Source organism: Athene noctua, chromosome Z, assembly GCF_965140245.1.
Source record: "Athene noctua chromosome Z, bAthNoc1.hap1.1, whole genome shotgun sequence".
Taxonomy (NCBI): Eukaryota; Metazoa; Chordata; class Aves; order Strigiformes; family Strigidae; genus Athene; species Athene noctua.
In genome coordinates, this window is record NC_134077.1 from 45392116 (window position 1) to 45536294 (window position 144179).

The 144179-nt window shown below is 41.4% G+C and overlaps 1 protein-coding gene across 8 annotated transcripts; it reads left to right on the forward strand.

Moving 5' to 3' along the window:
* The first annotated feature begins 9139 nt into the window (after positions 1-9139).
* On the forward strand, positions 9140-102967 carry ZNF462 (zinc finger protein 462). 8 transcript variants are annotated; one of them, XM_074932234.1, is made up of 14 exons: positions 9691-9985; positions 49781-50032; positions 50587-56072; positions 56905-57069; positions 58853-58956; positions 62050-62168; positions 66361-66552; positions 67016-67138; positions 81352-81616; positions 85835-85971; positions 91345-91568; positions 93919-94051; positions 98966-99080; positions 100251-102967. In XM_074932234.1, exons 2-14 carry the CDS (start codon positions 49813-49815, stop codon positions 100450-100452), a joined length of 7485 nt encoding a protein of 2494 aa, XP_074788335.1. In that variant the 5' UTR covers positions 9691-9985; positions 49781-49812; the 3' UTR covers positions 100453-102967. The 8 variants fall into 8 exon arrangements, with proteins under 8 accessions (XP_074788332.1, XP_074788331.1, XP_074788335.1 ...); XM_074932231.1 differs by lacking the exons at positions 9691-9985; positions 67016-67138 and adding an exon at positions 9140-9354 and having other exon boundaries at positions 58682-58956; XM_074932230.1 differs by lacking the exon at positions 67016-67138 and having other exon boundaries at positions 9690-9985; positions 58682-58956.
* Positions 102968-144179: the final 41212 nt, after the last annotated feature.

Consider the following 144179-nt stretch of genomic DNA (forward strand, 5'->3'; position numbering starts at 1 on the left):
CTTTTCTTTTCTTTTCTTCTCTTTTCTTTTCTTTTCTTTTCTTTTCTTTTCTTTTCTTTTCTTTTCTTTTCTTTTCTTTTCTTTTCTTTTCTTTTCTTTTCTTTTCTTTTCTTTTCTCTTTTCTTTCTTCTTTTCTTTTCTTTTCTTTTCTTTTCTTTTCTTTTCTTTTCTTTTCTTTTCTTTTCTTTTCTTTTCTTTTCTTTTCTTTTCTTTTCTTTTCTTTTCTTTTCTTTTCTTTTCTTTTCTTTTCTCTTTTCTTTTCTTTTCTTTTCTTTTCTTTTCTTTTCTTTTCTTTTCTTTTCTTTTCTTTTCTTTTCTTTTCTTTTCTTTTCTTTTCTTTTCTTTTCTTTTCTTTTCTTTTCTTTTATTTTCGTTTCTTTTCTTTTCGTTTCTTTTCTTTTTTCTTTTCGTTTCTTTTCTTTCCTCTTTTCTTTTCTTTTCTTTTCTTTTCTTTTCTTTTCTTTTCTTTTCTTTTCTTTTCTTTTCTTTTCTTTTCTTCTCTTCTCTTCTCTTCTCTTCTCTTCTCTTCTCTTTTCTTTTCTTTTCTTTTCTTTTCTTTTCTTTTCTTTTCTTTTCTTTTCTTTTCTTTTCTTTTCTTTTCTTTTCTTTTCTTTTCTTTTCTTTTCTTTTCTTTTCTTCATATTTTCTTTTCTTTTATCTTTTCTTTTCTTTTTTATTTTCTCTTTTCTCCTTTCTTCTCCTCTCCCCTCCCCTCCCCTCCCCTCCCCTCCCCTCCCCTCCCCTCCCCTCCCCTCCCCTCCCCTCCCCTCCCCTTCCCTTCCCTTCCCTTCCCTTCCCTTCCCTTCCCTTCCCTTCCCTTCCCTTCCCTTCCCTTCCCTTCCCTTCCCTTCCCTTCCCTTCCCTTCCCTTCCCTTCCCTTCCCTTCCCTTCTTATTCTGCAACAGCACCTTCCTTTTCTTTGCCATTTGTATGCTTTGCCCCTATACCTCCCTTGTTTTTAATGGCTGAACTCCTTCATATTGCTTGCAGTACACTATAATAAGGACCACAAAAGTTGAACTGGATCCTGTTGAACTAGGCACTGTACATACGTCATAACAAACTCTTCTATTTCACTATTTAAAATTAGGGCATTCTCCCTACATTGGCTGTATTTCCTTTGTTTACTCTTCCAAGCCTTTCCTTAAGGTACACTTTCCCCAAGAAATTGTCTAATTCATCAAGTGTGTGTGTGTGTGTGTGTATGTGTGTCCTGGTTTCAACTGGGATAGTTTTGGGTTTTTTTTCCTTCTTAGTAGCTAGAATAGCGCTGTGTTTTGTTTTCAGTATGGAATTTGATATGAGACAATTTGATAATGTACTCATGTTTTTAGATGTTGCTAGGAAATCAAGGACTTCTCAACTTTCCATGTCCTGCTAGTGCTCAGGTACACAAGAAACTGAGCGGCAGCATAGCTAAAGCAATGGACTCAAATTGGCCAATGGAATATTCCATACCATGTAGTATCATGCTCAATATATAGATAAGGGTTGATCAGGAAGCTCACTCTGGCTTCCAGGATTGTGGTTTCAGGATTCTCTCTTCTCTGGGATCACTAGCTGGGAAAGGGCTGGGCATCAGTCAGCAGGTGGTGAGCAACCACATTGTGCACTACTCATTTATATTCCTATTATTCCTATTACTACTACTACTACTACTATTATTACTATTATAATTTACTTCATTTATTCAATTGTTTTTATCTCAACCTATGAGTCTCCTTACCCTTACTGCCCCAACTGTCCTCCCCATTCCCTGGAGTGGGGATGGATGAGCAAGTGGCTGCATGGTGTTTGGCTGCTGGCCAGCTTTAAACCAGACAGAGTGTGTGTCTGTGTGTGTGTGTGAAGATTTCAAACCCAGAGCAGAAATCATGCTAACATTATATAATTAATATATCTGCTAAATCTCTGCTCAGTCATTACATTCCATGTCAAGTTTTGATGCTCACCATGTTTTACTATTAGAATAGTAAGTACCAGCTTGATTGCAGCAATATCTTTTGTAAGACTACACAGAAAAAAAGTACCACCCACTTGCAGTTGTCAGATTTTTCAGATAAATTAGTTCATTACTGAGAAAATGATGGTTTTTTTCTGCCATCTTCTTTTGAAATTAATTCAAATATTAATATATTGATTGGACAGGTGGCATTTACATAGAGACTGATATGTATAAATAATTGTTACCTTTCTGAAGACAGAATGGAATGTTGAAATGTTTTTGTAATTATAGGTGAGGATTTTTTCCAAGTGTACTGATACTATTTATGGACCTCCTTTTGTGTTCTTCTTTGCATTGTTCTTTTGTCCTGTCTTCTCCCTGTTAACGGGGTCTACCCAGTCACCTTGAAGGCTGAAATGTAGCCTGTATTTCCATAAAAGAGCTTGAAAATTCTGATACTGAAATGATGCTGTCAAAAAGGGAGCAAAACACACCAAGCCATTTCCATGTGTTACTGCAGCAACTTTATTATGGTCATTTTGAAGACAGGTAAGAATGACCATAGGTTATGAAATATATTTTGAAAATTGCACTACAGCACCTGCCATCTTATATAGGCAGTTGTCTTTCATGACAATAAGACTGCCCACCTCTGACTAGATCGGGATTTAATGGGCAAATATGAATTCACATTACAAATGGTGTCTCTTCAATTCCAGAGAACAAAACAGCTAGCTGTAAAGATGAAAACTAGAAACAACGTCTTCTTCATAAATGACACAACACTAATATAGATGAGATATTACAGAAGAAAGGCTCCTTTGAAATATAGCGTATTGAAATAGATTTAATGCAGTGAGAAACTCAGCAAAACGCTACAGTTTAAGATGTAGGAAGTGAAGGTGACCATTAAGGAACTGAGTAACTCTGAAGACATCAGAAAGGGTAGCAGAAAAGAAATGTAAACTTTAAAAACAGAGTAATGTTGTGAGATACAATGTATCATAGTGAAAACATCAATGGAGAAAAACATGCAATTTCAATACGTAACACCTACAGGTAAAAAGAGAAGTATCTAAACGACTGAAAGTAATTGGTAAAGATTATTAACCCAATTAGATGCAAGAATGAGCTAGGCAGAAGGTTTAAATTAGCAGTATATCTATTGGAGTCAGTGAAGCTAGCCAAATTACATGAACTGAGGATTTGGCTGATCATGTGGAGACGTGGAATGGGGAAAAAAAAAAAAAAAAGTGCCATAAATACATGTGAGTAGGAAAAAATCAATCTTTTAACAGCGATAAATAGACAGTAGATAGATGAGGAAGAGCTTCATTTTGTGTTGGTCACCAACTTAAGAGCACAAGAAGAATCTTCAACAGCATTTGTTGAAACATCTCCAGATTAGCAGTAGCAGTGACTAGCTCACAGACAGGCAACGTGTGCCCAAAACATTATTAAATTATTAGAAGAATAGAGTTTTGGCATGCACTTCAGCAGTGTTCAACTTTCTGTAGTGTGCATCTCTCTGCTTACAGGGAAAATGAACTGGAATTGACCCATATGTGCAACTGGGACTTCAGCAAAAGCTGAAGAAGAAACAACTTCATTAGGAAATAAACTGTAAGCTGAAGTATTTCAATAGTAGGAGATAGATAAAATGCATTGTTTCCTTTTTATATCTTCAAAGACATGCAATATGGGAAATCAACTACGCCTGAAATGCTTCCACGGGAAATGAAAATACCTACTGGAGTTGCTTCAAAAAATGAAACTTGGGCTAAATTTGTAATGTATCAATAAAAATGTCATCAAACTGCATATACTAGACAGATTATTCAGCAGTACCAGGCACTTCCCTACAAAGCCAGAGATGGCCTTTTTCAATTTTATAGTGGGTCTAGAAAAATTAGATATCAGAAATACTGGCTAGGAAGTGGAACTCAAATCTATCAGAGGCTGTATATTATACAGGTTGAATAGGACATACAGAACAAAAATTATTTGAGAGCTTAAGTTTTAAAAATACTGGAGTACTAGAGAGACAGATCAAGTGATGCAAGTGTTGCATTTAGACACTAAAAAAGGGGGGAAATGCATTTTTCAAAGGTATGCAAGTAAGAATAGCTTTGTATTGGATTGCATAAATCTAGTAAAATATACAGGGTGGGGGGAGTGAAAAATGACCAGTGAATATAGCCAGAAACCATTTGTATCTGACCAATAAATTAAAAACCTTTTCACAAATCACTCAGCACCTACCTCTTCCAAAGACAAAATCAAACTGTTTCTCTCTTGAAGTCTTCTTAGTAGTGAGTATATTGGGATATAAGGTTTCTATACTAACCAGCAAACAGTTGTCATGATCCAGAAAGTCAGATGTTGTAAAGTGACTGCAGTTTCAATCTCACTGGCTCCATTTAAAACCACGCAGAAGTTAAATGAAATCCAGCTGTGTCTTTGGAAGGACTGACTTTCATAAAACTAAATTTGCACTTATACCAAAATATATCTTGCTTCTAAAGATTTCAAAAGTGCAAAGTTAATTAAATTAAACTTCATGGTCACTGTTTTTTAACAGTAAGAAGTGAAGTTAGGATGTGCCTTTAGTTGCTTAGCAAACACTCATCATGGTAATTACATATTTCCCCCAAATCAGTTTGTTGCCTGTCTTATGGTGGTGGATAAAAAACCCTTTTTACTAGACTGTATTTCATTCTTTTATTAAATCAAATTGATCATTAAAAGGAGGATATATACGACAAATTATTTACTAATGATCTAGGGCCTATTGTGATTCATGTTTCAGTTGATAAGGGTTTACTCTGTTTGGTTCCAACCCAGTTAGTTTTAACACTGAAGGAATTCTTTTCATTAACTCTACGGGGATGTTGACTGGACACAAGGTTTCCTGCTGCCTGCACTTTTTAGACATGTTCTTAGGTGGGAGAAGTGATGACCTGTGGAACCCACCAAACCCACCCTGAAGTCAACTATAACCTTCCAACAACATATACCCACTATTCTTGACTCACCCAAATTAAAAGGTTTTGGAGTAGGATTGGTTCTCTTTGTAAAGTGACTTCTTGGCTTCTGGTCCTGGTGTAGACTTTCTGAGGAAGCTTGTGGACAGGTATAAAACAGAATCATGAGTTCACCCAAACATCTGACTGCCAAAGGTTCAGCTTTCTCAAAGCAGCAACAACTGTATTTCTAACAGATCTTTCAGATAAGGAAGTGACTTCCAATACCTAACCTGGTCCCTACTAGTACACTTCTCCTAAGCATTTCCAGCAACATAAAAATGCATTTTTCTTTGGGTCTACAACATGCATACTACATTCTGAGGTGTCCTTGCAGATAACAAAGTGACCTTACAGTGAGGAGCTTGCTCTTGGAGATTTCAGTCTGAGCTCTGCCAGAAATAAATAATTCCAAATATTATTAGCAGGCTGAAAGTTTTAGGTTTTAATGTAAGAATTTTCTGAAGAGTTCTTAAGAGCCTAGATTTGGATTATTTACATGTAAAGGCTCTTGAATCCACTGTCCTCTATAAGAGTATTTGTTAAAAGAAAATTTTGCTGATATCTCTTGTACTTCATGGATCCGAGAATGATTTCTCACTTCCAACTAACCAGCTTCTCCTCAAAGTCCTTCACAATAAGGAAACCCTTGGAGGTTAACGAAATAAGGGAGTTGCCAGGGTAAAGGTCAGAATGGCACATTTCTAATCTTCTTAGGAAAGTGAAATTCTCTCAATAGTTGCAGAACATAATATGCTGGAGAAGGAGTGATGTTCAGTTCTTCAGTGAGTTGATACAATGCTTACCTCTTGCATAAGCACTGTGAAATCTTGCTCCAATAGGATAAAATAGCCCGAACAAGTGGAGAATAAATAGGAAATTCACTCAAACTTGTTGGAGGAAAAGGAAGAAATTCTTCCGGATCTGGGGAGGAAAAAAAGAAGCCACTTTCAGTTCTATGAGAGGACATTAACAACACTGCCTCACTGTTGATTATGTACAAAGAAGTGAGCTTTCGGCATCTTATTTTCCACAATGCTTCCTAATGTCTCCTGCTCATTAAGGCTGTGTTCACTGTCCACGCTAAATGTAGCAGAGTTTCCCATCCTGAGGAGCTAATTAAAACCCATGGAGAAATGGATTTGGCTGAAAAAATAAAAATAAAAATTGGGAAGGCAGAATAGCACCATCTTGAGCTTGCTGCCGTCTGCTCACCCCTGTGCCTGTGCCCTTTCCTCCGTGGGGCTCACCGTGCAGCCCCCCACGGGCTTACAGTGGCTGCAGGAGCAGGATGCAGGTGTCAGCCAGGGCCATGCAAACTTTAATCATGGCAGAAAAGATGTGGCCTGGGGATGAAGTGCTCGGGCCCAGGTTGGTCAGATTTTCTGGGTAAGGAAAGACGCAGCTAGTCCAAGAGGCTGGAAAATGTTTTCTCCCCCACCCCAGGCTCTCCTTGCCCTGACTACAGGTTGGAATATCGTCCATCTACCCCAGGTCGATGGGGGAAGATTGAGTTTTTTAGTTAAAACCAAGAACATCCCCTTCCTGTGGCTTCAGTCTACACGGCCGACACCACCCCTGCTGGGAAGACGGACAGAAGCTGAAATCCTCTCTCGCTCCCGCCCCTCACGCAACCAGGGGTGGGAGCGGGGTGCAGAGCCCCAAGGCGGGAGCTTCGTCCAGGCTTCCCAGCTCCCGCCCCGCAGCCGGGCTGCCTGGCAGAGGAGATACCTTTGTGTGCCTTTGCCTACACCCCGACTCTCCCTGGTGTGTCCCCGGCGACCCACATGCCAGAACCCAGAGAACTGCAAACTATCTTCATTACCCTTAATGGGACTGTTAACCCGCCGAGGTAATTAGGACCAGAGAGCTGTCAGCACAGTTAACCTCTTTATTGCTGGGCACGGCACCGGGGTGAGCTGGGGGGGGGCTGCCCGGAGCTAAAGCCCTCTCCCTTGCGCCCACCACCCGTGGAAGGTCCTGCACCTCCAGGACTTGTCCTCCTCGCCACACTGGACTCGGAAGCCAGAAGCGCCTGTTCCTCAGCGCAACCAGACGGGGGGCTCCAGGAGGGCTCCCCCCTGGTGATTGCTTCTCGGTGGGGCTCTCCCAGCCGAGTGTCCACCTCGCTATTGGCTTTCCCCGGAGGCGTCCGGAGCACGGTGGGGATGGCTGAAAGCCTGCAGGAGGAAGTTATGGACCACCCGACCCCTAGGGAGAAGTCTCCTGCCCCGCGCCCCCCGGCACTGCCCTCCAGCGCCGGGGTTGCTCTGGAGGCCCCGACCTCCTCCCCGGGACCCCGAGTGGGTGCCCGGACAGCCGTGCTCCTCGCCGGAGGACCGGGGTCCCCCACGGGACGCAGAAGGGACAACCCCCGCCAAAGGATGGGGGGAATAGGGCAGGAAAACATTTTCAGCCTACCTCCATGAAAACACAATTTCTTTCTTTTTTCTTACACTCCCCCCCCCCCCCCCCCCTTTCCCCCGAGGTTTGATACCCACTCCTCCCAAGAGCCTTCATTTTTAAATGGGATTGTTGTTTCCCTGGAGGGTGGCTAGTCAGAAGTCAGGTGTTCTGGGATTTGTTGGTTGTGATGTTGCTCTATTTTACTTTTTTTTTTTTTTTTTAAATTTAAAATATAATGCTGAGAGACAAAGAGGTAAATTATCTGCCTCGGTGTTGATGGTACGTCAAAGATTGCAAAGCCCAGGCACTCTCTTCCTGCGAAGAGGATGATTTATAGAAAATTGCAGGCAGAACACATGCACATTCTGGCAGCCGTAAAGACAGTCCCTCCCTTTTCCTTAATGTTCTTTTATCAGCTTCTTAGGAGGTGTCTGCTTCATTTGTCTGCATAAAACCAGTAGTCTTAGTAGGAATCCCCAGTTTTGATGTTTTTTCTCCTCTTCCTTAAGAAGGATTCTCTCAATCCAACAGTGCTTCTTCTGCCCAGATATTCTTCTTCCTATTTCTCACAGCACTTGTTTGGGGCAAGAAGGGGGGGAGCGGAAAGAGGGGAGAGGAGGAGGGAGAAGATCTTTCTCCTGTTTAGTGATTAACTTGCATAGCTCAAAGAAAGAGAAGATTTAATGGGAGAGATCCTGCCTGTGTGCTTTGTACTCACTGCAGTCTTGTGGATGGGAAGATCGGAGAGTGCAGGCGTTTAATATTTGACTAGTACCTGGGCGAGCGATTTTTGTTATTTTATTACTATTGTTAGCATTTCTGCCTTTGGTCTTCAGCTGAGCTGGGAGAGTTCAGACAATGAAGTTCTAACATGCCTGACCTCTCCCAGAGCCAGTAAAATCTGGACTCTTTTAAGAAGATCATCTCAGCTTCACCACTCGCATAAAACTTCCTCGGAGCAGGGGAGGGATCTTCCCCTTCACCCGAACCGGAGTTTTGTGGTTCTAGTCTCTCTTCCACCCATGCAAACTGCAGTGCTGGAGGGCTGGAGAAACCCCGGTGATGTTCCAATACCAGTCATGCCCTTGTGCTCAAATTGATTTTGCCTCACTCCCGTGTATCGATTTTCTGAGTCTGCACGTAACCCCTAATCCCCCCTCAGCCCCCCTCCAGTGCTAGACATAACCCTAGAAAGAATCTGACCTGGTGCTGTAGGAAGATTGAAGGGGGAGGGGGAGGGGGGTGTTGAGCAAAAGAAGTCGCTCAGCACAATGCTTAACAGAAACGAGACTAAATAAAAATGCAGGCTACAGCCGCTTTGTCTTTGCCTGCTTGCCTTCATCACCAAGATACCTTTCTTTGTCAGCCTTGATCGTTAGTTTCCACGGTTTAAATAATCAGTCACAAAGGAGCAGACAACTAGGTGTTGGAAGGCATAAAAGTTAATTATTTATTTTATTTTGCAGCCAAAAACATTTCACCAATGTAGGAAGTGATTTTGGTGCTCGGTAGTACAAGCTCTCTTTTCTCCTAAATGCTTGTGAGAAATAAAAAACCTGGAGATGACTGTCTTTATTTCCGGGAGTAGACTTCAAAATACGTGCCAGAAATGGACAATTCGAGTGTCCTTTCTCCACATCAAATGCGAGCTGGAAGGGGGATTAAAAAACAACCACGTGGTAGATCTGGTTTTATACTTTGCAACCTCCAGCTCCATTTATGTTCTTTACCCTGCTCAGGGAAGATTAGCCTCTAGATGGATGTGTCTGAGGGATCACCTCAGGGGCAGATCTGCATGCAGAAACCGGTTTTTGCCATGGCTGGAAGAGAGCTATGACCTAGCAGAGCGCTCCATCCGAGCGGCTCCCCGAGCATAGCAGGAGCTGCTGAGCGCTCCTGCACAGGAAGCTTTGTGAAGGCAACAGCTTGGAAGGGGAAGCTCTTCAGATCTTTCCCCCTTCTTCTCCTCCTCCCTGGCCAGTGAGTGATTCAGTGTCCCAAACCTTACTTTTTGTTACCACCTTCCTCCTCTTAATCTCCTTCATCTTCAACACCTCCTCCTCTATCACTACCATCATCTCCTCCATCTGTCTGCCTCCTGGATCTCTCTCGTTTTCTTGCTTTCACCCCCCTCCTCTTCCACCTCCCTCCCTCTCTTTCTTCTTGCCTTTTCCTCCTCTCTTTTCTTCTCTTTTCTTTCTCTTTTTCCTCCTCTTCCCTTACACGTTGTTGTTGTTGTTAGAAAGGATTCTTGCACCCCCTGGTGCTCTTGCGTTTTGTGTGGTAGGAGAGGAGATTGTCTTCTTTCTCTCTCTCCCTCTGGTTGCTCATTATTCAGAGAGAGACACAGAGGGTGAGTGAGAGAGAGAGAGAGAGACGGATATCTCAGGTCATCTGCAGCTGCAGCAAACCAGTGAAGGAGAGAGAGAGAGGGAGAGGGAGAGAGAGGGGGGGAAAAGCAGGGAAAGATGGCGATCCTCCATTGCTGAGACCTGGCAAGGAGCACATGAGACTCACAAAACAACTTCCACAACAATAACAAGAAGAAGAGCTAGGCAGAGAGGAAGAGGAGAGGAGGCAGCAGCAAGAGCAGCAGTGCTGGGACGCTCCTGTAAGTTCTTGCAATTAAAACCCATCTCCGGTTTGGCATTGGAGAGATCATCTCTCGTGTGTGTGTGTATATACACACACATATTTGGCTTGGTCTTTTCTGTCTTTCTTTCTTTCCACCACCCTCCTCTGAAATCCATTCATTCGGTCAACGGAGGAAGGAGGAAGAAAGAAAGGAAGAAAAAAAAAAAAAAAAGAAGAGCGGGGAGCGAGAGCGGGGTGTTTTGTTTGAGCGAGAAGTCTCTTGCATGGAGGAGGAGAAGAGGAGGAGGTGCTGGTGGTGGTGGTGGTGGTGGGAGGAGGAGGAAGGCGGTTAATTAATTTTTTGTTGTTGCATTAAGGGGGGGGATATGGAGAGATAAGTGAGATATCAGCCGAGCTTTCGGGGTGGGGGGTGCCCGAGAGATTATATGTATATGTGTGTGTGTGTGGGGTGTGTGTGTGTGTGTGTGTGTGTGTGCATGGTCTGGATGGTGCTGTGCGTGTGGACTTGGATCAGAGACGGGAGAGACACGGAGGAGAGAAAAGCTCCGTGCTGGCACGACCCAAGCAATCGGGTGACCTCTTTCTTCCTTCCTTCCTTCCTTCCTTCCTTTCTTTTCTCTTTCTCTTTCTTCTTTCTCTTTTCTTTCTTTCTTTCTTTCTTTCTTTCTTTCTTTCTTTCTTTCTTTCTTTCTTTCTTTCTTTCTTTCTTTCTTTCTTTCTTTCTTTCTTTCTTTCTTTCTTTCTTTCTTTCTTTCTTTTCCTTCCTTCTTTCCTTCTTCTTTCCTCTTTCTCTCTCTTTCTCTCTACCTCTCTTCCTCTCCTCTTTCTCCTCGTCTCCTCTCGCTGCCCTCCTCCTCGCCGCTGGTGAGGCAGGTCCCTCACCCCGGCGGTGGTGCCCCCACCGCGGCTCTCCTGGAGTTGGGATGTGGGGGGTCCCCGGCGGCGTCGGGGCTGGGGGGCTGGTGGTGCCCGCAGGAGATTGCTTGGAGGAGGACAGCGTTCAGCTGGAGAGCAGAAGCCATTACACACGCCTGTGCTCTCCTTTGAGCGAAAGAGAGCAAGAAGGGAAGAAAGGAAGGGGAAGAAGCCCACTTCTTCTTGCTCAGTTCCCCGATGTCCCTACCTTTAAACCAGGCGAGGGAGAAAGCGCTTTCTTTCCTGCCCCTTTCTCAACCACCCGGCGCAGCTTTCTCCCTATCTCTCCCCCTCTTTCCCTTTATCTCCCTGTCCTCCATTTGCAAGCTGTCTGCTTTGGTTCCAGTCCAGGCTCCACAACACAAAGCTTCTCCTCGCTCTCGCACACATGCACACACAGAGTCTACAGACTCTTTATGTCTTCTGGAGTAACCTTCTCCCCCCCCCTCCCCCCCTCCTCTTAGTATTGTGGTTTCTATTCTCCACACAGATCCTCCTGGAGCTTCATGTAGTTGTGATCTGATAGGATTTCTCCCCCCCTCATCTCCTTCTTTTGGGGGAGAAAAAGGAAAAGTTTCATTCGTTTTTCTGGTGTTTGGAAGCAGAAAGACCTTCAAGTTTCAGTGCCTTCTGCTGCTGCTTTTGTGTGTCTGTGTCTGTGGGGGTCCGTTTGTCTCATGAAGCTGCTTGCATGTCTTAAGAGGAAGTGACTAGTTTGGCAGAGAGCTGTGATCTGAGTCAGGTAAGCCATGTCATGTTCTCTAGCTCCACCAGAAAATGGAGGAGAGAGAGAGTAGACAAAGCTGAGATGGAAGTGCTCCTAACATCGTGGATGTCTCTCCATGTTTGGAAGCTTTGCTGGCAGTAGCTGGCTTAATCATGATTTTTTCCCCTAAGGTTTCTTCAGTTTTTTCAATGTACATCATTGTGATGGGTCTTCTCTCTGACTTCATGCTATCAGGAAATGAGGATTGGAGGAAATTGATCAGATTCTCCTTCACACAGAGAAACACATCCTCAGGCTTTTTGCTCTTATGCTTTCATGCGGAGGTCACCTTTCTAGATATTTTTCTTTGGTTAAAGACCACAGAATTTAGGAGGTTGATCAGTTGGCCGAAGAAATAGTGTATAAATGCATATATTTATAGGTTTCTGAAAGCATTTGGAGGTAAGTGCATGCAGCTTGAGGCTGCTCAGGTTCTTCCAGAGAACGTCATGAAATGTCACTTTTTTTTTAGGTGGTGATGATGATGCCTCATTTTTGGGGATTTTTAACATCTGATTTTCAAGAGCATTCCTTCTTTTGGATGTAGTTTAAATTAGAGATGGAATATTTCTCCCCACGCATTAGGTTGCATTAAAATGATACTGGCAAGCTTTTAGTAGGTTCCTCGGAGCATCATAACATACATAATTTCTCTTGGAAAAAACAAAACAGTTTTCACAGCTGTCTTTTTGGTGTATTAAAATATTCTTTTCTGAAAATTTACAGCAACATTCTTGTTATGATTTTAATGTCATTATGGAAACCTAAGATCTTTAAAGTGTGATAGCATTTGAACAGGAGTTTGTCTGCTTTTTTTTAACCCATCTTTTAATCTGGAATAATTTTGAGTAGTCTCAAACCAGGCCTCTCTCTTTTCCCACCAACCTGAATTTGCACATCTGTTGAATAGTAGACTCAGTTCCTCAAAAAATTCAAACTACATGCTCAAATGCATGAGGGGGATACCAGAGTGCAGTGCTACTGAGCTTGAAGGCACAGCTCCATAGAAGGGTATCAGTAATGTTCATGCTTAGGTTGCTCTGAAGGGTTTAAGAAGGAATGTGTTACATATGAGAGGTGTAAGTGACACGATAAGGGGACCAACAAAACTGAATCAGAACATGCTCCCAGATGTGCAAAAAGAATAGAAAGATCTGAAGATTGCAATGACTAGCAATGAACTTAAGATCCAGCTGCTGCAAGGTTAAAATCTGCCCTTATTTTTGCTATGGAAGAAATAGTTTAGTATGTAAACTAATATACTTGGGAAGGATATTGCATTATCAGCTGTGCATTTCTTTAGTTCTGAATGTTGATACGTCACCAGAATTACTGAGTTACTGTGGTTGTCTCCATCTTTCAAGAGTGGGCCATGGAACATACCGTTTCAGGTATCTTGACAAAGTAAAAAAAAAAAACCTACATTTTGACAAAGTGAAGAAGGAGGTTAACTGTTTTGGTTTGGGTTTTGGGTTTGTTTTTTTTGTTGTTGTTTTGTTTTGTTTGTTTGTTTGTTGTTTGTTTGGTTTTTTTTTTTTTTTTTTTTTTTTCCCTGAGATGATGTTCTTTTCATGCACTTTGCAATCCCTGCACAGGTCTAAATCAGCAGCCACTGAAGAAACTGAAAAAGTCCTCACTGACCTTTGCTTGTTTGTGTCGGATCCTAAATATCTGTCCCATATACAAGAAGACTGTGTGCAGTCTTCTTAGGTATCCATTTGTATTTCATAGTTCAGAATTGTGAATGTCCTCTTACTTCTTGAGAGGACAACTCAGTGCTTGCACCACAATGTACCCTACAGATACACTGCTTTTGAACATGGCATGTGCAATCCAAGAACGAGTTTGAGATTTAAGCTGAGGATGTTTATGGGAGGGCCTCTTAACCCCTCTCCTGTGGTGACAGATACTGTAGAAAACCAAATGTCATTGCAATAGTTTGAGTTGAGAGTGATGTTACTTCTGTGAGGGGTTTCTTCACTCTGAGACTGAAAACCCTTTAGAGAATGATGTTCTTGTTAATGATGTTTCTTCTTGTAGTTCTGCCCAGACAGGTTGAAGTTCACCTTGCTGTTAAAATACTAGCAGAGAGACTTCTTTCTTTTTAACAACAACCCAAAACTAGTGTAAAAAAAAACCAAAACAGCTTTAAAATGGGCTCTAGAAAGATAATTAATCTTAATTCATGAGATGTTGATGACCTGAATGTTTCTCATAATCAGGCACAAATTTCTTCATTCCGACAATGGCTTTCAATTGCTTTTGGTTTGTGGGCACCCAGAACTTTGTCATGGTGCAAGCTCTAACAGAAACTGCATTCATAGCTTATTCTTCAGTATACAAACTTGCTATTCTTAATCACTTTTCTCAAGCCCATTAAACATAGCCTATGGACCACTGCTTTAAAAATGTTTAAACAATGATTTCATTTCCTTATACATTTTCACTAGGTTTATAATGGGTTACATTGTTGAGAAATTCAAAACATCATGTTTAGAATTTCCATAATTTTTAAAAATTATTTTTTTACAAGAGAAGAACTATAAATACATTGTGTATACTCAGACTGTGAAGGATATGAGTACATAATCAGGTGCTGGAAATGGAAGTAGAACAACTGCAAGTAGAAGTGGAAAAAAAAAGATTATCATTCCAAGTTCATAATAAATTCTTTAGTGTTATGAACTTTGACTTAAAGGAGGATTGACTTCTATGAACACATGAGTGATTGAAAAGAGAGTTGATGAGTTCATAAGTAGATAAGTATTGGAGAAGAACTGTGTTCGACATAGCTGTTTGGACATTTGGCAGATGTTACTCTGGGCCCCAAGGAATGGACAAGTTTAATTTTAGCCTTAAAAAGGAAATGGGAAGAACTGAAGTCTTATAATAGTACAAGTTGCAGTTTGAAGAAGGTTACCTCAGAAAAGCTCAAAGATGTCTCTTGAAATTTGGAATCCCCAGAAACAAGTGTAAAAGTTCTCCTATTGAGTTTTCCTATCGTTCCAAACAACATGTGTAGAGAGTTACAATATAAGCTGAGATCGAGCCACTTCACTGTAACACTTTTCTGCGTGGTGTGGTGGATAATTTCTTAAATTGAGCAACGAACACTGCTTTTACTGAGAAACTGTGGAAAAAGGACTTAAAAGTGTGAAACTCGTGAATAGCTGTTTAGTGGTCATTAATTAACATTGCTCTGTCATGAAGCTATCACTGTGCAAACGTAAACTTAGGGACAAAACCTGTAGTATCCGAAATCCCCCAGTGAAATACTGAAAAGAGTAGTTTGAAGAAGCATACTGTTAGAGGAAGGAGATCCTGTTTTGACAGATCAGGAAAGGTCTATGAAAGCCTTGTGTCCTTTCATGTATTTCATTTCCTTTGTTATATTTCCAATCTATTGTAGTAGAAAAATAATGTAAATACTCTCTTCACAGATATTTCTCTATTTTGAAATTAAATGATCTATTTTGTAAACTTGTTCTAGATGAAAACAATCTGCTGCTAGTGCCAGAACTGTATGATTTGCTTAACTTGCATACTTGATCAACATGTGATCAAATATGAACTTCTAATTGCTGGCTTCCGTGAAAGTGTTGAACTTCATGAGTCTAAATGCTTGCTTGTTTTTCAAGCAGTTGCTTTGTTCTAGAGAACTAAATAATCAAGCAATCTGTCCAAAAGTGTTTAACGGAAATCTTTCAGGTAGTGTTAAAATATGATATGGGCCCATAGGAGTTGAGCAGGAGGTCTGTGAAGTGTTAATTGAGGGAGGGGGTGAGAAATACCACCTTACTCTTCAGAGAGTGAGAGTAATTTTGAAGGAAAAAAAAAGGCCTATGATGAGAATGAAGGCTGCTTAAACTAATCTGCTAACCTCTCAGAAAGAGGAACTCAAATAGTTTAATCAAGAGGTGCTGGAGAAGGTGGTGTGATGCAAGTCTTCAGCTGCTGGCAGAGACACAGTTAACATTGTAAACGGTTGAACTTCAGCATGGCACTTCTCCAAATGAGTTGACTGTTGAAAATAAAATGTTCCAGAAGAACTGGGAGAACAGGAAAGAAGTTAAAATAGCATGGTTTTTATGCCAGTGCTGAAAGAAGGGGGGAGGAAGGGAGATAGCTCAACTTATGATAAAGGCTTTAGTAGAAGTTTCCAAATGAAGGGACTAGATTTAATAGAATGATCTCTTCATTTGTGTCCTGAGTTTTGGGAGTATTCTTTGGCTTTCAGCTTGTGTTTGGGAAGTTGAACACATAGGTAAATAAAAAGTCACGTGAGACTGTTTTGGGTTTTGTTCCATTTTGTTCTTCTGACTGTAAAAACAATACCAACGATCTAAAGTCTGCCCCTCATTTCTAGAGTTTTATGAGGCTGTGTCAGATGTTGCAGTACAAACACAACTCTGAAAGGGTTTGAAAGAGAGGTTTTGAGATGGGGAAAGGGAAGTCATTATTTCTGGTGTCATATTAGAAGCACACTGTCTCATGTACAATTTTAATTTTTTTCTGTGTTCTCTTGAGCACTTCAGGAGTTGAAGATCTTGGTACAGTTGCTTTGTTCAGCTTAAGACAGCATGTGTTATTGCAGTAACTCAAAATATCCTTGCCTAATCACTACTTGAAGGAACTTTTCTTTAAGCAGTGTTTGGAAAGAGCCTTTCCTCATCATTGGTTGTGATTGCTTTGTAGTAATTTTTGAGACACAATGGTGATCGAAACGTTAGTCCCAGACCTATCAACAGTGTTATGCCTTTTATTTCCCCTTGATCTAAAAGTGTCTTAGTTTTTGACTAGTCTTTGTGATAAAATTATGGATCTTCACAGCTGCTGTCTAGGGGATTTACAACAGGTTTTTGGCTTGGGCTAAAAGTGCCTTTAGTTAGAAGGTGGTCTGCTCCCTCAAAAAACCCCATCAGTTTATTTGCTAAGTTAAAGAAGATGGAAATGAGACATCTCAGGATGTGCAGTCATTGTTCTGGAGTGGAGTAAAATACAGCCTCTTTCAGAATGCATGTTTAATAATGTCAGCATAAAGAGCTGTAGGCACAACAGCATCAATGTCATGAGTGATTAGGAAGGACTTACTGAGAGTTTATCGGGGTAGCAATCATTACAAGGCCAGTGTGTTGAGGACAAATAATTCTGAGAAAACACTTGATTCGGTGGACTACTTCTGTTATTTTTGAACTGGTTAAATTAAGAACTCGCTTGTTGAAGTATGTCACTTGTTACTTCATGGTGGAAGATAAAACAATTAATTGGGATTATGAAAAACTCGGGGAGTTATTTAATGCCTTTGGAAGAAGCAGCTAAGTGCTTGCATTGTGTGCCTGTGTTCTTCCTTATCCTTTCAATGCTGGGAATATGTATTTAATAACTTGAGTAACATTATCTAAGTGGGTGGTCAGCACCACTGGACGGTGTGTTGCAGCATTTGTTACAGGTACAGGCTCTGTGCTGACCTGAAGAAGTGAGATGTTCAGTTATGGCATTACTGTTGCTATTAAAAAGCTCTGGGAAGGGGCCTGAGAACCCCAGCTGCTGTTGTGGTGGAGGAAGTCAGGCCTTCAAAGGATACAAGGACTGGAGTGTCAGGAAAAGTAAATGGTAGCATCAGCACAAGTGGAAAATAGGCAGAGCTATTCAGCAAACAGAAAAGTAGGCTAAGGCATGCCATAATTATGTGTAGTGGAAACTTGCTGCTAATAGAGCAATTGCGTGGGGTAGGGAGGCAGGAGAATGATTTTTCAAGACAAAACAAAGCAGACATTGCAGAGAATGATATAGGAAGACTGAGGATTCAGTGTGCTCATGATATGTGAAAGAGAAGACTTTGTTTTGAAAGATGCTAAAAATGGAATCTTCTGATGTACATGCGGTCACTGTTTCCGTGGCCTTGTAGGACAATAGGGGCTTCTTTGCACTGCCCAAATGAGCAAACTCTTCCTTCCCGCTTGCAGCTCTTAAGGTTCAAATAGTGCAGCTTCAGGGTGGTATCAGTGGTTGTGGAAAGAAGGAATCACAGGATATTCCTTTTGGGAAGAAGTTGGGTTATACTGGATTGGGCTGTTGTTGTGCAAATGGATTCAAAATACAATAGCTACTTATCACAGCAGCCAGGCAAACACATTCCTCCCACACGTTGTCCCTAGACATTGCTGGCAAAGAAAAGAACAGAATGAAGGAATGTGACACACAGAACCTGTGCTGCAGCAGCCCATATTTTGAGTTTTCTCCTTTTATATATATGACATAAACAGGGAAGCTAAGGGAAGACTACATGTGCTGGAAGATTTTTATCCAGCATGAGTGTGACATGCAGAGTGGTGCATTTACCTTTTAATGACTTTGACAAGCTGAAGACTTTAATTTAACGTCTAGCTGGGAAAAGGGATCATTGATAAAGGCCTTTCTGTGGTCCAAATGCCAGAATTCTGATGATGTTGAAAAGTGATTTTTTTCCTTTCTGCCTCGCTCTTGTTGATCTTAAATTGACAGCTCAATTAGATTCCAGGTCAGAAGTTCTAGAGGGATTGGTGAAGGTGGCTTACGTTGGTGGTGGTTGTTTAACAACTTTTTACTTCTTTCCTTTACCTTTTTTTTTTTTGTTGTTTTTTTTTTGTTTTTTTTTGTTTTTTCCTCCCTCTCCAGTGAAGTGGACACTCCAGTCTAGGCTAAATTTGTGAGACAGCTTGGAGGAGTGCTGATCTTGAGGTGGATGCAATGAATCAGGCCTGAGTGTTCATCTCTAGATGAACAAACTGCTTTTGGAGAGAACTTAGAGAAGCCCCTGAATGTTTATTTATTTTAACTCAAACTTGGGTTCTTTAGTGTCACTCAGACTCAGCTAGATTTGTGGGTATGTGTCTCTTTATAATGTGGTTTTAGGCCTCTCTGACCAAACACTAAGGACACCAAAGAATTAATGTCCAGTTCTTGAAATCTTATTTAATTCCTTCAGTCATCCATCCTTCTACCCAGGAAAATAGGTGTAATTAGGATTTAAAAGGGACATTGGAAATTAAGACCTGGGTGCTGGATTCTGCTGCTGTATGTACTGAAACAAACCAATATGTAGGGTAGGAAAAGAAAAATCTCCTTTTGGAAGTGGTTCTAGGGTGTGAGACTGGAGCAGACCTGCTCTGCTGTTTGCAAGCACTTAGAGATGGGAACTAGAGTTACTTGCCTCTGTTTCTATGTCACTGCTGTAATTCTGACTGATCATGTGTTCTCAGCTGTGTCACTGCTTGTGGTGAGTATGTAAGAAGAGACTAACTACATATATATTACAGTGTCTACTTAGTTTAGTTGGTAAGGCAGCAAAGTTTGGAAGGCAATGGCCATAAGGAGTCATGTTGTTTACTTCTGTGTGGTGTGACAAGTGGTACTGTCAGAAAAGTAAGAAATTTCAGTATGAACAAATTTGGAATGACTTCTTATTTGTTTGGAAGCTCTTATCTTGCATTTAAGTTTTTCCCTTGTCTACATCTGGATGGCTCTGGCTGCAGGATATAAGGACCTCCAGCACTGGTGGGCTCTGAAACTGTGCTTCTATCATGCTCAGCTAAATAACTGGACAAGTGCAAAAATGTTAATAAATGTCTGATTGAAAATTGAGAGCAGCCAGACAGCTCTCAGCCTGGTTAATTAGCTCTTGACTGCTGAATTGTTCCTGCCCTCTCATATGGCTGTGGCTTGTAGCCTTGCAAGAAAGGGCTTGGGTTCCTGGCCAGGAGTGCATCCCAACAGTTGAACTCACGTAACTTGAAGTCAGTGTGGACTGGTTCCTTTTGGTCTAAATGACCTTTTTATCTTTGTTGGGGGGAGGGCAGTGGGGAGAAAGCATATCAGCTTTCAGCTATGTCAGGTCATATAGAGGTCAAGTTCTCTTGTCTGTGATCAAGCATATGGTGTAAAACAGCCCAGTGTGTGTTAGCAGCAGGACCTGGGGAGAGGAAGACTTTATCAAGCCTTCTGGAGGTAAATATGACTGAAGGCCATGTTGTGAATTGGCATACTTGATGGCTCTCAGTTTAGGGCTTTCAGGATTTCTGTATTTAACCCTTCCCTGGTGCTGGCTCCTGGTGTGTTTCCACCCTGGTAGGTTGAGAAGAAGCTGCTGTTTCTCAAGAGCATGCAGATTTCTTCTGCCAGGTTATCTGTGCATATGTGAGACCTTCTGAAATCCCTGGCTCCAAGGGCATGACTCTGTTACTCACTGAAGCTGTTGAAAGAGTGAGTCCATGTGTTTGGGTCTCCCAGCTGCATGAATAAATGAGTAAACCCGAATTATTTTTAAATGATCAGATTACAGAGGTGATAAGATACTACAATGAATTTTCCATTCCATGCTCTCTACAAGTGTGCTGCTCTCCTTCCACTATGAAAGAATTCAAGATTTTAAGTGTTGTTCTCCTAAGGAACCACATTAAAAACTGCTGAGGTTGCACTCAGAAAAAGTCTTCCAGACCAAAAGCCTTGAGTCAGAAGTTTCTTGGCAAGATGTCAGACAGGTTGACCAAAGGTTGCATGTGGTGTGCTCTTGCAAAATGAACATGAAATGCTTGTTGCCCTCCATGGTTCTTCAGTACTTCCACAGGTTCACCTATGTTACCTCAGTGGTGTGCAGGAATATAGTTTGCTTGCTGATATTTTGTTCTTATCTCTGAAGATACTTATTTTAAGAATTCGTGTCTACATAGGTTTGTTAATACTGTACTGTAATATCAGATGGGCTGCTGAGACTTCAAGGGGGTGAGGAATCTATTTTTAGTGTGTTTGAAGGGTAGATGATGTTTCAGGTTGTGGAATGACTTTCTGGGGGGCCTGTCACCATACACTAAAGTTTTTGTATGTCATGGCAGTGGAGGCAAGTCATACGATGATGAGTTAGTAATTTAAATGGGCCATAAAAAAAATTCTGCTCTTTGTGGAAATTTTAAAGATAGATGGAGCTAAAATGCCACACAGTCTGTTCTCATGCTTGTTTCCTTGATGTGCTGAAGACTTCTAATCCTCTTTACAGGTGAAATATGCAGTCTGCTTATGAGTTGAAAGCAATGCCTGCTGATCTGTTGACATCCACATTGGAGGGTTATTCGTGTCTAAGAATTTTAGTAATGGGTGACCTAAAGAGTGTTCTAGTTGCCCAAGAGTTCTGAAGAAGGTGGTTTATGAACTCCTTCTCCATGAGAAATGTCACATGTGGGAAGCTGGATAATAGCAGTGCTGTCCTATTTAAACATATTTGACACCCCAGCCTGCAGAGATTTGGAGCTTTAGATTGAGAAGACTGCCTCAGACAAATGCATACGTGCAGCAATCTGAACGGTGAATCCAGCCTTGCTTTGGAAACACTGCACTGTAGTGGTAGCCATGAAGAACAAATTTTAATGATTTATTATGGTTAGATTTTATGTGGATTGGCTTCCTATTTTCTTTGGAAGGCAGTAAAACTGCAACTTCAACAGGATTCTTCTTACATTCCTGGGATTTTGTTTTGTGTGCAGGCATGTACATTTTATTTATTTATTTAATAAATCTTCACTGCCACTGTTAGGAACAAAGACTTTTTAATAGGTCAGACCTCAGCTACCATTGCATTTTCTTGTTACTGTAGTACATTTGGCAGGTAATAGAAGATGGGGGCTAAAGCCCTTATACTGTAAAAGCTTATTCATGTGAATAGTCAGCTGTGATCTGATTTTGAATTTCACTGCAGCTACTCATGTGAGTAAACATTTGAAGATCAAATCCTTAGCTGTGTGGACTAATTCTTGTGGAGTTTTCAGGGAGGCGTTTGGAAATTACATCTTGAATAGAATGTGCCCTCAGCTTTCAACAACTACCACCTACATACATGAGATGTTCATTTGTGGTTGCATGTTTGGGCATGGTTGTAGCTGATCTGCAACAGCCAACGGGAGCTTATGCATTCGGTAATTCTTTCACTTTCTTTCATGTGCTCTTTTTCTTTCATTCTCTTTATATTTTGACAAGGGGAGCATGTATGTTATACTTACGCAACTTTGACTTCAGTGAATGCTGGCATGTCTCTGAAATACAATTTGATATGTTTGTGGATGTTCTAGTGAGAACATCCATGTTGCTGTGCTTCCTGGAGATGAGGTTCATGCATTCTGGAGTCCCATCACTAACTGTGGTGTTTTTGAAAGCTATGGTTTTTCACAGGGTTTTTCTTTTGATTAAGAGATTGTTTGAATAGATCTAGCATGGTAATTGCCTGTTCAAGACAGGTGTTTTGGATCAGGGAAAGTGCAGCCTAGGCCCTTTTATAATGACAGGAGTGCATACCTTTGCATATGTGTGCATCACACAAGTTGCTATCCATGTGGTTCATACTGCTATGGTAGTTCATCTGGCAGATCATTTAAATATTTACTCCAAAAGATCTTGTTCTCTGTTGGTGTGAAGCAGCATTTCTAGTTATTTTTAGGTCATTTTCATTTTAGCAACCCTGCTGGAGATAAACCAGACACAAGTGCTGTAAACTGTCCCTACATTTTGGTAGAAAATAATAAAACAAAGTTTAATGGTTTGGTCCCAAGGGGAGAACAGACCATATGGTTAACAGAAGGTTAGGCCAAGTAATGCAGTGATGAGAGTGCTACAAACCAACCTAGAATATCTGGTAGTGTGTCCAGTTGCTGCATGTATTAAGCATTGAAATGGTGCTTTCAGATCTGCAGAGCCAGCAGTTCTGTTACCACTGCTGTGACGCAGGAGATAATTCTGTTGGGCAAGCATCAGCATGGGGGTGGATCTACAGTGCAGGATGTGTAATGTCAACATGAAGCATGGGAGCTGGCAGTAAGAAGGAAAGCAGCCATTTCATGCCAGTGCAGGAAGCCTAAATAGATTTTTCCCTCTGCATCTTGTCCTTTTGTGCTGCTTTCATACTTGGTATTAAATGATTACCTTCTGCTTTGTCATCTGCAAATTTCAGCCCAGCAGGGTTTAATTTCTTTCTCTTTTTGAACCTGCTTGGGTTTTTTTAAACAAGTGAAGTGCACTCCAAAAGCATGTCTGATGGTTTATAAAAGAGGCTGGGGGGAGGCTGAAGGGCAAAGCAGATCTGGAGAAAGAGAAGAGTTCAGTCATGTGAAAGTCCTGAGCTTCAGATGAAGTTTCATTGTAGATCCTTTTGGCTTTAGTGCAGAGGCAGTTTGTTCAAAAGGTCTAACCATTTGAGAACATTGTAGTGAAGCTGCTAAATGCAGAAAGGTATGAAATACTTCAAGTGATAGTGTGTGGACTTTGAAACTCAGTAATTACTAAGAAAACAGTAGAAAGCTATTGCATTTTTTTCTGCTTTCTTTTTAGAACAAATGTCCTGTTAGAATTTTTTTGTCCTATTTGGTTAAAGCTAGGGACAAATTACCATGAGACCATTTTTTTGAGGGCCAAAGTACTGTTACATGACTGTCAAAATCTGCAGAACAGGAATTTCTAAATAAGCGTGCTAAGCATTCTGTTGATTTAAAAATCTAGTGATATGTATTCTGTCATCTCAGTCACAGACTGGTCAACGGGTTTGGAATTTTTTGTTGTTGCTTTTTGTCCCCCAAAACATTTGGAGGTATTTTTCTGGGAGGGTCTAGAATAGCAGAGCTTGCTTCCTGATGGGCATGGCAAAGCTGAACTTCATAACTGGAGCTCTCATGGTTTCTATTGCCTGTTCAGCAGGATTTTCAAATAAAAATATTACAGCTCCCCTTGAATGAATCCTTGTCTTAGATGCTGTTCTGTGGTAGCCTGAAAAGGTTATGACTTTCTTTGTATCTTCCTAAGAACTGGAGTAATCAACCCACAGGTATGTTTTCTCAGTTTCAATTTGGTGATTGGAGGAGAGGATGCATATAAAATGTGGCTTGTGTGCGAGGACTGTTTGTTCTGTTCTGCAGTAACTTCATCTTTACACAGTCCTCCTTGCTCCATTGGCCCCATTCAGGAGATTGGTTTTTTTTGGTTGAGCTATGGGAGTCTAGCACTTGTGCATAGGGCACCTGCAAAGACATGTCATGGAATAATTATGTGAAACTCAAACACCATCTTTCAAGACAGAACTTTTTCTTGGTTCCATAGATAACCCCATGTTGTGGTAGCTGTTTCAGCATCAGAAGTATAAGGATGCAGGCAAATCAAGAGACTTTTTCTAAGGTATGGTTGTTCTTGTCACGTCTGTCCATGTAATTTCGCTTGAAGGTTTTATGTTCTAATAGCTGGTAATTTTGTGGTTTTTCTAGAGGTGGTGAACAATTTTTAGAACATGATGGAGAACGTTCATCAGAAGTGTTTCTTCATATGCAAATGAATAATGCTTATAGATTTTGTCTGCACCTTTTCTCATAGAACATCTCTATACTACACAGAAAATACATTGTCCTTGACTTTTTCATACTGACAAAGGTGCTACTTGCTGAAGATAGTTTATTATAAATAACTACTAAGATGATAATCTCACCACAGCATGCTTGGCATTCTTCCACTGAGTTAGCCTATTTCAGCAAGGAGCTGTCGCTTAAGATACAAAGCAATCTGCAGGGACATATGATCACACACACTGACTGTTTTCTCTGTCATCATGGATGCCTCATAATTTCCTGTGTCTGATAATTAGGAACTGGAATTATTATCTTGTAGACCAGGAGGGTCTAGCACCAGAAAGATGGACTTGAGTTCCCATCTCATAGACATCAGATTACAGAGAAGTTCCCAGTTATGGAGGTACTAGTAGGTGAATATCTGTTGGACATGATTGTGGGGTTTTTTTTGCTTTTTTGCTTGTTTTATTTCTGATGTCACAAGGATAGATGTGAACTACTGAGGAAGCTCTTGATTTATGTATTTCATGTTAGAAATTGTGAAGAAGTGTAAGTCTACCACTGGCAATGGTGTAGAGGGGATTTTTTTGTGTGTGTGTTGGCTTTGTTTCAGTAAATGACTTCAAGATCTTTGAATTATTTTTTTTTTTTTAGAAATACTGTCCAAAAGAAAGACTGTGATAAAGAGGTAAGAGGCTGTATCCATTTTTCTGAGGGTATTGGAAAACTAATATTAATACCCATATAATGCTTAGTGTCAAGATTCAACTGTAGTCACATAGCTTGATGGTACCTTTTTTGAATTTGAAAAATTGATACCACCTTGTGGTACCTGGCTGTTGAACTATCATGTTATTGCAACAGTTGTGTGATGGGTATCAGTGGCTGTTGTAAGCAAACTTCTTTTCAAGTGAAATGCTGGCAAGTGCTTGTGTTTTATTTATTCAGAAACAATTTGGTTAGGCCATCTCTACTGCTTTGTTAACAGTATAATACGAATCAGATTTTTTTCTAACATCCATGTTACTCATGGATTCTTTTCCTTGACACCTGACGCTTCTCAGAGTCCTAACAAATTACATTTCAAGCCTGGGCACCTATGGTTGCTTCAAAGTATGGAATGTGGTATTTAGTGGAAGAAATTGGTAAGATTGAGATGGAACAAATGAAGGTATCAACAATGATGATGGAATTTTTTTCCTCCCTGATTTGACAGATCGTGTTAAATCCTGTATGTATCTCAATAAGACCAATGGGAAAACAGGACATGAAGAATTTAATCAAGACACTGACTTGCAAGTCTTTAGTAATCAGTCCTTTTTACAAATCTTATGAGTGTTAGGAGTTGACTCTCATCTGGGAAGTAATGTGCCATCCTCTGAAAGGAAAGCATGGAAGAAGGAGAAATGGTAATTATCTAGTGATGGTATCTTTCCCCACAAGGTCTACAAAGGCAAATTCCTGTGTTCTTTGCTGAAATTATGGGAGTAGATTAATGATGGGATGGATTCTGCTTGCAGATAAGATGAAGAAGTGATTGGAACTGGTTCCTGATGTTCAGTAACCCATGCATGATTGTGGAGTGTTCTTCATCTCTTAATATCTGACCTAGATGATGTTACACTTCAGCATGGCTGTTCAGAATCTGTCATGTCAAGAAGCCATATAACGTGGGTGACCTTGTGGCTTTAAAGAAAATCCTGTGGAACTGTTAGTTTCAACCTTACTGAAGGACACATTCTGAAGAGCTAGCTCATTAAGCAAGCTTTGAAGGGTGTGCTCTGCAGAGCAGCTTCCTGTTATTTGGTTAATGGTTGACCTAGTTCTATTGCCATATGCCTCCTGGAACGCATTCTAATATAAAATATGTGCTAAAGCAAGTCTGGGATAATAGGAGGAAAGTCAAAGCCTTTATGAAACAGAAATCATATAATGCTGTTGCATATTGGAGGGTATTGTAGTTGCTAAAAATGGCAATATCTTCATGGAACTGTATTGATTCTGATTGCAAACTCAGGAGTGTTAATCAGACCCATTCATGTAATTTTTTTCGGACTGGCCTTGTACCAAAGGTTTGTATCGGTAATTCCCTGTGCTCCATATGTGAAGCTAAAGTTAGGGAATGAAGCACTCAGAGTGATATTATAGCTGTGAGGAAAGATTAGATTAGATTTGGCTAAAGGCAGGAGAATTTTCCTCCCATGGTAGGTGGTTTTTTCATTGCAAATGATGGATTAGCAAACTTTTTCCTCTTTAAATCCTGTCTAGAAGCCAGAAATAGGGATTCAAGCTTTTACTTGGTATGAGAGATGACACAGTATACATACTTAGGCAAAAATATAAGAAATTTGTAGGTAATAGATAAAGTTCGACCTCCAGCCTGAATGGGTACTTTCTGACAGGCTGAAGTTCTGAAGAACCTAGGCTGTGTTTTCTGGTTAATTTGATTTTCTGCCCTAGGAAAAGGAAGGGTGTGTGATAACAACTGTTTTCATAAGTAGTGTGCATTATGGTAGAGCAGGGGGAAGGGAAAATTAAAGCCATGCTTGGTAACCTTTTGAGAGCTCATGACTCTATCAGTGTATGTGGTGATTTCTTCTTCTTCTGTCAGTGTGGGAAACTGAACTGCTTACCAGACTTTACCGCTTTGAATATTCACATAACCTGGCAGTGGCTAACCTGTGTCTCTTCAGTTGCAGATGGCTTGCAAGAAGTCCAGGTGTGAATTCTGGGCAAAGGTATGTCACCACAGCGGTGGGGGTGGCTGGGGCCAGCCCAGTTTATCTGTGTGGGAAGAGGTAAGCTGTCAGGACCTGTAAAGGCAGCTGTAGTTGAACAGCATGGGAAGTGCCTAACCTGCAGGGATGTCTTGTGGTGGGATCATCTTGTACCCCTATAACTCCTTCAATTCAAGGCCTTTCATGTGCTTCTTACGACTCTGGGGCTTATTTGGTTAGGCTATGAATACTTTGGCTTATTTGGATAGGATATGTGAAGTGACAGTGTTAAACAGTTTTGCCTTCTTCCTCAGTGTGTTAATACTGAATGGTTTTTTCATAGGAGAGCTCCTGGTTCTGGGGGAAAACAGACTGCAACATTTTTAGTAGGACACAGTGTGTTGCGTGAGCTGTAATCATATTGGTCATGAAAAAAATCACTGCTCTAGGGACTGACACAGGCACAGCTATTTGTGCAACCTGATCAGAACAAAGGATAATGCTTCTGCTGCAAGATCAGACAGATCTGACGTTTCAGCAGGCTGAGCAAATGAATGGAGGAAGTGGTCCGCCTCCTCTTATCCATTGTCTCGAGGATGCAGGCTCATAGAGAAGAAAGGCAGGTTGAATAATGCTTCTGAAGGAATATGCTGCTTTGTGTTCTGTGGGAAGAGAGCAAGCATGAGTTCTAGAAGTTCTCTGCATTGGCAGGCTGACAAGCTTGTAACAGGAAAGTGTAGCTGTGGACTACTGGTGTTGAATGAGTACTTTCTCTTCTGTAGCCTGCCTAGAAAATCTTAACTGTTATTAGGAAGCTGACTAAATGTTTCAGGCCTGGAATATGGGACCAAGTCTACCTTGAAGGAAGCTCAGTGGGTGTAGAAGTCCAATTAACTCTGACCTCCTAGTAAAGAATGATTTAAGACTTTTTATATACATTATGCAATTCAGTGGTGGTTTTTTTGTTTGTTTGTTTTTTGGGTTGGTTTTGTTTTTGTTTTTGTTTTTGTTTTTTTTCTCTTGCACGTCCTCCTTCTTGTAGTGTCTCCCTTTAATAACTCATCTGTGTGTTCTGGGATACCTCTCAGTTGTGTTCCTGGTGGGATTTTTACATAGGGCGAGCTGGGCTGATCAAATTACTGGGACAGTCAGAATCTTCTGCTTGGGAGAATTCTTCTGTTGCTCTTGCTCCAGCTATCAAGCTTCCATAGCCAAATTATCGCAAGTGGGATTTTAGTAGCAAGCTCCCATTTTAAAGGCATACTGAGGCCAAGGAAATGAGAGAAGAGAGGGAGCAGGACAGGGATTTTTGATAAGCTGGGCAGAATCGAGGGTTACTTCATGTTCCAGAGCTATAATATCTGACTTCCAGCCTCAAGGGGAATTTCAGCTGAGAAATTAATCCTTTAGAGGGAGGGGTGCAGAAGTTCTATCAGTATCATAGCTGGTTAGCTTTCTTCTGTATTACCTTTTTGTGCATGGTTACTGGGACTAGAAATTGCTAGCAGTTAGGTTTCTCATGATGATGAGACTTTTCTATAAAACCAGTTTTCTTTAAAATAAAGCTTTTCTTGGCTCAGGGACCCATAGCTGTCATTTTGTTAGCAAGCATGCTGTAAGTTAATGGAGATTAGGTTTGTGTCTGTGATAACAGAACCAGTCTTGGTGATCCATGAGATCCCTTTCATCCTTTGTCCTCCCACATACTGTCTAGAAGGCTATCTCAATTCAAAAGAGAAGTAATTAGTTCCACAGGATTCTGAGAGACTCCATCACTAGTGCGCAGTACAGATGAAGATGCTGCTTTAGGAGCCTGCTTATAAAAGCACATCAGAAGGTCATCAGACTCCTTGAGTGTAACTGTGTGTTGAAACTTTAAGATGTGTGATCACTGGGTTGCCATGATTGGCATTTTTAGTATCCAGAAGTAATTGTGAAAATTCCCTCTGTTTGTTGTTAGGAGAGCATTAGTTAAAACCCATCTAGGAGGATGTGCCATGCTGGATTTGACCCAACAGAACCTTCAGCACTGGTTTCCAGCTGCTTTGACATAGACCAAGTACTGTTGAGGAGAGGAAATAATGATAATAATTGCTTTGCCTCTTTTTATTCATTCGTGGTTACACTGTGTCTAAACTAAATCAGTGTTATTTGGACAGGGTGATTAAAAATGCATGTATTCCAAAACTGTCTAATGGAAAAGAGTGCAGTGAGCTTTCAAACAATGCCTGGGTGTGAGGACAAGAGGAAAAATCTCCAGCATGGACATAAATATCACAGATAAATCAGGGAACATTCTCCTAAGTGATAAACATTTGGGTCTGAGAGTGAGCACTTTCTGAAAGAACAGTATCAGCCTGATGCTAAGCAGAGATAAAAAGTCAACTGTCCATTGGTGAAGGCTGCAAAAGAATTTATTATCTTCTGCTTACTCACCTTTTCAGGAAATAGGAGGTATAGGGGATCTTGGCTAGTTTTGGAGATCTTCAGAAAAGCATTCTTGGAGGCTGTTACATTTCCCAACTTTATATTAAGCACATTTTGTCTTTGTTTTGTGGAATGTTTTTATTATTTTCTTAGTAATAGAAGTCTTTAAGATATAAGACAGTTGGACTAATCACTCACTGTTTTTTGAAAAGTCAGAGCACTGTACCAATCATAAAGCTGATAATGTTTTCACAAAAAAAAGGCTGTATCATGGCTTACATAAAAGAGGAACCACCAAGGGTTGGCTTTTATGAAACTCCGAACAAGAACAATGTGCTTGGTTTCTCAGACATCCATCAGGTCAAGCAAGGTGGATGTCTGAAGTTCCCGTGGCCAAATGTTTAATTTTGGAATTTACCCATTATCCTTAAAAGACAACAGCAAATTTCTGAGCTGTTATCAAATGTCACAATGGAGTTGAGCTGAAGAAGGGGAATCATCAAAACATGTATTTGTAAGTCTTTAGATCTGAGTCTAACACCATTTGTACTTTATTTTTCCAAGTAAAAGGGATTGAGAATTGGATCAGTTCTTCAGGGATCATCCAGATGGAGGCACCTGCTTTTGCAGCTCCAGGAGAAGGGGACTGTGGGATGAGAAAACCTAGTTCAGAGAGTGCAGAGGAATCATAGGTCTCATCGCCCACTGGCTTTTATAGTGTATTGGCAAAGTCTTTTGGGGCTTTCCATGACCAAAGTAAATAATGACCTTGCTTTGATAGATCAAAGAAATAACACCAGTGTTGTGCCTTTGAGAGCCTTGATCCCAAAGAGAAAAGCAAGGGTTTTCCTTTTTATTTTGGACCCATTCCATTGCAAACAAAAGCATCCTACAGGTCAGGCAAGGAGGGTATCTGACAGGTTTTAAAGCGACTTTTCCTTTTTCCTTCTGTTCTCTACACCCGTAATTTATATTTAAACATGTATCAGACCTAAAAGCTCCTCATTCAGTTTATATCTGTAACGGATGGAAAATGTGGAACAGAAAAAAGTTCTGTGACTCACTCAAATGTTTTGGCTTTGTAGCCTATGTGGACTTTAAGAGTCCCTGTCTTCCTTTTAGCCTAGAAGACAGTGATCCTCCAAAGTAATAGATATCACTCAAAATGGTTAGAATTGGTAGGTGGACTAGTACAGCTTTTAGATGTATAAACACAGGAAACACTGTTGTCCCTCTGCTGATCTGTGCAAGTACCACTCTTGGAATACTAAACCTGCTCCTGGGGTTGGCATGTCTGTAAAAATTAGTGTGGAAATGCTGGGGATAGTAATGATCTGAAGTCTGGAAAATTGTGCTTCACAGTAAGAGCTTTCAGGTAGTCCATTACTCCCTTTGAGACGTTTTCAGAAGTGATATTTAGAGGACTAAAAGCAGTTAATGTGCCAGGCTATGTCCAATATTATAGGAATCTGGAATCTGTACCAAGCTGTAACAAGATGCAGTGGCTGGAATCTAAGATTAGAAAATGTTTGCTATATAAATAGTTCTTTATTTCTAATTTAATAGTGGAAAAAGGTTAAGAGCTATTGGAATAACTAATGGACTCTGTAGGAAGTCCTAAGGCATCAAGTCTAAGCATATTTTCTCTGCAGATGCTGTGGTGGGAGACAGGCTTTAGACTGTTACCATTGAGTTGGACGTGGACAACTGTGTAGTTGTAGAAGGTGAACTTTCAGTAAGATGACTCCCACTGCTGTTATCTCATGTCAGGTCAGGGATTAGCTGTTTTAAAGAACAACAAATGGGAATGCTGTAATTTAGAGGTGTAGGGAGTCTAAGGAGTTGATTGAGTTTTACCAGAATGTGCAAGAAGACTTTCTCACCTGGCAAAGGGAAGCAAATAACCAAGTGGAATAAGGCTGACTGAAGGTTTGTAGTTATCAGTTTATGCTTAATTATCTGTAGCTGGTTTTCCTCCATTTCCCCGTTTCAGGCTTAAAACTACAGACAAATAATATGTATTTTGTTCTCAAAGTAGAATCTATGCACAAGGTTGGTGGAAGCTGCTTTCCTCTTAAAAATGGGATGCATTTTCTTGTTGTCTCAATAGAGAAAAAGAAGAAATGGAGCAGGGTTTTTGTTGTCCTGACAGAGCTATTATAGACTTTGACACTGTGGTTTCTAAAGGATCAGTAAATCCCATAGTCAGAAGAGTCTGGTTTCTTCCGGACTCTATAACCCAGCATTTTAGTCACCCAGAACTTTAGTCCTGGTTTTACAGACAGGAACTAGAGATTTTGATCCTGCAGGTATCACAGGTTGTGGCATAAAAACCCAATCAGAATTTGTCAACATGTCAATTTCCTAGAGTAACCTAACTTTCTGTTAGAGCTATCCCACCAATTAAGAAAGCATTTCAGTAGATTCAAGGGTCTTGGCCCTTTCAGTAGTAATCTGTTTCATTTTTTTGTTAGACAGCTCTCAGAATGTTAGGCTTTTGTCTGTTACGGATGATAAATCTAAGACACTTAGAGATTAACCCTTTGTCTTCTGTGCTAATCAAAGACTTTAACAAGGAGCACTATCATTAGATCCTCTTCTTTTGATAACTGATGCACAAACAAGTCAGTTTCTGGGAAAAATGGTATATTAGCTTGGTTTCAAAAGTCATAATGCAGTAGAGACCTCACTGTAAATGCTTTTCTTCTTAACTTCATAAAGCAATTGCTAAAGCAGGATGAAGAAGAGTTTTGATTCCCTAATTGACAAATTGTTTTCAGTTCTTAATTTGTAGTTTCAGTTTTGGAAGACTGCTTTCAAGATTCAGAACTCTGTATTGCCATAGTCTAACTGGCGAGGTTAGAAGACAATGGGAGAACAAAGGAGTTCAGGAATGAAGAAGGAGAAGGAGGTCTGAGCCGTTTCCTGTTTCTTGGTTTTGGAATGAGTGACTATTTTAACCTGTAAGTAACACAGATTAGTGGCTGTCTTCTGTCATGAAATGCTTGTAAAGTTAAGAAGATAACTTTCAACAAACTGTTCCTTCCATTTCTCTGTGTAAAATCTCTTCTCCTAGGCATGGGTGCAGAGGAGCCTTCTTTCTTAATTTGAACGTTTCCTTTCTTCTAGTAATCAAGCCTACAGATATAGCTGTGTGCTCAGCTGAAAAGGAAACCACTTTTTTTTTGACAGTGAAGCTTCACTGCCAAAATGATCTTGTACTGCAGGTGGCTAGAGGTATATGATACAAGTTAGTTTGTCAGCTTTGGAACACATCTGAAGGGCAGGCTCTTCAGGAAGGATGAACTGTAGCACCAGTCCTATGATTAGCAAGTCTGGTTCTGCCTCCTTCTGAGACCTTGATGATCCATTGCAGGTTCTGCTTTCAGGTAAGGAGATACTCCTATTTTGATCCTCCACTTCATAATAAAAGGCTGTAGTAAGTAGTAATCCACATAAAGGTCTGATCCTCAGTTGGAGAAAACTGACAGAACTCCAGCAAATTTCTAGAAATAAAAACCTGAAGAAATCTCTAAAAGCATGGCAGTTACTGGGACTTGAACAGTACTCTGCTTGTAACAATACAGCAGCAGGAAGTTGGAATGACACTGATGGCTTAATCTTTCTGTGATCTCTTGTTTTTTAATGAGGGAGTGAAAATCTTTAGGAGATAACTTTGTTCCTGTTCTCTTGGTGGTATTGGTTTGCATAGCTTTGTTTTTCTTCGAAAACTAATAGCAGAAGACTATCCAACCTTCAGGAGTGGAGCCATTATATGTGGGGCTGTGCAACAGGAGCCAAAGTTTAAAAATAAAATACCAGGCTGCCTTCCCGAGGATCCAGACATAGCATACACACACGCGCACACATAAGCAGTATCTTGACTGACCACAGTTATATCAGCTACTGAGTTCAGACCAATGGACAATGAGAACCAAAAAGGGAGTCTTGTTCCTCAAAAAGAAAGAGGAAGAAGTGTAAGACTCCTGCAGCCTCAGATACCAGTTTCTGGAGTGCATGGGAAGCCCCTCACTATCAGCAGTGTTAGGAGACAGTAAGATCAGATGACTGTCAGTCATTGTTGGTGGTATCTGCTGTAGCCCTTTCCCAGCCCTCCATTTTCTCAGCCCTACTGAGTAATGGTTCTTGGCAGAGCAGTCTTCTTTGAAAATGTGCTCCTTTCTTAAGAGATACAAGCAGTGGCTTTTATTTCCTGCTGAGTGCTGAGTGACCAGCACACCCAACATCTTCAGAAGAAAGACCAACTCCTTTGACTTCAGAGCTACCTTAAAGATACACATCACCATCATCGTTCTCTGTTAGGCTGTGGAAATAGCAGATAACCAGTTTGCATCTTTCTAGAAGACATTGAAAAGGAAGGGCCTACAGAGGAGGTAGTAGGTAGACCAGGAAGAGTTATTTATGGCAGAAAAGCAGAGATTTAAGGCTTACCGCCAGGAATACAGCTCGGAAGGTGAGGTAAGTTACGTTAGAAAGGAATCATCTTTGGAAAGAAGAGGTGACATTACTCAGATAAATAGAAAACTGGAAGATTCAATTCTTGATCACTGATGAAGGTAGACAGGGATGAAGAATATGAAAGATTTAACACTTTTTTGCCTGCTTCTCCAAAACACTGATGTTATATCAACTTCCAGACTTTGCTTGATAATTGTGAGCTGGGATGACAAGGGTGGGAAGTCAGGGTTCCTCCAGCAGCTTGGTGTGAAGCAGCAGGGAGTGTGCTTCGCTCTGGTGACGTGACAGAAACTTTGCGCATGTAGGAGCTGTGCATAGTCTTACCTGCCTGTATGCTGCCTCGAGCTAGTGTGCTGAAAGATTGGAGCCTACACTTTTGACTGCATGGAGTGGGCAGGTGCGGTTTCCAGAAAAAAACCCTGATCCCCAGGTGTGCTTCATAGTAAACGCCAGCTAGATTCTTATCTAGGCTTCTTCCAGCTGCAGCAAGCATGTTTGTGTATCTCAGCTGACAGCTACAGGGGGGGAAAAAAAGAAGAGGTGTTACCACTTTGTATCTCTGCCCAGGCAAAGTAACAGTCACAGCTGCCCATGATACACTTGCAGTTTGGCAGAGCTCAGGCTGGTTCTGCTCTGCAGACACAGGATGAAGCATGCTCAGTATGCCTCCAACAGAGATGCCAGCAGTATCTTCGTTTACTACAGAGGCTGCCCAGTGTCTGTTAACTCCTACAGAGTTTGGGTTCACATTAAATGAGTTCAGGAGCCCTTGGTAGGCTGTGCATACCTCTCAGCACAAGCTGATCACCTTTTTTGGAAAGTTGTGTTTTCTTAGACATAAACGCTCTTAAACTGGAACACTTATCTTGATGTTTTCAGAAGAAAACTACAGGCTTCATATACTAGTTGAACATACACTGAAGGTGATGCTATAGCCTAAAATTTTTGTAGGACTTGATTCTCTTATAATCTGAATAGTTTTTTAAAAAAATGCATAAAATATCTGGGTCTTGTTTGTGGTGATGTCCTAACAAGGAAAGGTAGGTGCAGCTGTCTGCATGTGAAAACTAATTGGTTTGTTCTCATAAATTTTGTTAGCTGGGGTAGAGTGAAAGTGCTTTGTGGCTCCAGCTAGCATTTGTGAAAGAGAGGTCTTGATTAAATCAAACTTCCTCTTCTTTGGTCATGAATATCTCCTGCTTACAGAAGACATTGTGGAAGACCTAGACTGTTCCTCTTTCAGATATTTTGATAAAGGAAGATAAGGACAAGAAGATTCCCTTTGATGACTTCTAGTAAGTTTAGATGTTTTTTGTCCAGACATTACCTAGAACAATTATTAGTATGTTGCCCATTATTTAGAATAGTTTGGGAAGAGACTAGAAGGATTCAGCAGTTTGAGCAAGATCATATTAAGAGAAAAGCCTCTCAGACCATGTAAGAATTTCAGTTTTTTTAGCTATCAATCCCTCAAAGCAAAAATCCTTCCTCACCCCCATAAAAAGCTCCCTTTTTGGATGGCCACCTTTTTTTCCATGTTCCTCCTCCCACTGTGATCTTGAGTAATAATGAGGGTTAGACCATGTTCATCATCCCTAAACTCTGTCTCCCCTCATATTCAGTTCTGCAGACATTTTGCTGAGTTGACCTAAATTCTTCAGCAAAAGGCCTGGATTGTCTGCAGAAAGCTGGAAATGGCAACTCCAGTTAAGAAGTAAATACAAAGATAAATAAAGAGCATCAGTTATATTCTTGTGTGTGGTGTATGATTTACCCCTGCTCCTGAAATTTTAACTTCTGCTGCACTGGAGATCCTTTCATTTATAGTTATTGTGGGAAGTTATCACTGGGATATCAGGGACAGTGGCACAGAAAGGTAGCATGGCATAATGGGGAAGGGCTGGAGTCTGGAAACTCAGTTTCTGCTGCTGGCTGTGCCACAGGCCAGTAGAGGTGATGTGGAGCCAGGTTACTTCACTTCCCTGTGCCTTCTCCAATACCACACAAAGGAAGAAGGTTTTCCGTGCTGCAGACTGGTTCACCTTGCTTTTCACACAGAGAAAGCCTGCAGCAGTGTGGCCTGAAGCTGCATGAGTCACATAAATAGGTAGCAACTGCATGGTGTGTCAGTATTGCTACTCGACATATTTAATTCTGCCTTTTTGTTCCTTACACATTACCTACAGGTTGTGAGTCTTCAGATTCTGTTCAGTAATTTGAGGCTGAAAACCAGGGCAATACTTAGTCTTTTCTCTCTCTGAGAGCAAGTAACTTCTGCTGACTTAAATGACATGTTTGTGATAAATGAATGGAAACGTGAAATGTATGATACTGTCTTTAGTCTTGCTTTGGTGTTCCATAAACAGAAGGAAAAATGAAATATCTGCAGGACTGAGTGTATACTTCTGGCACAGACTCTTTTGTCAATGAAGTCTTAAATTCATGTGAAACTTTCATTCTGCATACATTCCTGCAAACAAGAACCCACGCTTGAATGAATGCTTGTTGCAAGTAACAAAAAAGTACAAATGCCTTTTATTCAAATGAGTTTTAAAGGGAAAAAGGGCCTAGAATGGACTACAAAACACATTATGTCTTACTTTTTTTTCTTCCATACTCTTAAAGGATGTTGGCTAACATAAATGAAGTGCCTCAAAATACTTTTTTTATGTATTTTGGTGCCACAAGGTTCACGTATGCCTCTTTTGGGATGAAAAAACGGGAAGGAGATTCACCTGACTGGCAAGTGGTGTTCTGAATGCTGTGTCTGAAGGGCTGTTCACTTAGCTGGACTCTAACTGAAAAGAGACATGTGTTGTTTATCTCTTTGATTGTTCATGTCTCCTCTCCATGTGTAGTTGAAACGATGCATCCTGTCACTTTCAACCAGCATAAATCTGAGCACATGCAATCTTATAGCAGTTGAATCTATGGTCTTTGTGGTTAAAGTGGGGTTTTTTTGCTTGCTTGTTTCCATCTTTGTTCCTTTAGTAAGAAGAAGAAAAAAAAATTTCTTTATATAGTTCTGCTTTGAAGTAATCCCGCTTTATTTTGAAACCTCTCAAGCTGGAAGATTCCAAGACATTTGATCTACCTAAAGTATTTCTGTGTACCTCTTAGAAAAGCAGTAAGTTGGGAAGCTTGTTTCCTCCCTTTAATTCAAACTTTGTTTCCTTTTTTAAGTGGTTCTGTAATCATCAATAAAACCAATTTCAATTATGTACCCCTTTGCTTTGGAGATGTAGAATATAGAATGTGTGTCTTTGTCATTACCATAGGTGAATATTCTTTCTCTTTGTTGAAAACATTGTGAGCCAGACTACCCTTCCTTTGCTTTCAAAACATTACTTCTGAAGTTTTCAGATTAATTAAAAGACACATTATATTGCATAAGTGTATCTCATCAGTTTGAAAGTTCTGTTGGGTGTTTTAAACCATCACAGGGCTTGAACCTTCTGGGTTCTTTGGGGTATTTTTAAAAATTATTTTGCCTTAAATATGTATCATGCACTTTCATCTACTTTACATGCAGAGTAAATGTCAAGGTTAGCCTACTCATGGAGTTATTTAAACAAAGCTACTGCAGTTTCAAATCACCCTCCTTAAGTCCAAAAGCGTCCAGTGTGGGTACAGCCTCACTTCTCATTCTTCTAACACATGGCTTGGTGTGACATGCAGGATGACCTGGAGGCTCGATGGAAGTATTTGTAGGAAGACATGCTGAAGGCAGTTGCAGAAGGCTTCTAGTGAGAACAGTAACACTAAGTGCATCCTTCAGAACAAAATGGATCTGCTCCATATGCAAATACACAATGAACTCATTGTATTTCTGTTTTGGTCGTGGAGCTGTGAGCAGTCAAGATGTTCTGTCCCCTCCATTCTAGAGAGGGAATATCCCTGGAGCAGTTAACTCTCTGTAGTTAAAGCAATGGCTAGTGTATCAATGGGGAGAGAGAATTGCTGCTCACACTGCTTTCATAGAGCCAAGTGTGGATGGGCTTCTGGTTGTAGCCAAAAGCAGAATACTTGTCCTGAAGAGACACTATCCCCTGAATTTTCAGTAGTGTGCCTGTATTTGCAACGAAATAAGAGATTTTCTGAGGACAAAGCTTATGAGAAGGCCATTTCTTGGCTGATTATTTAATGCTTCTCTTCTGGCTTCTCTTTGTTGCATCTTAGTATTTATGTGCAAAGCCAAAATCCTGATGAAGTCCAAGGTACCACTGAGCTGCTTTTTTTTGAATTTGTCTAAATCTTGGTGGTTTTTTTCAGGGAATTTTTTTTCCTCTTCGGAGAAGGTCCCATTTTTGACTAGGCACATACATGAGCACTTTCTACAAAGTCCTTCCACCTGGAATTTACCCAAGAAGTCTCCTCTCTTAGGCTATGACAACTGAAAATCTCTTCCAGTCTTTACCTTGTGTCAGACAGAGTGCTCTCCGGGGGCCTATATTGAGCTTTCTACATCCTGCCTCTTACAGAAATCAAGCATTTGGGTTCAGTTTCCAGGTTAACACAGATTTCCAAAGCTTAAGGACACTTAATTTATCTAGAGACTTACTCTAAGTGGACTGTCCTATGCTTTTTGTTTTCCGTAGTGAAGGTATGCCATCTTTTTTCAGAGAGTGAATAAAACGTGATGTCCAGATTTCAGATTGGTGATGACATGAGATAGCTAAAATCTTTAACAAATTATTGTAAATTAAGAGAAGCTGCTAGTTTAATTCACTGGGTTAAATAGCAGGAGTGGGTGGCTGGAAAATATAAGATCAGAGTGTTCGTGGTCTCCCTTTAATTTTTTTTTCAAACAGATGCTTTTTATGTTGATGAACTAGTCTTGAATTGAACTTCCCTTATGACAAGAGACATTATTTTCTTTATATATAGTTTGGTTATTGTTTACATATTCTGGGATAAAGTTTTGGCAACTAGTTCTCTTTTATGAGCTTTCACGCTTTATCTTTAGGGTAAAGGGAGAATAGTTCCATTTCAAAATGAGAGGAATCTTATGAAAATGGGAAGTGATTATTTTGCTCTAAAATTTTGTTAGCTTCCTAGTGATATAAAATGCTTGAAAGTTTTCCAGTTTTAAATGGTCAAATGTAAAGCATTTACAACCGCACTGAAAAAACAAGTGTCATGTAATGGACCTGCAGAAGACAAAAAAGCTGCAATAGTTCTGTAATATCCATACGCTTGCAAGGATTGTAGCTTTTGAAGGATGCAGTTGGTTATAGTCTCAGCTCCTCTTAGCCATAGGCTTTATTACAAAGAAAGTTATTTTTTCTTCTTTATGGTCCATTTTCTGTTTGGATACTTCTTAGAAGGAAGAAAAAGAAATTGGATATTAGTGGCTGACCCTCAAACAGCTGATTTAAGGCAAAAAGGATTAAACTAGGACAGAAGAACTCCGTTAGGAGCTTCAAGGTTTTACCACTTTTGATACAAATCAGATCTAATAATAGTGTTCTCCTTAATTTGAGTACGTCCAGAGTAGTCAGGGTAAAGGACTGTTTATTATTGGAAAGACAAGAAATAAGGTTAACATTGGGGGTTTTTATTTTTGTGAGGGAGAATGTTCTTAATTATTACCTGTATAACAAAATATGTTTCTTTTATAGACAGGGAACAGCAGCTTTTTCTTGGTTTTAATGTAATTGTTTTTAATGCCTCTTTGATCCAAACACGTTCTGGCTGGACAACTTCCATTAAACTTGGTCAGTTCATAGGTACTGTGATCCATAATCCCAGAATCACTCTGAATTACTTGCCCCACCTTTAAGTGCATTGTAGATGTTCCACTTAGTTTCTCCTAGAGACTGCTATCTGTGTTACCACAGACATGATGAAGATTGAGCCATTTAAGTATTCTGTACTCGGACTGTATATATTACACCAACTGCAAAAACATTTTTCCTGGAAAAACCAAGTGCGTGGACATGGAGGTTGAAGGGGAGTAAAAGAAGGAAAGTTATTTGGACCCAGGATATTGCATTCCACTGTGTATATACTGCATCCCAACATGCAATCCACTGGAATGAATAGATAGATAAATAAATAGATAGATAGATAGATAGATAGATAAAGTTACTTGGGACTAAGTAAAGTATTTTGGACAACATGTTAGCTGCAACTTATTCCTCCTTTTCAGCAGTATCACTTTTCAGCCATCAGTGATAGAACCAGCATCTTCCTGCCATCATCCCAAACAGACAACAGATCTTCACTTGCACAGGTGGAAAAGATCTTTTGGAAGGGATGGCAGGGAGAAATGTGGCAGTCCAGTGTTAATCACTAGTCTGAGATCTGTCAAATACTGGAAAAGTATATATTACTCTACCTGGGGCAGAGATGCTGGCTGCCATACTGCGAGTGAGTCAGTGGGCAAATAAAACTCTGTATTCTGTCTGGCATTATAAATGGGTCAGTGATGGATTTGTATTACCTGAGGAAATGAACTGGCTGACTGAGAGGCTTCTGCTTGCTGCCCAGCAAATGTCAAATATAGCAGGAAGCTTGGGGGAAGGGGAGGAATAGCTGGAGACAAAGGCTGTGTTCAAATAGCTTGGATGTCAGTGGAGCTCCTCAAGAAAACTAGTGTTTCTGAGGAGTAGACTGGGAAAGCAGAGCAATCTTTAGTCTTTGTTAATCAGCGCTTTCTTGTTCTCCAGTAGGGTTTCAGCCATAGATCGTGTTTTAATTAGAGTTGTGCATGAAGTGGGTTTGGGTCTGCATGAGATGATGTGCTGTTCCCAGCTTTGTTTGCCGGTACAGAACATGACTTCAGATGCTCTGGTTTTATAGGGTTAAACCCATTCTTCTGACTGCCTTTTTTCATCCTGTCTACATGTCTTCTGTATGGGGTTAACTCTAAAGGAGTGCCCCTGGAGCATGCAAGATCTCAGGATGGACTGAGGGAGAGGACCGCATCATCTCCAGGATCCTTACTGGACTGAACTCTTATTGGTGATGAAAGGCAGACAGTGGGCTTTGGCTTGCTTGGATCTGATCCACACAATGTTTCTTTGGTTCCCAACTGCCCTGTCAATTTCTCTTACTTAGAGTCTTGAATGTCTACCAAACTGGGCGTTGTATTATGGAAATGATCTCTGGCTGAAAGATTATCCTCTCACCAGCCAAGTTCAGTCTCTGTCACCACTGCTACAACACGGGTCCAGTCTCTGCACTTCAAGGAGGCGCATGTGTCCAGGAAACCATCATTTCACATCTGCCTTTCAAGATGGTGATAATCTCTATTTTTCCTTCTTGAAGACACTTTTCAGTAGCAGTCCCAAAGCAGAGCTTTTGCATTTGTGGTCTCAGTGCTAGTGACTTGATTTCTACCTCTGTGACTACATGGAGAATGCCTGCTTGTGTTTTAAACCAGATAAGTTGGCTGGTCTAATCTCAGATCTCTAAAATTTTGTGGCTCCTAAAATGTCACGAGTTCATATATTCCCATGGTTTGGCTCTGTCACCAGTTTATAAAATGTATTTAGCCTCTGTAAAAACAACGTGCTCTTTGCAAACTAACATTGGTCTTTTTTAAAGCATGCCTGCAACCCAGCAGCTACAGCACTGTTAAGTGGCCACAGAATGGAGCATGTAGTTCGGGATGAATGGCAAGATTACTTTTAAAGGCACTACAGCCTGCATAAGCCTGTTTTAGGGTTAATTTAAGGGCAGGTGGCCATGAGGAGATAATATTTCCTATCTTCGGTCACACCTCTGTTCTTTCCCACTGCAGTTCATGGTCTAGCAGGGTATGTGGTTGAGTTTGTCATATCTGATTTGTTACTGGCAGGACCCATTTTATAACAGCTCTGACTTTTCTTGTCAAGGAAGAGATCTTTGCTGGGGTTATGCCAGGCTGAGGGTTATGCCAGGCCTGCTCCTCTCCCTCCTCCTTCCAGGTCGAGGCTGATAATGTATCCTTTATGTAAAGATCTCCTAGAAGATGCTATTTGCAATGCATGAGAGGGAATTGGGTTGTTCCTTGAGCACACAGGAAGACTGCTGCTGTGTTCTTCAGCACCACCTACTGACATCTTCCTCTCCCAAGTTCATGTACACTAGGGAGTGCACTTCACTTAACTCACAGGAACTGGATTTCTTGAGGTAAGTACACTCTTGGCTGGAAATAGAAAGCCCAGACCCACTGCTTTCAGTTACATTATGCCATATGGGGAGCACTACGGAGCAGGGTACAAAAGCCAACTTGCTTGGCTCTGGTATCTGTTTTCCTAGGTTGGGCCAGCCCACTTGCCTCTTGAACATGTATGCCTCTGCAGAAGGGCGTTGAGAGAGGTTGGGTTGTGTCAGTGAGGTGGATGACTTGACTTGTTTCCCGTGAGCATTTATTATGGGAACGAAGTGGCAGACCACATTTCTACTGTAGAATTCTGCCCTATGCTGTTCCATCTTCCTCTTAAATCCTGGAAGGATTTAAACAGGTATGTTCTTTAAAGGTTTTGACTGGGAAAATGGTTTAATGCTTTTCTGGTGTGTTTTTAATTTTTTTCTTCTTCATCTTCTGGTAGGAAAGGAAACTTAAGTTTATTCTATTAAAACATGATCAAAATTCCCCCATTCCTAGTAAAATTGTTGTATCTTCCTGTAACACATGGCTAAGTAAAAACGTTGCATCTTCTTGTAACACATGGCCAAAGTAGTGTCGCCTTTACTGACTCTGAACCACAGGAAAACTTGACAGAACTGTATCTGTATTTGCACCTCCACAGCTACTTTTGTGCAATAAATTAAGTACCTGACATTTAATAAGGGAAAAAGTCCTACTCTGACCATGTAGTTGTTCAGATTCTCACATATATTTAGATTTTTTGATTTCTGTAGGGATTAATAATTTGCCATGAAAGTAATTCAGGAGATCAGAAAAAACTACCGTAGTCTTGTTTGGAGCAAAAGCATTTAATATTCAAGAGTCTTCTCAAAGGTAAAGTTCTTCATCCTAAGCCTCAGCTGCCCATGCTCTCTACCATGTAATGCCTCACAGCTAGCCTTCAGGAAGGAAAGACAAAAAAATATCAGAATCATACTTTCTATGACTCTGTCAGTTTCTCTTTTAATTAAGTTGTGGGATTTTATTTGCAATCCACTTTTATTTTTAAAGTTTGACATTTGAAAGTATCATTCAGGCATTTAGATGGCCTCTTCATGTATTTTTTAAAAAAACCCCAGAGATATATGTAGACTCCAGGAACCCAAAGAAAGAAGGACAAGAAACGTGATTTGTGAGAAATGGAAGAGGACTGATAAGCATGTAGGTAGCTTGAATCAGTAAAGCTTTTTGTAGTTTGATTACTTGTATCTAAATTGTCTTTGGTTGATTTGATTTCCTTGCAAGTAACACATGGGTGTAAGATCAAGTATTCCGTCTTGGACTTTTGTTTTCCTTGCTAGGGAAGTTTTTGTTTTCCATGGTGAGACAACGGTCAGTTTGCTGTGTCTGCTTGAGGCTGGGGACTGCAGTCCCTACAAGACCCTTCGTGGAAGCTGACATTGTGCTCTTATCTGTGATTCTTTCACACCTCCTTTAAAATCTACGGTGTGTCTTTAGTCTACTAGGGTCTTACAGTGAGATGGTGAATATGCATTAATGTTCAGTAACCATGTTTTTCTGTTTTGAGGGTTTTTGTCCTCATTTTTTGAAAAGTCATAGTTTGGAGAACCAGTTGAGCTGATAGAAATGTATCCATTATTTGGACCTATTTCAGGTAATGTATATGTTTATGTACTAAGTTCCCCAAAAGAAGAATAATCAGAGGTTCTGTGAATCCTTGCTCTCTTCTTGGACTAAAAAATGCATTTATGCTTCTGGTAGCTCTTAGCACTGTGTAGCCTCTCCTCCACAAGTTTTAAGACTAGTGTGGTTTATATTTCCTTAAAATGTAGAAGATTTTGCAACCTATACAGTATTTTGCAAGCTTTACAGTGATGCATACTATGGTATCAGGTATGTTAAACGAATGTGAGCATTCGGGAACATAAGCTAATAGTAACTGTGTAGGGATCAACAAAATTAGTCATCCTGTTTTCCATGACAGGGAGATTTCTGAGGTTTGGAAAATAAGGTCCAAAGAATGTGTAGTAGGAAGACCTCCTCTTGTGGAGTTGGGCCTGGAGCCCACTTCAGGTTTGAACAGTCTTCCAGGTGGCTGGAAAAGTACATTTGAGGAAAAAAATTAGTGTGTCTCTGCTCAAATTAGATTGCTGGTTTTACTGTTGAGTTGTAATGAATCTCTAATAGACGTTCTTTCCTGAAAATATCTTGTATTGTAATACATATTTCCATGTAGGTCAACAGAAATATATACTGTAAGAAATGGGTTACAGGATCACAGGTATCAGCTAACATATTTCTTTCATGGTTATAACTGTTGAGTTTGAAAATGTAATAACCCAAACCTGGACATCAGTATGGAGATCTTGATAACAAAAGTTGTAACTGGTTATAAAATTTTACCGTAAGTCCTTTACAGGAAAGTATGAACCACAAAGTAAGTATATTGAGTGGACAGTTGCAACCTAACCCATGGAGTTCTATCATAATCCAGTTCTATCAGTCAAAAAAAAAAAAAAAGTGAATAAATAAATGGTATTTCAGTGTAGTTTATTTTGATGCCAGCTTGGAGGAGTAACTCCAAAGACACCCTTCCTCAGAGGCTCAAGAATCCTAGTAGCTTGACTGGAATTTGGTCATTGAAAAAGAGTTGAGTAGATTTGCATAACTGTAGTTCAAAATTGAATTTATTCTTTGAATTCCTCATGAATTATGATTAAATTTTTTTCATAAACAAAAGATGAGGCTGGCTTCCTCCAGTTAGAAAAGCCCTCAGGTTTCCAGTTTCTCAAATGTATAAATTTTTGCATTGCTCCTATGATTTTACTTGTTTAGTCATCATTTTCCCTTATTATAAATAAGAAAAAAAAAAAAAAAGGGCAAAACAACCCCAGATCCAAGGATATCAGAGCAGCAGCTCTGTCATATATGAGCTGAACCTGGCCAGGGGCCCAGGTGGCACAGCTGGAAGGTCCTCACTGCAGCTGTAGACACTGGTGCCTCATAAAACCCAGGCTTCTCTGGCAGGAAAGATTGTCTATGGTGTTACTCATGGGAATTTTGAAAACTTGTAGTGTAGGTAGTTGCTTGTGAATCTCATTGCAGTAGTGTTTGGTGGTTTATTTCTGGTAGGTTGATTTCCAACAGCAAGAAAAAGTCAGCATGGAGATTAGACCATCACTGAAGCTTCCTGCGTGTTTCAAAGGAAAAAGATGACTGCAATGTATGATTCCAGCCTCTGCTAAGACATTTTGCTCATGTGGATCTTCTCTGACCCACTGTGCTGCTGGGTCTCCCAGTGGAGAGGCAGGTCAGGGCCTGGCAGCATGGGAGGAGCCCCGGCTTTCAGAACCTCCCTGGGGCTCGGCCAGGTTGTGGGCATGCAGAATAGCCTGGTGCTGCAGGGCCCAAGGCAGGCCAGCATTGCTGGGGCAGGGGCTGGTAATGCAAGGGGGTGAAAGGGGCTCCTGGGCCATGGGAGAACCCCAGGAGGGCTGTTCAGGAAGAGCAAGGACACACACACACTGCATCACCAGGCTGCATCTGTGCGGTTAAAAGGGGTTCGGCCGTGTTTCTGCTGGTGTGATGGGGTGTGTGACAAGATAGAATTGTAGAATCATGGAATCATTTAGGTTGTAATAGACCTTTAAGATCATTGAGTCTAACCGTAAACCTAACACTGCCATGTCCACCACTAATCCTTGTACCTGAGCACCACATCTACATGTCTTTTAAATACATCCAGGGATGGTGACTGAACCACTTCTTTGGGCAACCTGTTCCAATGCTTGGTAACTCCTTTAGTGAAAAAAATTTCTTTCATCTCCACCTTGACATGGAGTAAAATAAAAGCTGTGCATGCAGTCTGTGTGTGAGGTAGGGCTGAAGATGCCTCTGATCATCCAGCAGGAGAAAGGCTTGGAGAACTGGAGATTTCTTTGTTTTACATGTGATGTTACTAATACTGAGCTGGAAGTTCACATAGTGTGTGTGGTCTGACTGACCTTTTCAATTGTGGTTATGCATGTGCATATTAACTTCTAGAAGCTCTGCTGACTCCGTCTCAAAATATAATGGATGGGTAGTCAAACCACAGAAGCTCAATTTTGAGGTCAGTGCCTTGGGCTTCACAATTAATTTTGTTATTTTGAAGCTTTAAAACCAAACTTAAACATAATGATTTGTACTATTTTGGCTGCTGCCAAATTTTGTAATGAGTGTTGTTCAACAACCACAATTATTTTGTGTTCTGGATTTTTAAAAACCTAGAAATTTAATGCAACTGTGTCTGTGATGTTCTCACATATTTCTGAGTGTAGAGAAGGATGTCGAAGACAATATAAGACTTCACCTTGAGTCTTTAAAACTGTGGCTTTGAAAATCTCTGTTGCCCAATGTTTTGGAAGCTTTCCACTCCTAAGGAGAATACCTCCATATTAAGCATTAAAACTATGTATTTTAAGAAGAGGTTGTAAATGCAAATTAGTCAGACAATGGCATTTTAATAATGTTTGGTGAGGTTAGCATCACATTAGTAAGGGAGTTTTAGAAGTCACAGTATCTGTAGCCAGTGTGGTTGCAAGAGATTAGTTGTGAATATATTAGAGGGCTTGTGGGATTTATGGATTCATTTCATGGTGGTTGTGTTTGGTTGTTTTTTCCAGACTTCCTGTTCTGCTGTTGACTTAGTGGATTTGGTAACTCCTCTCCCACTCCACCTCCATTCCCCTCTAAGTTGCCTTATTATGCTGTTTGAAAATGTAAAGGATTGTGGAATGCATTGCCTTAGCTGGTCATGATGGAAATGTGCAAATTTTGCTTTGTCTCCTTTGCTTGATGTGTGTGTCTTGCCAGTGTATTAACATCTGCTCTTGAAAATGCTCTTTGCTGGTGGGTAGATGGCTCTATTTCATATCCCATGCCGACAAAAAAGAAGAGAGAAAGATGCATATTGTGTTTCAGTTTCTTTTGATACATGAGCTCAAAGTAGCAGTTTGTTTTTCTTCACCTTTGTGCAGTGCCTGAATTTTAAAGAAAAATGTGGAAATGGTAGAGCAGAATTACTGACAAAATGCTTCATCCTGCTTTCAGTGTGATGCATGGTGAAAACATCAGATTGAAGTCCATTCAGCTGTACCTGATGTTTGTTCCCCATAGCTGCAGTAAAATTAACCTCTTCTCTGATTTGGTGCTGCCTTTGTGATATAGATCCTGCTGAAATTCAAGCTGGAACCCATTAGAAAGTCTCCATCTGTTTTGGTAATCAGCTGCTATTAAAGATCTCTCAACTCTTCCGTTCTGGTTTGTAGCAGAAGGGTACTGACACACTGTCATAGACAGCAACCAGCATCCTTGAGGATGCCTTCTCCAAGCATCAATGTACCGTGACTGCTGGAGATTGGGATGGTGGTGGTTTTTACCTCTTAAAGCTGCCAGGTTTATCTTTTTTCAGAAATCTCAGGTTTGCTCTCCCATCTGGTTTTCTATGTGGTAAGCTGGCCTGAAGTTTCCAAAAGAAAGCTGAAAGCAGTTTGCAGTGGTGTTTCTAAAGGGTCTGAAGTTTTCCAGGGTGGTGGTGGTGAGGGGGGAAGAGGAGATTTGTGTGCTTGTGTGTTGTTTTTCCTCTCTTCTACACAATGGAGCTTTCAGAGAACCTCTCTTAAAAGGCATAGCTACAGCCTTTGTGTGAAGGGTGTGTCTGCTGGCAGGGTTTGCTGATGCAGACTGGCTGGCTGGTGATTAACAAAGGTCATTAGACTTTGGAATCTGGCAGGGGAGTTGGGTGGTGTGTCTCCTGCGCCAAGCAGGAGGGATCCCCAGGGACAGGGGAGGCTGGAGGCACACACACAGTCCCCCCCCCGCCACCCCCCGGCCCACCCCCCCTCTCCCCCCGGAGGCTCAGAGCTGTGTATTGCCTCAGCTTGGACCAGTGTCTTGATGCTGTAATGCTGTGTTTCTGGAATGAATGGTCACATTTATCATCCATGGGGCAGGGAAACCAAACCTAGGAGATGGTTGTGGGCAATCTGCTCAGGGAAAGAAGGTGCTGCTTGGGCAGTGCAGGGTGACACTGATGACATGATTGGGGAGGAGATCATGCAGGATAAGGAGAGATGTGCTCTGGGGATGCTGATTTTTCAAGTATCACCCAAGGAAGAGGAGGAAAAAAAAAAGGGAAAAAAGAAAAAGCCTGGTGTGCTTGAGATGAAACTGAGATAAATGAGGCCATGTTGTGCACAGGCGAGAAGCTCTGAGCCTCCGAGTGCAGGAGTTGTCTGATCTAAAATGGCTGCTCCCAAAGCTCAGAGGACTAGGGCAGCTTAGTGAGTCTTAAAGCTTCAGTGACGCAGGGGCTCATATCTCTTGAAAGTGTGATAAACACATTCAGCAGAGCTGTGGCTTGTTTGGCTGAGATGAAAGGACTAAGCTTGGGGGATGGGTAGTGAAAACTGGATGATCTGCTTTTCTGTGAAGTGCTCTAAATGCAGGAGTCGTCTGCTCCATGGAAAAATTTGTTTTCAGGTCTAATGGACTGTGCTAAAGGAGACGTGGGGTGGGGCTTCACTCACTGCTGTAATTTGATCCAGAGCAGATAGCAACCTCTTCCACACAATTTGGTCTGGTGCTTGCACATAAAAGCTTGAGTATTTCGATTATTGTAACTTTGTTAGCTGAAAAGAAGCTGGTGCAGCATTCATTTTCTTTATTGGTAGTGAGGGGAGAGAAGGGACACCGTGCAGCTTGCATAGGTAAGTATGTGGAGAGTCTCTGTGCTCAAACTGTCCAAAGTTTGACTTGCTAGAAGTTTTAGTTTAGCAGGCTATCAGGAAAAGCATTCTTACATACAAAATCCTGATGCAGTACCCTCTCCTGTTTCTTTTCCCTGACGTTTTGGAGCTTTCTTCTTGCTGTGGAAGTAGCTTCATACTCTACATACAATAAACACATGGAATTCTCAGTGCTTTGGGCTGCTGTTGTATCTTGGACCTCTGAAATGCAGTCTGTTATCCTTTCCCCAGTGCAGCATATGGAAGCTTGAAGAGGTAATGCCTGTATTAACATGGGGAGGTTGCTGTTGTGCCCAAGTATTATTGCACAGGATGGGAGGGTCTTTCATCTTGCTTGTACTTTGTGTCTCCTCTCCTTCATGGTTGTGCATAAACATAAACTCTGTTGCAGGATTATTTGGTCACAAGCTGAACCACCATACTTCCATGTTACTGTGTCTTATGTTGCTCAGTCCTTATAGGTGTGTAGGACTCTTGGATAAACCAAGGAAGTCATGATGTCTCTGAGTCTTCGTAACTACTGTTTCCATTGTACTTTCTCAGTATTCCTGTTGCCGTTGCTGTCCTTTTTTTCCCTCCAGTCCTTTCCATCCGACTGCTAATGCACAAAGGTCATGGCCCCAGAATAGACTAAAATAAAACTGTAAACATTCTAACATGGAATGGAGATGCCCTTATAAAGCTTGGTGGAAGTAAGGCAGAGTGAAGCATTCTCCTTGTGTTCATGGAGCTGTATCTCACCTTGCAATTATATCTAGGTTTTCCACCAACACCAGGACCAATAGGATGTTGAGAAGAAAGGCACATTTCTTCCTGTGAAGGCTTTTGATCTATGGTGGTGAATCAGGCAGGACTTGGCAACTTTCAGGAAAGTTGAGTGGGTTTCATAAAGGCAGAAGGCACTATCTTCTGATGGCAAATTTCAGTGCATGGCTGGGAGTAATGTGCTGTTTCTCTGTCATATGGGTTGTGGTCTTTGAACAAGACAAACTTATAAACAGCAGCCCTATCCTGTATAATGGAAAAGCCAAGAGGACCAAGTCCGCTGAACCAGTAGTCACTCGTCAGAAAGTTGACTGGAGAGTCAGCTACCTAGCTGGGATTTTATGTGAATCTGAATTTATGTCTCTTAGTATGGTAAGAAAAGGTTGAGTTTTATGCTGCAGTGTTTGTGAAATCTCTGGAAATGACTGATAGATTATAAGCTTGGTATTACCTATTTTCAGGATTTGTTACAAAGGCATTGCTGTAAAACTTGTATCCTTCTTCTTCTCCTGTTTTTCTTGCAGAATTTTCTAATGTAAAAGATCATCCCTGAACCATGGAGGTGCTGCAGTGCGATGGCTGTGATTTTCGAGCTCCATCTTACGAAGACCTAAAAGCTCACATTCAGGATGTCCACACTGCTTTTCTGCAGCCAACGGATGTTTCTGAGGAAAGTCCTAGCCAGCCAAGGTCCGGTTCGATGAATGCTAGCAACCAGACTGAGGTTGAATTTTCTTCTGTAAAGGATGAATTTACAATTGCAGATGAAATAGCAGGTAAGTTTCAACTCTTAAGATGGATCTCAACTCATAATATCTCAACTCTACATGTGGCTTATTTCAGTGTGTTTTGGTTTCTACTTCTAATGTGATTTTAAAAACTCACATTATTTCTATGTCAACAAAGCGTATGTCTAGCTTCAGCCATATTGGTTCTGACCACAGCTTTTTCTGTAAATGCAAGCATAGAGAATGGTTTTATTCCCAACTGCTTTTTATGTATTTCTTCAAATTGCTTTTTGGTTTTCAGATTTTCTACCTGAACGTTTTCAGCTTTATTAGTGTAGTAGCTAGCTTTCTTCCCCAAGAAGATTATTTTGGAAGTTATCTATTCCAAATGGTACACCATGGTCATGTATATGTAGAAATGATATATATTGGTAATTTTTCTGACCATTGCCAGATATGTAGATCTTACCATAAGTAAGTGAGGGAATCCCAGTGTGATTATTTGGAATGTGGTTGCATTCTTAAGCATACAGGGTGGGTGGAGAAAAAGCCTCTTTACTTGATTTTATTTATTTATATATGCACCTTAATTCCCATTTTAGGGCAAAATGCAACAAGTCAGATGGGGACTGGAAGCTACTATAGCCAGAGTCAGACTTTCTATGGTCAGCATATGGCTCCAAATCCTAAACCAACCAACAAGTTTTTCCAGTGCAAGTTCTGTGTGCGTTACTTCCGTTCCAAAAACCTCCTCATAGAGCACACGCGAAAGGTTCATGGAGCACAGGCTGGGGGGAGCTCAGTGGGACCACCAACTGCTGGTTCCCTAAATTACAATGTCATCATGCATGAAGGGTTTGGCAGAGTTTTCAGTTGCCAGTTCTGCACCTACAAGTCACCCAGGCGCGCAAGAATTATTAAGCATCAGAAAATGTATCACAAAAACAACCTGAAAGAGAGTTCAACTCCTCCTACTGCTGCTGCTGCTCTGTGTGAATCAACGTCTGCTTCTGTGCCAGTACAGGAACCCTGCAAGGAGCTGCCTGCAGAGGTGGTGGAGCGAAGCATTTTGGAATCCATGGTCAAGCCCCTGACAAAGTCTAGGGGCAACTTTTGCTGTGAATGGTGCAGCTACCAGACACCTCGAAGGGAGCGCTGGTGTGACCACATGATGAAGAAGCACCGCAGCATGGTAAAAATACTGTCAAGTCTGAGGCAGCAACAAGATGGAACCGGTGCACCTGATGTACAGAGTAAGAGTGCCCAGAATGCCTCTCCAAACTCTAATTATATCTCCATGAATACAACAGGACGTGAGATGTCGAATGCTAATGTCTCAAACTTCAGGAGTTCTATGGGCAATTCTCTTATCAGGCCCAACTCTTCTACATCTTCCAAGTTTTCTTCTGTGTCTTACCCTCAAATGAAGCCTAAGTCACCTCACAACTCAGGCATGGTTAATTTGTCTGACAGATCCCGCTATGGAATTGCTGATATGACGAATTCTTCTGCTGATCTGGAAACAAGCAGTATGCTGAATGACTCCAGCTCAGACGAAGAGCTAAATGAAATGGACAGCGAGAATGGCTTGAACTCCATGGATCACCAGACCTCAGGAATGTCTGCAGAGCAGCTGATGGGATCTGATGGCAACAAACTATTGGAAACAAAGGGAATTCCCTTTAGAAGGTATATGAACAGGTTCCAGTGTCCTTTTTGCCCTTTTCTGACGATGCATCGCCGAAGCATCTCCCGTCACATTGAGAACATCCACCTGTCTGGGAAGACAGCTGTGTACAAGTGTGATGAATGCCCTTTCACCTGCAAGAGTTCATTAAAGCTTGGTGCCCACAAGCAATGCCACACAGGAACAACATCAGATTGGGACACTATGAACTCTCAGACTGAAAGCATCGCTTCTTCTTTGAATGACAGCACAGTGTCTTATGAGAGTGGAAATATAAATGGCAGGAAGTCAGCTGGGATGATGGAACCGGTGCAGCCACAGCAGCAACAACAGCAGTCACCCCAGCCCCATTCACAGCATCCATACAAGTGCACAATGTGCAACTATTCCACCACAACTTTGAAAGGCCTCAGAGTTCATCAGCAGCACAAACATTCATTCTGTGACAACCTGCCAAAATATGATGGACCGCCATCGAATGCACCACAAGAGAGTGAGGCAGATGCTCACCCCTCTGCCAGCACAGTGAAGAAGAGCCAGACCTCCATCCTTGGGCTCTCATCTAAAAATAACTTTGTTGCGAAAGCCCCTCGGAAGGTGTCAAATGACTTCCCTTTAGATCTCTCTCCAGTGAAAAAGAGAACCAGAATTGATGAAATAGCAAGCAACCTGCAGAGCAAAATCAACCAAAACAAACAGCAAGAAGATGCTGTGATCAATGTAGAGGATGATGAGGAAGAGGAGGAGGACAATGAGGTGGAGATAGAAGTGGAGTTAGACAGAGAAGAAGAGCAAACAGAACCAATGATCGAGGTTTCCAGTTCTTATGCCCCCCAGCAAATGTGGGGCAGAGAGGCTAATGATTCCCAGAAGGAGACAAACTTTAGAAGCATGCAGCATGACTACAATTCCACCAATGGAGCAGAGATTGAGCTCACTTTATCTGAAGATGAGGAAGACTATTATTCTTCTGTCAGCATGAAGGACCATCAGAGCCCGAATGCCTCTGTTCTGGGGAGCCAGTCAAACATGTATGGTACCGATCAGAACAATGAGAATTCAGAGTTTAATGACTCTGGCAGACTTTACTATTGTAAACACTGTGATTTCAGCAACAAATCTGCCAGGAGTGTTAGCACCCACTACCAGCGAATGCATCCCTATATTAAATTCAGCTTTAGGTATATCCTGGATCCCAATGATCACAGTGCTGTATACCGGTGTCTTGAGTGCTACATTGACTACACAAATTTTGAAGACCTGCAGCAGCATTATGGGGAACATCATCCTGAAGCTATGAATGTACTGAACTTTGATCATTCTGATCTGATCTACCGCTGTCGCTTCTGCTCTTACACAAGCCCGAATGTTAGAAGTCTGATGCCACATTACCAAAGAATGCATCCCACAGTGAAAATTAACAATGCAATGATATTTTCAAGCTACGTTGTTGAGCAGCAAGAAGGGCTGAACACAGAGTCTCAGACGCTGAGAGAGATCTTGAATTCTGCTCCAAAAACTATGGCAACCTCCACCCCCGTGGCTCGCGGGGCTGGTGTGCCAGCTGGTTTTAACAAAAGTGCCGCCAAGAGCTTTAGTCCTGAATGTGAAAATCAGAAGGAACCTTCAGTCAATACTGTGGTTGTTTATGACTGTGACGTGTGTTCATTTGCAAGCCCTAACATGCATTCAGTTCTGGTACATTACCAGAAAAAGCACCCTGAAGAAAAAGCATCATATTTCAGAATCCAGAAGACCATGCGTGTAGTCTCTGTTGACAGGGGCTCTGCCCTGGCTCAGATGTCTTTTGAGTTGGGGACACCTGTCTCCCCAAAATTGTCCAACTTGGCTTCTCAACCTCCACCTCCCCCACCACCCCCCCCAGACCTCGCTACTGAACTCTACTATTGCAAACACTGTTCATACAGCAACCGCTCAGTTGTGGGAGTGCTTGTCCACTATCAGAAGAGGCACCCAGAGATAAAGGTCACTGCCAAATATATCAGACAGGCACCCCCCACCGCAGCAATGATGAGAACTGGTGAGTTGCCACCTGGTATTCAGAGGCCAGCAGTGTCAATGCAGCAGTTGAGCCGAGGTGGATCTGAGACCTCTGTGAATCCTCCCGAGAATGAAATGTTCTTCTGCCAACACTGTGATTATGGAAATCGGACCGTGAAAGGTGTGCTCATTCATTATCAAAAGAAGCATCGTGACTTCAAAGCTAATGCAGATGTGATTAGGCAGCATACAGCCACCATTAGAAGCCTTTGTGATCGCAGCCAGAAGAAATCAGCTGGCAGTGTGCCTGCTCATACCTCCAGCACTGAACGGGACAAGTCAAAGCTGAGAGCCCTCAAATGCCGTCAGTGTAGCTACACATCACCTTACTTCTATGCGTTGAGGAAGCATATTAAGAAAGATCACCCTAATCTGAAGGCCACAGTCACATCCATTCTGAGATGGGCATTTTTGGATGGCTTGATAGAAGCTGGTTATCACTGTGAATGGTGCATTTATTCACACACAGAGCCAAGTGGTTTGCTTGTACATTACCAGAGGAGACATCCTGAGCATTATGTTGACTACACATATATGGCAACTAAACTCTGGGCGGGTCCTGATCCGTCCCCTCCTGCCCTAGTGATGCCAACAGAGATAAAGACCTATAAATGCAGAGACTGCATTTTTGAAGCATCTTCCATTTGGGATATTACTAATCACTACCAAGCATTTCACCCTTGGGCCATGAATGGAGATGAATCTGTGTTGTTAGATATCATTAAGGAGAAGGATGCTGCTGAGAAATCCATCCCGCAGCCTGATGAACCCGGAACCAGGATGGATTCTGAAGACCAGATAACACCATCACAGATGGATCAGGATGCCGAGTGTGCAGAAGATCCCAGCCTTTCCCAGGAAAAAACTGTCCAGCTGGCTTCTGCAAACCCCGCCATCTCCTCCACTCCGTATCAGTGTACAGTTTGCCAGTCTGAGTACAACAACTTGCATGGCCTTCTGACACATTATGGCAAAAAGCATCCTGGCATGAAAGTGAAAGCTGCAGACTTTGCTCAGGATATAGACATTAATCCAGGGGCTGTATATAAATGCAGACATTGCCCATACATCAATACACGTATTCATGGCGTTCTCACACACTATCAGAAACGGCACCCATCAATAAAGGTCACTGCTGAAGACTTCGTGCATGATGTGGAGCAGTCAAATGATATTGCTCAGAATGACGTGGAAGAGACAAGTAGGATTTTCAAGCAAGGCTATGGTGCTTATCGGTGCAAACTCTGCCCTTACACCCATGGAACACTTGAGAAGCTGAAAATTCACTATGAGAAATACCACAATCAACCTGAATTTGATGTTTTCGCCCAGTCACCACCAAAGGTGTCTGCCTCTGTGGAACCAGACATGGTGACTGAAATCAAGGCCTCCCCAGAAATTGCTGTTGAGGATGTTGGAGAAGTCTCTGTGTCAGCACCTCATTTCTCCAGTTCTCATTTAGTGTCTCACACAGTTTTCCGGTGTCAGCTCTGCAAATATTTCTGTTCCACTCGGAAGGGAATAGCTAGGCACTACCGCATCAAACATAACAACGTCCGGGCACAGCCAGAAGGCAAGAACAACCTCTTCAAATGTGCTTTGTGTTCGTACACCAACCCTATCCGCAAAGGGCTTGCAGCACACTACCAGAAAAGACATGACATTGATGCTTACTATACTCATTGCTTAGCAGCCTCCAGGACGGTAAGCGACAAACCCAATAAAGTGATCATTCCATCTCCTCCCAAGGATGATACTCCTCAATTAAGTGAGGAGCTGAGGAGGGCTGTAGAGAAGAAGAAATGCTCACTTTGTTCCTTCCAGTCCTTCAGCAAAAAGGGTATTGTGTCCCACTACATGAAGCGTCACCCTGGTGTTTTCCCCAAGAAGCAGCATGCGAGCAAGCTGGGGGGTTATTTCACTGCCGTCTATGCCGATGAGCATGAAAAGCCAACTCCAGCTGAGGAGAGGAATGACTTTGAAAAGCCTGAGATGGAAACCGAGGCTCAGGAAATTGAGTGGCTTCCCTTCAGGTGCATAAAATGTTTCAAGCTGTCCTTCAGCACAGCAGAACTTCTGTGCATGCATTACACTGACCACCACAGCAAGGATTTGAAGAGAGACTTTGCCATACTGGGAAGCGGCACCCGTGCTCAGAACCCTGTCTACCAGTGCAAGCACTGTGACACAAAATTGCATAGCACGGCAGAGCTGACCATGCACTTGAATGGTCACAATGAGGAATTCCAAAAGCGTGCCAAACGTCAGGAGAGGAGGAAGCAGCTTTTGAGCAAGCAGAAATACGCAGATGGTGCTTTTGCAGATTTCAAACAAGAGAGGGTAAGTATTTGTGTGTCTGGTCTCTTATTCTGCTCCCTGACAGGGAACCCACTAAAGTTCATTTGCATGTTGTGTCTGACAGCCAAATGACCACTGGCTAATGAATGATTCAGTGTGCCAGCGAGCTCCATAAGTCAGTTACACATTCCGTTTTAATTTCCTCATCCATCCTCCATATCTCCTTAGGTGCTGTAGGAAAACCTTCTCCTTCTTACTACTTCCTTCAGTATTTTATTCTTTCCTTTACCCCACCCTTCTGGAAGGCTGTCTGTATCGCAGAGTTACTTGTGCTTTTGTGGCAAGGCTGCCATTTACTTTCTTCCGATTCTTTACAAAATGTCCCATCCCCCACTTCAGTGTACCTCTGAATAACACATCAGTTTCCTTCTCAACCTTCTCTCTCAGTACTTTATCTGATTAAGCACTTAACATGACATGAATCTATTTGGTGAGTGAAGCTTTGGGCAGGTGCCTCATAAGCAGAAGGCCAAATTGTGGTCCAGTGCCCACTTACCCCTCTCCTTCTTCTTCAGTTTGAAATATACTTGCTGTGGGAAAGCTCCACACAGCTGTTGAGGAAGTCATGGTGTCAGGCCAAACTGAGTGGTCTTCTAGAGGACCCCTGAGAAACTGAAGGTTTCTTTTGCACAGATGTCTTGTTTGCTTCTTCTGGAGGCATTAGTAAACATCAACAAAAATCGACCTTGCTGTTCTACAACACAGGATGTGTACATCAAATGTAACTTCCCTTCAGGTGTAAAATCTGGTCTCTGTTGCTAGAAATTAAATAGAAAACATGCTTCAGTGATTTATGCTTTTGTACTCTTAACAGGCTTTTGGACACTTGGAAGATGTTTCAAAACTTAAGGAGAGGAAGGTGGTCGGCTACAAATGCAAATTTTGTGTGGAAGTCCATCCAACGCTTCGAGCCATCTGTAATCACCTCCGCAAGCATGTGCAGTATGGGAATGTCTCTTCAGTGTCAGCTACAGTAAAGGTAAGAATTTAAAAAGGTGACTAAAGGTGACTGCAACTTCTTGTTTTAAACTCTTGTTTAAAATAAAGTACTCATTGAAAACCTGTGGAGGGGTGTTCTGAAGTTGAATGGGTTTTAAACTGGGCATTCTAGTTCAGCATGATGTTGTCTAACACTTAAGTTTCTGAAGTGCATTTGGTTTATTTTAAGATGTTTTAACTTTTTTCCACTCTCAATCCAGGGGCATGAAGACTATTTAATTCTCATTTCTTCTCAGCCACAAAGGAGTTGATGTCGCTGGTGACCGAAAGACTTGGTTTATAAGCAGGAAGCTTTCTCTCATCTATTCTGGGCTACTTTTCTGTTTAGTTAAACCCTAAAAGAGCTGCTTGCTTTTTATCTCTTTTTCTTTTTTTAATTTTTTTTTTTTTTTTTTTTTAAAGAAGATGAAGTGTGCACATGCAAATGTGCGAAGTTGCTTGTGGTACTCCTTTCCACACGAAATTTGCACACTGGCTCCAAACAAAACATTCAATGGCCAGCTGAGACAGTGGTTCCATTCAGGTGATTAGGTGTAAATGTGTTGTTTCTTTCTCCTTGTGAAAGGGGATGCCTTCTAGGATATCTCCAAGGATAGGCCATGCTCCACAGCCCGATTTCCAGGATATCAGCAAGAGATAGTGAAAGAGCAACAAGGCTGTGGGAACTAGCAGTGTATTCCTCCTCCTCCTGCTGCAGTGAGCTGTTGGCAAAGACTCCTGCTGCCTAAGGGTGCTTCTTTCTTGATATCACCTGCTCGCCTGCCCATTGTGAGGAAGCAGAGTCCTTCATAGCCTAAGTCATGCTATCTGACAGAGTTTTCATTGCCCTACCACTGATCTTCACGTTCAGGTGCTTCCCTCCTAACAGACCATTTCCTCTTCTCCTTGCTTCTCAAGTGGAGTTTATGCAGGGTCAATGCTTTCTTTTGAGTAAACAGAAATTTTGAAGCAGGGAGCAAAGCTGAAGTCCATGTCTGAAAGAATGTGATAGAAATACTCTTGGAGGTTATTAAAGCCACTGAAAAAATGCATACTCTGTTAGAAAAGGGAAAGGAAAGGAAAGTTAGGAAAGGGAATAAAAAAGACTTCCTGGTTTTATAAGAGAATTCTAGACTCTTAGAAGATTGGCTTCTTTCTTGTGAACTGGACACTGATGTACAAAGTCTACTGTAGACTAGACTACTGTATTAGTCTGCAGAGTAGCTACATTATAAACTAGAGCAAAATAAACTAAAATTAAGTTGCTCTATACCTTACTAATTTTTATCTGATCAAGTTTAGAAGATTCATATCAAGACTATTGAAAGATAGTTGATTTGGTTTCTTTTCTTTTTTGCATTATCTGACACAAATTTGATGGAGTGAAATTCTGTATTTTACATATGCATGTATGTATATAATAGGTACAATTACGTTTTCCCTCCCAAGAGTAGGCCCTTTTTTCAGAGAGCTGTTGATGTGGAGTTTGTGTAGGGATATATTTAGAAAAATAATGCAGTGAGAAACCTAGGCATTATAATGAACACACGGCAAAGACTGAGGGGCAGCAGGGAGAGAGAATTGATGGCTTTGGGGGGGTATGTGTTTTTTAGCAGGAAGCTGAAGATTCTTCAAACACAACTTTGATGGAGGGTTGTGAGGGAGCCAAAGACCCTGGCATTGTGGAATTTACAGAAGCTGAATCTGGAGCATCCTTGGAAGATGAAGCCAGGCCTGGGGGCTACCACTGCAGCCAGTGTGACCGGGTTTTGATGTCTATGCAGGGTCTGCGATCTCACGAGAGGAGTCACTTGGCTCTGGCCATGTTTACCCGGGAAGACAAGTACAGCTGCCAGTATTGCTCCTTTGTCTCTGCCTTCAGGCACAAGTAAGTTGTGACTTTTTTTTTTTTTCTTGAAAGAAGCACAGACTAGCACTACTGTTTTGTACGCTGACACATTCAATTTGATCTCGAGCAACACTCTTCTCAGCATTTAGGTGTTTTCTATGCTGCAAAATCTTTGGCCATTATGAGTGGCTATTTATAAAAGGTTTCATCTTTATATCTTCTTGAATTTATTTAAGCCCCCTTTTCTTTTTCTGCATGTAGGGGAAAAGCGAAATAATAAGACTTCTTTCAGTAGGCAAACAGTGAAGCCCACCACTTAGGCAACCTTGTCAAATGCATGAGACTTAACAAGCTGTGAAGAGGACTGAAAAGTGTTTCTCTTGTTAATCTTTTGTATATAAAGAGTTTCTGCTGCATATAATCATTACAACTCTTTGATGACTGAGTTTTCATTCCTGATTTTAAATGTCACAAACTTACTTTAAAATTAAATAATTTTTTATTCTTAATTATGGTATGCAATTTCAGTCTAGAAATATTTCAAGTTCACACCAGTGTGGTGTACTAGTGACTTCTTCGGCCTGTTTCCTTGTCTGTAGCATGTGAAGAATGCATAGTCATCATTAATAGACATGTTTCTTGTGATTTATGTCCCCAAGGTTGACTTTGCCTTAAGTTTTAAGAATTATTTTAATCAGAAATAATTATATGGCATGCCCATAAAACCCCATAGAAATGGCGTTTGTGGGATATTTTCCACTGACATTTTGGACTGACTCACAGGTACATGCTTTCTCTAATTTTGGGGGAGAGAGCTGCTTGTTTACTGTTTTAACAGAAGAAGAGAGATCCATTCATAGCACTGTCAGTAGTGCACTTAAATTCGGTGAAGATGCCACTGTTTTGCAATCAAATGCATGTGGAAGAGAAAGCATGATGAAAAGTATGTTTTAACTCCTTATGTTAAAAAGCAAGTTTTTTGATAGTGTCACAGCATCACAAATGGTTGCAACAGTTTCATCTGCTTTGTTGAAAAGGTCCATGGGATTGAGCAGCCAACAGTAAGAAAGAAAAAGGATGGTGTATGCTACTGGGTGTATCCCACCCTATTTTGGCAAGGGTGACAGTGGGGGATGCACCTAGCTCACACAACTTACAGAACTTGCTATTTACTTAGTAAAATTGTTTGCTTCCAAAATCAGACTTGTGTTGAGTTTGGTCTCTAGGCACTCTTGTTACCTCCCTGGGAAGTGAATAAAGTCATGTCCTACAAGTAGAGGGACAGGTAAGTCAGAAAGTGGTGGATGGCAGGGAAGAACTCTACAGGTATCAACTAATTTGATAGTAGGTGTTGTCACTGTTGTTGAAGCTGTCTGCTTCATCTTTTATTTTTATTTGTGATGCAGTTACTCTTTTGGGAGATAAAGTCTGTGAAAGAAACCAAACCAAATGTTTAAACAGCCCACTGTTCTCCCACATCTGACCAAAACTTTAAAACCTGCCTTCAGAAGAATTTTACTGGCAAAGTATGTGATTGTGAATATAGTTTTTATGATTACTGTGTAGAATACCATAAGGTGTATATTTAGAATAGCTTGATATCTATTATATACTACTTAGGCTCTCTGCTGTAATTGTTAAGTAAATTCATTTCTTGACAGTTACTTAAAACAAGTTTTTTTCTATGAAGTATTCACTGCAAGTGTTCAATGTCTTACTCATTTAGGAGACTTTTTTCCCATTTCTCTGGAAGCTGAACATTTTATATTGTATAAACTCCATTACAGATTTCTATTAAGTCGTATTTGTATTAAGTGGCCCTGAGAGGAGACAGAAGTTCATTTTTAATTTTTTTTCTGTCATCAGATCTTTGAATACACAGACTTCAGTGTTAGTGCTTGTAAACAGGGATTTTCTGGCTCAAGCTCTTGTCAGTGTGGAACTAAAGATCCCGTGACAATCTTGTGTAGTGTGAGAGGGCTGGAGCAACCGGCAGTTGATTTGCGTGTTGATACTCAGTGGAAAAAAGAACAGGACACTAGGAAAAATAAAAGGAAATATGCCTCAAATGCATCTCGAATTAAGGTGGCAGCTGTGGGTTAGTTTTGGCAAATTGCCATTCACCCAGTGTGATATATCTGCCCTGTTGTTGCATCACCATGCATAAGATGACTCAAATCATAAAGCTTGAATGTGTCCAGAGAAGAGGCTCTACTGGAAATGTTTACAACCCAAGCTGAAACTACCTGCCTGCCACCTGGAGTCTGAATTCAGGGCTGTCAGCCACAGTGTAGGAACTGCAGAGCTCTGCAGGTCTCACTCAAATAGAATGAATTTGATATTCTGTTAGAAAATGTGGAAAACATCCTTTTTTCCCTTCCAGACTTTACTGAGCTGTTACGAGTAACTGTGGAGAGAGAGCAGCTTCTGATCACCCCCAGTATTCAGGCTGTCAGTAGCTTCCAGTTTCCCTGAAGAAAGTAGAGGCTGGTCTTTGCCACCCCTTCTTCTCTTGTTGAGCTTCATGCAGAATCTCCCACTCTGTTGCTTCTGAAACTCTGCTGCCTTTTAATCCTGGAACTCATCAACTGCAGCCTGCTGGCACCCTCCCCAAAGCAGGATCTCTAATCTGCTTTTGCTGTTGTAACGAAAAGAAAGCTTCCTTCGTAAAGCTGGTTAAAAATACTTCCCCCCCCCCCCCCCCCCCCCCTTTTTTATCAACAGGACAAAAGGGGGCACAAAATTTTCGCAAAAAAATGTCTGCCAGAAGAAAAATTTTGCAATGATAATTTTACCGTTCTTGTCTGTTTCTTGTTTCTTCAACTGCTCCTTTAAGTCTAGATCAGGTTTAATTTAATTTATACTAATCTTGCCCAATAAGTTTATTAAGTGTCTTGCTTTCTGCATAACAGAATTGGTGTCAGCTCTGTTCCTTTTCCTCTGATTAGATTCTACTTTATTCTGTAAGCAGACGTATTAAATTTTAAGAGAGAGTATGAGAAAAGATACTTGGGCCTCATCTGCCTCTTGTTTAATTTATTACTGCTGTTAAGTGTTTATCTTTGCATCTGAAGGAACAGTTGAAATTATTTATTCTTTTTTGTTTCCCTTTTCTGTCTTTCTCTTTTCAAGCCTGGATCGTCATATGCAGACCCATCATGGACACCATAAGCCGTTCCGTTGCAAACTCTGCCCATTCAAGTCTTCTTATAACAGCCGCCTGAAAACCCATATACTCAAGGCTCATGCAGGTAAGTTTTCTCTCTCAGTTTTGTAGTGCAGCAGCTGAAATGGCCCATGTATTCTTGTTGCTGAACAGAGGTGCTCGTTTGAACCACGCGTTTTGTCACCAAATTTGGGTAAGATTTTTCAAATGCAAGTCAGGATTGGCTGCCCTATGCACCTGTTGGAATCGGTGGAGTTTGGATAATGTTTCTGGAAGGACAAGAATTTAAAAGTGATGAGTACTTCAGGAACATCTTCCTTTTCTTATATTTTCTTTTATATGAATTTTTTTAATTATTATTATTTCTGCTTGTTACCAAGAGAATTTAATCAGTCCGCTTACACGACGGGTGTCTTAATGGGTTGGTAGTGAGCTTTGCTCCGCTATGATTGTATTTATGTTTGTGCTTTAGGTGGCTCTGGGAAAAGGATTGTGGATTGTACCTTTGGTAGAGTCTTATGCTGGCTTTCATGTTAAGACCAAACACTGCAAACTTTGAAGGTCAGGTTTGTGTGCAGCAGACTGAGAATGACATGGATTCGATTATCGTACATGGAAATCTGTCTTAAAAGTCTCTGTATTGCAGTACGGAATCCATACAAGCAAGCAAACAGACATGGCTGAGATGAGCAGAAATTGGGAAGGTGATGTGTCATACAGGATACATCACCTCAAAGTGTTGCATCTTTGATTATTAAAAAGTACGAGACTCAGAATTTCCTCTTCCTTATTCCTTGGCCCTAGACTCTTGACACCACCACACATCAGGCATTGAAAGTTTATCAGAAGATCGGAGTCAAGAACCACTGGCTCCATTTGTTACAGTTGCATCTTTGTGGTTAAAGTGACAAAAAATCAACCATCAAACCACTCTGATGCAAATAATAGAATATTGATCAATCTGAAAAAATGCAAACTAGCCCACTTGTTAAAAACTTGGAAGTAGAATCTCCTGGAGCAGATGACAAAAAGTGCTATAAGTATGTTCCTTTCTTTTTTATTTGTTTACACTATGTCATATATCGGGGTTGAGGTGGTGGAGGAAGATGGGAAAATGGGGAGAAAAAGCAGGAGGAATTTATAGCTGTCTGCTCATTAAAAAAAAACAAAACAGGTAATTGTCACCATTGATCCAAAGGCACTTTTCATCTACAAAAATGTTGGAGTGTTGGATAGTTGCTTGTACTTCATTGCCTGTATTGGTTTTGGATTTCACGGAGCTTGTGTCAAGATCCTTTTCTGTATACTTCAATGGGTATGGTGGATTAGCTTAACTTTCGCCAGCCTCCTGTTGTATGGGACTGTGGCATTCTGTCCCTTCTAGGAAATCCAGCTGTATGCAGCAGTTCCAGTTTGCAGAGTCCCACATCCTGTACGGACGTCACATGGTTCCTTATCTTCACCAACCATAAAATAATGTTTTCTTTATACTACAGTTGAGGCTACTTTGTTTTACCTTGTTTGAACCTGCCAGATTTTTAGAGCCAAAGTTAGCATGTTAGTATTTACCTCACATTCCTCTTCACGTAAGTCATTGATCTATTTCTTATGAATTCATGTTCTTGAATTTGTCAGTGAATACTCCTTGAAGGGCCACCTTTTGCATCGTACAAGAACACAATTTCATGTTTGTGTTCTTGCACAATGTTCTTGCTTGTGTAAAAGGGTTTCCAAAGGCTTGTGATCTGTTTCTGCCTCAGTCTGTTTCTACCAAATGAATATTCACATCACAGAAAAATTGCTTGTATGTTTTTCAGTCAGAGCTTTGCTTTGTTGTGTTTTGACTCAGTCCTTCAGAAGTATATACTACTGAATAAATGTGTTCTGAAGACTTTTCCTCAGACTCCTCAGGTTTCTGTAGCACAGTGGTTCTCTGAACCTGTCTTTTCTTACCATTTTTTTTGTCTCTTGTCAATCATCTCATTTTATTTAGAAGTGGAAATTTTAATCCCCCTGAATTGTTCTGAAGTGTCCTGGAGATCTTTAAAATCTAGTAAAATCCTGAATCCAGAAGTCTTTTACTCAGTCTGCCTCTCCCTCATTTTCTGGGGATGGGTCAAAATTCAGTGGACTATAAAATGCGTTCTTACTGAACAGCTGGTACCAGTCAGTGTTTTTGGCATTTGTTTTTCATCCAGCAGGTGCCATCTACTTTGGCATGGAGCAGAACAGTTTACAGTATCTCTAAACGGGCTCTCTAACTTTTCATCTGAACTTCTTCACCTATTCTGTTTTTTTTTTCTTGTATTTTTGAGGAGCCTTTGTTAGCATTTTCTAGTGTCCTTGCTTCATTAGTAATGACACCAGATGTACTGCATATACAAATGAATGTGCGTAGGACAGAGTGTTGGCCCTGCTCAGTTTCTGTGTAATCTGGAACATAATTCTTTGAGCACATATTGGGTGTTGAAACCCACTAGATAAATTTTTAGATGTATTTATTTGTATGTGTATTAATATAATAATTTTATGAAGTGCAAAACTGTAGCAGCCAAAAAAGCGCAGAAGGCTTTTGTTAAGCCAAACTTTAGCCTTTCCTCTGCAATAAAACATCCTTTCATGTTGATGTCCACCTGAACTGTTATGGCTGAATAGTTGGGTATATTTATTAGTTGTTTCTAGACTGCTTAACATGTAATCACCCTCTATTTGCTTAATGTCTTGTGGTACTTTTAAGTTAATGGATGGTGCCCGCTGTCCTCCAGAAATCTCTTACACTGACAAACCATGAAGGTCTATATCTGTATCTCACTGGACTCTTACACCCTGGAGTTTCTTTTGTCCTTGTATTATCCTGTTCCACTGAGCAACTTGTTGTATGTATTATACAAAAAAATGCTTCCTTTCTATTTGTTAAAAGGTAGTATGTAACTGATATAATGTGCAGGTGAGAAATACCATTTGAAAAAACATTTAGGACAATTTTTTGTTTCACTATTTCAGACTCTTAAGTGATCTGTTCTTTTCCAGATATACCAAAGAGGCTTTTTAAGAGTTTGTATTTTGTCCTCATGATTGGCATAGTTTTTCTGGAAGTGAGAGGGGCAGGGGTTATTTTTACTTAGGGTGGTTGTTCGTCTTTTTAGGTGTGCTTACTCTGACGCTGCGATGTGTATTTTCATTCTCTCTGGGTTCACTTATTTCCGGTGTTGGAAACAATGCTGACTGAGAACCTCATTTGCTAAATTTGTTGAGGTGGAAAACATGTTCTGCTTTGTTCATTACCAGAACTCTTGTTCTTCTGTTACTATTCATGAATATTTAACTCCTATATTAGTTTTGGCACTTTGTGTACCACTCATATGTGACCAGTGTTACTCTTGTACGTGGAAGTAACACTTCCAAAACAATTATCTGGCACCTGTATAATATCACATTGTTTGTCTTGGAACAGTTTCACTTTATGTTCCAACTGCCTACATGCTTAATGCAAAACAAATCTTGTCTCAGGATTTGTTTCCCCTTGTTTGCTGTCTCTGTGGCTCAGAATGTGTTAAAAATTAAATTCACTACTGTTCATTACTTCTGTTCTTTCACTTCTTTTAGTGCTTTTTCATAACACACTTTCACATAGCGTTACATGATGCACACTGTTCTTGGTATTGCAGTGTTCACTTGTAGTAAACCAACCTTGACTTCGTTACTGGTTTTATGAAGATTACTCCTGCCTAATAGCAGTTTTTTTGTAAGGAAAATGCAACTTTCCCCAAATGTAAATTCTCTCCCCCTTCCCCCCCCCTTTTTTTTTGAGGTACCCCTGTTAGCGTTTTGTATTGTCCTTCTTGCTTCATTAATAATGACGCTGCATGTGCTGCATGCAGAAACAGATGACTTCACCCTCTCCAGTTGCTGTTCTCCCAAAGAAATTTGGAACTGCTATAGTTAAGTGACTTAAGTAACTCCATTTTCATCCCAGAGTCTGTTTTCTTCTCATACCATGCAACACAGGCATGCTAAGAGTCTGGTCTCTGTTTTTTGGCATCAGTCACAAGGGTCTGCCGTTGACAGAAAGTGGTACTTCAGTTCAAAGCATGTGTCTGTACCCACAGAATCCAGACTACTCCAACAAGGAGATGCGCATAGCTTGTTCTCTTTGGGATCAGTCTTTCGCTGAAGAGCCCATGGGAATTTTACTGCCAAGTTCAGTAAGTGAAGTATGGGGGCCCCATTTTGTTTCTTTTGTGAGCTCATGACTTGCCTGTATTTCGCTCACCCAGGTGAACATGCCTACAAATGTTCCTCCTGCTCATTTTCCACCATGACAATCAGCCAGCTGAAAGAGCACTCCTTGAAAGTGCATGGGAAAGCACTGACACTACCAAGACCCCGCATTGTCAACCTTGCAGCCTCACACGCCCACCACACCTCCAAGAACCACACTCCTGCTGAAGAAGTGGAGGACTCTAATGGTAAGAGGTGCCTCAGAGCAAGAATTTAATTGTCTAAGGTGCCACTTAATATTTTTATTACAAAAAAAATTACAGCAGGCAGCTTGCCCAAAAAAGCAGCTTCATTTGATCAAGAAAAACAAGAAGTTGCATCAAAATCATGAGTAAACGTGATGTTGTAGGAAGTGACCTGGTTTAGATTCTCACCAGTTCATACTACACTAATTAGTCCTGTCACCAGTTGACTTTGGAATATGTGAATGCTGGCTTTACTTCTTAGCAGAGATTTAAATTGTAGATAATGTCCAAAGGCAGAGCTTCTATTGATAGCCAGTGGGAAAGGGATCATCTAATTCAATCCATGCTCCTGAAAAACACCCATTTATCTTGTTAGTAGAGCACTTCAGTGAAACCATATGATTAAGCTTAAAATGTGAACCTGTAATGATAGTAAAAGTAATTATTTTTCTTGTCCTTGCTACAGAGGACACCAAAAATACCTTCAGACATAAAGCTGCATCTGCAGGAAGGAGAATCAGAACCGTTTTCTTTTCCATGCTTTCTTTGAAAGCTGTTAATCCCCTTGTGCTGGAGGAGTATACAGAAGGTATTTGGAAAGCAGCAGAGGAAGGGACACTGTTAACAGAGAAAATGCAGACTTACAGAAGAGGTGGTGTGTGGCATCACAGCAAGTATTACGGCTTTTTAAGTGGTAGTTTATGAGGCATGTTTTGGGTGTCACTTTCTGTCAATTAAGAAAATAGCTTGTCTTTGGGAAGAAAAAAATCTTAATTCCTGGATGAGTTGCACTGACATGAGGAGAGAATGTAGGTGACTTTAAATAAAAGGTTCAGACCCGCAGATGTTCAAGGAATTGGGATGGATGGGGAACATATTAGAAGAGGGGGGGGGAAATACTTTTTTTTCAGAAGATTGACAGGTTCTTAACGTTTTTTGTTGTTGTTGTTTCCCTTGGGTTACTGGCAAGCTAAGGATGGGAGGTAATAGTTTTGTAGCATTTTTGGTGTCACATCTTCCCTTCTTTCTCACCCGAAAAAAACTGTGAGATGAGAAAAAGTGAAAGATAAGAAAGTAAGTTCAGAAAATGGCAGAACGAAATTTAAAGAAAAAAGTAATTAGCATAGAAATACTTTACTGAAGAAAAAGAGATATATGAATAATACTTCTGTGGTTCAGCAAGTCACTTCTGAGGTCAGAATCAGAATCTTATCAAAAGACTTTGACCAGCTGCTCTCAGACTACCTTTTGCCAAAGGGTTGTCTGGAACGGTGCAGTGAAGATTTACCAACTGAGCTTTTGGTTTTTGCTAATCCTAGTTTAAACTAATCCAACAAGCTGAGTACATCTTGTGATGTATTCTGCTGCTTTTTTTTAAAAAAATGATCTGTTACTGGCTAAGAAGTGGAGAATAATTTTCAGTGGCCCTCCTAGTCTTTCCTGTGTGTTAGGAATCGTTTGGTAGCAATGATGCATTGAGAGATACAGAAAGGCAATACTTGAATTTGGAAAGGATGGTTCAACCCACTCCTTTCTTTGCTTATCCCAGGAGCTCAAAGTCATAATTAGTGAAGTTAAAATTTGAGTTTAGATCTCTGGAAGATAATTTTACAGCCTTTATTTAGGAACTGTTCCTAAAAATACAGAAAGTGATGACTCCGTTAATAAAACCATTTTGTGAAGTTGTCTCTTACCCAGATCTGTATTGCAGTCTGAAACCAAGACAGAATTTGTCCCAATTAGCGTGATCATCTTTAAACAGGGTTAATGGTTAAGACACTTTGACAATAATAGAAGCCACCCACTGGGGAGCTAGTCAGACAAGTACAGGTGTTAATCAATCTAAACGCATTAATTGTGTTAATATTTTCAGCATTGCTTGAGGAAGGAATAACCTGGTTTAAGTAATTTTTTTACATTAGAAAGTTGCTACAGATCAGGTTAATGATGGTTGTTCTTATGACATAATTTATTTTTTGTTCTTAGATGGAAATAAATCAATGTTTATTCAAGTTGCAGGTGACCTGTAGGACTAGATAAAAGACTGGTCCCAATGACAGGAAATACAGGTCTGTGTGACAGGCACTTTTATGTCTAGATGGAGCAAATTTTAAGCAGGGCTGACATGGTGTAGCATAGTTGGATTTTGCCTGTGTTAGTGTGTATAAATAATCATTAGAGCAGGCTATGATCAAGTTAATTCACTGGGGATGCAAAATTGAATGAGGACTGCGGTGAAGGGCAGACAAAATGTTGCCTCACTTTGTTATAAACTTGTTTTGTAGGTTGGTAGCTCTGCAGCAGGCTAGTATAATTGAAATGGTTGTAGAAAGGGTCTGTTCTTGTCTGTGCATGACTACTGTGGTTGGAATAGGAAACAGAGCAGGATGACGGAGAGATTTGAGTAGCTAGCAGAATTCATCCTGCCAGTTGTTGAGCCCTGTAAAAATGGAGAAAAGGGAAAAACCGACTGAACTGTAATAGCAGAGTGCATGTCTAAATAGAACTGTCTGGGGACAACAGCCCAGTGGAACTGCTGCTCATGCCTTTTTTCCTGCTGAAATTGTTCCCTGAGAGGCCTTTCTTAGAACATTTCTTTTGTTCTTTTAGTTTGATCCATTCATTAAAAGATGTGGATATATTTAAATTTCTGTGACTCATCTCTTTCAGTTCTGCATCAGTAGCAGCAAGCATATCTGAAATATTCAACCATATGTCCTGGAGATGTTTTTGGTGCTTGATATACTTTTCATGGAAGTTAAAGTGGAGTAGGTGCTGAATGTTTTAGGTAGACCCATCCCAGGCAACTACATTGTCATTAGAAAGCATAATAACTGCTTTTGTGCTTGTATGTCTCTCTCAAGGCAGTAGTGTAAGAATGTGATTATGTCGGTTGGGGTGAGTCAGCAGAGAAGGCTTTCTTACAGAGACATCATTAGAAGATGTTGCTTTTTGCATCCTACTCTCTCTTTGTGTGGGGGGCAATGTTTTGATATGTAAGGAACCTGTTTTCATTGTATCCTCATCTAACTAAAGGTAAAGCACTCAACATTTTTTTGCAGGTGTGGGGTAATGTTTTGTTCTGGAGGTGTTTTTCTTGCAAACTGCCACAAAAATGTTGAGCACCACTGAAACTTTTCTGTTTTGCATAGTATAGGGGTACTGAATGGTTTGTGGCCTCCAAGTCTGTTGAAATGTTAAGGTTGCCATTGTGGTAAAATGTTCTTTTGCTCTCCCAGTAGTTTACAGGCATTTTTCCGCTTGCAAGACAGAAATGGTGGTGTTTGATTATTTATTTGCATTTGTGTGGTTGCCTTTTTCTTTTTTTTTGATTATTTGCCCTTTTCTTGAAATGTGGCTTAACACTCTTGAGAGCTGACACAGAAAAAATGTAGTGTAAATTGAAGTAATACAAACTGCTAGGAGTATTGGGTGAATCCCCTAGCAAGATCTGTTTCCATGTTCTATCACAGTCTTTGTGAGAATCAGAACTTATATTCATGTTAATCTCTGCCTGGAAGGGTTGTATGGATTTATTGATGATACTGGTATTCTGTGGGTCAGTATGTGTCAAATATACAGGTTTGCAGTGTTGCACTGTTGTAGGGTCAGCTCTGTTCCTGTTGACTTGAGTGCAAAGCAATGGAATCCCACAATCTGCATTGTTAAGGTATTAGAAGACTACCATCTCTTTCAGTAAGGAAGAGTTGGAAGCAAGGCAGAGACACAAGAATGTGTGACTGAATACTAGAAAACAGGAATAGGAACAATGCCAACTGGTGTTACATACATCAGCTAAGAAAGCACATGGCAACAGATGTTGCTTCTGTAAGCACTGGCGTTACTCATGTTTGCTTCAAGGGCTGTGGAGGTGGTGGACTGCTTTCCTCTTACAAACTGGAGAAATCCATGAGTGCAACGTGTTGTCATAAAGACCACAAAGTGGAATGACTAAATAGATTGATAAATGGTTTCGTGTTGTGCCTTCACCATCAGCAAAAGCTTCTTGGAAGCATGTAAAATACTTGCCCTAATTTGTGCTGGCTAGTACTGCATTTTTGAGTCGCAATTTATTTTGTGAAAACATCCCATTTGGCCTAAATGCATTGTAGAGCACAGTACTACTCTTTATTAGTATGGCTGGCAGATTTGGAGCCTCATAAATTTGTTTGTATCATGACTGTGTACAGTAATTAATATTTTTTTAATTTTACTGATTAAGAATATTGAATTGTCAAAATAGAACAGTAAAGTGCAAGTGATAGACTAGGCAGACCTGTATGTGGCTTCTAACATCTTCTCAGTTGTGTTGTACAAGATCATTCCAATTATGGAAATGTAGAAAGCAGAACACTTAGTGTGTGTGCTCTTGATGGTCAATAATGATGCTTTTCACTGTTGTACAAACCAAACAGGATATATCATAATACCAGCACACATCACAAAATACATGCAAGGTCAGAACTAGATTTTTTGACTTTTGCAGTACATGGTATGTCAGCATCTTCATTAAATTTAATTACTTGCCGCAGCACATGTGTTGAAAATTGCTAAATGAAATGCCCAGTCCTCCATTCTAGCTTTTCCTTTGCCAGTGGAAAAGAACTTTACCTCATCTAGACTGAAATATAAATACATCTGCTTGCTTTGCCAGAGCTAGGCTGGGTACAAAACTACTTGACTAAGTCCTGTTTCTGTGACTGTTGTTTAAGGACTGTAAAGCCCTTCTCATTTTCATACACTTTTTCTGAGTGGCTAAGGCATTATCCGGATGTGTGTCTTCTGTGACGCTTGACAGATGAAATCCTGAGGGGTGCAAAGGGCCTTTAACAGGTTTGCTAAAGCAATTTCATGTACTACCAGAACAAGAGGAAAACAGTGGGAAGCAAGGAGCCTTTTCAACAAAATCCTCTCAGCTGGCACCAATGAGGCAGGACTGTTACAGCGATCCACTCAGCCCTAGAGCCACACATTCTCCCTCTTCCTTCCACCTTTCAGAAGTGAGCAAGTTTTCCATATCCTCAGACATACTGCCCCAATTTTTAGTTTTTCTTAATCCATGCCATAGTTTGAGGCTGACTTGTGTGTTTCTATTTGTGTGCACTGTTGCCTTTGATAAGGGATATTTTTCTAACCTTCCAGCCAGGGCAGAAACTTCCTAAGATGGTCCTCTTCACCTTTGGTGCTGTTTCTCTCGTTGTTGCTACTAATGTTTTGAGGTTGCTGCTGTTTAGGGAAGACCACAATGGTCAGAGTCCTCATCCTCCCAACCGGAAACCTTGTATTGGAGCAGAATAGCCTGCTCTTTGTATTTAGTTTGGGGGTTGGAGTGTTTGGGGTGGGGTGGGGTGGGGTGTTGGACTCCCATCTTCTGAAGTTTGAGACCCTTTTTATTTGACCTTTGTTTGACTGGGGAGGCAGAGAGCCAGTAGTGACTACAGGGCAAATTCAGGCCAAGCTTCAATACATAATTGCTTTAATTGCAAGGTGAGCTGTAAGGATAGCATCCATGTTAAGGATGCAGGATGGTGATCTGCGTACAGATCTGCATGCCTCTGCATTTGTCAGCTGCAAAGAGCTCTGTACTTGTTCTGCCTGTTTCCCTGCTTTTGTGCCCCACAAGAGTGATGCTTCAGTTTAAGCATGCAGTGTCAGATTAACCCTTCTTCCTTGCAGGTTGCTTTTTTTTTTTTTTTTTTTTTTTTTCCCAGCCATGTTACTACTTTCTGTAACCTAGAGCAAGTTTCTACTTTCCCTTCAGAGTTTGCCTGTCTTTCCTTCCCAGAGGTGCTGGCAGTGGCCACACTGCCTGCCAGTGCTTGTTAAAACTCTCTGGTACTAGTTGGTGTGTCTACTTCTTGTGGTCAGCATTAAAACTAATTATCAGATGTTGGATCAGATAGGTACTTTTCTCCTGCATCAGATTGGCAGGGACTGGTGGAAGTGCAGGGCTTGTTCACCTCCCAGGTTTACTGAACAAACCCCTCTCTGTTTCAATGACTTTGGGCACTGGGGATGACCTTGGTCTTTGCAGCTCTCTTCCACTGGTGTATAGTTGTTTGGCTTTTGGCCTTTTCCTACAGCATGTTGAGAACAGTTTTGTAGCTAGTGGAACAGAGGTAGATGTTTATTCTGTCATTGGCTGTGCTCAGGGGATGTCAGCTTTCTGTTCATTGTGCTTCTTTCTGATACTGAGTTTTTTGTGCTTGAACTGAATGGGTAAAGGCAAAATTGAGATTCAGCAGGATGGAGACAGGAACTCATGCAGCTGGAAGAAGGTTGCTGTTAGTCTTTGTATGGATTTCGCCAGCCTGCTGCGATGGGATTGCAGTGATATTGAAATACTTGTCTAGGGTAGAGAGAAGACAGAATAAGTTTTTGGATGGATCAAGTAATGATCAGAGATGACCTGATTGTACCCATTGGGGAAATGAAGAAGCATATGTAGACTCCTGTTGTTTTTTCCTTAGGCTTTTGCTTTCTTTTTGGTTCTGATTTATATGTTCAGGACAGGATACGAAGTGGTAGATGATACTGTATTAGTTGTCATGTATTACTGCTGTCCCTGGAATCAGTGATCACTCTACACAGAGTAAGAAGTATGCTGTTGGTGTGAGGGGACACATGGTATCACTTGACCAGTGCTGTGCAAGAGAACATTTCTTCGGACTGTCGTTTCCATGTTAGTAGCTGCCTTGTGTAAGCTAACTGATACTCTGCTTGTCCCCTGAGACTCCAGTTACTTTCTGTTGATCTGAAACCTGCTAGGTTTGGGATTTGGTGCTTGACAGAGAGGTAAAGCTTCTTCACTCATTTTAGCTCTGTTGAAATGGACATATGTAATCATCATAGTTGATGGCCCAAAGTTTGGTGTGTAAGTAGCTGGGTTTATTTCTTCCTTAAGGGACATTGTTACTACATTTCGCTTCCAATGCTTGAAAATGCTGCCTGAAGTTATCTGAGCTCAGAGCTTGCGATAGAGATGAGGCCTTTCTGTTGGCAGTAATAATAATGATGGTGATAATGTCAGGGTGTGTGCTGGAGGTCTCCAGTTACAAGTTCCTGAGCTCCATGATTAGAATGGATACTCAGTACCCCTATATTGTCACTGTAATTTTAGGCCCAGTTTTAAAGCAGAATGTAAAAATGTAGCACTTGATAAAGCTGAATTTCTTTCCCCTCTTCATTTCAAGCTTAGAAGCAAGTGAGCATTTAGGTGACAACAGCACGTGTGTTTATGGCTGTGTGTTTGTATTAATACAAATACTTAAAGGACAAGGGCAATAGAGAAGGAAATGGCGAATGCTCCTGAAAAATATCTGATGAATTGCCCTTAAAAATGAGAAGGAAGTCGTGGAGCATAATAGCATGAGGGTGGTTTGGTTACCATTTAAAAAAAAAAAAAAAAAAAAATTGCTCAATAGCGCAATTCTGAGTTAAGAATCAATGGAAGTAGGAAATCTTTGTAAATTCAGAAAAGAACCTGTTACTGCTAAGTTATTTTAGCAGACCGGTTAAATCAGCATCTTGCTAAAGCTATTTCTAGATCTGTTTGTGTTCCTCTCTTCTGTAAGGTTTGAATTTACCTCAGCAGAATAAGGAATAAATAGCTGGACAGCTTTTTAGTTTATGCATTTAATAGAAATAGAGATCCCAGTGTTTGACATGCAGCAGAAGTCTTCATTTTAAGCACCACTCTGTATTTAGACAATGGAATTTTATTTCTTGAATAACAAGTCATAAGAATATAGGGTTGAAATGTGACCAACAGGTTGAACTGTTCAACTGGTATAAGCCAGTGTCATCAGATTCTCATCCTGCGATGTTCTTTAAACAGAAAGCAGTGTATAAACTGAGGTGAAACAACACAAATGCCAGAGCAAGGAAAACACAATGCACTCCCCATGCATCATCTCTGTTTTGTAAGCAAAAACTTGGTGAGGTTAGAAAGCTGTAGTGGCTTGGCCCTGATGTTGCAAAGGTTGCAGCTGCTGAAAGAGCCTAGTTTGTAGAGGGTTGTGTGTTGTGTGCAGCCTAAATGTGACCACTAAGTAGCAAAGTCACCTAAAAAACTGCATGAAAGTTAAACTGAGTTGAAGCCAGGAAGGAAATTTTGTTGTTGTTGTTCCATGATTAGAATGGATACTCAGTACAGGTGAAAAGAAGAGGTACTAGAAATTAAATGGCTATATTATGAAGTGTTTCCTGACCCCTAGAACTGATCCTTGCAAATCACAGAGCAGGATAGGTATTCAGGCAGTGTTCATGACCATGTTGTGCCTGTCTTGAAAGCTAATGCTAATAGGAATTCCAGGTAGTGTTGGGTACTTAAAAACAGGTCATGGGAAGCTCTTGGACTGATCCTTCTCTCCTGATGGAAATATGGCATAACTTATTTTATCAATTAATGTTACTTCCTAAATCTTGTACAATTCCTACTGCCTTCTTTTGCATCATCTTATACAGAGTGTTATAGCCACTCCTTGATCTGAACTATGTACCGCCAAGAGATCTGAACTATGAAACGCCAAGATTCTTCAATAGGCAGCAGTATGAGACTCTCTCTGTGAAAAGGAATTCAGATGATAAAATTATTTATTATTTTCTTCTTTGGTGAAATTTATGTCCCTTTGAAATGATTTTGATACTGCACGAGAAGTTGCACAGTATATATCCTGTTTCAGTTCTGTTCAGAGATAGGTACGCACATAAGTCAAAAGCGAATTCAAAGTCACAAAGTTTCTCACCTCTTTTGAATAAGGAAGATTGCATAGTCTGTGTATATTCTGGTTGCCGTTTCTGAGCCTTAGACATATATGTAGTATCTTTCTCACAAAAGCTGGTCCGAAATGATCCAAAAAGTGGCCTTTACAGACAATGATGAAATAAATTCCTCCAATGAGGTTTTTGGGTTTTGGAGGATTTTTTTGGTGTACATCCTTTAAATGGCAATTTTCTTCCAGGTTGTTTATTTTCCTGCCTCTGTGATTACTCATTTTTTGGGGGGTGTGAGCAAGGACATGAAGTTTGTTTCTGTTACACCTCGTTTACAACATCCTAGCAATGCGGAAGTTCTGTAGTAGAAATCAGGATTTAGGCAGAGGAGTAGGTTTATATTCTGTTTTTAAACATGCAATGGATTGTATGTCCCTGTACTGTATGATTCCCTAAGCATCTTTATGAATGTTTTGTTGCATCTGTCTGAATCGTAGTCTCTTCTGTCTTCCCCTCCCCTCAGCTTAATTTAATGCCAGAACGTTTCAGCCTCCCACATATTCTTCCTTCCAGGTCAGTGCTGCATGGCATAAAGTGAACAAATGTGTGTAGTCTTGACAATCTTTGTATGACACCCTGCTTTGCCACCTTCCCACTTTTCAAGCTGTTGTCATTCATGACTGTATGCTATCCTACCACTCAGTGAGCTGGTAATTTTGAGTCCCATTGAATTTTGGAAGGGATTATGTTTCTAAATCTCATAAATTCCACTCTTAGATTTATTTTATGCCTTTTAAAATAATAATTATTATTAGTTCAATCCTCTGTGCTTTTGGCCATATATTTTGTGTTTGTTGGTATTTTTTTTGGTATAATACTGCATCTTGATTTGGTTTCACAAATATATTTTTATCCAGAGGAAACAGTTTGTCTGCTGCTTTTCTTAATTCCTTGGAATTTTTCTGTCATTCTTCATAGAAATCTTCCCTTCATGTGAATGAATTCAGAGAAAGTTAAATAGCATTCCCAATATTTTCCTTTTAGTCGCTTTAGGACTTTTTCTCACAGATCCATAATGTCCTAGGCCTGTATTGTTACTGCATTACTTTTTTTTTTTTTTTTCCCCCCCCAAAGTGTTTTTAAACACTTTGTTATTTTTACATTCTCTTTGGGTTTTTTTTATCTTATCTCAGGAGCCGAACATCCCCTTCCCCAGTTTCATTTATCACACAAATGCTGATCTCTTTTGACTTTGGTTGATATTTCTGTGTGGATGTACCAGGAAAGCGTGGTGTCTTCATTTTAGCTCCCAGTGTCTGCTTCTGGTTTGAGCTATCCAAACCAGAATTGAACTATTCAGTTACTCGTATTTTGCAAATGCAATAAGCTCACTTTCCAGTGTACTCAAACAGTTACTTTTCCTGAACAGCCTTTCTCCTGCCATCCCTAATCCCTCGTTGTGCAGGCATGCAAATGCTTGTATTATATGTATCTAGTTCTGTTCACCATAAAAGACTGAAGCAATGGTTTAATTTCTTTCCTTTAAAAGGTACTTTTCCCTCTGGTTTCTCAACCTGCTGCTCAGTGTCTCTTACTTAGACATGTCCAGGTGTATTTCAGGTCTGTGTTGTTTGGTTTTAAGTATCTCGGTTTAGTGTGTTTTGCTGTTGCACATGTGTTCATAGATAGCTATGAAAATACCTACAAATAGTTAAAACATCATTTAATTTCTAAGTAAATCTGTTTATCTGGATGAGACTCTTTAGTTATTTTTTTACGTCTGAAAAGATCCCAAGTTTTTCTTCTTTTAGGTATCTGAAATGTTATGTACTGCAAGGGATCTGTGAAAACTTGGATTTTCATTTTGCTTCTGTGGTGGGTTTTCACTGTATGTTTTTTCCTAGTGTATGATCCCAGGATATGCAGGTGTGTATCAAGCTGCATTTTCAGGATTGCATTTCATTACATTGTCGTGGAGACTCTTTTGGATGAGGTAGTAACTTCCAATACTGTTGGCAGACTCAGCGTGCCAGTCTTTGTGTCTGTCCGGTGTAATGTTTTCAGAGTGCCAGCATCACTTCCAACTAGTCATTTCTGCATTTGGATAAGAGAATGCTGCTGTATAATGAGGGTAGATTCTGTGGTCTTTTAGATCCATAGCTTCTAAAGGGATTACGCTACTTGCTAGCCTTATTGTTCTTCTTGTGCAGGTAGTCGGTAGGTAGATGTGATATGTGAAGTCTCAAAATTGAGATTTTCAGCATTGCAGCTGTTCTTCCATTTATTGACTGCATAAGTTACTGTTAATTTTTGCCTCTTGGCATATCTGTATGTGTCCTTCCTTTTTACGTCAGATCATCCCATGCCAATACCTTGCTTTTGGAGTTGCATGGTAAAGTCCTTCCATTCATTTTGGGTAAAATTACTTTTAAAAATTGGTCTTGGTGGTTTTGGTAAGGGCTTTTTTTTTTTTTTTTATTGTTTTAAATCAGTCAAGGCTAAGTATTCTGTTTTCTCTCCTTGCATTGCATATATGAACAGACTTTGTGCTACCTTGACACTGTTCAAAGAACTAAATGCCTTTTTTTCTTTAACATATCGTCAGTAATTCTTGGTGTTTCAATTTTCTTAATTTTCTTAATGTTTTCTCTTTGCCTTCGTGTTCTTCCCTTTGCTTATTTTAATGCCTTTTTTCTCCTTTCTGACTTTGATATAGGCTTCTAAGGCCATTTTACTTTTTTCAGACATGGATGGCTAGACCCTCTTCCTGCTCCAGTTTGAGGTTCTTAACGCTTTCTCAGAGTGCTCCCAACCCTTTGTGCCTGGGGTGCAGGAAAAAGACAGAGGTGGAACTTGCATTGTGTACCGCTATGTTTCAATTGTTGGTCAGTTCTGAGAGAAGAACTCTGCTCTCTTCTTCCTTCGTTCTCCACTTACAGACAGGCATCCTGTTGCTGCAGCAACACCGCCAAAAGTGTCCAGTCGTTCAGTACACAGTAGCTTGAGGCTTCTGTAAATGCTAAGGCTCTTATAATACTCAGTCAACATCTTAAGTCAGCCCAGTACATCACAGCAGTTTGGAACATCAGCCCACTCTTCCAACAGGAATAGAGGGCCTGTGTAGAAGTGCTCTGCCAGTTTAAGGCAGTACTGTTGCTCCTTGGCTATGGATTTGCCTCCCTAGTCCTTCTCTCAGTTACTGCTTTTGAAAAATAAATAAAAAATCCCAAACTTCAACCCCATTGTCTGTTTCTTATTCATTCTGTGCTGTGTGCTGAAACACGTGTTTGGATGCAAACTCAGTTGCTATCTTTCCACTGCCTTCACTGGTTTTGGAGTGGGCATGAAGAAGTGTGGTTCACTGAAGACAGTGGAAAACCTCCCGTGCCTTTAGTCGACTTTGGACTCTGTCCGAGGTGTTTCTGGTGGAACTGGGTTGCACTTGCAAGCTAGGATAGCTGCCTGGCAAGCTGATTCTCAGAAACCAAGAGAAGTCTTATACACACGTGTTAATCCTGGGTGTTTTTCTTCAGGAAGTGCTAAGTCTTGCACTCCAGAAGGACTGCAAAATAATTAAAGCATTTGGCAAGGGAAAAGGAAGAATATACAGACAGAACTAGGGACATGCATGCCACCATTGTTTAAGTGTAAGGCTCTCTGTATAAGCTCTTCAGATAGCTTTTTTTCTGTAAATATCATATCTTAATTGTAATGGAGCAATACACTAAAAATTGTACAGTGGCCAGCATGACTCCTGGTTGAAAGAAAGTAAGAATTAAAATACTAAAGGTAGAATTTGCTTTTGGCTATTCCTGATGACAAGGAAAGCTACTTTGTGTACTTTTTTTTCCTGTGGAAATACACATGTAGCTATCTACTTTTGCAGTTTTCACATACCAGATTCCACAGAAATATCTGATTGAAAGTTTGAAAGCTGGAATAATAGACACCAGATGACAGGGAAAGTAAAAACATCTGAAGTACAGTAGATCTTCCAAACAACATCAAAACTTCCTTGTTCTGAAAATAATGATATTTAAACCTGTAACTTTCTTAGCAATGGAATTCACTGAGGCTTTGACTAGGAACCCTGGTGATATGATGGAAAATTTTGATCGTTTCTTCCTGAGGAAGGGAACAGTAAGCTACAAACTAGACTTTAATCAGTACCCTACAAGTAATTTGTAAATTAGTACACATACAGAAAGAACTGTTTCCAGTGCTATGAACTTTTTTTAGGCTCTCAAATCATTGTCAGGAAATCTGTCTGACAGTTAGTCTGTCTAACCATGCATCATTTTGAGCCTCAAGGTTCTGTTCCAAAAGAGGGTGAGTACATGGTTGCTGCCTTTGAGGGAGAAGAGACTTCTACAGAGGTTTGCAGCTCCTCAGGCCTGTCCTGTGACAAAGTAAAGGAAGTGGGGAGCCTCTTTCAGGCACAAGGGAAATAAAGCCTTGACATTTGAATGGATGGAACTCAGTGTGAGCCCTCATGGTGAGCAAACCTGCTGTAGAAGTGGTGGAAACAAGAGATGTTAAATGCTACATTGTAATCCAGCCTCAGTTCATGAGGCTTGGATAGGAAAACAAAAAAGTATTTCGTTCCTTTTACCAGAATCATTCATGTCTCTACCTTTGTCTTTGCTGTACACCTGGTGGTGAAGCCAGGGGAGCCTGGAGACATTTATCTCCTGTTTGTGTTTTGTTTGTGTGTTTGGGTTTTTTTGCTGTTGTTAGTTTGTTTCTTGGGCATGTATAAATGCCATTCTGTGGTAGTGAGAAAAGAAAACAAACCTTTTACTCTTTTGAAGACAGGTAGAGAATTCCCCACATTGAGTACTGTATGGGCCTGTTTGCTTTTTGTTTCCCTATACTAATTGGTTAGAATGGATGGTGTTAAGTTCCCACAAGTTTGTCTGTTAGAGAATTCCTACACATCTAGCCTTGGGGAATTAAGCTTCAGAAAATAAAGTACCCATCAAAGTAGGAGGTGGCTGGTACAGTTTGTATCCCTACTTCCCCACACACCTTGCTTTTTTTTTTCCTCCCTACCTTCTTCCAAAAAGATTAATAAAAGAGCCTTTTGTCTTCTTTTCATGAAAGTTACACTGAAATTCATCTGAGCTTTATATGTCTGCTTTAATGTGTGACATTCATGGGCAGCTGTGCGTTATATAGGACAAAGCAAATGAATTTCTAACCTCCATGTTCAAGCAGTGTGTTGGGAAAGGTTCAACACCACACTCCCCTGCTCCTTTATTTTTCTGGGTCCAACTAAAGTCTTAAAGCTTTCATTTTCAGAGGCATCTCTGGACAGTGTTTCTCCACATGCCATTAAAATGGTATGAGAGAGTTCTGCTGGGTTGTAGAAGGGATTTGTCTATACAGACATATCTATATAAAGAGAACTCTTTCTCAGTAGAGCAAAACTTAGCAGTTTCTAAGGAGATGTAGTTTAGAAGTTTGCTTTGCTGCAATTTATGTTTAAATGCCTTTTTTATGGGGATGACTTAATTTCAAACATCATCAGCTAAGAGAGCTTGAATTTACCTTTTGTTTCACTGAAGTTAACTTTTGATGTGGGTTTATTAAATAATTCTGTGGATGAGTAGAGAAGAGTATCCATTTATTTTTCCTTTCTTTTATTTTTTCCCTTTTAGGTAGACTATTTACATGTATCCTGTGCCAAATGTTAATCTGGTGTAAACTGACATAAGACATTTGAGAAGATCTGGTCTTGTTTATGCACCAAACATAAATGATTGGCAGTATGATTAATGTGCTTTACTGTCACAAATTAAAAGTGTCTTAAAACAGACTTCTTTTTAGACTAAATTTAAATTGTCACTTCTTTCCTCCTCAAATCAGATCTAAAAAGCATAATTTATATGGATCACCTTTACATATGCAGTAGATTAGATTAAGAAGTGCTACACCTCTTAATCCCTTCAGAAAGCTGTCAGCGGATTTCATAACCAACATCTAGATCAATCCCCTCTAAAAGCCAGTAGGTGCTGGAGCAGGCATCAAACATTTATAGATTTCTTGACCCACCTGGAATAACAGCTTCCCTCTGTCTCTCCACAGACTCCTCATACTCTGAGCCTCCTGATGTTCAGCAGCAGTTGAACCACTACCAGTCTGCAGCATTGGCCAGGAACAACAACAACATCAGCCCGATCCCACTTTCTGGGAGTGCTGCAGGAGTGGAAAAAACAGAAGTCATCCTTAACTGTGAATTTTGTGAATTCTCCTCGGGTTACATACAGAGCATTCGGCGTCACTACCGTGACAAGCACGGAGGGAAAAAACTCTTCAAGTGCAAAGATTGTTCCTTTTATACAGGCTTTAAGTAAGTACTGTGCAAAACAGATAAACTGAACTCATAAGGGGTTTTTTAGCACTTGACTGCTGAGATCTTCTGAGAGGTGGCTGTAGCTAACAGAAACATGGACACTGCTGACCAAGGAGAGGAACATAGGAAATGCCACGCCAGATCACAGCAGCATCCATGTAATCTATTTTCCTCTCTCCTACAACAGCCAGTGCCATCTGCTGCAGACAACAGCACAGTAAGTCCTTGCAGTAGGTTTTAGAATCACAGAATCATTTAGGCTAGAAAAGATCTTTAAGATCATCAAGCCCAACTATTAACCTAACACTGCCAAGTCCACCACTAAACCACGTCCCTGAACACCACATCTACATGTCTTTTAAACACCCCCTGAGATGGTGATTCCACCACTTCCCTGGTCAGCCTGTTCCAATGCTTGATAACCCATTCAGTGAAGAAATTTTTACTAATAGCTAATCTAAACCTCCCCTGGCACAATTTGAAGCCATTTCCTCTTGTCCTATTGTTTGTTACTGGGGAGAGGACCAACACCAACCTCAATATAGCCTCTTTTCATGTAGAGAGAGTGGTAAGGTCTCTCCTCAGTCTCCTTTTCTCCAAGCTAAACAACCCCAGTTCCTTCAGCTGCTTCTCATAAGACTTGTTCTCTAGGCCCTTCACCAGCTTTGTTGCCCTTCTTTGGATGCACTTCAGTACATCAATGTCTTTCTTGTAGTGGAGGGCCCAAAACTGAATATAGTATTGGAGGTGTGGCTTCACCAGTGTCAAATACAGGGAGACAGTCACTTCCAGCCTCTCAGTCCCTCTGTAGATAGGTCCAACCTGTCCAGTTCTCTCTGTAGAGCCTTCCTACCGTCAAGCAGGTCAACGCTCCCACCCAACTTGGCGTCATCTGCAAACTGACTGAGGGTGCACTCTATCCCCTTGTCTAGATCATCAATAAAGATGTTAAACAGGAGTGGCCCCAAAACCGAGCCCTGGGGGACACCACTCGTGACCGGCCGCCAACTGGATTTAACTCCGTTCACCACAACTCTTTGGGCCCGGCCATCCAGTTTTTTACCCAGCAAAGCGTGTGCCCATCCAAGCCACGAGCAGCCAGTTTCTCCAGGAGAATGCTGTGGGAAAAGGTGTCAAAGGCCTCAGGTAGACAACATCCACAGCCTTTCCCTCATCCACTAAGCAGGTCGCCCTGTCGTAGAAGGAGATCAGGTTTGTCAGGCAGGACCTGCCTTTCATGAACTGACTGGGCCTGAGCATCTGGTTGTCCTGTATGTGCCACATAATACCACTCAGGATGATCTCCACCATAACCTTCCTTGGCACCGGGGTCAGGTCGACAGGCCTGTAGTTCCCTGGATTCTCCTTCAAGCCCTTCTTGTAGATGGGCATCATATTTACTAACCTCCAGTCAAACTGAGACCACTCCGGTTAGCCAAGACTGCTGATAAATGGTGGCAAGTGGCTTGCTGAGCACTTCTGCCAGCTCCCTCAGTACCCTTCGGTGGATCCCACCTGGCCTCATAGACTTGTGTGTGCCTAAGTGGTGTAGCAGGTCACTAACCATTTCCCCTTGGATTATGGGGGCTTCATTCTGCTCCCTGTCTTCCAGCTCAGGGGGCTGGGTACCTGGAGGACAACTGGTCTTACTATTGAAGACTGAGGCAAAGCAGGCATGAAGTACCTCAGCCTTTGTCACTTATGTTTCCCCCCACATTCAATAAAGGAAGGAGATTCTCTTTTGTTGCTAATGTATTTATAGAAACATTGTTTATTGTCTTTTGTAGCAGTAGCTAGATTAAGTTCTACTTGGACTTTGGCCCTTCATATTTTCTCTCTGTATAACCATGTGACATCCTTGTAGTCCTCCTCAGATGCCTGCTGGTTCTTCCAAAGTTCATAAACTCTATTTTTTTCCCTGAGTTCCAGCCAGAGCTCTCTGTTCAGCCAGGCTAGTCTTCTTCCCCAGTGGCTTGTCTTTTGACACACAGGGACAGTCTGCGCCTGCACCTTTAAGATTTCCTTTGTGAAGACTGTCCAACCTTCCTGGACTCCTTTTCCCTTTAGGACTGCCTCCCAAGGAAATCTTGTCAACTAGTCTCCTAAAGAGGCCAAAGTCTTCCCTTTCGAAGTCAAAGGTAGCAATTCTGCTGACCCCCTTCCTTACTTCTTCAAGAATAAAAATATCTCATCATTTCATGATCACTATACCCAAGACCATCTCCAACTGTCACATCACCCTAACAGTCCTTCTCTGTTTGTGAACAACAGGTCCAGCAGGGGGCCAGTTTACTTGCTGAAGGAAATAGTAAAAGTAGTATTTTTTCTTCAGCACAGGCAATTTAGAGGGGCTATCCTTATCCTCAAGTGTGAAATTTTTTTTACCAGGAAAGTAATTTCCTGGTGCAACCAGCATGAAGTGTGGGCCAATTAAGTGTCCAAGAATGACAGGAAAATTTGTATCACCTTTCTGAAGAAACCTCTCATATAATTTTATTTCTCCCACCATCTATCCAGCTGAAATGCAAAGCGTTCTTTAGCATATCTGATAGCATACAGAAATGTTTCAGAAAATCCTATTAGATGTGCAAAATTTTAAAACTTGGTGCTGTGTGTGTTTGTGTGTGTTTTTAGCTGCTCTTCTGTAAGGAAAAAAAGGCCTGTGCACCTGTGCTGTTCATCATTTCCACCTGATATTCTGGACCCTCGAACATAACACCCTCAGCTGACATTGAGGTCTCAAACCTGTTAAATTCTTAGGAGACTGGTGACAGTAAGCACTGTGATTGGATAAAGGGGAGGAGTTCTGTTGAAAATATTGAGCACAAACCTGAGAGAATCCACATAAGAGCAACCTCTAGTTACATGTTTCTAGCCTCTGTTGCTTCAGCCATTTGCTGCCTGTATGGTAAAATTTGCTGCTTGTGCGTTATTTCCTGACTGCTATCTGTTGTAAAGATTACCAGCAATTGCCATTCAAGGTCTGTTCAATGTAAAGTTCCATTCAGTCTGTTCATATCATGTGAGTGCCATTTTCTTCTACCTGGATGAAATGAAATCATCTTAAATCAGGCAGCATTTAAACACGTTCATAGTTGCATAAGGGAGTAGTGTTCTTTCATGTGGTGTCTCAAACATTCAGAAATTGTCTTGCTTCTTTTAGAAGCACAGCATGTTTTCTGTCTTTAAAAAAAGGTGGGGAAGGGGACAAAAAACCCCCATACCAATCCCCTCTTCAACTCATCATAGAATCTTAAATGCATGAAAGCACTCACAAGTTGATAGAAATAAACCTGTAGAATTCAGTGATCGCTGGATTGAGCCCAAAGCCAGTTGTGTTAGTAAATTGACTTGTGTTCAAGCTAACAGTCTTGAAGAATTTCAAAGACACTTCTAGTTCATGTGGCAAGCTCCTTAGCTTTTGCAGGCTTTACTAGTGCTTTAGGAAAAAGTGACCAAGTGCTCCAGGTTTACAGATACTTCTCATTTCAGTAGTTGAGCTTGTGGTTAAATAGGTGTACACTCCATTTCCTCTATATGTATGTCTCTTGCAACCTTTAAGTATGCAGCTAGTGTAATGCCAGCATTAAATATTTTGTTCAGAAGTACTATGGAATATTCATTCATAACTCCACATTAATAAGTAGAGTATTCTTAGTCCTGGATTTTCAGTCCTTACAGCTGATGCTTTAAAAATTAACTACTCAGTGCCAAACTCACTGTGAACATAAGACTGGTTTGTATCAATCTAAAGGTTTTAGCTGGTTTTGGGCTACAAGGACAGAAGTGGTTAAGGATGTTATCTGCCTCCAGAAATAAGTCTGTCCTCATTTCTGCAAGTCCAGAACGGTTGATAGATTTTGTTTGTTTAACTTCCTAAAAATCTAATCTTTGCCAGAGAAAGTACATTGAATATTTCAGCCTGAAGACATATAATGAGCATGAAAGAAGGAAATTCTTTTGCTACCTTAACTACAGCAACGTGGCTACAGAGAAACCCATGCAAAAGAGTATCTTGTCAGAATGAGTGTTTATTACCTGAGGATACAAGCCTGCAAATACTTCTGCTCATGTGCTACTCATGTGGCACTGTGAAGACAAGGCTGAGTGGTATCTGTACCATATTACATGACACATCCCTTACAGAGCTGTGACACTTCATCGTTCCCTGCACACCTCTTCTGACTGCTTCCATCTCTCTGTCCTGTTCCACAGATCTGCTTTTACTATGCACGTGGAAGCTGGGCATTCGGCAGTTCCTGAGGAAGGACCCAAAGACCTCCGCTGTCCTCTTTGCCTATATCACACCAAATACAAACGCAACATGATTGACCATATAGTTCTGCACAGAGGTAACAATATCCCCGTATGTGTCTGTATCTCATGAGAGGAGTGCTGGACAATGCCCTTGTTGCGTTGTTCTTTCAGACCGGTTTCATTAAATTTTCCCCTCTGTACATAAGGACAAGTATGTTGAATAAGTCATCTCCTTGAGTATCTTTCATTTCTAAATGATGCATCTTATTGATTTCCTGTAAAATTCAGAGTTAGCCCTGAAACAGGACAGATTTGAAATTGGTTTTAAGCTTTTCCTCTGGATATGTTGACAGTCCTCAAACACCTGTTCAGGAAGAGTTGCCCTAATTTAAAGCTCTGATCTAGGCCAGAGTTGTTTCCTGATTATGTCCTTGTTACCATAAAGGCATTGCTATCATAAACTCAAGATGGGTCAACTAACTAGAGGCCGCAAAGTATCGCTTGATTACTCGCTTGAATTTCTTCTCTTCAGCACTCTTAGGATAAAAACACATATCATATTTTTGTTTTTCTGTAAGACTCCTTTTCTATCTCCACCTTTTCTTTCTTTTTTTAAGCCAGCTAAAAGTGGGATTAAGGATTCCTACATTCCATTAACTGCAGGCTTTCTAGCTCAGAAGAGACAGCTGTTTGGGCTCTCTGGGCTGGGATTCCTGCCCACAGCTATCACACTTGATGCTTGTAGATGGTCTCTTGGCTGTTGAAATCCAAACCCATGTGTTGGGATGGCACTCTGCCCGCTTGCAGGTTGGGCAGAGTTTCACAGTAGGGTATTGGTGGTGAGCAAACACAAGTTTTGCATGCCATCTTTTTCCTGGAGGGGTTCCTGGTGTGACAAGCGCTATCATAATTCCTTGTAACATACCACTTTTCAGTGTTGGTAGCTTAAAGTCCTCCTCGTACCAAAGCAGTGAGGTTGGCAGAGTTTGTACAGATTTATATCTGCTAGCAGGGCTATTCTGAAGGAACATCTGGGAAAAATGACCTGTCAGTGATTCAGAAAGCACATTACACAGCTTCCTTTTTTGGTTGTAAGAGTTTGGCAGATGCTTTAGCTTTTACTTCCTGTCTTTGAAGGTGTTGCTGTGTGGGATTTTGCCCAGCTTCAGGGCATACTCCAAAATTAGTTCTCAGAGGGCGGGTTTAGTTGACCCCTGTGCAGGGGACCGTGCAGTTCCAAGTGCTGCTGAGGTGTGCTCTGTTTCCTGACTGTGCCAGAGCTCCAGTGGACACTGCCAGACCTTTAAAATACAAACGGACAAGCTGAGGGAGAACTGGATGGGCCTAGTTAAGGTGTTTTCCATCATGCATAGACTTGACGCTGGGAATGTTCAGTTGAAGAAGTAGAAGAGCACTTCATGAGCTGTACTGTCCATACAGAGCTGTTTCAGACCAATTGCAAGGAGGTGGTTACCTCCTGGGTAAGTGACACTGTGGATCTCTTCTTTTATAGAGCTGTTGTTTCAGTTTCACAAACCAACCTCAAGCCTTTGTGCTGCTGAAACAAAGTGAATATCAAAGGGCATAATGGTATACCCACTAGAGAACTGGGAGAGGTAAAACAGAGTAAGAGAAGTTTTAGTGCAAACGGAATTATAGCTGATAAAGAGTCTCAGAAGCCACTGGGGGAAGGACAAGGGGTTTCTCTGGCATCCAGGTGATAAAGGTTCTTTCTGGTACATATATCCAACTGAAAAACCTCTACTGTTGTGTTTAATTGTGTAACAGCTGAAGCAGACAATTTTGACAAGATTTAACATACAGAGAGACTGAGAGACAGTTAATGTTGTCTGAGATAGCCTTCCTGTCTTATAGCCATTGCACTGGTAAAACAAGGGCATAGCCCTGAGCTGTAGTCCAAGAAAATTGGTTTTGAAGTAGATGGAGAGGTGCAGTGTGTAAAATCAAGAGTGAAGGATTTGATCCATTCATAGTTAATGTTCCTCCTCTGTAATAAGGCATGTTTACAGATGCGTGACTCTTACATTACTTCCAAGTTGCTGCACCCCTAATTCTTGGTGAAACAGCATGTGCTTGAAATAGAGAGTATATTTGCCTCTTAATTGAGTGTCTAGAGAAGCTGAGTTTTAGAGGGCGAAAGCATTATCAGCTAGAAGCCTGACTGCCTATCAAGAAAAAATTAGGCAAGGAATTTGTCCCATTAAGAATAAGGACAAAGAGGAAGCTTCCAAGAGCCTTCCTCTATTTATCACCTGTTCCTCATGAGTGTAAAAGCAGCTCACCATCCCTTCTGTGGGTACAGAGGGAGCACAGACTCATTACGGGTGGTGTGTAAGCAGGCGATGGACACAGCTAGAGGCTGCAATGCAGGTAGGTGAAGAGAAGGTTGGCTCTCGAGTTCTTCCTGGCCTTTTTGACAGGTGAGACAGGGGAGAGGAGACACAGAAGAAACCGTGAACTCTTGCTCTGTGGCCAGAAGAGGTGCTGGCCTTTAATTTAGTCTGGATAATACAATTAATTTTCATTATTCCTTCCAGTAGCATTCCCATCACACATTTTGAAACACACTGGTGTTTTCCAGGGCTGAATACAACTTACAAGATCTTTATTGCGTCTGCTTTAAAATCCTTGGGGCATTATTTTATCATCTTTTAGCAAATATTTTATTCTCCTCCTGATACAAATAGTGATTTTGTTCTTCCATTTGATAGAAATCACATCCATTTCTCTTGAATAGTAACTTTAAAATAAAAAGGTCAAATTTTGAAATTCATCTACCTCCCCTAAGGCTTCATTCGTCCTCATTCCTTGCACATGGTTGTTTCTGGCATTATCCCTTCTACACACAGCTTCATTGATACATGCAGAACCCTTGTGCTGTGCTTGCTTTTGGCTACTGGAATGCAAATGCTACGTGTTCTGTGACTATAGCTTGGATTTGCAGGCAAAAATGCATATTTTCAGTCACCCAACATGACCAAATAATGGGTCTATGTCTAGATAGTAGGACTGTTTTGTTTGTACTTGGTTTACCTTTAAGGGAAGGAAATAACTTGTATATACTATGGTAAAGATGTGAGTAAAGATTTTTTCCTTGCAACTAAAGACTGATAGAGTCATGGGCTCCTTTGTAAAAAAAGTGTATGTCTGCTTTGAGTTACTGTACTGCACATACCTTGTGCATTAATGGTCTTTCAACTTAGTCTCTGATCTGCATTAAAATTAGCCTGAATATTTCAGTCTAATGGAAGGACTTGATGTCTTAAACCAAGATGATGTTTTTAGGTGGTTGTTTTTTAACCACACCTCTTTGTTCCACAATTCAGAACATATTTTTGTGAAGCATATATAGTTGTCTTTGTTTAAACACTGCTAAACTTTTGAAAAAGTTTAGATGAAGATAAAGAAGCTACCTCTTTTAATCTGTATATGGGGCTTTATGATTTGTTGTCGCTTTGTCAGCTGCCCAGGTATGATAAGTGGATTCTAAATGAGTAATTAAATAAACAGATCTTTGTAGGGGCAAGTTGAAGATGAGAGCATCACCTTACAAAATGTAAGGTTCTAGATCCAAATAACCCTGCAAGTTCCAACATCATTACTTGGAGGAAGCCCATGGACGTGAATACGTCATGTAAAAGTTTTGAATCATCCCCTGAAAGTGAAATCCTTCAGGCTAGAATTTATAATTATGTTTATTTTACTTTTCTCATGGTATTGTGCTGCCTTTGGTCTGGGGAGTGTGTGTGTGTGATTGTATGATAATAGGTTTTGCTAATGTGAATTAAGGAATGCTGCATTACTCCAGACTGGTAGATTAAAAGTTTTATACCATCCCATGTTTTACCTTTTTGGATCTGTGCCAGGTGCTAGAGGAAAAGTGAATTTTCAGATATTTTAACTACTATTTCTCTTTCTGAAAACTCCTCTTGACTTTCAAAAATGCACAGCTGCAGCAACCTTGTAAAAACTCAACAGCCCAGAACCACACCTTTAAATTCTTTTGTCTCTTAGATCCAATTCTGCCCTCCCATTTTCCCACCCTAAATCACCACAACTTGTTGTCTTTATAGCTAGAGAAGCTGTTGTTGGTGTACAAAAAAAAATACTAGTCCACTTTTTTTTTTTTTTTTTAAAAGGCATGTCTTTGGGGAAAACTTCCACTTTTTGAGGTGACCAAAGAGGAGGTTATGAGATAGGATAACTTTTGCGTTCAGGGGGAAGCTGAACATGATGGAATATTTTGCTGGGCTGTAGAAAAAGTCTGGTGAGCAGTGGTGGCATGTGGATTGGCCAAAAGTGAATGAACAATGGAGCTTTTGCTACCTGCCGGAAACCCTAAGGGAGTCTGTATTTCTGTAGTTGTCTTTGGATGTGATATTACCCTCACTAAAGAAAAGGTCCCGTTGCCTCAGACCCATACATGGATTGCCCTGCCTCCCATTCCCCTAGATTTCTTGGTTACCGTCTGAAATTCAGGCCTGGTTTTTTTCATTCGTTTTAATCTGTTGTTAGGGATGAACCTTCATGAGGAGGATCAAACTCCTCCTTTAAACTGCAGTCCATAAGGAGTAACAATACTAAATTTCATTGTTCTAGTTCAAAAGGCCAGTTGGCTAACAAAAGCCCATAATGAGGATCTTCTGGTGACCCTCAGCTGGAGGATCAGATTTGAGGTTTCCCTTGTGTGCACAGCTCAAGGAATCACAGTGGATGAGTGTTACACACATCAGATTCTGGCTCTGTCAAATGACTGAAATTAATTGCAGCTCTGTTAAACGTCAGTGCTTTGTTTGAGAAGTGGAGAGTTTAAAAACTCAGCAAGAGCATTTTCAGTACGCCATACGTACAGATTTTGAATCTGAACTTTCTGAAAGCTGTGGGTGTGTTGGGAAGTTTCTGCCCCTGTCTGAACTCTTCCAGGAAAAGGTGCTGCCTTGCTTACCCTCTCAGTCCCCAGAGAGTAACTTTAGATGTGATGGTGAGGATACCAGCTCTGATTTTTATAGAGCCAGCAGGGTGATGCATTGGCAAGCACCCTGCAGCTTCCCTTTTATTACATTGCTAGCAGCCGTTCCTGGCTGTTGTCAAGTACTGAACCAAAATGGAATTTTTGTCTAGCTGATTTATGGCTGGTTTTGTATTCCCAGGCTCTGCTACTCTGACTCACAGATGGAGTCTCATTTGCCCCAAAACCTCCATTCCCATCTTCTTCATCCATTAAGCAGTTACATTTGTGATGAGCACCTGCACTGAAGGATTAACCCTGTCATTGCAGGAAGAATTGTGGGGCTTGTGTCGGTCCATCTTAGCTCACATTCCTTTATAGACGGACTGCCTACCCATATAGCAGATCCTGTTCTTTGTGTGGGTGGTAGTGCCCAAACTGTTGAGATGTGGGCTTGGTATTTCATAAAATTTAAGTGAATGTTGTTCTATCCCTACAGAAGAACGGGTCGTTCCCATTGAAGTCTGCCGTTCCAAACTGTCAAAGTACTTGCAGGGAGTTGTTTTCCGCTGTGATAAATGTACCTTTACCTGCTCCAGTGATGAGAGCTTGCAGCAGCACATAGAGAAGCACAATGAACTGAAACCTTACAAATGCCAACTCTGCTACTATGAGACCAAACACACAGAGGAGCTGGACTCTCACCTTCGAGATGAGCACAAGGTAACATCCAAATAGTTTTAATTTGCAGCAGTCTACTCTTTGTAAATGTTATATTAGTTTACTTGTATGTCAACTGTGAGTAGCCAACTTGCCATTGGCTGTTTTTTCTTTCTCTCAACAAATCTGGAAACCAATCCCATGTTGGGCTTTACTTCCTCTGTTTTCTGTTATTTTTTTTCTTTAGAAACTCAAAATTGAGGGGTTTTAAAGCTGTTCAGATTGATCAGAATTAGCAGACTGGTGTAGGCAGAGTATGATTATCTGGAAAAGGCTCTTGTGTATAGTTGGTTTATTTAAAGAGGGGTAAAAAATAACATTGTGAAACAATATTAAGGCTGTGTGATTCAGCCTCTCTAAAAACCAGGAGATTCCAAACAAGATTGCTCTGGCAAGTTGGCAGTGTGACATGCCATGCATATTTTAATAACAAAGAGGGCAATACATCTCCATTTACATTTAACAAGGGAAAGATAAACAGCAAGTGTAATCAGATTCTAAGTTAAGACTGCTTTGGTGTTTTTGTGGGGTGCCTGAGCACAGACCTGATCCAGTCTTTGAGAAGTCATTAGAGGCTTTCTGCAGACTACGAGCTTTGTATTTCTGTAACTATGAGCAATGTAGCTGAGAGACTCAAGTTCTAGAACTAGGATGTATTTGGAGTATTTGTTAGAGTGCTTCCTCTTTGCAGGAGGCAGCTATATGCCTCCATCTGTTGGTGTTGAGCTGCCCAGGTCATTACTAAAAACTCACTCCTCCTTCATTGACTGAATGACACATTCCTTACAGCCAAATACACTTATGTTGACAGTATTAGCAGCAGAAGTCCCAGCAAAACTTTTCATGCTTATTCCAAAAAAGTGTTTGTCCTGCCATGCTTATCTGCCCTCTTCTTTATTACTTCTGTACATTCTTCTGCAGTTCACAGAGTACATGAGATGCTCCACACCTCCTAGTCACCACAGCAATGCACTTGGCCTGTGCAGGAGGCACTGTTGCTTTTTCTTTTGACACAGTGCATCAGGCTGGGAAGTTTATTCCCTTACTTAGCTCTCCCATCCAATCTGGACCTGCAGTGATGGTGCCAGCAGTTTAGGGTGTCTTTTCCCCATTTCTCTTTGGTAATTTATATCTCACTAATTTGTATCCATGTTCTGGGCTTGGATACCCAGGTGATATGTTTGCACCTTAAAGAGTTCCTGTGCATGAGCACGTTGAACTAAATGCCTTGCATGTGGTCTTGTTTGTTTAATTCTCAGTGAGTAACCTCATCACAGCTGCTGTCTGTATGGAGTAGGGCGAGGAATCTGCACACCACCGCATTTAGGATAGTTTGCTATATTTGGAGGTATACTACAGTCTTAATTCACATGCTCCTTAGGTTCATTCACATTCCCTTTCCCACAGGGGGATAAAAAGTACTCGGTGGATGTTGATACTTCATTGAGCATCATGCAGGAGTTGTTGTACTGAGCTTATTCCTCTGTCTCCATCCTCTCTGCCTCTGTGGCTCAGTGCCTGTGCTGCTGAAGGGCTATCTCTTTGCATGAAAGATGAATCCAGAATCCTTCCCAGCAGTAATCAGTGAGCTCAGAGGGCACTTGTCATCCAACAAGTATTAGCCTGAGTTCATGCTCCACGCTCTCCACCTCTGCTGTAAATCTGGACCGCTCTACTGTTTCTGTTGGATGTGGTGGATGGAGTTCCTGACTTCTGTGCCCTAAACTACTCTTTCCATACTGCTGCTGTGAGCTGTTAAGTAGCTGGTGCATTTCACCCTAGGGTTAGCTGAATTTGACTGCTGTGTGAAATGTTCCCATTATAGTCTGTGTATCAGTCTGCAAAGCACTTTGCAGCCCTTCATGAAAATTAATCCGTTATTAATGAGTGAAAGTATATGTGACACACAGTAGCCACGTGCTTAATAAAAGACCCATCCTTTCATGAATGAAGCTGAATGAACCAGTCACAAAGAATTTCGTTGAGTGTGGATATGCAGTAGCAGTGTTTGATCACAGTGGTTGAATGGTCCCATAAAAGAGTGATAAAACTTTAAGCGTTTTGCATTTCTTGGATTTTTTTTTCTGTTTTAATGCATCAAAACGAGGAAGAAATGAGAGGGGTTTATGAATGTCATTAATTTTTGAAAACAAAAAATGAAAAATGCAGAATAAACAGCAAAAGAAGAATCACTGTAATTGAAAAGAACTGAGTGTTAATTTGATTAGGTGACTGCATGTCACCTCTAGCTGAGCAGGCTTTGGGGTGTATTCGATTTTGTTTTGCACATATGATGATTTTTCTGATTAGTTGATGATTGTGCTGATTGCTGACAAAAGTGTTTCTTTCAAAGGTGAGTCGTAATTTTGAGCTGGTGGGACGGGTTAACTTGGACCAGTTGGAACAAATGAAGGGGAAAACAGAGAGCTCCAGCAGTGATGAAGAAGAAAAAGAAGAAGAGTTAAGCCACAAGACTGAAGAGAGAGGTCAGTGCAGTTTTTTTTTTTTGGCACTGCAACATGCCAAGCAAGGTCAGCTGTTGACTCTACAGCACATTCCTGTAGAGCCATGCAGGCATGCCAGCAGGAGCAGAATGGGGTTTTTGTCAAGACAGGGCTCCTGGGGGAATCTTGTATTTCTAATCCTTATTACAAGTTTTCTGTCTGTTAAGAAAATACACACTATGAGAAAACACAGATAGCATCTGTGACTTACCTGCCTGTAGATAACATCTCTAAGGGCTTGGAAAAGGACATAAGAGGAGTATTTTAGTCATCTGTCAGGTTTTCTGTTTTGGTAACCAATTTTCAGCTTTTCACTTGGCATTGTTCAATCAAGAGATGACGGGGTAGTGCCCAGACCTTTTGTGGTCTGTTCTTAAGTCTGTGCCCAGCATTCCTTGTCAGACAGTCAGTCCTGTTACAGTGCTGCAGTTGGCAGCTCTGGAGCCTGAGTAGGTCCATGCCCCACCTGCTACCCTTGTATATTTAAACATGTGCCTAAGTTTGTATCTCAGATTAATTCCACTGACTTCAGCAAGGCTAGGCCATGTGCTTGCTAATGCTTTTGGTTTGGTTGAAGTTAGATCAGCATGGAAAAAGTAAGTTCTCTGTAAATTGAACTAAGGGTTTCTTGTCCTTCCAACAACCTTCCCCCATATAAAAACCAGATTATCGCATTATCTCTGTAAACTGTGTGTTGTCTAGTCTGCTCTGGTGCACAGTTCATCAGACAAATGCAGTAAGTTCACAGCTCTTTAATATCTGTAGACCTGTAATGTCTGAATGTCAGATTCCTGGGGTCACGTGCCCTCTTGATCCTGATGACCAAAGTTAGCCAAGTACTGTGTACTTTAACTAAAGGTATGCCACTATGTTTACCTTTTTTCTCCCAGATTTTCAGCTTTCAGATTCACTCAGGAGTTGCTCACAAAAGAAAATGTGAACAAAAACATTGAAAAATGTGAACAAAACATTGAAAAATTCCTATTTCTGGATTCACCGGTTGTTTACAGAACAGGAGAGGCTCAGATCATGCTTGTTACATTTTAATAGCAAGGCCCCAGCATCAAGCCTTTTTAGTGTCCCTGCACTGTAAATTCAGTCTGTGCTTATCACCAGCACTTCAAGCATGATTAGTGATAACTTTTATTTAAATGAGAAAAAAAGCATGTTGCATAGGAAACCATTTACGTTTTGAGAAAAAATAGCCTTCGCAAGATCTTAGGTCTAACAGTAGAAAAATCAGAGGAGGACCGAAAGGGATGTTTGTTCTATATGCATTTCAAAGTTTAATGTTAGTAACTCATGTGGAAAGATGCTTGTGTGTCTGTTTGGGGACAGCTTTGACCCTCAGAGCTTCATGCCTGGAACAGTGTGTAATGATTTGTCTAAAGCACGAGCTCACCTTAGCTGCGGATCTGGCAGGCTGATTAATGTTTTGTATAGACCCACAAATAGCAGGGGATGAAGAGTCATGCTGTCCTTGTGAGGATTACCTTAGCATTACATAGAAGCACAGGTGCTGAAGTGACCGTGGAAGTCATGGTATTGAGACCAAGGAGAAGAAGGTGCTATCTGCCAAGCCTTACAAATCCTTGTAAATGCACCATGGGGATGGGGACAACACAAGGTGAAGTTCATTGTTTAAATTCGCTTTAGGTTACACTGTGAAAATGTAAAAATATCACCTTCTGTGCTGGAGGTTAAAATTTGCAGGGATAATAGGTAAGTGTTATCCTCGTGTTTCATGGGATCAGTAATTAAGCAAAGGGATAGTGTCTTAATAATTCTACTTTTTATTTTGTACTTCTTTCACCTGTATCTGTGGTTTTTTAGTCTGTGTCTGGCTAAAATGATTCCTGCATGTTTGTTCAGATGAGCAGTCTAAAAAAATCATGCATATTTCCAAGTTGTGTTTTGCAGCTATTCTTTCCTGACTTCCCAAATGTTTCACCATTGTTGTTTTTTCTCCTTCTTAATCTGTTAGCATTTTTATTATATTACACTAAAATAGGTAGAAGATGCAAGAAAACCCTTACGCCTACTACAGCAAGGGTATTTAGAAAAGATCTTGTTGTATTGTCTATATTTTTCTAGACAAGTTGTAGGTTACCACTATAAGGTGCAAGATGCAAGGCACACTTTCAAAAAATGTCCCAGCGAGAGAGGAACTGAAGGCATGGGAGGATGCTGAGTTGCATGTTGACATATCCTTACGGAGTTTCAGAAGATAGCTCTAACAGAAATGGTTTGTCCTGGTAGCAGACCTATGGTTTTAAATACAGCCAGTCACAGTGGCTAATGCTGTTACAGCTTTCAAACCACATTAAACTGTGTAATCCTGTATGCCACTTGGGTGCTTTTGACCATTCTAGCCTTTGTGGTGTCAGCAGGAAGTGGGATTTGTTGAGAAGTGCCTCTGTGTGCAGTGTGAGAAGTGTCTGGGAGCAAATGCTATCTGAACCCTCTGAAGTCAGTGACTTGAACAGAACCAGGATTTCTTCCATGAGTCAAACGGCTGCCTAGATTCTCCACTTTGACTTCAAACTGGCATGTACAGTACTGAAGGTGCAAAGAAGAGCTTGTTTCTTCTCCAAATGGACTGTTGGACAGTGGACCAAAAAAGGGCTATTAGCCATGTGAACAGGCAGAGCTGGGCAGCAGAGCTAAACTTCTGTCTTGGATGGGAAAGGGAAGGAGCTGTTGGCTGCTGGTGAGATTGAGCTAGGAAGAGGGTGATGAGGGGAGAAGAAGAAGGTGTCTGGCATACACGTGGAAAGAAACAGCTCCCCCTGGTAGGGACTGCATCCCAGAGGGAGTGTCTGTCTTACTGATCTTTATGTCTCGGTCCTAGCAGAGACTGGAATTGAGAGGTGTTTTTCCACAGTAAACAAAAATAAATGACCATGAATGCTTGTACATGTGATGCAGGAAAACTGCAGAGAGGTCGGGTGTCTGTTACCTCTCTTATGCAGGCCCCTTGATACTCCTCCAGGGAAGCAGTCCAAATTCACATCCGGAGAAGCAAAATTGGTTGGGAAGTAGGGTGAACAAGATAGTGTTTCTGAAGAGGTGGTGGTTTTATTAGAGTAGCACTTGCTAATCTTAATGGGAGTTGCAAGTATAAATCATCGACTGGTTTGGGTTGGAAGGGATCTTTAACAATCATACAGCCCAAACCCTCTGCCATGGGCAGAGAGACACCTTTCACTAGATCAGGTTGCTTAAAACTCCATCCAGCCAGACCTTGAACACTTCTAATGATGGGCTATCCACAACTTCTCTGGACAACCTGTTCCAGTGTCTCAACACCCTCATCTTAGAAAACTTCTTCCTTATGTCAGATCTAAACCTACCCTCTTTCAGTTTAAAACCATTGCCACTTGTCTTGTCACTACAGGCCCTGGTAAAAAGTTTCTCTCCATCTTTCTCATAAGCCCTCTTGAAAGGCCACAATGAGTTCGCCCTGGAGCCTTCTCTTCTCCAGGATGAACAACCACAGCAATTCCCTGTTTGACCAGAATGGCTTCTATGTTGTGTATCCCTTCTCTTCAGAGGCCCAGAATACTTCCTATTGTGTACTGTACAGTAGGTATGTTCTTACACAGAACAGCAGCATTTGCCTCTCAAACTTTTACCCTCCACAAATATTTGTCCCTGTACCATGACTAATCTGTGTTTTACAGTGTGTTTATAAATTTGTACCACGTGTAAGGTATTAAAATCCAGATGTAAACTGAACTAATGGCATTGACTTACTTTCTGGTGTTCCTCTTGACACAGCACTTTGCTCTGTGATATTTAACAACATAATAAATCACTGACAGTAAGAAATACGAAGTGGGTTTTTTTCTTTCAGGAGGAAGAGGCAAAAAATCATGTTAAGAATCATTCCATATAGAATTTAGTAAAAGCTAACTAGTGAGAGACATGTCACAAAAATGCATTTACAGGACTTACGTATGGGTAATAGGGGATATGTGGGCAATTTTAAGTTCATAGGCTGATCTTGAACAGAGTACATTTGAGAGTAAAGAAATCAAGTGAGCAGAGACCAGAACCAAAATGAAGCAAAATAATTTTGGGTGGAGTCAGAAAGACATTCTGTTGATTTCTTGCTTAAGATGATCCCTGCTAAGGAATTAATGTTCTGAGCAGATGGTGCTGTCTCATTTCCAGCAAAAGAATCAAGTGAGATAGTCTGTGCAATTATTTTTAATGGCTTGTGTGGTGATCTTGTTAATTTGTGAGAAAATATTTCATCTTTTGTTAAAGCTGGCTGTGCGTATATGGAGCTTGGCTTTCAGAAGTACCATTCCCTAAGCTGCCAGTGACCACTTGTATTACTTAGATGCATGACACTTCTGCAAATGAGGCCCCAAGCACTTTGTGTGAAAGATTAGAATGGAATGAAACACCTAGGCAGTTAAGATGCAGGATTTAACGCATGAGACTTTGTGATGAAAGGATATCTGTTTATTACGAGGATCAGATGTTAAATATACTAAGTCCTTGTTTCCTAAAATTTGTACTACCAGTTCAGAAATGATAGATGGGCTTTAGTGGGGTTTTTGAGTTTGCTTTCAAGCTATTTCAGCTCTAAACTTCTCAGTTCTGGTTTTGAATTAAAACTCCACGGTCTCTTCACTTGTTGAAATACAGGAACAGGGAGTAGTAACTCGTTACCATTATTTGCAGAGATGCTTTAAGACTTAGGATGGGATTTGTCACTTGCTGTGCCACTTTGCTTTGAGAGAGTTGCATTTTCACACACACAGTTACTTGACAGGTAAGTCCTTTTGCCTCTCAGGGATGAGAAGGTGCAGCAGATCAGGATCACAGGTGGTCCCTTCTTGCCCTGGCACTTCTGAATTCAAGGGCTGTACTGTCTTTTTCCAGATCCCATGATGTTTTCTGACAGCAGTGCTCCAGAGAAACGGTTCCCATGCGAGTTCTGTGGCCGATCATTTACAGAAGGCTCTGAGTGGGAGCGACATGTGCTGAGACATGGCATGTGAGTTAGTTTACATTCTTTTGCCGAACAGCCAAAGGTAACAGAAGGCTCTTCATTCCCCCCCACCCCATTCCTCACCTTCCCAAAAGCCCTGTGATGAAGGCAAACACAGTTCTATCACAAGTATGGGTACAGTCATCAGATGTTTCTGCACAAGGAGTTCCTGTTCATCCCTTTTAACTCCGCTGCCCAGGGTGGCTCTAGAGCATAGGGTTTAACTGTGATTCTAGAACTTAAGATTGTCCCAAGGTGAATACCACTTGGCCAGGATTAACTTTACCTGAGTGTACTTTTGATTTTGCCTGCCAGCAGAGCAACATAGAAATGTCAGAAAATTATACAGAATGTTCTAGGAAGGAACTGGGGCTTTTTTCTCCTTTTTTGTTTTTCACATGCTTGCAGCTAAACGTGCATAGCAGTGCAAAGAATTATGTGCAGAGAAATGTCAGGACCTTCAGGAAAGTAAAAATCCGTCTGAATGAACTCCTCCTAAAATGTGCATAGTGAAGATCTTTGCCTTTCCACAGGAGTTTGCACACTATGGGATAATTCATATCACAGATAAGATAGGCATCTCTGGAACAATAATTTTTCTTCTAGAGATCTTGTTGGTAGCAGAGATCTCTCCTGACCAGAGTTTCTTCAGAGAGTAGATGTCACTCAAGGTTGCTGACATATGGAAGACAGTAGAGTAGGTTAACTGTAATAGGATGAGAAATATTACTTCTCTTACCCTGTAGTCTTGTCTGCCTAAATATGAGTACTTGAAATGTTGCAATCTATAAGAAGTTTTACTGGATCATTAGCACTTCGGGAAGAGTACTCTTTTCCTGTGCCTTTGTTTGGTGCTTGTAAATCTTGTTTACAAAGGACTCAGGAAAGGGGAATAAACTTTCAAAGGTCAGAACTGGGGTTTTTCCCTCTCATCATACCTGTCCCAGTGTAAAACAAATAAAAGATTTTGTTTCAAAGCTGGAATGTCATGGGTCCCACTGGTAGCCTCATTCCACTGCCTCTCCTTTAGAGCATGAGGTGGCAGTGGTGTGGCTGCTTGTGTCTGCCTTTTTAGAAAGTGATTTGGTTTTCCTCCTCATGTGATAGGCAGATTTGATTTTTCTGCTCTCTGTATTGACTGTAAGCGTTTCTCTTTTCTGCCACTCGGCTTTCCAGGGCACTGAACGAAAGCAAGCACAGGACCAGTGAGGACAGCCAGCCAAAGGAGGATGTAGAAGAAACTGTTAGTACATTGCCAGAAGAAAAAGAAGTCATTGAGAAAATGGTAATGGACTATTCCCACAGCAGTGAAACAGCAGTTAGCGTGGTAGCTGCTGACAAACCTCTCCAAGACAACTCGGAGGCCAAAACAGAATAAGCATTTGGTGTGATTCTAATCAACGTACTTGAACAGTGATGAACGGGGTCGGGTGGGCGGGTGGGGTGGGCAGAAGGAAGAAATAAAGCTGCTTTTGGGACTGAATGATCTATTTTCAAAGCACTGGTACCTGTGTGTGTGTGTATATTAAAGTTATTTAAGTGATGGAATAAGTGGCTCCATTACATCACTGCATCTTTTCTTCTGGATCTTGACAATGGGAAGTTACATTCATCTTGGACTAATGAAGCAACTCCCCGTATTCCTACGTTACACATCGTGTTTTGCAGTGGAGACTTGGATTGTTTGTGAATGGAAGCGTCGTGAGCATGGAAGAAGTAGGGGGGACAACTTTTCAACGCACAAATTTGTGTGCGTTTTTCTAGTTTTAATACATAATGCTTTTCCAGACTGAATGCAACTGCTTTAGAAAAGAGAAAAAAAAAGAGAAAAAAAAAAAGAAAAAAAAAGGAAAACAAAAACAAAACAGAAACTGCTTTGCTTAAAACAGTCACCTGTTTCCTAGTACCTCAGAATTAACCAAGGGAGATCTCTGCATTTGTCAGTACTACCTGTTGTTGTTGTGGTTAAATGTAGAGAGACTGCTGGGCAAGGTGGTGAATGGAGGAAGAAAAAAAGTTTTAAAGAAAGGAAAACAAATTGTGCTTAAAATCCCAGTGTGGGTTTTATTTCTTAAAATACTGTGATTTTTTTAATTATTTTAGTAAAAAAAAAAACAAAAAAAAAGAGAGAGAGACTTTAATTCCTAGATAACTGTTTGTGAATTGTCATCCTTTATTCCAGGTAAGCTGTTTGTTAGTATTCAGTTATAATTTTAGGATTTGATAGATTTCATGTGACTGATTGTGCGGTTTTGTTTGCCACATGTTTATTTTCTATCAGCCTGAGGTGTTACAAATACAGCACAATTAAGTTTCTCATGTAAAATTAGTATTTCTTTTCGGGGTGGAGGGGGGACAGGGAAAGGAGACTAGATCTTGTGAATAGTACTTTTTGTTGTTGTTAATTTTAAACATAAGGAAATAACAAAGAAGTTTTAACTTTTTTTTAAAAAAAAACCTAAAGAACCAAACTTACGGCACAGCTATGCAGCTCACGGGCCAAACACATAGGTCCTCATAACTGTTCTGTTGCTTGTCATACTAACATCTATCAGTCTCACACCAGTAACTTTTCGTTAAGATTGGCTGCCTTTTTTTCTTCTGTCTGTGGTGTGTGTGTTTTCTTTTTTGTTGTGGTGTGGTGGGAGGGAAGGGTGTCTGTTAACACATCTTTTTGCAAGCGAAGGTGAAATAGTTACATATGACATTGAGCCTGGAGAACTACTTTTACTCGATTCAAGATGGAGTTGCTAAGTTTTTCCCCTCCTCCTTAGCTTTTAGCATGAGGGGAGCAGAGTAGAATGAATAGAAACCTGCATACCTAAGTGGCTGATCCTGCACTACTTCTTGGGTAGAAAGCTTAACAAACCCAACAGGAATTTTGCCTGAGCAATGAATACAGGATCTGGTGCCCATGGTATGTTCTGATTGTGAACAAAGAAGAGTTTCTTTCCAAAAAGTAGAAAGTACTTGACTGAAACTTAGTTTTAGAAATGCATGTGTCTTCGTTTGTTTTTTTTGTTTTGGGGGGGATCGGGGCGGGGGCGGCGGGAGGGGGGAAAATAGGAAGCTGCTGAGGAAACGGTGTACTTAGAGAGCTTCACATAAAATTGATGGCAAATTTTTGCATTTGTGGAATAAGTGCTACTTGAGAAGCATGGTGTTTTGCTTTTGGGGATTCATCAATTGTGTGTTAGGGGGATTCTTTTGATTTTTTGGTTGTGTTTTTTTGTTTTGGTTTTTGAAGTAGGGAGGGAACATCATGGAAAAACACATTGGAATTACAAGTATAAATACACATTTTGTGTCTGTATTTGTTTTTTAATTGGCTTCATTTCAAATGTATTTAAACAGTTCCATACCTGGATTGGGTGTTTTTAATGGTTACCAAAAAAAAAAAAAAAAAAAAAAAAAATCATGATTGTGACATGCTTTTATCACTACTTTATTTTTCAAATAACATGTAAATATTGTAATCCATTGGATTTTGTTTTGCTAACCTGTTAATAAAAACTATGGGACCATTATCCTTTTAACAAGCTTAGAATGTCATATTTTTTTTCCTTTTTTTCTTTTCCCAAAAATGTATACCTGATATATTGTGGACACACATTTTAGATGCATTATTATGATTCTGTTGACTGTAATGACATAGAATTGAAAGTAACATTTTTTTCATTGTTTAATTTATACAGAGGACTTTTTCAGAGTTTGACAGAAGGAAATAATAGCAAAATGCTAACCCATTGGCTTCAGCACTCGGTATTTCCTGATTTTAAAATTACTGCTTACTGATGGGGGATAGGAAGGGGATACTGAACTGTTGCACTGACGGGTTTGTTTTTTTTAAAAAAAAAAAAACAATGAAAATTAATAAAAACTTTTTAAGAGTGTGTGCTTGTGTCTGTGTAGTTTTTTACTGGCTACTCTTGGCTACTCTGATGATAGGTCTGTACAAGTGACTGGTTCTGCAACTGGCAGGTCTGGGAGGGAGCAAAGCACTGTTTTCACCCTCTGCACCCTTTCCTCCAGTATTTCACAGGGAGTTTGGGATTTACAGATTGGGGGGTGTGGGGGTGTGTGTGTGTTGACTTCACGTCGCTCACACAGATTTATAGGGTCTACCAATTCCCAAATAATGCCTTGAATATCCACCAGCCCAACATCCGTTAGAGGTCAAGGGCACACTGCCCAGGTCTGCTGACGACTCCAGAGCCCAAACATAGAAATGAAAGTATTTTGAAGGCTGTCTTGAAAGATCAAAATAGAAACAAGCTGCTATTTGGATTATCAACTCAGTCTCTTCATGAGCTGGATTTCTGTATGCTCCAATATATGATGACCTACTGGATCCAGCATTGAGGCTTTGATTAATTACAGTTGAATATACACCCATTAAGGTGGAGCAGGAGGCATTGTTTTTCCCTCTTTCTCCACTGAAAACTTAAAATTATGCTTGTTGATGTGTCTTGGAATATTTCTTGGTTAAATACAGATTTTTAAATGCACAGTCAGAGGGTTTTTTTCTGGGTGTGTTTTAATCAGATCCTGTTTCCAGTTTAAGCAGCTTTATGATTCTACTGGAACTGGTTCTCAGCTGAATGTTAAGCATGATGAAAGCAGTATGAAAGTTTTGATTGCTTCTACCTTTCTCCCTAGGAGTGAAAATATTTATCTGTTAAAATACTTATTCCCTTATCCTGTCTTTACAGAGGGGAGGGGAAAAAAGCATTTTAGGCTGTTAGACACTGCTTTTTTTCAGTGGTCTCTGGAAACATTAATTCATGAGGGAGATCTACAAATAATTTGAATGTTGTAAGTTCCAGCCTAGATCTAACTCAGACTTCCACCAATTAAAAAAGAGAAAGGATTGCTCAGTGGTACATCACTAACAAGAATTACATAACTGATGTAATGAAAGACTTCAGGATTATTTCTAGAGTATTACAGTTACATTATCCCATTCACCTCAGTGGCAGGATTGTGTGAGTTTGAAACAAAGCCCTCGATCTTGCCTGTCTGAGGTTTCTGTTTGAATGTGACTGGATCACCTGCCTTGAGATTCCTGTGCTGAACTGAAATACAGCATGGTGGGGAGAGGAAGAGGCAAAGGGTACGGTTACTAGCATGATCCCTTACTCACATTACTTCTCTGCCTTGCCAGACAATTTCCTTTCTTGTAATTGGGAGTTCTGGGCTTCACAGGGAGCATTTGTGCCATGGAACAATGGTGTTCTGCAGACTGTATTCCCAGGTTCATTGTCTTTCATTTTCTTAAGAAGTCTGGGTAAATGTTTGCCGTGTTATTGCTAGCTGACTGCTGGCATTTTATTTTGGTCCAGAGATACAATGCCTGAATGCTCTCCATGCAAAGATCTTGCCTTTGTATTCACACCAGTGCAAAGGCTTTGCAGAAGTTGCTATGGGAAGGGAGGCCACTGTCTCCCTCCCTTGCAAACATGCAGCCTCCCCAGAGAAGAGCTGAGCAGTTGAGGTTACCCTGTGACTCAGGGACTGACACTGAGGATGGGCAGGGTTATAGTAAGTAAGGATTATAGGTCCAGAACTGCAGGGTTTCCAGTGGAAAGTCCATTCTTTGCAAAGTGACAGGGACTATGTGAAATGTTGGCACCTGTGGCCCTGTTATCTTGGAAACCAGCGCTACAAAGAAGACTCCTTGTGAGCTTAAACAGCAGAAGTCAATCTCCAGGCTTCCAGAAATATCTAAATACAGTTGCAGATGTTCAGTACATTTAAATGAAAATTGCCCCAGGTTTTTCTACTCTTCCTCACCCTGAAGCCTTTCTTCAATATTTTTCTGACAACACAGGACTTTACCACCATGAAAGCCTGTCTTGCTGGTGCTGTCTGGCTCCAAAGCAGCAAGATTACGGAGTAGAAAGTGATTCTGGGTAAGAAGATTTTGGAAAAGTATATGTTTTAGGCCAAGATAGACTTAAGATGTTAGAGAAACCTTTCTTTGTTTGCAACATGGTTAATTCCTCCCCCCCCCCCCCCCCCCCCCCCCGGCCCCAACTACTGCTTGAAACAGGGATTTCAGTTTTAGCAGTCTGGAGTACAAAATTTAGCCTTGAAGTCTACAGTCCTTCCAGGATGCAGTTTGTAAACCTTTTATTGTCTTCTCATCTGTCACGTGCCAAACTGTCTCCAGATAAACAGATGAGTGCAAACACCCTGTGGACCAAAGGTGGGGCTGAGTGACATAAGTCAAAGATCCTGGCCAAAGTCTTGGTAAAGGATGCTGGTACCTATTTGGAAGAGCCTATCTGAAGGCATTGTCTTTCCTGCTGCACTTGAGTTACTTACTTGTGTGTGGAAATACAGTGCATACTTTGCAGGAGTAGAGGGAGGAAAGGAAGCCTGATTCATCAGACAGGCAGGACCTATGCACATGTGGCTATAAAGGGAGAAGACATTCAGGTAGGTCAACAGGACAGCTTTCCTATTGGGAGCTGGGACACATCAACACATGAGCATGTGGTATCTTTATTGTTGGTGGTTTTTTGGACCCATACAGACATAGCCATGACTGACTTGATCCAGTGTCAACAGTAATGTTGCTTTTGGGAAGAAGTTGGACTAGAGACTTCTAGAATTCCCTCCCAGGCCCATTTCCTATTTCAATTTCCTGTTTCAGTTTCCTATTTTCCTATTTCTTCAGTGTCCTCCTAACTTTTACTTTCTCCAGCTTGTCTCTGGCTTTTTGCAAGCCCAAGTTTTTGGTGGTGACCTACTTCAAGGATGTGTTCACTGACTCATAGACTCTTCTCTGACAAGCATTCCTCTCTGTCCTATGTCCAATTATTTTTGACCAAAAGGCATGCCTTCCATCTAAATGTATGCTCAGTAACTTATAATGTACCCAAGACAATGATCCCTTAGCAAGATCCAAGCAAATTTTATCAGATTTTCTGTATCTGTTTACATGCATTGTTAGCAGGAGACGGCACTGAACAACTCTTAGATGTAGAAAATGGCTATCGTGTAGAAGATACCAATCTGTATTGCTGCGTTTCATCTTGGCCCAAACTGTTTAATTAGTTCTGACTTGAATCCTACAATTTCTTTTCTCCAGCACTCCCACAATATGCTACAAATCAAGTGAAATACCCAACAAAATAGTGTCAGTGTGGTTGGGGTTTTGTTTTTGCTTTGCTGTTGTGATTAAGCTAGCGTTCTCACTTGTTACAACTGAAGGAATCCAATCCAAAGTCCTGTCATCTTGGAAAAAAAATGAGGAAAACAACACAAAAAATAAGCAAAATAAAGTAACTTCTCATCTGATGCACTCCATTGCATAGAAACAGATGGAATGTGCAGTTAAGCGGCAGTTAGCACTACTGGCTTTTCTTTTACTGCATTTGAGATCTATTTTGTTCTAGCAGAATGTGGGAATTGATCAAATCAGATCTGTTTCCTTTCTAGTTCAGTGTCTTGACTCCTGAAGGAAAAAAGCAGGAAATCCTGTGGTAAGCAGGAAGAGAATAATCTGTCCCTAATGAACATCTCATTGTACTCCATTTTGATGATGTCTTTATGCACAGAAGCAGGAGTCCTGCCTCTTTCACATTCTTTTTATGTACAGTAGTATAAGTTACAGTACTTTTCCTACAGATTCTATTTTAAATTTTACCGAACTCTTGGTGTCTCTGATGAGAACTGACAAGTAAAATATTTTTGTGTTAAAAAATTGGTTATTTTATTATCCTAACAAGAAATGCTTCCTGTAAGTTAGTTGTGTGATCTCTGTTATTCTTCTGTTGTTCACAAAATGCATTTTTCGTATATATAAAATAATCTGTCAAGAATTCCAGTTGATTCATTAGAATGCTTAGGAAAAAATTGTCAGCTGCTGGAATGAGAAGAGACATGCTTCTCTTCTTCTCAAATAATTTGACTCTTTGAATAGTTGGTGTAAATGCAAATATGCCTCAGCTTGATTCTTGAGTTCTCTGTTGACTTCATGCTTCTATTAATGAAGAGATTAGCTCAGTCTAGCCAATGGTACATGCATGATTTCCAAATCTGAGTGAAATGTGTCTCTTTACAGCTGTTCTGTTATGTTCTTAGTAGTGTACAAAGAGAGAAATATATTTATCAGCTATGCCTCAAATTAATTTAGCTTGTGTTGAAAATGTTGGACTGAAATTTTAACTTTTCTCTGCAACTGAAGGAAATCATATTAAGCTACTGGGCCAAATGATGCTTCAAGTCTTTGTGGAGTAATTTAGACTGAAGTCACCAAAGACTTCTAGCAGAGATGATGCAGTAGAAAGAGTGGTAGTTTTGGTCTGTATGAACCAGTAGATAATTAGAAGGCAAGCTCTGTAAAGCAATGACTCTTTGATGTGTTATTTCCAGAGAAAATGTTTTCCTCTGCTTAGACTCTTCAGGACCTCAGGTACATGATTGTTAAAACCACATGATTTAAGTAAAAATATTCGTTCAGAAGTAGAAAGGATTTGGTTTCTCATAGGTAAATAAACATACAGCACTAAAAGCGTGTTGCCTGCAGAAAGAAACTCTTTGAGCCATCTTACTGCAACTGCAGGGTATTTCTTGCTATTATTATAGGATCCTCCCCCTGGAAAAAGAGGTTTGCTTCCCCTGTTCCTCAGCTGCTCCTGTAATCACCACTTTCACCTTACTTTGCAGAGTTGCTCCTAGGAACCAGACAACAAGCTCTGGCCATGCTGGAGATGATAGGAGCCGGGCTATTGTATTTAGGAGACTGAGAACATTATTGTGGTGGTTGGTGCTAGAGGAAGCCGAGAATCACATACATGCAAGACTGAGACTATACTGACAACGACCCTGCCTAGAAGGGAGGACCACACAGCAAGGTAAGAAAGCACAGTTGTCTTCTAGGCTAAAACCATCTGGAGACCAAAAGAGTATTTTTGTGCTTGTCTTCATCAGTCCTTATGATCTGCTCTGGAGGGGAGGTGCCAACAGGAATTGTGCTTTTTTGGCCCAGTGGCAGAAAAAGGTTTTTTTGGAGTTGAATGAATTTAAATGTGCCTGATCCTTCTCTGAGGAATTGGCTGGTCTTCTGTTCTATTCACCGAAAGCAGGAAGGACAGGCAATCAGATGTAGATATCCTATCCCACGTAATTAACTAACAGCAACAACAAAAGTATAATTATATTCTTATAATCAGATTAAATATATATTGTTATTTAATCCATTTAGTGTACATATTTAGTAATTAGGACCTCATTCTGCAGGGATTCATGCTGTAACTTAGTTTTCTTTCAATTTAATTGGAAAAGCTGACAAGGAGGTGCTCTTTTCCCATTAATTTATATTAAATGACTGTTGTTTCTGAGTCAGTGGGCTTTTCCCAGGGACACTGTGCAGTCTGGGAGAGCCTCAGAGTGGGATGCGAAAAAAGAATAAGGGATAAGGCTCTCCAAGCCAATAAGCTGGTTACACACATGGTGGCAAAAGTATGAAAATGCATTACTTCTTTGGCAGCTTCCTTCCCTTTCAACACTGATAATGGCAACATGGGATTTTTAGAAGTCTCAGGGGGCCTATTGGCATCCTTTGACATCTGACTGGTTTTGAAACCATCTGAAAATCATGCTTTCCTTTGCAGGAGGTGTGAGTTCATGACTTAGTATTGGAGTTCATTTTATAGGTGTGCTTGTGACCAACAGGATCTCCAGGCACTTCTTTCTGATTGCAGACATGGAAGAGCTGCTTTTCATGTGGAGTCTCTATTCACTTGGAGAAGACGACTTCAGTCACCTGCTGCAGCTCTTTTGGTCTTTGCCCGGGACAGAAAGTAGACCTCCTCCTCAGCATCATCCTTGAGAGCAAACTCTGTGATTACACACTGCATTGGAGTAGAAGCACAATCAGGTACTGCCATTAGTCAGCAATGGAAAAGTGCTGTGCTCAAAGGTGGTTAATCTGTTCAGGGAAGAGGTGATTATTTTGATTTTCATGCAAAAGAGGAACCTTGAGTGAGATGAGCCTCCAAGGTTTCTCAGTTAAAATGTTCAGATTCGATTTCAGAGAGCTCCATCCTGATATGCAGACTAGCAAAGGCGGTAAATGAAATGGCAAGGGTGTAATACAGATGATATGTTTTCCAGCACTCGGGTGGTTTTCTGCTTTATGGGAGTTTACTGACTGATTCTGTGTTTTACTCATACTTTCTGCAAATAGCAAGAACTCCATTTCATGTTTGGTTCTTATGCACATGTGGGTGGCTGGCCTTCTTTTTCAAGATAACCAAAGTATCTCAAGCCTAGCCATTATGCTTATATTTTCCAGATGTCTAATGTAATCTGAAAGCTAATGATGAAAAAGAGAAAATGCAAAATCAAAGAGTCATGGTACAAACTCGCTTCCTATGTTTTTCTGTTCATGATGTTACCTTTAGCTACCATCCATGCTGACATAGTGCTTTTTCTCACAGACTTCAAAATGGAGGATGAAGTTAGGTACAATGGAAGTACTTCTTTTCAGTACTGAGGTGTCTGATCTCTCAGAGTTGGAGCTGGGTGCCAGCTATCCTCTCAGATCCAAATTGTGTGTTAGCTTTGGAGAGGTCAGGAGCTGAATACTACCCAGGCACCATGGTAGGTCAGACTGAAAACTTACAGCATGTCTGAACCCTGATCAAAACTTAATGGCTCAGACCCATTTCTAATCTGAGCATCTAAATTGTTGGTTCCTAAATAACCTCTCTGTGCAGCTGTTTCATTGCTGGACTGCTTTGTTCTGCACAAAGTTTTCCAGATGCCTTTAGCTGTCTGTGCGCAATGAGGAATCTTGTCTGTGTCTTCAACATCAGCACAACTTCAGTTAGTCCAGATTGTGTCCAGTTGCAGACTGGGATTTCTTTCTTTTAAAGGTTCTCTTGACTAACTTTCCTGTGTAGTGAATAACATTCACTAAATCTATAACATTTAGACTTCGAGTCTTCTCAAAGCAGGAAGAGTTGTACAAACTTGCATTCAAAAATTTTAAACCTTAATTCCGGTTTATATTCCAGTGACAGACAAGGTCTTAAAATTATTTATGAATGTCTCCTATCACTGTTTCAAGGTCCCCTTCATCAAGGATCCATAGTACTAGGAAGTCTTCTGCTGTTAATGAACTATTTCAATTATTATAGTTCTCATGTTTCTTTTCACTAATGGTAGTCATAATCTAAGCAACAGCCTGTTAGTATTCCATGTTAGTATCCTTTGTCACTAATGCTCTCTCAAAGAGAGTAATTTATAGTTAGAGGATGGAATAAAAAATTGAACTTATATTTTTATACATGACAATAGCATAAAGAAGTCAGATCACACAAGTATTTTTGTAGTGTTCACTCTAATATGAACAGAACACAAACCTGTCACCAAAAAATCTTACCATCTAAGGGACAAACAAGTCATGGCTTAGTGTCAGTGCAGAAGGAGGTTTTAATATCTGAATTTGCTAGATGGAGAACTGGTATGGAAAGTAAAGGAAATTATGTTGTCTTGGGGAAGTCTGTCATAACTGGAAAATAAATTTTGGTGAATCCTTGTCTATGGCCTTAGTCTGAAGACCTTCCCTTCTCTTTAACCAGAATGAGAATGTAAAACCAGAAGAGACTATCTACATCATGGAACTGGATCCTGCCAAACTACGCTAACTATAAAACTGGTTCAGCCCTGAAAATTACACTGAACATCTCCTGTGCATAGGACACTAAACCACCTCAGAACTAGGCAACAAATGCCAGGCCAAGAATAACACCCCCTGAACAAAGAATACGGGCTTAACATTCTGTGTTGTAGAGTAAAAAGATACAGTTTTCTCTCAACAACTTTCAAGAAATGTTCAGATCCAGGAGTGAGGAGAAATATGTACCTTCCACCAAGTCTTTGTTTCCTTTGAGCAGCTTCATATTGTCCAAACTCTTGTTAAGAACACAAATTATTTATTTTACAGGTTAGAGGATATCAGGATTGCTGGTAATCTTGCTGATGTTTATTGAAAACATGAATCAGTCTCCAGGGATCAGGACTGTGTTAGGTTTATGTGGCAAAGTATTGTATTAGGAGGGCTACAGGGGTGGCTTCTGTGAGCAGACACTAGAAGCTGTCTTCTTGTCAGACAGACAGAGCTCCAAGATGGACCCACTGCTGGCCAAATCTGAGACCATCAGCAGTGATGGCAGTGCCTCTGTGATAACATATTTCAGAAAGGGTGAGAAATGCTGTGCAGCAGCAGCTGTGAGAGAGGAATGAGAAAATGTGGGAGAAACAGCACGGTAGACATGAAGGTCAGTGAAGAAGGATGGGGAGGAGGTGCTCCAGGCACTGGGGCAGAGATTCACCTGCAGCCCATGGGGAAGACCACAGTGATGCAGGTTGTCCCCCTGCAGCCTATGAAGGACCCCATGCCAGAGCAGGTGGATGTGCCCTGAAGGAAGCTGCAGCCCATGGAGAGCCCACACTCGAGCAGGCTCCTGGCAGGACTTGCAGCCCACGGAGCGGACGTTTTCTGGCAGGAATTGTGACCCCCGTGGAGGACCATGTTGGAGAAGTTTGTTCCTGAAGAAGTTTTCACCCTGTGAAAAGGACCCATGTTGAAGGTCATGGATGACTGTCACCTGCGGGTGGGACCCCACTCTGGAGCAGGGGAAGAGCATGAGAAGCAAGAAGCAGCAGAGACATCATGTGATGAACTGACCACAGCCTCCGTTCCCTGTCCCTCTGTGCCACTTGGGAGGAGGTAGAGAGCCTGGGCATGAAGCTGAGCCTGGGAAAAACAGAGGGGTGGAGAGAAGGTGGTTTTAGGTTTGATCTTATTTCTTATTATCCTAGTCTGTTTAATTGGCAGTAAATTAAATTCATTTCTCCGAGTTGAGTCTGTTTTGCCCATGATGGTATTTGGTAATTGATCTCCCTGTCCTTATCTCAACCCACAAGTTTTTTTCCATATTTTGTTCCCCTGCTCTGTTGAAGAGGGGGACCAATGGAGCCACTTGGTCAGCACCTGACAACCAGCCAAGATCAACCCACAACAAGGAGCTAGCTATCCATCTCTTGGTCCCACAGCTGCTTGCTTTTAAATCTCTCCTCTTGGTAAGTGCACATATGTAGTTATATCAAGAAGAAAAATGCTTTGTGTTAAATATTTGCTTTATGTTAAACCTTTGTGCATGAAAGGCACTCAACTTTTTATTTTTTGTATGATGTATCTTTAAAGCTGGTGAGATACCATAAGTTCAGATTTACTGTCAAGATGAGTAAAAATGTAATCAAATATAGTCAAAGAATTTAGGCAAAATTAGTGAGTGGACACCTTTTTTTGAGGGGGAACAGATCTGCCTACCTTCTTGGGGTCTGTTAAATGATGATTCTGAGGAAAGGGAGGCTTTTCTACCTACTCTGGTGGGAAGCAACCATACATTTGTGTGTCTGGGGCCACAAGATGGTTCTCTCTTGTTGGGCCTTCACCTTGACCAGGCACTTTCACACAGAAGGCAAAGGACTGGTTGTATGTTCTTCATCTACCACCTCATTCTGGAAGTGGAGAAGCACAACAGCACAGGTCTCTCTCCAATAACCCATTCAGCTTGCTAGCAGCTCTGACCTCTTCTGTGTTGACTTCTAGCAGTCCCTCCTTTTTTTCTGAAGCTGTGATGCAAGTCCACAGCTGTTCACAAAAGCACAAGAGTGATGGACTAAGCTGGTTGCATGCAAACCCCTTCTACACCTGTGCTTCTTCTGTGGGTCTGCACACAATAGCTGAGAGTCTCTGTGAAGAAACCAGTCTCTAGACTGTACTTGGCAGCCTTAAGCTATTTTGCTGAGGTGAGGATGTTATCTTGCCTGGAAAATGGAATTTATCCTTTCAAAACTCTTTGTGATGGGAGGATCGTAACATTAGCTTGGGCAGCAGATGGCTTTTTCAGGAAGACGTTCTGGGAATGTGTTCAGGTTTCACCTTTCATGTGGTATATGTGCATACTGGCAGCTGATTTAGACTAAACAAAGGGTAATTCGATGTTGTGGTTTTCTTCTGTCAACAGACTGTGTGATTGGATGAAGTTCCCAATGGCATATAGCAGCTATTATTTTCCTTCCCTCTGGGATCCCTATCAAGCATCTGTCTTGACTGCAAATCAAATCTAAGGTGCTCGCTCCCTCTCCTTTTTTTTACTTTTTCAAACTCCTCTTGTGGTATTTAGTCACTTGCTCTCCCCCTGGCAATGCTGGAGGCCTCCAGCTCTCTGATTTCGTCTCCCCTTCACTGACCTCTGCCACAAGCCTGCCTGCTGGTGTCCATTTACCACTAATCTTCTTCTCTTCCACCTGAGATCTTCACCACAGATTTACTCTCCTCTCTCTCCTGATGTGCTTATAGCTACTGATTAAATTCTCCACATTGTGAATTGCTATTACCATACTGGCTAGATTTTTAAGCACAGCTTCACGGGGATGGTAGCTGAAGACCATGCTCAGGAGCATCTCTTCCTGCTGTCCTTTCTTTGTCTTCTGGCTTTATCTGTATTGTAAGAAGGGTGATTCTGGAGGCAGTGAAACTGGACAACATATCATTGTTCCTGACAGAGCATGGGACGCCGCTGATGTAAAATTGCTGAATGGTAGCAGAAAGCACCTAACTGTTAGAACGACCAGAGCACTGCATGCTGGGGGGGTTGTTTCACATGGTTAATGAAGAGCTCAACTATTTTAGTGCTAATCTGATACTTAACTTTTAGCCTGTTATGTAAGTGATAATTAAATGTTTTATGTATTAATAAACAATAAGTGTACAAGTCACACTTTTTATGTGATTTAGAATTAATTGCAGGGTGGTGAGATTTTGTCCTTTATATACCTATTAAACCCACATAACTGCTGATTTTACAGTTGATTGGTGTTCAGTTAACACAGAGTAATTGCTCTTTCAAGTCTTTAGTAAGTGTGTATTTGAGACAATTTACAGTGCTAGCAATTTCCTGCTACTATTTCTCAGAGGCAAAGGGAAGCTAATCATGTTCAACGCTGGAATTTGCTGAGAGTCTGCCACACGTTCCCCACTGTGCACCATGTAAGCTACATTCAGCCATTAGGGATTCCACTTTTAATGATGATAAACACACACGAAGAAACACTTGGCTATAAAACGATCCTGCTGTACAAGATGTTGCAGTGAGGCAAGCAGCTGGGAGGTAGGGACACGTTAGAAAAATAAATCAGAAGGGGCATCACTCAGTATGTTCTGGTTTATCCTGCGAAACCACAGAGAAAAGCAAGTAGCTGTTCTCTTTTCTTTTGGTATATCACACAGTGCCTCTGTGTTTGCCTCCAGTTTAAAGATAAGGAAGCTGTGTAAACCTGCATCCCTGCTTCTCCATGCAATCTTGGTGTGACCTCAGGCAAATTGTTTAGTGTCTCTGTGCCTCACTTACCCTTCTGTGGATGTAATAGTCCACCTGTCTTTACTCTGAGACCATACTGTTCATTCCAGACTACAGGCTCCAGCGCTAAAGAGATCAAATGCATATTAAAGATAGATTTAAAATCAGACAAACAGTACTACCCTCCTGCCCAAAATTTGTAAATTTTTAGGGCAACAGAAAACTGCTGTTTCCTAAATGACTGAAGGATCAAGGTGCACAAAGTACCTGCTGTTTAACTGACACAGCCACACCCCATTTACCAGGCAAAGGGAAGGAAGAATATTGTTTGAAATCTGTATGCCAGTGAGGGAGAGGGCATGGGAAAGAAAGCAATTTTTTGTTCCACATTTTGCATATTGTTGTATCCTGTTGACAAGACAGTATAATAAAGCTTAACTCCCTGTTTGCTCTCCACCCTCCAATCGCTGACTTAAAAGAAAACAGCAAAGCCCCGTCTTTAGCATCAAATGATCAATGGGCACTCTTCCAGAAAGAAGAAATGAGCTGCTTTTGAAAGAGTTGTGGAGGAAAGTGCAAAATGTTCTAACTTCTCATGAAATAAATATTGGAATTATAGTCGCTTGGCTCATCTTCTAAGATGTCAGTGCAGGCTTTGCACTCCAGGTTTATATAAAATATAGGTTGGCTTAGGTAGAAAGGGCCAGAAAGCCCATATTGTAGCTAAGACAGAGATGCAATAACATGAAAGATTTTCATGTTCAGTACACTCCAGAAATAGTTACTAATTAATATTTCTACTACAAGATGCTATATTTCATCCTATCTTACTGATGAAGCTTGGCCAAAACTTTCCAGACAGCCTGGAGAATATTGAGACATTGATTTTAACAAGACTTAGGAAACTCAGTCCCTTAGGCAGCTCTATGTATTTCAGCAGAGCCTCGGGGCTATGCTGCTTCAGCTTGAAGGAAGCAGTAGGAAGTCACTCAGCACAAAGCAGCAGGAAAAGTGCTTTCTCCTACAGAGTGCTGAAGACTTAACGAAGCAGCACGGGCTGAGACCAGCCCAGAACCTGTTGGACAAAGTTCAGGGCTTGATCCGAAGTTTTTGGGAAGCCAGGAGGCACTCAGAGCAAGCATGAGGTGCTTGCTGCCTCCACAAAAACAGGGAAATCCTTGGTACTCCTCAGATTTACCCATTCTATCTCTTCCTTTTCTTTAATCTATTTTTTAAACTGTTCATCATGGAAAAAATTCTTTGTTCACAGTGTAAGGCTTCTGTTATTCTTGTTGAAACCTAACAGAAGCTTTTAGAAATGTTTGGAAAAGCTAATTTAAAAGACATTCTGGCAGGCTAGGGAGTTGTGTAATTCCTTGTATTATCATGGTAGTTTTAACATTTTTGGAGATATCTCTTCATTATAACACGTTTTAGAGACTTTGGGAGGGACTCTACCAGTTTTCTTCCCCTTCCAGAAACAGTTACTAGTGAAATGGAGCTTTTAATACTTTCTCCACAAAGTGATATACTAAAAAATTCCATGTATATTTGTGCTAGTTCTTGTACACACAGAAAAATGCATATAAAAATAATAATTTACCTGGATGTGCGGAATGTCAAACCATAAAGTTGCCCCCAGCAGCTACCATGGTTCTGGCAGTCCTGCATTGTCTCAGTTACTTACATGTCTCCCGGTTATTTTCTTCCTTTAGTGTGGTTAAATATTTCCAACTGACGATGATATATTGAGACTTACCACGTGCAACTGAAAGAGAGAAAATAGTCTTAAGGTCAGGCTTGGGAGTAAGACTGAGATGAACGGTGTTCAGTCTTCTACACCACACCATGATTCATGTTTAAGTCAGTGGGGACAATGCTATCCTACCTAGCAGGAATATGGTGAAAGTAAATTCATTAGGAGGTTCAAGGCAGGTAAAGAATGTCTCTTGAAAAGCACATCATCAAATGATCAGATGTTGAGGCCCAGTCAGCATGGGTTTATGAAAGCCAGGTCCTGCCTGACAAACCTGATCTCCTTCTACGACAGGGTGACCTGCTTATTGGATGAGGGAAAGGCAGTGGATGTTGTCTACCTTGACCTTAGTAAAGCCTTTGACACCGTTTCCCACAGCATTCTCCTGGTGAAACTGGCTGCTCGTGGCTTGGATGGGCACATGCTTTGCTGGGTAAAAAACTGTCTGGATGGCCGGGCCCAAAGAGTTGTGGTGAACGGAGTTAATTTCAGTTGGCGGCCAGTCACGAGTGGTGTCCCCCAGGGCTCAGTGTTGGGGCCACTCCTGTTTAACATCTTTATTGATGATCTAGACGAGGGGATCGAGTGCACCCTCAGTCGGTTTGCAGATGACACCAAGTTGGGTGGGAGTGTTGATGTGCTCGAGGGTAGGGAGGCTCTGCAGAGAGACCTGGACAGGCTGGAGCCATGGGCTGAGGCCAACTGGAGGAGTTTCCATAAGGCCAAATGCCGGGGGCTGCCCTTGGGCCACAACAACCCCCAGCAGCGCTACAGGCTTGGGGAGGAGTGGCTGGAGAGCTGCCAGTCAGAGAGGGACCTGGGGGTGTTGATTGACAGCCAGCTGAACAGGAGCCAGCAGTGTGCCCAGGGGGCCAAGAAGGCCAATGGCATCCTGGCTTGTGTCAGCAATAGCGTGGCCAGCAGGGACAGGGAAGGGATCTGACCCCTGTACTCGGCACTGGTGAGGCCGCCCCTCGATTCCTGTGTTCAGTTTTGGGCCCCTCACTACAAAAAGGACATTGAATGACTCGAGCGTGTCCAGAGAAGGGCAACGAAGCTGGTGCAGGGTCTGGAGCACAGGTCGTACGGGGAGCGGCTGAGGGAACTGGGGGTGTTTAGTCTGGAGAAGAGGAGGCTGAGGGGAGACCTCATCGCCCTCTACAGCTCCCTGAAAGGAGGGTGCAGAGAGCTGGGGATGAGTCTCTTTAACCAAGTAACAAGCGATAGGACAAGAGGGAATGGCCTCAAGCTGCACCAGGGAAGGTTTAGACTGGATATTAGGAAGCATTTCTTTCCAGAAGGGGTTGTTAGGCGTTGGAATGGGCTGCCCAGGGAGGTGGTGGAGTCCCCACCCTTGGAGGTGTTTAAGAGTCAGGCTGATGTAGCACTGAGGGATCTGGTGTAGTTGAGAATGGCCAGTGTGACCTTAATGGTTGGACTGGATGGTCTTCAAGGTCTTTTCCAACCGAGATGATTCTGTGATTCTGTGAAATGGTCTGTGTAAGGCTGGTTCAAGACCTGAACTGGTGTTTTAAATGGTTCTTTGCTTACTTCTCACTACCCACCCTTTGATACAACAGTGAATGTGGAATGATGTGTGGAAGAGCAAAAAATAATAAAATATGTGCTCAAAGCAGCTTACTTTTATGAAATTTTGAAGTATCTGATATTCTGATGTTTTTGCAAAATTTACAATTTAAGCTTGTTTGTTGGAGTAGAGTTTTTCACTGGAGTTATAGTTAAATGTAACCATTTATCCTGGTTGCTTTTAGTGCTTCTACAATTGTTTCTTGCAAGTAATTAGCATTACCTAAGGCTCTTATGGTGGTGAGAGTGATCATGTTAATTTGGCAAGGAGCACCGATGTAAGCATTGCCCTTTGCAAGAAATAGAAATGGAAAAAAGATTTTGCATGAAGGGTGTGGTGAAACAACTTGATCTGCAAATCCTTTAGGATTCTATCTCCATCTGAACTACAATTCAGTGTTGATGTGGCAGTGTAATTTGCCCTAAGCACTCTTTCCAAAGCAGAGATGGTTGGAAACTTTCCAAAGGCAAGGTTTTCTGCTGGGAGGTGCTGATTCAATGAATGCAAGACCTGCCATGCAAGAGCATTGCTCTGGCTGGAATCTCCTTGTGAATCAAAACAATTTGTCCTGGAAAGTATGGCCTTTGTTTAGAGACAATACACTGCTAAAAGTTCCATTTGAAATGGAAGATTTTAATTTTGATGGAAATACAGTTTCCTTTCTCCTCTCTGGGAGGGACCCCGTCACTTTTCCCTGGCTCCATCTGTTTGTCAGTGCATGTGAGTAGACAAAACTCTGTCTCAAGGTCGTGGAGGATTAAGAGAGGACCCAAGAATTCACTCTGTGGATGTGTGGCACATCACCCCCGCTTGCACACCAGCCGCATGGGCTGGCAGGGTCCTTGGCTGGCGAGTGCCAGCTGCTCAGACCTGCCGCAGAGCTGGCACTGCTCTTTCTCTGGGATTTGGCAGCTGCTCTCAGCTTGGCTGGGGACTCCAGTTTCTCCTTCCCACTGCCTGCCATGGGCACAGCCCCAGAGGCCTCTGATCCCCTCCATGGGGAGCACTGGAGAGGGGCACCCTAGGCTAGCAGGGTCTGATCATGTTTTGACTTGTGCCTGTAATAAGCATGACCCAAATGTCTGTGTCTTGTCTCACTGAAGCCTCCCCCTGCAGCTGCTGCAGCCTGAAAAACGAAGCATCCCTGCCAGGGGAGCAGGCAGACTGATTTAAGCAGGTCTTCTCACAGTCCCTGCTTGATGTCAATACTCTCACCTATCCCTGACCAAACAGCCCTCTTCGGTTTTCTGCATTCCTGTTTCACCAAGTCCCACAAATCTGCCTGTCTCCACACAGGGGACACTTGATACCTTTAACAACTGGAGACTTAATTAAAGTGAAACAGATACTCTGTGGTAGGAATCCATGTTCTCCAATTTCTATTAAAGGTAGTGCAGAGGGTGGGGGTGTCTAATGGGAACAGAGCAAACAGGAGAGATTAAAGCTCTGTTATCTCACCCCTTCAGACCTGGAGTGGAGGAGTAAGAATAAGAGGGCTTTAGAGGTTGATGGCATCTCAGCCACATCAGCAGAGGAGGCAGGGAGTCAGTGCCTTTATACTGACAACTCTGAAGCTTGGTAAAGTGGCAGCCAAGTGAGATGACAAGCTTCTGTTACCATCTCTGGATCCAGGCTGGACACCAGAGAAAAGGATGAAGTCAAGATTACAGAAACAGCACCCGCTGAGGAAAGGCAGAGCATATCAGGCAACATTTCCATGGTGTTTTTCCATGACCTCAGTAGGCTCTATTTCTCACTTTCTGAAGCCCAGAAAGGATACCAGGGAGTCACACAAACAGTGGATCCTGAAAAAGTGCATGCACTTCACACGACCCTGCTGAAAAATGCCAATGTGTCAGGGAGCTGGATCATGCTTTAAGACATGTTTGAATCCCACAGTAGTTGTCTCCTTTCCCTATTTTCTCATACCACCAGCTTCTGCCTGAAAACTGGTGTCTTTTCCTCTCCTTTGCCTTGCCAGAGATATAACCAAATGCAATAAACAGAGTTTTCAACTGTCAGGGGACATATCTTCTTCAATATTCTTTCTTGTTACATGGAGTTCAGGAAAGGCTGAGGATGACACAATGCCCAGAACTGTAAGGCTTCCTTATAACAACACATATCTTTCTCAACAGCATGTCTGTGGCCTGTTCCTCTCAGTAAAGGAGACTGCAAAAAACCCCTAAAGTTTTGTCAGCATCTCCTTCCTCTCCCACATTGACCATCTCTGGAAGACTGAATAAATACAATAAAACCCTGAGTACTCTTAAATGGGTTTTGCAAGAAGAGAAAAATAGTGCAATGGAAGGACATCTCCTGGATGATATTTCCCAACCTATGGCAGTGACAGTGAAGATGCTGATGTCTAATGTGGGCAGCTGTGGCACTAAGTCTTTGTTCCACACCATGTTCTGTGGTGCCTGAGGCATTGTCAGGACAAGTGCTACATGACAGAGATGTGGCATGTAGGTGATGCAGGATGTGACATTAAGAAGATGCACTGGGCAGGGAAAAATGAGAAAGGTGAGGGCCCAGCAAGTTCAGGCTTAGTAGGGGTCATGTACATGGAAAGATGGGGACACCAGAGCATGGAACTAGAAGGTGGGGGAAGACCTAGTGTTTGAATATCTGGTATACAGTCCATAAGCAGCCTGGATAAAGCTATTCCCACCCAGTGTCAGATAAAAAGTTTAAAAAGAAAGACTTTAGTATCTTCACACATGTACACACATGTATCTTGAAGTGTCTCTGCAAAAGAAATTTCCTGATGAACTGGAAAGTGTGACTAAAGCATTTGTGAGGTACCACCAACACATCAGTTCCTCCACTGGCATAAATCAGCACCTCTCCATTGACTCTGATGGATTTTCTTCCCATTCCAACCCCCAAGAATCTGGCCAGAGGCACACACTACCCTTTGCTGCCCTGTTGGATACGGAGGGGTACAGATTTGTATGGTCAGGTACTTTGAAATTTTGTTCTTTGGTTCCAGTGACAAAATGAGTCAGCCTTGAGCTTTTTGTGTGATTTGGAAGGTGCTCAGATGTCACTCTATAAATAGCTAGCTAGATCTAGCTCTTTAATGTTTCTAATGGTGATTGCAGTGAAGTGAATTGTGGCCCATAAATCTGTGAAAGTCTGTGAGTTATTGCTCTGAGTATCTGGAATGCAAAAAACCTGAGCATCTTTCAGGAGCTTTCTTAATTTCAAAAGCCTAGAGTACTGCTGGAGTTTCTGATAAGCTAAGGCCTCACGTAATAGTGCTGAGCATCTGTGTGTGAAGTGGAATGAGTAGTACGGACTCAACTGTGTCTGAGTGTTGCCTTCTGAGGTTGAGTGCTACTTGACAAAAAGGATTCAACGTATGGTAGGACAATGGTAGCAATTGCATTGTGCTCTGCTTCTAGCTGGTGTGAAAACAAGAAATGTGTACTTCTTGACAAAGAGATGTCCCTGACCAAGTCTCAGCCTTGTCCCGTTGAAGTACGGCTCTGTTCTCAGAAGTGCCTGGAGAAGCACGCCGTGGAGTTGTGTGCTCAGTTTGCTGGTGACCTCCCCATCCACCATGCCCCAACATGCAATGAGATGCCCCTTATTTCTCACCTGCCAGGCTGGTGTTCTCTACCTCAAGTGCTGAGACCACGTGGGATGTGTTCATCCTCCTTTGTAAGCCACAGAAGTGAAGGGTCTGAGAGGAAAACTGCTTTCCGCTCCTCTCACATTAATATTTACAGGGTGGCGACAGGAGTTCAGGAAACAATTTATGATGATCCACAGTCGCAGATGAAACCCATATCCTTGCTGTTTCAGGGATGTCATCTCCATGGTGCCTAGGGAAGAAAAAAGCCATGAAGTACTTCTAGAATTACTTGGGTTTCCAAAGTAGCTAATATATACATAGAGGATCCCTGCTCCGCAGCAGCTGCCTGACAGATGGAGAATAAACATAAACATTAGAACTGATGAAATAATAAGAACAACAACCATAATAATAACAACAACAATAATAATAATGGGGGTAGAAAAACCATTCATAAGTATCTTTGATTTGGGATTCTCACCAGATGCAATTTCAGACCATTTTCTGACTTTGCATATTCAGTCTGCATAACACCTCAGAAATCAGCCTTTTCTACCCAGTCATGCAAGTAAAGCTCTTTTATGTCAGTTACTACCAAAACATTCCCCTGACCTTAACAAACCCTTCTTTGCATTAGCCATTTCTGTCCAGACCATTGATGCAGCGACTGTTCAGATATTTTAACTATCTTTGCACCTTTTCATTAGCTGCTTTTTCTCCCCAGCGTCAGACACAAGACTTCTGCTTCCCCTAGCTCTCAGGCTCTGCTGAACATCTCATTCAGCCCACACTCTGCTTGGGAGCCTTTTAAATAGGCACTTTGATGCCTTCTCCCATATCTTCCTGACATGCTGCACTTCCTGCAAAGCTGCCCTCTCTTCTACTCCAAAACCTTCCTTGAATCTTTTTGCCACAGGTTCCTCTAAAACGCCCTTCAGAGTGCGTGGGTTTCCATTGTGCTGAGATCACTGGCTGACCTATGTTGACCAATGGACTTGTTGTTTCTGTACCCTTCCCCATCTGTGTGTGCCTTTCTTGTGATGAACACCTGCACCCATACTGATTTTTTCTGTAGGAGGAGCTACCTGCAACCTTGGCACAGAATCCATAAACCTGAACAAGGTCCAGATGTTGAACAGTACAACACAGTACAATTGCTAGAGTTTAGGGATTTTACCAAGATTGTTAGGACTGTTGTCTCTGCTTTCTAGAAATGAAAGCTGTGTTACAGACAGAGAGTGTGCTAAGTCCAAGGCCAATTTTTGCGCCTGAGGATTTTGGTTTCTGCAGTTCTAAGTCTACATCACTCTACACTCTCACCCCTCACAACCTGGTGAAAAATGGAGGTGGGATTGGAAAGATTTTAAAAAAAAAAAAAAAAGGTGTCTATTTTTGCATTTCCTTTAATTTAAATTTTGTAAAATATACCTCTGCTTTAAATATAGCTTCGATAAGCTCCTGTGACCATCTCTGTGGTTCAAGCTGTTACATCCCAGGTCTTCATCTTGGTGGGCAGGTAGGATGCTGTGTGACCTTCGAGATTTTCACCATCATTTTCTCAGCAAGGAAAATGTGCCTAAGGTCATATTGCGTATGTACCAAAAAAAAAAAAAAAAAAAAAAAAAAAAAAAAAAAAAAGGAACACCATACCTTCCACTTGCCAGCCCACTGAGTTTGAAACTGTTGGTCTCTGGAATGCATTGGTTTTAACTGGAATGATATTTGATCACATCAGCTGGCTGACAGCATTGCATTAGAATGCATAGGGATGGCTCTCAGAAGATTACTAGGCAGGCTGGGAGAGTTCTTTTGGTTTGCATAAGCTGTATTATATTACTCTTGGAAATAAGAAAAGCCCAAGATTTGTCCAGATTTCCTAGAGGTGTTGAATGATTGCAGGTGCCTTTGATTTATGGAATTGGGTACTTTCAGAAAAAAAAAAATAAACGGTCAGCCTGGTGTTTCTGTGAAATAGAGGGGTTTTTGATTGAAAGGAAAAAGCTTCCTTCCTTATCTAAATTAATCTGTATGCAGGGCTTGCAATCCTCCTTTTGCTACCTTTTTAATTTCGTGGCTGCAGAAGTTTTTGCTGCATGTTTTAAGTTCATTAGCACAGAAAAAGCTGTTTCCCCACTGAAAGTTTTTCAGTGCTTCTGAGCTGGTTTTGTAATTCTGTAACCAGGTGAGGGAGCAAACACCAAATTCTCCTCTTGGTAACTGTCTAGCATGGCAGTATGTGGCTCCAAAGTAATTTCTCTAGAATTAGAGGGGATTTTATCTACATCAGTAGGTAAGCAGTGTGAGAATTTGACTCTGTGTCTTACAGTTGGTGATGGCAATTGAACACGATGCAGGGACTCCTGAAGTGCTGTTGAGCAACTCGTCCATTACAAAGTGGTTTTAGCACCCTTAATTGTGTTAGCTTGGGTATGACATGAGGTTATTCTGATGCCAGAGTGAGGTTGGTTGGCACTGTTTTGAACGTCTCTGTACTCCACCCAATTGCATGATTTGTCAAACCCAACATTCGTCACGCAACTGGATATAGTGCAATAGACCAGGTAGCAGCAAGAGGGATAACAGGTAATGACCTGGTTACACAAATGAGCCTCATCTTCCCAGTGTTTAAAATTGCAGAGCACTAGACTTTCCAGCAATATACACTGATTCACCCCATCTGGCCATCGAAATGCGACAAGGCATCCACAGCTTGAGATATTGAGTATTGTCTCACACAGTATTGATTCTATTGAATGAAGACCTGTGTTATCCTTCTGCTATTTTGTCTGAAATCATGGATTTATGGAGTAGGAAAAAGTACAGATGATGAGACATTTCATTTACTAAAGGCTGTGGGTAGAGTGTGGCACTGGTTACTCAGATCTTAATAGCAAATAGGTGAGAGACGTACCTGACCTTGTCCTTCTTCAACAGAGAGGCAGAACACAGACCTAAACCAGAAATCTTTCCCACTCCCTTCATGAATCAGGGTTGTTAATAGGTCTACAACTTCAGGTTGCCACCATGTACAGCCTTGTTTCCAGAACCCACAAGTCTCCTCTGCTCTGCTTCTGAAGAGCGGGAGTAGCTGTTCCTTGAAGCTTAAATAAATGCTTCCTTGTTTGTGAATATTGATGATAGCATCCCAGAGAATGAGCTGCCTGTTCCGGAGGAATGAGGTATTTAGATATCAAATCAAAGGACAGCATCAAAACTAAAGACAATGATGAAAGCAATAGGCTTAGAAAAATTGTATCTCAGAATTTTGAAGGAAGTATTAGAAGACACAAAAGTTTTCTTCCCTGACAAGGGGAATGGGTCAGAGGAATGGAAAAGGGATCACTGTAATGGAATTACACTTAAAGTGGATAGCTCCTTGTAATACTAAGAAGAAGGAGGGAAATAAAGAAACTAAGAAGAAGGAGGGAAATAAAGGTTTCTAATGAGCACATCGGTACAGAAAATGCTAGAAAAAAGTGTGTACTTTCTGAATTTAATATCCAAAGATTATGTGAATCCTTGTTAACTACTCTGCATGTGGAGGAATCTCAGCTAAGTGTTTGCAGTTGGACATTTGTATGCTCTCTTCTGTTGGCATACATGAGTACCTTTTGTATGCGTGTATAGGTGAGAACTGGATCTCCTGGTACTGTTAAGAAATACAGCAGCATGTGATAACCACAGGGTCCTGGCAAGATGCTCCCAATCCAAAGCACATTTCTGGAGGTGCAGTCCGTGCTGTTACACGCCCTAGGGCAGCCTTGTGTGTGTGTAGAGTAACTAGTTGGTGCTAATTACCTAAACCCTCGGTGAGCTACTTGGGGTAGTGTATACAATGTCATCTGGAGATGACTGCTCTTCTCCTTCTTTCAATCCAAAACAATTGGGGCAATAGATGAAGTTTCCTGGATGGATGAATGTGACTTACCCAGCTTGATGTACATAAGGGAGAGGAAATGAAGGGGCCAAAAATAGTCCTAGAGGCATTAGCTTAAAAGGAAGGACAAAACAGAGCACAGACTAGAAAATAAAAGACCTACAGTGATGTGACATTAAGACCATCTGGACAATGTTTGGCAGCAGTTGGAAAGCAAACAAAGCCCTGAGAAGGGTTTCTAAAAGTGACGGGAATATAAATGACATACTGCCCAGCAAGCGCTTAGAAAGCATTGAGTTCTTCTGATCTATCTGCCTTGGTGCATCCAATTTTAAAAAAGGGGCATCCCAAAGACAAGAAAAAAACCTCTCTGGGAGTATTTGGAGAGATTCAACCAAGTCTTGTCTTGCTTTTGATTAGAGGAGTTCTTTGAGAAATCTGGATGAGACGAGGGTGTCTGAAAGACAGGTAGCATAGTAACACTAACCAGCCATGCAAATAAGTCACAACAACAAAAGAAAAGCTCAGTGTCTGACATGCAGAAAAGTGTAAATGGACTTACAGGTTTGCATAACATCTGACAAAGTCATGAGGTTGCTAGGTGCTATTGCCAGAGAAATGAAGTTATAGTGATAATATCAAATGTGGTGTAAGAACTTTAAAGCTTTGAAATTCTTAAGAAGTTGGGGTAGTTCTTGATAGTTGCTATATTTATCAAGTTGCTTTAAACATGACAACAATTGACCATGAGAAATGCTGTATTTGGAGGGAAAGAAGGGGTTGTTGTATTGTGATTACGTTCTTATAAACATTTTTCCTGAAAAAAATCCCAACGCAGAAAGTTTGCTATGTTTTCTGGGCTAGTGTTTTGGAGGTTTTTTTCCCCTTCTTGTATTTTTCTTCAAATAAACCCCAAAACATATTCTAGATACAACTTTTCAGGCTGTGAGGCAAAAGATAAGGATAAAGAAGAGATGCTAGGAAAAAAAGCTCTTTGATTTCTCCTTCTTCTTCCCCTGATAACACTCATTTTGATCCAAGTGCCACAGAAACACTGTTGGGGATGTTTCTCCTATCTCTAGTCCAAAATTAGAGTTAGGGAATTTTGCTGGCAGGCAGCTAAGCTTTTTATTAAGGAAGCATATCTGTACAGATGATCATGAACTGAACTGCTTTTGAACAACAGCTAAGGATGTGGGCCCTGATGGATGGAACAGAAGTTTTTCTACCCAATAATTGCAACAAATTGGATCAAGCCCTTAAAAATACCACTACTACTCACGTGGATAGGTGTCTTTCTGTTAACAACAATGGTGGGGTGCTGGATTGCCATCCTTCCATACAATCTATGCATCATTCCCTCCTGTCACTTAAGGAATTGTAAAAATGAATATCAGTTAAGGGGTAAGTCATATGTTTTGTGCATTTCTCGTTGCTATTTTGGGGGGGGGGGGGTGTCACAAGAACGGGAAGTAGGAGTTGAATTATGTGAGGATACTTAGGGAGGGGAATAAAGGCTCATTAATTAGAAATTAATCTCTACCAAATATAAGTGAAATAAGCTCTGTCTCCATGTAGATCTGTTTTGCTGATTAGGGTTATCAATTAAACTCAGACACCAGAGTGAAAAGAGCAGGTGTATTTTACTAGAAATAACCAAATAATGTAACAGAATAATACAGAAAACATAGTTAGAAAAAACAGAATATTGCACTTAAGTAGGAAAATACAGGGTAATGCATCAAACCATTACTACCCTAGGGTAATGCATCAAATCATTGCTACCTGAGAGAGAGACTAGTGATGGAGAAAGCTCCCTCACCCCTTGCACACGTTCCCATCACCCAGACCCGCAGTGGCGGGGCAGCCCCGGTTACAGCGAGGGTTTGCAGAGCCTGTCCCGGCAAGGGGGAAATCCTAAGGGGTGCGTCCACCCATGGATGAGGCTTCCAAAGTCGCTATGAGCGGGCCCAGCCTTATATACCAGAGATTGACAAGCCAGAAGAGCTGGCACCTTTGTTGTGAGCGGAAAATTTCTGGTTTCAATCTCAGATTCCCCCAGCGCCTGGCCAGGGCTCAAGGGAGAAGCCAAAGGAGTTTCTCTGTTATCTGATGGGATTATGCGCAAGGTCTCACATCAGGTCTCAGGGACAGACACCTGCCTCCATGATTCTGTTATACTATTCACATACAAAGGGAGGGAAAGATACATTAAAGATAGCTACATCACATCAGGTCACAGAGACAGACACCAGCCTCCATGCGTATTTCACTAATGATTACATTCTGAGTTAACAATTTCGTTTCAGGCTTCAACACTTTTACATCAGTATAGGTGGTTTATTTAACTTAGTACAATACCTACTAGCACAATGGGTTTCGGTTATAAAATATACAGGATTCATCTATAGGTCAACTCTGGCTTGGACCTGTTGTCCAAGCCTCAGCACTTCAAGACCTCCAGCACCAAAGGGTCGAGAGGGGTGTGATCTTTCAAAGGTGGCTGCCTCAGGGTTTTCAAGCTCTTCATGAGTAAATAAGAGTTGGGGAGGTAACATTAGGATAGTTGGGGCTCAAGAACATGACCAGACACAGTTTGAGGAGATGGCTTGTACCAGCTGAGCTATGGTAGCTTGTGTCTGAGCACACTTGGCTTGTTCCAGCAGAGACATCAGGCTGGCCAGCTCAGACTCCTCACAGCAGATCTCATCACTCATTTCTGGTTTTGCTGTGGGTTGGGTTGACACCGCGCAACTCATTAAACAGAACTAATATCACCATGTGAGTGATCTTGGAGACTTCTGGATATTTCCACCTTACATATTGTGAGCGTCTCTCATGTTCTGAGGCCACCATCTTCATCTGTGTCAGTCTCCAAACAAGGGACATGCTCTCAGCTGGAAAAGTCTGCAGTCTAGGTTGTCTGCAGTGTGAAGTCCACAAATGAGTCTGAGAAAAATGGAGGAAGTGAATCTGAGCATCCATACATACACCCATTCATACAGAGAAGAGTAAAATAACCTTCTGATGAAGGTGATTTCTTTAAAAAGTCAATTTATAAACAGGAAACCACAGAATACAGCCTGGAAGAGGTATCTACTGCATTGCTCTGCCTCAAGGATGGTTCAGCCTTGCCCAGGTTATTCAAGATGGATGTTTGTCTAATCTCTTCTATGTCTGCAGAGGTGGAGGTGCGATGCATATGCTCTAGGGATCAGATATTTCTGCTGTTGAATGTTTATTTCCTGAAGCCAAAGACCTTTTCCTGAAATTCACAGCATAATTTTGTGACCCTTACGCAACAGAAATGGAACACAAGTTATTCCATTCTTCCTCAGAGCAGCCTGAGACATACCTCTCCTCCGAGCTGAACAAACACCAATGCTTTCAGTCTGTCTTTGCCGGTCACAGCTTCCAGCCTTTCAATCACACTGTCACTCTGCTCTGCATTTACTGCAAGAGATTTACATTTTTCTTGAAATTTCATGCCCCAGAATACCCAAATAAGTAAACACATGTAAAGTCTTTCCAATCTGGAGAAGCAGAGAGATGGCTTCAGATGACATAGACATAACAGCTGTAGTCCTGTGTCCAGGCATATTTTACATTTAGTTGTGACTAGCTATAACCCCCAGGTATTTTTATCATGTATTTGTACTGTTGATTATTCCTGCCTGATTTTCTTCATAGGTTGGTGGGTTGGGTTTTTTAAAAGACAATTAAGTTACTTTTTAAATCCTTTTTACAGATTTATTTTCTATTTTGTCAAGATCAGTTTGAATTCTCAGCCTGTTTTTCAAAGTCCACAGGCTCTCCCACTTACCTTCTACAAACTGATGAACATACTTTCAAGTCCCTCAAATCAATAAAAATATTGAACAGTAAAATGTTGAACACAGTCTTTATCTGAATATTGTTGCAATTTGACTTCTTACTATGTCAAGGTAATCTCTATTTCACTGAATTCTCCCTAAAAGGAAGCACACGAAGATGTCTTAGTTTTTCCTCATGCAGGAAAGTGCTGATTTCAGGCATGTGTCGTAGGAACAGAAATCTCTGTGAGGAAAGGAGACAGGGTGTAGACACAGACCTGGTTTACAGATGAGGTTTCATTCTGGCTTTGGGTCTCACCAAACTCTGTAAAGACATTAGGAATCTTCCTCACCAAGCAATATAACCAAGAATGTGACTTTCACAGCCTGCCAGAGTGTGGTGACTCACTCAGCATTGAAAAGGGACAAAACTTTTAAAGTGTCATTCCTTCACTTTCTTTTACTATTTGACAGTGATCCAAAACCTCCTATAATATTCGCCAATGATTAGACTGTCCAAGACTATCCGTTACCACGAGTATTTCATATACATAATACAGGTCTTTATGTTCTCCACTGCTCCTATGAGTTTCTTTGATTCTTGAATCCATTCTTATTGCAACTGCCAGAGGTGGAAGGGCTCATATAAAAGGAGGAAAGGTGATAATGGATGTGTCTGCATGTTCCACCCGCCAAAGATATGGTCTAAGACACCTATTTATTACTAATTCTTTTAGCTGATGCTCTATTATATAAGAAACCTTCAAATTTTTAGGACTTGAACTTGTTTCTCAAGTTCAGAACTTCTTTAAGCAACAGCACCTATGTTTTATCTCACTTTTTTAACAGAATGTACCAAGCTGTAGATGATCCAGTTTACCCTGCCAGTCTGAAATTGTGTTGTTGATTCAGCTCTGAAATACATATTTCATTACAGAAAAAGGTGGGTTTATTTCTTGATGTAATTAAGCCCTAATTTCCGATGGGATACTGACTCAATTAAGTGTATCTTGCAGGCGTCTAGATGTGTTTCAAGAGTCCCATTTTTTATGTATGATGGAATTTGTCTTGTAATTACTCACCCTTGGAAAACATGTAGGTAAGATTTCTGTCCTTTAAAACAACCAGGATGGAAAACTGCACTGAAGCTGTAAATGATGTTGTTGCTTGGGAAGAGTGTTTTGTGACAGCATGGCTAGCTCTTCATAACCTCCTTACATTGTACCCAATGCAGCAGACAGAACTGGTTAAAAATATGTGAAGGAAAAACAGGCTCTTTCTAATCTTTTGTTTTCAGTAATCCAAAGTTTTCTTTAGGCTGAACTAAGGACAGAGACAGTAGGTGCTACTTCCAATGGGAAAGTTGCCTTAGATTCAGTAAGCAGTAGCTGAAGTGCCCAATGATTAAATGCACCACTGTTCACACTTCTAGTTGCTCTCCTGATACTGAGTCAGGTATCAAGAGATACCACTCAGCCACAATTGTGTGACTGTAGCTTGGCTCCTACAGCAGTTTCCAGTCCTGTGCACTGTTGACACAAAACTGTCCACACAGACTGGGGTGGAGGCCACCAGGCTTCAGCTGGTCTCATTCACAACAGTGGTGTGGTCATAGTAACAGGTCATTTTCGTGCTGAGGAAGGGATGCCAAAGAGGAGCGAATTTCTTTGATTCCAGTTGTTTTCTGCCCATCACGAACATAAAGATTCTTTCAGGTGCTGTGAACTCATCTTGTTCCTCTCAGTGAATGATACCTTTAATTTTCAGGTCATTTGTTTACTGTGGGATTTGAGGTATTGTTTGCTTGTTCTCTTGCAAGAATAGGAGTGCTTTTACAGTATTAATGGTGGTTCCTCATTTTAGGTAACCACCAAACCCAAAAGAAAATACTGTTCTTAAGCTCGAGACATCCAACCACAGGTGGGAGGGAGTCTGGGAGGTCATTTAGACTAGCATATTTCACACTACAGCCATGTTTTAGTACTGTCTCTGCACATCATTAGTCACCTCTCAACACTGGAACTACAGGTGTTTTCACTGGACCTCCTCATCCTTTCAGGACATATGCAGTCCTCCGGCAAATTATCTAAGGCATCTTGGAGACCTTCTTGATTGTGTCTTTACAGTCCATATTATAGTAGAATGTGTGCACATTATGGTCTTTCTTTCAATTTTTTAATCTCAGAAACTGCTGGGAAGAGGGAAAATCTTTGCCTTCTGTTTTGTAAATAAGAAAATCATGTAATGGAGCTAGATGATACTGATCTTAGCCTAACTTTGGATTTCTAATAGTTGAATATGGTCATCTTACTTTACAGTCAACTGACCATACAGAAGGTAATCAGTGAGTCCAGCCCTCGGTCAGGAGGGATGCCTGTGGCATAGAGAAGGAGTTGAACTGTGGTCTCTCACAGAGCAGGCTAATTCCCAGGCTATTCTTCCTGTCAGCTTTCTGGAGACAACATTTGGCTGGACAAAGAGGTGGATGGCTCAGCAGGTAACCTGGTATCTGGCTGTTCCCAGGGCATATTTTAAGTTATCTCCAACAGCTCTATCTCTCTTGAGTGATGTCAGACATACTTCTGTCCCCATGTGATGAGCTCTACCTTTCATTAACTTATTCCAGTGGTAGGAGAAGCTGACCCCATGCAAATGAAGCCACCAGGAGAAAGGAGGTAGTGGTGGCAGTGTTGCATGTAACAAATGAAGGGTTGTTTTGTTATCTATTTGAGGGTGGCATCATCTGGCCACACAAGGAGTTGTAGAGGTGAAAATGAGACTGTGAAATCATATGATTAGGCGATTTCTCCCTGTGATAAAAACTAAATTAAAAATAGATGTTAAACTGTTCAATTAATTAGAGTGCAATAATGTAGTCTACTCTCGTTCTCTAATTTGTGCCATGTTGAAAGCAGCTGCTTTTTCCCCCTCCACCTCCTTATAAATAAATCATATGCTTTCTGGATCAACTCGTCCAATTATATCTTAATTGTTTCTAGGAGCAAACCTCACTACTACATTAATTGTCATACAAGGATTTGTTCACTCAGGGCCAGATTCCCATTGGTGATATTTTAATAATTATTACAGTGCAAACTTGGACCTCAATGGCTTATTTACACTAGAGGATTTAGTAAATTTTCAGCAGCAAACAAATACCAGAAAGGATGCTTCCTGTGAGAAGGTTGGTAACATCATTACTTATTTCTCTACAGCATCTCTGAAGAAGCTGGAAACCTGCATAGGTCTCAGAAGCCTGATTTGGGTGTTGGAGATACATATGGTGATGTATGTGACAGCACCAACCCTACAGTGATGTCTGACATGCAGTATATACTTACATAATAGATATATTGCAACACAGACAGCATGTAGTAAAAAGGAGTGGTTATTTTTTCATACTAACTTCTGAAGCGTAGGGGGCCACTTCAGGTTTACAAATAACATTTGGTCAGGTATGTGCAGATTTAAATCGAGGTTTAAAAGTACAGAAGAAGACTTTGATGTTCTGAGCTCCCATTGACATTCAGTGGTGCTTATCCTACATCACTTTGGCATGTTGAATCTGCAGCTTTTCTGTGTGTATTTTAGCGTATGCCAATAAGCTATGTGGTTAAAGATAGGGAGAGGACAACAGATGCAGAAACTTGCAGTGTCTTATCTGTATTAGAGTTCGGTAAGCCTGGAACTTTTTGAAAAATAGGTCTTTACACTTATTTTAGTTTTACTGGCCATATGAAAATTTTTAAAACTCTATCTTTTGTTTGGTTGTTCTCTTATAAAACAAAGAGTAGTGGGAAAAACTCACTTAGAGACAACCAGATCTTTAAGCTTCAACAAAAACATTTTTTTCCAGCTGAGATTTGAGTTTTGAAGGGAAAAAAAAAAAAAAAAAAAAGCAGGAAGAGTTTTGGTAACAGTTGTCATTTTGACATGAGAAATCAAAATGTGATGTTTAGGCAGTAGTGGAACACAGGTAGGGTTCGTTTTGCTTGATCTCCCTCCTAAAAAATTTCCTTCCTAGTGAGTTACATCTTAGGCTACTTTGTGCTGCAGACCTAAAAGCTTTGCTTGACTATCTTTTGCATTTTCAGTGATATGGTGGGAGAGATGAGCTCCACCCAGCTAGAGCACATTGGCTAATAATATCTTTGTTGACAGTGAGAGATGACCATCCAATCTATACCACATCCTTCAAAGTAGTCAAAACCATCTCCTCTGCAAAGTGAGAGCAGCAGCAGTATGAGCTTCCTCAGACCTGCCCAGATGCATTTCTCACACCCTCTGAGAAAGAGTCTTTTCTGGGCTGAGGGGAGCTCCCCTCAGCCCTTCCACTACAATGTCTTTGCCAAGTTTGGATGATAACAAGTATGATGTGAATTTAATGTCACTTAATGCATGCTAGGAAGGTCTTGATATTATTAATGGATGGGAATTGTTAAATCATCACCTGGATCTGGGCTCTCTCAGTGTGCCCCACCCTCTCCCATGGCATTATGGCATTGCCAGTTTGCATCAGGGTGAGAGCAGAAAGAATTAGCTCCTGAAAGAATTTATTCTACTAGGGTCCTATCCATGAAGAAACTTACTGAAAGATGCTGGAAAATGCTTGTTCTCATTCTTCTCTTTCAACCAAGTTGGTCCATTCTCTTCATTTTGTGTAAGGAGAGGTTTGTGGCCACCAGTTCTGTACCGGAACATCTGGGTTTGGGCTCTAAACTCAATTCTCAGTGTGTCTCTGTGAAGTTCTCTCAGCCTGAAATCCAGCTCTGTAAAGCACTCATCTACACCTATATTTCAAATCAGTTCAGGGAACAAAAGCATTTTGTATGGGGTCTGGCATGATGAGGACGTTCTCAGTGTAAGAGCTGTCTGGGTTACTTCACTTTATTGATTAATCAATAGTGATACAGTTAGAAATAAGATGAAGACGAACAGGAGCAGCCTTCAGTGTGGCAGCTCTCAGGCTGGCATAGCTTTGCACACGATGTGGCTCCCTTGAGGTCAGAGAGTGAAATTTTATCTAAAGTTAAGTCTGAATGTACTATTATTTCCCTTCCAGTAATCTGCTTGCAGATAATTAAATAACTGTGGCACGAGAGAGGAGGGAGACCTATTGAGGATGTAATAACTTGAGCAGGAAAGCAAGACTGGAGACCAACAATAAAGCACAAGTATCCAGACTCAGGAAGAACAGGATTAGGGTTAAGCTAAATGCCAGTCCTGACACATGTGCCACATGGCCAGACTGTGCTCCAAGCAGCCCTGGCTGGCTGGAGATGCAAAGGTGGAAGGGAGATGCAAAGGGGTCACATGCCAGCAGAGCCCTGGTGAACTCCAGCTACTCAGTGAGTGCAGACCCCTTCTCCCTGACTCACCCTCTGACAAGAAGGAGGGAGACATGGAGCTTGGCACATAAGCAGTCCCACGTCTGCTGAGAGACCTTGCTGTCCCTCAGGAGTCACTAACATGCTCCACTTCCACCTCTTCATGCCATGGGAGTAGTGAAAAGGGGCTAGAAAAGGGGAAGTCATGCCAAAGAGAAGAGCAGTCTGTAGCTGAAGATATTGCAGCACTCACTGTAGTTGAGCTGGGGTGTCTGTTGTTTGATACTGCAAGCTCTGACGTCAGAATATTGCCCAGGAGAAGACACCAGCAAGGATGACAAGTGTGATAATAACTTCCAGCAGAAAAGATGAAAAAAAAGCATAAGGAAATTTTAAGGTAAGGTTACACTGACTGGATTTATTCTTCTGTGAGAAAAAAAAACTGAGAGACTTCTTGTTTTTTCTAGCTGCAAAGACAACCTAGCCTCTCTCAAATGAAAGTGTAGAGTGACTCCTTGTGTCTACAGTCAGATGAACTGAACTAATAGCACTCAGAGACACAGATACTCACCCCATGCTGGTTCCTCTGCCAAAAAAAATCCAGCTCATACACTCTATCAAGCATAGGCAGAGGCACCATATCCTGTGAAAGGATACTAAGCAGGTCTGTGACTGCAGTTCAGGTGTGCCAGTACTTTGCCGAGTAACCATTCGTTGGCTTGAGGAACTGTGGGTGCTTTCATAATCCTGCTGCACGTGGAGGTGCTTGCACTGCAGGTGGCTGATGCCTGCCTGGCTCCTGCTGTGGTTGAGGAGAGCAGTGGCACTGGTGGATGGGGGCAAACCCAACACTCTACTTTGCTCTCTGCTCCACCTCTGGGTGTTTCACATGAAGCTGCTTAAACCTTCGGTGTAGCAGTTCTCCACCTGAAAAAAGGAATATTGCCACTACCCCATCTCAGTGAAAATGAAAGCCAAATAAAAGGCATGAAGTGCTCAGATACTGCCGTGGAGACACAGCAATATTACGCTGGACTCATTACAGTTTCTTCAAGAATTGTTCATGTTGCAGTAGGACCCCTCACAGCATCTCAGTTAGTAATCAGATGGAGTAATCTAGCCTATTCTTCTGTTACTCGGAGGATGCTTTTTGCTGCTTTGGTAGCACAAAGGAGCTTATTTCATGCAGAGATTTTTTTTTTTTTTTTTTTTTTTGAGGTCACTACCAGAGATAAAACCTCTGACATTCCAAGATTTTGTAGCCAAACAGAAGAAGATGCCACAAACCCAGCCAGGGACCTTGAGGAGGAGTAGCTGGAGGAACAGTGATGAGGGCTCTCCTGTGGTCCAAAACCCTCTGTGCTGTTGTCCCCAAAGCCCTGTGGACCTGGGTCCCCCCTACTCCATCCTGCTCCAGTACCATGAACAAGCAGGGTGAGGAGACCAGTTAAGAGTCACTTCTGAAGACTCCAGCCTACTACTGGTCAGAATGCCCGGTGCATGAGCTTTTCTTTGGGGCTCTGTGTGAGGTGGTTTGTAATCTGACCCTAAAGTGTTGTTTTTAAACAAACAGAGGTCTGTGATTAATCTCAGTGATAGACAATATCCCTCGGCATAGAGCCAGACTGGCACAGGCACACACGGACACTTTATTTAGAGGATGTGTATGTGTATGCATATGTATAGTTGTATTTACATTTCTGTTAGGTTACCTTTCTCTGTTTTCACTTTGTATTTGCTTTTCATTCTGCCTCCCCTTCCTAGTCCACACATGCGCTTGCTGTAACATTGCTCTTCCAATACTTGTGTTTCTTCTTTAGTTGCAAAACAGGTACTTTTGACAGTTGGAAGTTTAAACAGAAAATCTTAGGTGCTTCAATGTGATTTTCAAAGCTAACATAACCTTTTGGAACCTAATGCCTTATTGGAAATGAATAGAATTTAGGATATTAAATTTCTGATTCTCTTTTGGAAGGGACACATAAATTGCCTATCTTCAAAGTGTCATAAATGAGATGAATTCATGGGCCAATCTTGTTCCTAACGTGTTACTCGTGTTACTGCAATGATAGGCGAGGACAAGTGGCTGGAGGTAAAAGCCTTTTCACTAGACTTCTATGTTAACCTTTCCCTACTTCGTTCATCTGGGTTTGTAAACCGTGCAAAATCTTTCAGCTGGGCAACTCTGCAATGCTCTCCCACTGCTGAGAATATGGATTGAATCTTCTGCACTGTCTCAGACTCATATTTCAAAGGTAGAAGTTTCAGCTTCAAGAAAATAAGCTAGTCTTGATGAAATTGCACCAAAACCCCCCACTATAAGAGCAATAAAATGAATTACAGCTATTATTAGGAAGCTTTCTACTGTTTTCACAACTAACACTATTACTTGCTCCAGCAAAATCAGCAAAGACCACTGGACAATTTATAGTGCACAGAGATAACTATGATGTTACTATTCACAAGCAAAAAACTTATGTTTGATTATACAAGGTACCTGTTTCTCACTTTCACCTTTGTTCAGATGTTTATCTACAGCATATTTTCTTACCCAAGAACTTATACTTGATAGGATATTTTTACTCTTGCCACTAGAGGTCTATTCACCACTACTAATATAAAAGAAAGAAGCAGGCAATGTATTTTCTTCTCTGGATTTTATTTCTTTTAATTATTGTTCAGTGTTAGTATTGGAGTAATGATCTAAAGTAACAATATGGCTGTGGATGCCTTATGGTAATGGATGCTAAGTCAGAAAGCACCACTATTTTTTTAGGGTGTATTCAGTTTTGTCTTGTTAACCTTTGGTTTGGTAATGGGCACTTGAGTTTCATTTTTCTTTCCTTTCAGGACAGAGCAGTTATTCGCTGCATCTAGATCCATGTAGCCCAGCTACAACCCCTGATCAGTGAATAAATATGTTTCCCTGTGATAAACAAAAGAAAAGGCAAGTGTTTCCATCCTCCCCAGATTTGCTCCTGTGGAGACACCCTCAGTTATCACAGATTTCAGTAGAATTTGTTTCAGCTCAGGTAAGAGCAGCATCTGTCCTTTTGTTCCCCAAGCTTTCCTGCTCCCTCTTTCCCTCCTTCCATCTTTCTTTGTCAGAGTCCATGTGAACACTGCCTTTACTCGGTTTAACTTTCCATCCCTTGGTCAGTGCAGCCTCCTGTTTTGGTGAGGATTCTAACACTTCCCCTGCTTCAGCTGACAGAAAATGTAGGCTTTCTTGCTGCTTATCTGAAACATACCTCTGCTCAGCTCTGGAGGGAAGGAACAATACATCTCCATAAAAGTGGAGCTTTGCTCAGCCCTGATTTCATTCTGTTCCCATTGTTAATTGGGAGTAAAATTCCTGCTGACTTCAGTGAGCTGAAAGGCTGAAACTCATGGCATTTGATAATCTTCTCTATACATCCTTTGGACCCATTTTTCTAAAGGACCAAAATTAGAAGGCACTTTCCAAACTTCCCCAGTTTTTCCTCTGGTTGGTTGAAAAGCTATCCTGCCCATTTGGTTAGTCTGTGTTGATGATCTTAGCAGAGCACAGGATCATGTCCAACTGCAGGAGAAACGTTAGGAGGAAATCTCATATGAGAGAGAGACTTTCCTGAAGCATTTTACCCTGCCTCTCCCTGGAATCAAGAAGTGTCAAAAGCACAGGGCTGCCTGTCAGATTTGTCCCCAGAGCCATCCATCCAGCATGCCTTCTCAGCCCAAGCTGGCCCCATGCCTATATCTTTGCTTTTCCTAGCCCTACCCTGGTTCTTCTCCATCCACCACCCTACCAGGGCCTTGTGTCCACCACCTGGCCTCCTCCAGAGGCTATAGGAACAGTGTCCCAGGGATTAGAGGAGGAAACAGGACAGCCCTGCACTCTGAGACTCTCAATCCCAGTGTACAAATGGGACTGGGAGGAGGAACACCACCTGGGCGAAGGCTTGCTGCCTGTGATTTACAAAATAATAACACAAACTTGGGTGTTAAACTTGTGATTCAGACATGGGGCATTTGGCTTGCTTGGTTTTAATCCCTGTCCCCTTTGCTTCATTGCCGTTTCTATGTGATGTGCTACCTCAGAGCACCTGGCATGTGTGTGGGAGCTTCCTTTTCAGGAATCAAGGAATCACCCAGCTCCAGACTCAAAACCATCAGGCCCATGGTGCCCAGGTTCCTGACATTCCAATATCGGCGGCTAGTCATGCTGCATTTCCCAGTCCTCACCTCTGAAGTGTCTTGACATCTGAAGGAAGATGCTGGGGGTTGTTCAGCAGCAGCTTCCCAGCCTCCATCTCCTTATTCCACCCTGTTCAGTCTTCCTCACTCCCCCCACCTCACTCACTCCTTTTTTTGTGCTGTGGGCTGTAAAAGCCTGAGAAAACTCTGTTTGGAGAGGGAACCCACTTTTACCCAAGCTCCCTGTCAAGCACATGAATCTCAGGAAGTTTAACCCTTTGAGTACCGACCCACATGTTCCTGTTCTAACCATTGGACTGATTAATCAAAGCATCACTTTAAATGAATCAGGCAATAACCTGTGGGCATTTTACAAATTAATTTCCATGATTTCTCTTCCTCTACCAGCGAAGACTGGTAGTTGTCAAAACGGCAGAGTTTGCAGCAGGAGAGGCTCAGTGACCTGCTCAAAGACCTCTTGTTTGTCAGGCACTTACACCACGGAGAGACCATTCTGACACATAAGATGGTGCAGAAGAACCATCCCTAGCAATTGATGATCCTCAAGGTATAACTGAAGATTCCTTGGCAAATGCTGATGAGAACTGGGGCTGTCTTACATACCACTCTCTGTGACTGTACACAGAGTCCTCCCCTCCCATTTTCTGTCTTCCCTCCCCTTGCCTCCCCTCTCCTCATTTGAGGGTATAATTCTTTTTCCCACAGCAAGGTGTTGTGAGTAGGGTGCTGAGACCAACTTGGACATCATGAGAAACTTCTGCCCTTTTACTTATTTTGAGACCAAGCTTGGAAGTGGACTTGTGAAGCTCCGGATGCTGCTGGTGGATGGCTGCCGTGTGTCTCCTGCTTTGCCTGATGCAAAGAAATGTTGCTTATCCACTGTACCACCATGTTAGAGGAATCGAGAGAGAGATCCACAGTAAGAAGCTGTTACTGCCTGCCTAGCCCAGCCCTCCTGGCCCAGGAAAGGTGTATGCCTCCTTGAACAAAATGTTTACATGACCCTTTTGGTATGTTTGTATGACATAAGCCATTTCCCCTTCCTGGCCACAAAGCTCCTGCATTCAAGCTGTGGGATGAGGTCTGGTGGGCTCCTCACTCTATGTGCCTGCAAAGCTGAGGTCATGGCTGAGACTGATGCCCAGCTGTGCCTTCACTGTTTCCTCATGTGATTTGGTTGTGGGATAGATGACTTGTTATAGCTCTGTGGTGTACAGCCATTTCTAGTATTTGAGTCTGTCCCTTCTGCAGTGCTCAAAAATTGTTCCTCTTAGTGTTTTTTACAGGCATGCTTCAGACCATGTGTGCACATAAGGGGTAATCCTTCCCTAAAAAGCTGATATGCAGTCATTCCTTTGGGACCTAAGGGTTGGCTACCTTTTCACCTGCATCCAAAGCAGTCCACTGAGACTCAGACTGGCTTTGGTGGGAGGTGAGGTGCTCCTGCTTTGGCAGATGTTTTGAGGTACTTGTTTAGGGTAGCTCTAATCCTGCTGTAGCCATATTGATAAGACAGTCAGTGGCAGACACACGCATCTCCATTGGCTTATTTAACTCTGAAAACAGGCCCAGGGAAGAACAACAGATACCTTCTGGTCCCCCTGTCCCACAGCAGACTCAACTGATCAGGACTACTTCTGAAGCACATTTCTCTGGATCACTCCTCCACACCTACCATAACCCTTTTTTTAAAAAAAAAAATAAAATAGTTCCCGTGCTTTCTGCCCTTTCTCTCATCTTGTTTCCCATTGTGTCATTCCTAAATGTCTTCTTGCAATTCCCACCCATTTTCTATTTCTATTTTAGTGGACCATAGGGAGTGGTTTATTCCTCCGTACCATACAGCAAACCTCTGAGTATTGGAAGATTTATCCCCCAGCTCCCCTTGGGCTTCTTGTGTGCACATTAAACAGGCACAGGTCTTTTAGCCCTCCCTCCTGGGCTGCAGGAAGGTGAGTTGGGAGCAGGGCCCAGCACACTCAGTGCCTTTCACATGTCAAGCGGATGCCATGCACCAGGTCCAAATCTGCCCCAGCAGAAGAAAGAACACTTTCAGAAGTATTCAGATCATGGACCTACACACCACTGTTTTTCTCCCAAGCACTAATAAGGAAAACATTCAGTGGCGATTGGCTGTGCTCTTAAACCTCCAACATTTCTACTCCAAAAAGTCAGGAAGAGTTACCCACATGGAAGGCTTAGCCAACTGTCTCCCCAGAGGGTGCTCCTCTTAAAAGAGGAGAAAAAAGGAAAAAAGAAATTTAATCATGCCTTTTGTGAAGATGTGGAGAGGATAGATACTGCATGTGCCTTGGTTATGGCCAATGTGATTTTGCTAGTAGGTTACTGCATTAATCAACATGGTGATGAGACAATGGTAACTTCAAAGATCAGAGGAAGAAAATCTGATCTGTAGACACAAGGAGATAAAGTTCTGTCACTTGAGTTAAAAAAGAAGTCCCACCCTCATTATCTGAAGTATTTTCTATTTAAATCTGAATCAAAAAAAGTAGGAACCTCCATCCACAGAGATTTTTAATGCTGATATCAGGTTTGTTCATTTTAAGGATCACGTTTGTGTTTTTTTCATTGTGTATCCCAAATGCCACTATTTACTCTGTTTGAATAGAAATTGGGGACAAAATATTGAAATAGAAGTATAGCAGAAAGACAGTTAAGGACAGCAAAGACACAGGCAGTTTTGCAATCCATTGGATTTTAACGGACTGCACTGTGCTGAAGGCCACTAAAATTATCCACGCAGAGGCCCCACAGGCTTTTAAGGAAAGCAACACTCGAGAAAGTCATTGAGGCTGGAGCCTGGCTGTGCATGTTTGTGTTAAGAGATTTTCTTCTGCTGCTAAACATAGGTATGTTTGTGGCCATACCTACCAAACCCTGTCCACCTCTCTGCTGTGCAGAAAAGCTGCTCTGTGTGCAGTCTCTTCTCACCTGGCTGAGGAGTTTGTCTCATCCTTTCTCCTAGATGTGTGGTTGGAAAGGTCTGTCTGCTTATGCGGTGTGTGGAAAGGGAGATGTGGTTAGTTCTGGGGCACCCTCAAAAGGAGAACGTTAGTTGAACTTTCTTCTACTCTGACAGAGCTGATTCATCCTTGCCTTACTTCAGCACAGCTTCCCATACTTACAGTGTATTTTCTGCTTTCTTTTTTTTTCTTCTGTTTCCCCCCCCCTCCTCCCCACCATTTCCTAGCTGTTTATTTGAACGGGACAGAACTAGAATGAAAACCACCCATTATCTTTCTGACAGCATTACCTGAAGGTCCTAAACAATACCTGGGATGAGTCCTTTATACCCTTGAGCTGTGCTGCCCTAAAGAGTTTTTAATCTAAATCAGGATTTCTCAGTCCTCTTAACCTAGCCTGTGTTACATTAATCAGTTACTGGTTTTACAGGTTTCATACAAAATTTATTCTTCTCCCCTTAGATCTTCACTCCATTCAAATGCACCTCTGGATTTTGCAGTCTACAAAGAGCATGTATTCATGAAGGCTTAAGAGGGTGAGTACTGGATGTGCCCCTCAATGGAAAGGAGATTTTTGTAACCCGTTTGACCCTTCTTTGAAGTTTGTTGGCTTTGTTCTTCACCTGACCGGAAAGTCACATACGCATATCAGGGTAGGCCTTGTGCAGTTTACTATGACCAATGTGAAAGAAGAGGTCTGCATGTCCTCATGGGTCATGAACACCAAAACCACCCCACCACATCGTCTTGAGCCATGCCATTAATCTGTGACTCAAAGACTTTCTAAGTCATGGAGGTAAAACCAGGCAATTTTCCTGATCTGGAATGATAAGCTTCTTTGCATTCATGTTCCAAAAAAGCTCAGTAAGAATAAAATGGTGACAGAGTCACATTTTCACTACCTGTGAATCATAGGAGGAGGGGGCACCCCAACAGGCAGCGTCTGGGAAGCAGCCCAGTAAAAGCAAGCAGGACACTTAGCCTGACATACTTTGTTTTGCATCCAGAGATTTAGAAGAAATCCTGCTGGCCTTGATGCTGGAGCTCTTTACTGGGGTTAGGCTTGACAATGTATTATTAACTGCAATGGCAGAGAACACCATCTGCCTTTTCTTGATTTGTTTGATCAATCTGTGAGTTGGAGGTTTTGTTGTTTTTTTAGAGGAAAAAAGTCTAATTGTCCCTATCTGGTGAAAGAATTATCGTATCTAAAGGAGAAATTTAAACTCTCAGACTTCTGTTTCTTTCCTTTATGTCCTCTCAATATCCTGAGCTCATTTTCTCTTGACAGTTTACTACTTTTAGTAATCATTTTAGTCAATGCAGGAAATACAAGAAGACAAGCAGGATGACAGAATGAGACTTGGAAGGATTTGGGGCAGGTCATCAGCTAACATGTCCAGCTTAATAAGTAGCACTAGTTACTTCTTTTCATTGTCATCTGAAATTTGATTTGCAATCTTTTTTTATCTGCAATTAGTAGGACTAGAATTTTGCTTTTCTTCTCTCTCTCTTTTTTTTTTTTTTTTTTTTTTTAATAGACTGCTGTCTATGGGTGGTTAAATTGGGAGGCTCTAGCACCTAACTGGAGACATCTGACAAAGGGTGTTAGTAAGAAGGTAGGCTGGCTATACTTAGGAAGAACTTTAGGATAAGTGTCAGAGAAACTGGAAGCATCATGAATAGGTGTATTTGGTTTATGTGCCAAGGTTTCAGTAGCAGAGGGTTGGAGGGGCAGGCTACAGTGATGGTTTCTGTGAGAAGACACCAGAAGCTGCTCCCAACTCAGAAGGAGCCAGTTCCATCTGGCTCCAAGATGGGCCTGCCACTGGCCAAATCTGAACCCATCCGTGTTACCTTCAGCTACCACCATGGTAGCATCTCTGTGAGAACATATTTTAAAAAGGCTAAAAACTGCGGTGCAAGAGCTGCTGTGAGAAAGAGGAGTGAGAACATGTGAGAGAAAGAACCCTGCAGACACCAAGGTCAGTGGAGAAGAAGAGGGATGAGGTGCTCCAGGCACTGGAACAGAGATTCCCCTGCAGCCAGCCCCTGGAGAAGATCATGGTGACTAGACTAGCTCCCCTGCGTTTAGGTCCATGGTGGAGCAGATATCCACCCTGCAGCCTATGGAGGGCCCCATGCTGGAGCACATGGATGTGTCCTGAAGGAAGCTGCAGCCCATGGACAGCACATGCTGGAGCAGGCTCCTTTCAGGACCTGTGGACCATGGAGAGGGACCCACGCTGGAGCAGGTCTTCTGGCAGGATTTGTGACCCTGTGTGGGACCCATGCTGGAGTAGTCTGTTCCTGAAGGACTGCCCTTGGTGGAAGGGACCCATGATGGAGCAGTTCATGAAGAACTGCAGCCTGTGGGATGGATCAGTGTTGCAGAAGTTTGTGAAAGAGTCTCCTCTGGATGGGACACCATGCTGGAGCAGGAGAAGAGAATGAAGAGGAAGGAGTGGCAAAGGCAATATATGATGAACTGACTACAACCCCCATTCCCCAACCCCCTGTGGCCGCTCAGGGAAGGAGGCAGAGAAATCAGACATGAAGCTGAGCCTGGGAAGAGGGGAGCTGTGAGGGGAAAGT

What these genes read in the sequence shown, in the direction of transcription:
- ZNF462 (XM_074932231.1), top strand. Translation starts at nt 49,813, where the DNA reads ATGGAGGTGCTGCAGTGCGATGGCTGTGATTTTCGAGCTCCATCTTAC. An exon ending in CAGATTTCAAACAAGAGAGG is followed by an intron (nt 56,073 to 56,904) that starts GTAAGTATTTGT and finishes TACTCTTAACAG; the next exon opens with GCTTTTGGACACTTGGAAGA. An exon ending in CCACAAGACTGAAGAGAGAG is followed by an intron (nt 94,052 to 98,965) that starts GTCAGTGCAGTT and finishes GTCTTTTTCCAG; the next exon opens with ATCCCATGATGTTTTCTGAC.